This window comes from Jatropha curcas, chromosome 5 (genome assembly GCF_041381405.1).
Source record: "Jatropha curcas cultivar XTBG-Jc1 chromosome 5, XTBG_Jcur_1.0, whole genome shotgun sequence".
NCBI lineage: Eukaryota > Viridiplantae > Streptophyta > Magnoliopsida > Malpighiales > Euphorbiaceae > Jatropha > Jatropha curcas.
In genome coordinates this window covers 19,607,194-19,719,060 of record NC_143155.1, presented here as the reverse complement: position 1 = coordinate 19,719,060, position 111,867 = coordinate 19,607,194, and the positions used below count along the sequence as shown (strand labels likewise).

Here is a 111,867-nt window from a genome sequence, read left to right as displayed (position 1 = left end):
CTTAATTAATTAAGGTTTTTCTGCTTTATTGAGGGATTTGAGCGTTTGACTGTCTGATTGTATTGAAATCCAAATGTTCTTGCATGTCTTGAATATTTAGTTTTTGCAAGGGATTACATTTTTCTCTTAGTTATTTTGTTGTTTATTACCTCTATTGATTCAATTTCTGATTTACGTGGAATATTTCTGAATGGAACCTTTTCATGGTTTTATGTATTTGTTCTAGAAGGAAATATATCGTGTTTAGATATGGAGTTATGCTCTACTTGGCTGTTGGTCTTATGCAAAAAGATTCGAGGTTTTGATTTTCATAATTTATATTCGTTTTTGTTTCTCATTTCTATTCTAGTAGTTTATGCCTTCTTAAAGTTCGAAAACAATGAAGAACCAATAATGTAAATATGTTTCTTCTGGATGTTCTGGACGTTATACTAGCAATTAATTGCCTAATCATTTTCAATATCAATCACAGAAATAATATTTCATAAACTCTGCAAATGCCTTTGATATGGATGGTAAGATAATTCTGGCTTAGTGAGGAAGGTGATAGACATGAACATCTTATAAAATTTCCTTAGTTCCTAATAAAGAATCAGAGAACATGTGGTGTCTATTTAACAAGCCAATGCTTTCTGAAATTGGTAACTGTTCAACCAATTCATGAGTTGATTACGTGGTAGTGTTCATAGTATTAAAATTATTTTAGGATGTGATCATAAAAATAAAAAAGTAATGCTGAAATTTAACCCAAAAAGAAATATATCTATTTGATTGGCTAAAAAGAATTGAGCCATTATTACGATAAATTAAATTGGTTTTATCATACTTGATTTTGATTATTTTATTATTATAAAAATTTATTATTTATTTATTTAGAGCTGTATATATAACCATATTATTTAACAAAATCCGAGTATATATCAGGTATCACAAAAAAAAAAGGACAAATAAATTCGATTACTATATATTCTTTTTTACTTATAAAAATCTCTATATTTAAGAATAATGGCAACAATAGAGTTTATAATATTTATGAAATCTCTTTTTTGGTCTTAGCTATCTTACTACTTGTTGATCCTTGTATGCTAATAAATTTTCCTCAAATGCATATAAGTTAGCTATATTTATTTATTTTCTCCATTTCAATTACGACAAAGCAATTTTATTAATTAGTTCGTTGCCTTGAACTTTTATTCTCCATATCATCATAAAAGCGTAGGTAGCACAACCAAATGGAGGTTAATAAATTCGAACTTAAGCAGTCCTCAATAAGTTCAATCAATTATAAAGTTCGAACTTAAGTGGTCTTTAAATAGTTCATAAGTTCGGACATAACTAATTCTCCGATTCGGACTTAAGCGGTCCATAAACAGTTCATCAAATTGGACACAACCAATTCTCCAGTTTGGACTTAAGCGGTCCATAGACAGTCCATGGACATAACCAATTCTGGACTTAAGCGGTCCATAAATAGTCCATCAGATCAGATATAATCAATTCTTCAGTTCGGCCTTAAGCGGTCCTTAAACTGTCCATAATAAATTCGGACTTAAGCAGTGCTCAATAAATTCGGACATAAGCAGTGCTCAATAAATTCGGACTTAAGAGTAGTCCTCAATAAATTTGACCTTTAAAACAGTTCACAACGAGCTGAAGGAGCTCAACATTTAAATGGACTCAATCCACCTATTCGAACTTAAAGTAGTCCATTCATTCCAGTTTAAGTAACTCAACCATAACACTCTATCAGCTATAATATTTGTTGGACATAAATGACCAACATTTTTTGGGCGGACTCCTGATAATATTAATAACTGAACATTAATATTATTGATTTATAAAAGAATAATATATATTGAAGGATATTAGATTCTGAAATAACTCTAACTAACAGATAATTTAGGATTCCCTCTATCCTTATCCTATTATGATTACTCTTCTCCTAATATATACATATCTCTAACTAAATCTAGAAAAGGGCCTAATGCACAATTTACTCACTACTCAATTTCTGAGAGTTTAACAAGTATTAAAATTTTAAATAAACTCTAACTAACATATAACTTAGGATTTCCTACTATCCTTATCCAACTATGATTATCTCTCTTCTAATATAAATATCCCCGATCAATTCTAGCAAAGACGAATCCTCAATTCTTAATTCAAGTAATTAATAATTGGTGCGGTGAGCGTCGAACACACCTTCGATCCCCGTTATTCTAAATCTTTTTTCATCTTGATCTCCATGGCTAATGAGTCCATCGAAAGCCCTAATGCGGAGGGTCAAGATAACAACCATGGCGAGGAGGTTGAACATACCATAATACCTCCTCTATAAACAACCGACCCTCAAGTGGTGGCGATCCTAGCCCAAGCATATGCGCAGTTCGCTACTGTACTGAAATGCCTACTCGACGCTTCCCACCCAGATGGCGAACCAAGTCCTCCAGTTAGACCCACAAACCAACGCCATAAGAAACATAGCACGCCTTTAGCATCACCTAAAATACAAAGACACCCAGCATCCGAACAGTTTCATGAGGCGGAGTCGAGGTGAAACTCCGTGTGGCCGCTCCCTATAGTCAAGGACCGAGCCATACACAACCAATTATAAACAATGCCAATCTCTGAAATATTGTCAAGGAACTATTCAGAGAGTGCAGGGAAACAGGAGATGTAATAGGTTACAGTCTCAAAGAGGCCTCCCCCTTATTAGCCAATGTCTTGGGGGCAACATTTCCACCAAAATTCAAAATTCCAACTTTCCAATCCTATGATGGATCCATTGATCCCCAAAGTCACTTAGCGACCTTCCGAACTATGATGCACCTGCAAACTAATTCTGAAGATCTTATGTCTTCCCAATCACACTCAAGAGGGTAGCCCAAGAATGGTATCAGATTTTGAAAATAAGATTCATCCAGTCATTCTCCCAACTGGCTACAGCATTACGAGCTCGATTCATAACAAGTGTGCCATCCAGAAAAATCTCATCTGACCTGGTAGACCTGAAGAGGGAAGATGGGGAGACATTGAGACAGTACATCTACAGATTTCAGAGAATGGCAATGCAGGTTGAGAACCTAAATGATGAAGTGGCAATTATTGCCATGACGAAGAACTGAAAATATAAAAAGTTATTAAGAGTTTGAGAATAGAACATCCTGTAACTTTTGTAGAACTCATGGCTCAAGCTCACAAATACACAAAGTTGGATGAAGCCTATGAAGCTCAACACCGAAGATCACCTAAGGAAGAAAAGCCCTAGCATAGAAGAAACCCTTCATTAATTAGGAGGTGCTTGTCTAAGAGGAGATCGCCTCTCTAGCACCCACGAGCTAGCTTGCTGTTAGAGCACCTTACTCAAGGTAAGATAGATCTCAACAATACTGAGAGTTCACCCCCTTGAGCAACCACATTCAGAAATATTGTCTTGGATAAGGGATCACAGAAATAAGGTTCAACTCAATTATCCTAGAAAGATGAAGGAAGATACCGCGGTTTATTGAGACAAGAGTAGATACTGTGAGTTTCATACTGACAAGAGATTGAAAAAAGAGATTAATGCCTCATACAAAGAGGCGAACTAAAAGAGTTTGTTGGGTAGGTTCGAAAAGAAACTGAGAGTAAAGAAAAGCAAGTAACACAGTGCAATACTCCAGACACAATTCACATAATTTGTGGTGGTTTCTCAGGCTGAGATAGCAACTCAGTAAGAAAAAGAATGGTTAGGGAAGTTTATTCTGTCTTATCCTAACCAAAGTTAATCACGAGGCCACCAATCTCATTTTCTAAGGCAGATGGCGGACATGTGCATACCCCACACAACGATGCTTTGATAATAGAAGGGATCTTAGAAAATTTATTGGCCAAGAGGATCTTAGTAGACGAGGGCAACATGGTTAACCTGTTGACTATGGAGGTTGTCAGAGCCTTAAATTTAGACCGGGCGAAGCTGAAGCCTAGCAGAACCCCCCAGGTCAGTCTTGCTGGGAAGCCAATCCTTGTGGTTGGATCCATAGATATGACTTTAGAGCTAGGTGCATAAGATGTCTCAAGAAGGTTCAAATTAGAGTTCATAGTGATAGACCTCCAGTTTCCATACAATGCCATATTGGGCACACCTGCCTTATACAAACTTGAGGCAATATCGTGCATCGGGTATCTAACTTTAAATTTTTACTATGATAATAATGAGGTTATTGCTGTGAGGGGAAATCAAAAAGATGGCTTGAGAAGCATACATGGTTGCACTTAAAGGGATTCCCCTTGCCTTACATATAATGTGGATGCTAGATGAGAAAAAAATACACAATCCAAGATGAACATCAACCTTTTGACATATCTAGAGAAAGAGTTAAGCCCAACGCCCGTGGGAGAACTCACCAAATAGGAGGTGGAGCCAGAGAGACATCTGACTTTAGGTGTCAAACTCTCCATAGCGTACAAAATAGCATAAAAGAGGTTCTAAAAGACAATTCAAGCAGTTTCACCTGGACTGCTAGAGACATAGTTGGGATTGATCCAAACACCATATCCCATAAGCTCAACATCGATCCAAATTACAAGCCCGTCAAGCAAAAGAAATAAATTCATGGACCTGAAAGGCAACAAGTCATAACGACCAAGGTGGACAAGTTGTTATATGCAGGGTTTATAAGGGAAGTTCATAACCTAGAATGGTTGGCAAACGTGGTTCTAGTATCAAAATCCAATGGAAAATGGAGATTGTGTGTGCACTTTACCGATCTAAACAAGGCATGTCCCAAGGACTCCTACTCGTTGCCTAACATTGACCAAACGGTAGATTTAACAGCTAATTATAAAGTATACAGCTTCGTAGACGCGGCTGCTGGGTACCATCAAATAAGGATAAATGAACTAGATGAAGAAAAGACGAGCTTCATTGCAGACAAAGGAATTTACTACTACCAGGTAATGCCCTTCGGTTGAGCTACATAGCAGAGATTAGTCAATATCATGTTTCAGCACTAGATAGTGAGGATGGTGGAAGTGTGTAGATGATATGATTATCAAAAGTACTCAGGCCTCGAATCACCCTATCGATTTAAAAAAAGCATTTGAAATCCTAAACAAATTTAACATGAAGTTGAACCCAGATAAGTACACGTTTGGTGCAAAAGACGATAAGTTTTAAGGTTCATGATATCACAGCGGGGAATCGAGGTGAACCCTGAAAAGATCAAGGCGATCTTGGAGATGAAAGCGCCTACCAGCATTCATGAGGTACATCAATTGAACGGCTGAATCACACCCTTAGGACGTTTCATCTCATGCTTGACCAAAAGGTGCATGCCTTTCTACCGAGCCCTACAACAATTGAAAATTTTTCAATAGGACAACAAAGGTTAGCTCCCCTTTGACGAGATAAAGGAGTTCCTTTCTTCAGCTCCTCTCTTGAGTAAACGCAAGAAGGATGAACCTTTATATTTATATAGCCATTACCAAAAGTAAAATAACATCCATCCTAGTCAGAGAAGAAGATGGGGAGCAGTATCCCATCCACTACACTAGTAGAGTCCTTCGATGTGCTGAGCTAAGATACCCCCGCATCGAGAAACTGGCATTTGTTGTCCTCACATTGGTGAATAGGTTATCTCATTACTTCTAGTCTCACATTATATTTATCAGAACTAACCGTTCTTTAAAATAGGTTTCGTACAGAGCAGAAACCTTTGGGAGGTTAGTAGAGCGGTCAATCAGATTGGGAGAATTTGACATCAGATACACATCTCGTACCGCGATAAAAGCACAAGTACTAGCAGACTTTGTAACTAAATTCTTTAAGGAACATGAAGCGGGTGAACCGAAAGCTAAAGTAGCAAACTCAAGCAACAATACTTGGCAATTATACATGGATGCGGCCCTAGGAAGTTCGAGAGCTACCGCAGGTATCATATTGCAACGACTTGGAAAGCTGCGAATATAATATGTTGTCCGCATAGACTTTACCAAAACCAATAACGATGTTGAATATGAAGGCTTAATCATAAGACTGAAACTAGCCCTTGAGGTACAGGCTCCTATACTCCACATCTTTCTAGATTCATAGCTAGTCGTAAATCAGGTAACAGGTGCATTCACCACCAAAGAGGCAAACTTAACCAGATAACACTCTCTAGCTGTGGCACTCCTATGTAAGCTAGAAGATGAAGGGAGCACTTGGCAAATCACTCGGATTGATTGGATAAACAATAAAGAAGCAGATGCTATTGCCAAGACCATATCGTGAAAAGAAGAATTACCCAAGGAAGTAATGTTAGAACAGTAAAGCCAGCCGAGCTATGAACAGAACAAAATCCTCTTGTCTTAGCCTAACAATAATTGGATGAGTTCGATCATTGATTCTATACGAAATGATGTTCGACCTGACAACAGACAAGAGGCGATCAAACTCTGTAGGAAGGCTGCCAATTATACACTCAAAAATGGAGAATTGTACAGGAGATCAAAACACACACTTAGGCGAAATGCCTAACCGAAGAAGAAGGTAACTATATTATAAAGGAGGCTCATGAAGGGGTTTGTGGAGCCCATGAAGGCTCGGACGTGAAGATAAGGAAGATATTACTTTTAGGGTATTATTGGCTGATGATAAAAAAGGATGTTTGCCAATATGTCTGCCACTATCTTACTGGCAAAGATGTGAACGTATACCCAGAAAACCCTCCTCTGAATTATAACCATTAGGTTCAGCTTGGCCTTCAGCTCGACGGGAGATAGACATCCTAGGACCTTTTCCTATAATAATTGGCCAAAGAAAATTTATAGTGGTAATTGTTTCTCATTTCTCCAAGTGGGTAGAAGTTGAAGCCCTCAACACCATAACACAAACTCAGATCATCAGCTTTTTCAGAAACAACGTGATATTTAGGTGCGACATACCTCATAAGATTATTACGGATAATGGCAAACAGTTTGATTCAAGATCCTTCAGATTTTTTGTAAAGACGAACACATTGGACTTAACCTCATTTCGGTAGCTCATCCCCGGCCTCACCGAAGTGACAAACAAGACTATATTGTAGGGATTAAAAAAGAGATTAGACAGAGACAAAGCTAACTGGGCAGAGGAGCTAAATAGTGTACTTTGGGCATACAGGACAACACCTAGACAAGCAACAGGCTAAACCTCATTCTCCCTTGTATATGGGACTGAAATGGTAGTTCCAGTGGAGATAGCCATCCCAACCAAAAGAATGAATGAATATGAAGAGCTCAGCAGCAATGAAAGCTTGAAAATCAACTTAGACTCGGCGGCAATTCAAGCTAAGGCATACAAGTAATGCGAAGGTATTTCAACCAACAAGTCCAAAGCAGACAATTCAAAGAAGGAGACAAGGTGTGGAGAAAAGCTAAAATAACTAAAGGCTCGGCAGGTGTAGGCAAGCTCGAGCAGAATTGGAAAGGCCCATACGAGATCATAAAACAACAAAGACCGAGCACTTATAGACTCAAAAAGATTCATGGAGTTGAGCTACCTGAATATGGAAGTCAAACAATTTGAAGAAGACATATTGTATATCCAAAGTGTAAAGTAGTTCTAGGGTGAAATAATGAAAATTATCTCAGGTTTTTTCACTTAACATATCATGCCTCGGAAAATTTAAGAAAGCATGATATGTTAAGTTTTTCCTGAAGATCTTTTAGTTAGAATTTTTGGATGTTCTTTGTTATTTTGCCATATCCATTAGTTCGGACTTAAGCAATCCACCAGTTTGGACTTAAGTTGTGCATTAGTTTGGACTTAAGCAGTCCATTAATTTGGACTTGAGCAATATATGCAGTTCAGACTTAAGTAGCCTATGCAGTTCAAACTTAAGTAGTCTATGCAATTCGAATTTAAATGTTTCACTTAAATAATCCAGTAGTTTAAAGTAAAGCAACTTAATAGCTCAGACTTCAGCTTACAACTATAAATCTAAATAGTACTTTCGTTCTTTTAGCAAATACATCTTCACTTCGAATTAAGGCCTTGTTTAAATTATGCAAACACTTAAAGCCTTGAACAACAACAGAGAATACAAAAGAGAATAAATATGAGCTTTCCATTAGATAAACCATAAAGGTGTATAAAAGTGTTCCTACACTACAATAAAAATTCACCTAAAGAGCTGACCAGCTCCTCCCCTAAGGATGACTCGACATGTGAGTCTTGCTTGGCAAGAGGAGCCACGGTAACACCCAAAAGGACCCCGAGGATCTTCTGATGTTTTGCCTTAGAATGAACCAAGGAGTCCTGAGTAGGGGGATCTTGGTGCACTTGCAAAGAAGAAAGGAGATCCTCTAGTGCAGGATCGTTAGTAACCAGTTCATTCCCCTCCTCCTCCTCACCATTAAGGAACACCTGATTAACTCAGCTCCAGTCTCCCTCCGGGTTCTGAGTTTTCAACTCAGTCAATATATTAGCCCTAAGACTGAGGCAAGCTTTGGCCAAATCCTCCTCCATTGAGCTCTCTTGATCTTAAAAATCCTTCAGCTTGCATTCCAGCTCTTGGTTCCTAGCCTCCCAAACCTTGATCCTTTCAGCTTGGACCTTGGCTTCCTCCCAAAGCTTCACATGATCGGCATTTAGAGTATCAATCTCCGCCTTGAGCCAAGTCTCTTACTCTTTCATAGCAGAATCTAAACTCTTTAAGGCTTCTTCTAATTGCACCTTCTTCACTTCAAGTTCGGTATACTTACCCTTTAATTTCTTTATGCGAGCATAGCTGATAGAGTTAGCATTTGAGGCTTGAAAAGAAGCTATAACGCATTAACATAGGAAAGAAATAAAGCCAGAAAGCCAAGCAAAAGAACCAAACAATAAGGATACTGGAAGAGGCACTGATTGACAAGATCCCTCACTGCCAAGTCATCCAAGCACTCGTATTGGTTTTGGCCCACAGGGAAGACGCAGTACCTGGACATTTCACGACTTGGAAGATCTCTCTGAAGACTACAGCTCAGCCCATATTTCCTCAAGAAATAGGCTCAAACATCCGGAGTCTCGCCAACACTAGGGGGAGGAGGAGAAGGAACTGGAATTGGTACCTCTCATGGCCTCTTTCGAAGGGACGTCAACAATCCCAATGTTTTCTTTCCGACCTTTTGCCCCCACTAGCTTCGGACTCTAAAACTTCAATGTTCTCATCCTCAGATTGATTGACCAGAACCCTAACATCCTTATCAACAGACGAACCCATGACCCCGCAAAAAACAAACAAGAGATATAACAAAGATTATAAGACTTACTGAAGTAAAGAAAACTAGAGAGAGAAAAGGCACTTCTAGAGAGAGATGCTCCGAAGATTAGAAATACAGGAGTGAAGGAAATGAGCCAAGAAGATAGCTACACATAGAGAGAGGCGAGATACTGAAGAGTTACTTACATTTAATGAAGTGACTCTTGAAGCTCCTCCTAGGAAAATGAATCATCGTGTTGTTTGCCTAAATAAAAGACCGTTTGAGTGATAGGCTCGGGTAGAAGGCTTCATGCCTAAAGACACCTATAATACTAAAAATAACAATATATAATAATAAATAAGGGATATATGTGTAAACTTATATCCATTAAAATCATATGACAATATTCTCTTTTGGACATAAATGACCAAATAATTAGGGGGGATTACTGATAATATATAATAATAAAATATACCTAAGGATATAATACATAAGTATTAAAATGCTAAATAAACTCTAAATAATAGATAACCTAGGATTTCTACTATCCTTATCCAATTACAACTATCTCCCTTCTAATACAAATATCCCAAATCAATTCTAACAAAGACAAATCCTCAATTCTTAATTCAACCAGTTAAGGGGAGCGATGGCCTAAAATCGAGGTCATCGATTCTCGTAAATTTTTAGATTAGAATGCTAATTTATTGAGAGAATGTTTAGTTCAGCTGAATCATATAACTAATAGTTGATTCGTACACAGTAGTTAAATTGTAAGTATTTGGTAAAAAGTTTAATCTTTGATAAAAATTTTAGTCGGCTATTGATTCTACCAAGTATGATTTAATTTTTTTTTCCTTTTATATTAGCTAGTACCTAATTTTTATTTATACTAGTTTTTTTTATAACGTGCGTTGCATGTTGCTATGTTTGGCAATAACTTTTTAAGTAGATTAACATTTTGATTATGGTCAAACCACTATCTCCAGTAATTTTATTGTTTGGCATTATATTTATAGTAGCATGTAAAGGTTGAGAGATTGTTTCATCAAATGCCACTCCTTTAATATTTAACATTTCACAAATCGAACATTTCTGCTTCATTAATAGCTAACCACTTATCTATCAGCTAACAACTAATACAACGGTTAGATAGTTATTACTATAGCTAATAGCCACTAATAGGGATGACCATGATTCGGATTCAAACGGCGTTGAACCAAAATCAAATGGTCAAAATCGGCACTAAATCGTAGTCAACTGTTTTGATTTAAAATCACAACCAAAACCGGTGGTTTTGATTTAAAACCGGAGGTTCTGGGTTGAAACCATCAAATACATGTTTCTTAAAGAAAATCTCAACTTGTTTTTTTATTTTGTTATAATTTTTTAAAGTAACTTTTAAGAATTTTTATTAAATTGGTTTAGTTTTCTTCAATAGTAATATTTATTATTATTATTTATTCAAGCTACAAATCTGAAAAGGCTTTTTAAAAAGTTTAAAATACAATATTTTATTTCGATTCAAAATTGGAACAAAATCAAAATCGACGGTTTTAAAACCGTCTTAGAAATTGATCGATTTAGTTCCAATTCTACCTTTTTTATAATTGAAACCAACGATGAAACCGTGGTCATGCGTAGCTACTGACAGAGGGCAAATAATGGGGGCCTAGTTGAGAGGTTTGAACAAAAGCTAAGTGATAGTTGAGTGGAATCAGGATGTAGTTACATGTTAAACAATCAGAGTTTAGGGTCTGTTCGGAAAAATTAGCTGTTTTGGTAGTTGTTAGTTATTTGAGTAACTTTTTATGAAACGTTAAAAGTTAAACGTTACATGAGTTAACTTTTTACAAAACATTAGCCTAATCTCTAAAAGCTAGTCCAAACGCTATGTTACCGAATAACTTTTTAAGTAGCGTGTAATGTTTTGACTGGAAACTACTTAAAAAGTTGTTGCTGAATACAACCTTAGCTTACATGGCTGCAATTTACTTCTCTTGTATTTTTATTCTGCACTTTTATTTATATACATTTTTTTTTTATATTTTCATATTAAAATTTCATAAATATATGTATTAGAGATTTATATTATGGTAATATTTAACGTGCATTGCATGTTAATACTCATTATAGTTATTCAATTTTTATTTTTTATTTTTAAATATGGTTGGTCGATATTGAGAAAATAGATAAACATATTGTGTGCGTTTTAAAATATTTTAATGTAAATACATACAAAAATTATTGAAATGGAATGAAAAATTAAAATTCTATGATTAAAACAAGATGGAAAATAAATTATAAGAAATGAAGGGTAATTGTTCTTGATACAAGCCTAAAAAGCTTGTGAAATTAAAAATTAGATCCAAGTAATTAAAGGTTTCAAGTTTACACATGCCTTGGATGTCATGTTTATGGCAACACTCCCATGACCCCTCCAATTATACTAAAAAGAAAAAGGAAAAAAAAAAAGCATTTAGATCGAGTTTTGTCAGAATCGACAATTCAACATCGAGATTTTTTAAGATATTACACATGTCAACTTCCTAGAATTCTAGCAAATCTGAGGTTATCTCCACTAAAATCTTAGAGATGCCTCCATTACAGCTTATCAGCTTCAAGAAATAATTTCAATTACAAACTTTCTTTTACAAATTGAACCAAATATGGTAATTTTCAAAAATTAATCTTCAGTGAAGGAAATCATCCGTCTGATTTTCATTAACTTTGATTCCTTATATACTTATATATAACCCTATAATCTCGGTAACTAACTACAACTATGCAATTGAGCTATTTAAAATAATAAGATAAACATCAATCTATTTACATACTTTAACACACCCCTTCAGTGTAAGCGGGAGGTTCACGAACGCGGAGACTGGCCCTAAAGTCATCAAATAGTATTCGCAGAAGACCTTTAGTAAAAATATCAGCAATTTGGTAAAGGGACAGTATGTGTAAAACACGAACCTGCCCACGAGCAACTTTCTCACGTACAAAGTGAATATCCATTTCAATGTGTTTAGTACGTTGATGTTGAATAGGATTACCTGAAAGATAAATGGCACTAGCATTGTCACAGTAAACCAATGTAGCCTTGTGAATCGAGAAATTTAGCTCCAAAAGTAGATTACGGGTCCAACAAGACTCAGAGACAACATTTGCAACTCCTCTATACTCAGCTTCAGCACTGGACCTTGATAAGGTTGGCTATCGTTTGGAGGACTAGGAAATTAAGTTATCTCCGAGAAAAACATAATAACCAGATGTGGATCGCCTAGTGTCAGTACATCCACCCCAATCAACATCTGTACAAGAAATGAGACCAAACATTGAAGATTTGTATAGATGTAAACCAAAATCCAGAGTGCCTTTTAAATATCGTAGAATCCGTTTAAGAGCATTCATATGCGCAGTGTTTGGATCATGCATATGCAAACAAACTTGTTGCACAACATAGGATATATTCGGTCTCATGAAAGTAAGATACTGCAATGCACCAGCTAAACTGCGATAATGAGTAGGATCCTCAGATGAAGAACTAGAAGAGACATTTAGTTTGGACTTAGTATCAATAGATGTCACAGCAGGTTTACAAGAAGCCATGACAGCCGGTTCGGCATACTTGCGTTGACAAAGAAATAACCCTCCTTTATTTCTTATAACTGTAACGCCCAAAAAATAGCTCAAAGGACCCAAATCTTTCATAGCATATTCAGAAGCCAGTAATGACATAATCAATTGACGAAGCTTATCAGAAGAAGTAGTAATTATGATATCATCAACATATAAAAGGATGTACTCCAAATCAGTACCCTTGTTGTAGATAAAAAGAGAATGATCAGATTTGCTATGCAAAAAACCAATTGTAGAAACAAAATCTGCAAACCGTTGATACCAGGCAAGAGGAGCCTGTTTCAGACCATAGAGAGATTTTTTAAGAAGACACATAATCTGGATGAACGCGATCTTTAAAACCCACGGGCTGGTGCATATAAACCGTCTTATGTAAATGTCCATGCAAAAATGCATTTTTAACATCTAACTGATAAATACTCCATGCTTTAGAAATAGTTATGCACCTACTGATTTTGATGTTGCAATGCAAACCATGTCTCTTAATCCTCCTGAAGAGACTTGGTACATGGACACAGGAGCCACTTTGAATATAACATCAATCTATTTACGTACTTTAACATGTTAAAGTATGTAAATAGATTAAAGTATGTAAATAGATTGATGTTTATATTATTATTATTTCGAGGTTGGCCTCGTTTCTGTCCGTTATTACTGCGGTTGTACTGATAACTTGAGCCACAATTTGAGCCATGACTAACCCTTGAACGTGCCTCATAAAACGGAGGCCATGGATCACTTTGTTGAATGAAAGTAGCAACACCATCATAATTCTCATTCAATCCCGCAATTAACTGGAGGACTAACCTTTGATTTGAGACCGCTGCACCAACGTTTGAAAGTTGATAAGCAAGCATCTTAAGTTCTTGACAATAAGTAGAAACGTTTGACAAATCATTAAGATGAACATGAGTGAATTGATTTTCCAGATAAACAACACGAGAATTTTTGTTATCCTGAAAAATATTTTTCAAATGTTCCCATGCTTGGTGTGCAGTTGTATCCGGCTCTAGGATATGTTAAGAAGATCATTAGAAATTGTGCCATAAATCCATTGAAGAACTATGGCGTCTAATCGTGACCATAATGCAGGATCGACTTCAGCTACTTGTTCCTTGCCTTTTTCAGACGGCTTTGGTGTAAGGATATAGTCAATCACTTGATTTTAAAAAGTTCAGCCCATGAGGAATACTGTCCTTTTTCCATCTCAAGAGTAATGGGGATGGAATTTTTGACATTGTTGACAGCAAGGGCTAGGTGAAAATCAGTTTTGCCGGCCATCTAGGAGAAAAGAAGAGAAGAGAAAGAAGAAAAATAGGGTTGGAAAAAAAAATAAGCAGCAGAAAAAATTAGGGCTCTGATACCATAAAAGAAATGATCCGTGTGATTTTCATTAACTTTGATTCTTTATATACTAATATGTAACCCTATAATCTCGGTAACTAACTATAGCTATACAAATGAGCTATTTAAAATAATAAGATAAACATCAATCTATTTACATACTTTAACATTCAGCTATGCAATTTTTCTTTCCTTCCAAACAACAGTCATCATGCGAATGATACTTAGCTTAATTTTGCACTTATAAGCCCTTCAACGCATCCAACCAACGCAAATGCTGCTAGAAAAAAGACCCCAATACTAAAAGCTTGGAGCATAATCCACTTGATTGTCCAAGCTTCAATATTTCTCTGCCTGCAATACATCTCCACAGGAAAATATATTGTTAAAGGCCAAAAATTTAAGGCTCCTAACAATCCTATCACCTGGTTGAAGTAAGGAAAGATCATCGAAATCGCAGTTGTTGACATTACATATATTGTTCTGAAACACATCCTGAAGAGGTTTAATTTGAAAGCTGGCAACAACGGGAGTTTCAAGCTGAAATTCCTGTTGATAAATATGTTGTCTGGGTATCTCTCTGCAAACCATTTTTCAATCGTTGCAAATACTGGCTGAGTGTAAACCTGCCAAAGACAATAACAATGGCTGAACATATACAAAATAAGATTATAGTAATATATATATATATATATATATATATATATTAGGAATACCTGATAGCCTCCTATTAGATGAAGCACTATGCAAGCATTAGCGAAGTCAATAAGCCAATATGGTTCATAAAACCCAAATCCTGTCAAGAGATTTCCAGGTGTATCTTCTCCAAAAGCTGCATATCCAAAACCTCCACAACACAGATAGAAAAATGTTGTCACAGCGATTGCTATTGTAGAGGCCTTCCTCATTGTCTCATTCTCCGGCGGAGGTGATTTTAAGGTATCCTTTTAGGTTTTTCAAATTCAAATATTGCCCGTTACATTATAATCGAATGTGATGTAATGTAATCAACTAATATTTTTACAAAAAATACCTGTATCTCAAAAATAATTAAGGCATATGGATATGCAAACGCAATATCCCCTAGCGCTTGAGATATCTTCCATAATTTAGCCAATGCACTAGAGGCAGAGACTCCTGTAATGCTACCCTTAACATATCCATTCTCTGTTATTTACATAGAGAAAATGAAATTTCTTTCATATTAGTTGATATTGATTTGGTGATAGAAATTATAAAATTTAAATAAATGGTAGATGAGTTTTAACTTTACCTATAACATATGCAAAGCCAAGTGCAAATCCTATGGAGGAGTATGCAAAGGACATGACAGCAGCAACAAATGAAAGCCACTGCATGTTATGGAAGTCTGGTATTTGAGACATTATAATTTGAGCAGCTCCAAATATTAGCATATAGAAAGTGTCTGAATATTCACAGCTAGCCTCATGCCCTTCTTTGTGGTAGCAATTTGATTTCTGAATTGCCCTTCATCCACATAAAAGATGAATAAGAAAAACAAAGCAGCATTATATCAATCTTCAGAAATGCTAACTCCCAGTTTTAAGCTGTTTAATTTTAATGGTTTGGTTTGGTTTTATACCAAATTGTTGACTTAAAAAGATAACAGTTTCAATGAATGAAATTATAAAATGAAAGAAATTTAGTCATTATGTTTAATTTTGTATAGCACTAAAATGAAAACTGAATCGCATCGAACCGCTTTATAGCAGCTTGAATTAGTGATTAGATGATTTGAATTAATTTTAGCAAGTTGCATAGAGGGCCCTAACAAGGAGCAGTTCATCAATTAACATACCTCATGCTGATAGCAGATGTAATATTATAAGCAATTCCTACTCCATATAAGTTTATTTCCACAAATAGTCCACACAACCAAGAAGCCTTTTTTCCTGAATCATCAAAATCAACTTATTGCACACCAAATAATCAGAAAACATATATGTTCTTTAATTTAATTTAAATCACCTCAAAATTGCATTTTGATAATAATTATATTGTAGATAGGGATTAATCCTTATTGTGACAACTTCTAAATCCCTTATGGCCTTATTTTGGCCTATGGTGCAACTAACATTCAAATGCCTTTGGACAATTCAATTATGTTATTTCTAAGAAATATCTTACCAGCCTTTCTCATGATGTCATATATAAAAAGAATAAAAAAAGCATTAGGAGAAAATAAACAATTGACTTATCTAGATTCGGTTTATAAATTCATTCAGTCTAAATTATTTTTTGTTAAAATAAAAGTATTTTTGACCATTCACTAAAAAAAATTCAATTTGATTAAATCTGATTTCCTATTAACTATATTTCAATTAGTTCTAATAATTAAGTGTCTATTTTATTTTTAATTAGATCCACACACTTTTCTCCTTGAATTTCCGATTAACTATTATAATTATGATATATAATAGTGATTTCCACTACAATATATAACTGGGCCACTTAGTGGCGTCACTCAATAATTAACAGTTAAATAAATGTTAATGATTGTTGCTGTGACAAAAAAAAAAAAAAATATATATATATATATGTTAATTTTTAATAATTAACCTTTATTTATTTTGTTAGATTAAGGGGAAGAGAGATTGGAAGTAATATGGAACCGAGTCAACTCATGCAATTGCATGAGAATCCTACCACCAGGCTAGCCCTGAATCCCAATCACCTAAATTTATCAATTATCATGTAATTAAAATTACCTAATTCTTTAAATAATTTTTAGAGCAATTTTTTAATATTTATGTAATTTATAATTCTTCACTATCAAATTCAGAGTCTATATACTTGTTATCTTTAGTTTTTCCGTATTATCTTAAGTTAATTGATATAAATTGCACATAAAATAATTAATATTTTTTAGAAAAAAAAAAGAATAAAGAAAATAAAGTTTAATTTATACCATACCTAAACTTGCATCAACAGCAGTAAGGTAAGAGGGATTTCTTGCAGGACCAAATTCAGGATGGGGAGAGCGATAGCAATTGGAAAGAAGGTACACATTGAAAAGGGTGATAAAAGCAAAACACACCATAGTTAATGGACCTGCGATCCACCCCAACTGAGCCATGCTCCATGCCAATGATAGTACGCCCGACCCTATCACTCCCGTTATTATATGTGCCACTGCCGTCCATACCGTCCCTGCATAAAATTTATTTCTTCATAGTCAATGCGGTTATATAATTCTCAAATATATATATATATATATATATATATATATATATATATAGAAATGTGGAAATAGGAAAATCATAAAATTTTCAATATCACCCTTAATAAAATTTGAAATCCTATAATAACATTAGTCATAGCTAGTTAGAAGTTTAAATTTTATTAATTGAATGGATAAAGTTTATTAAATTATTTTAAAATAAATATATATAGATAATTAAGCATAAAAATAAAAAAAAATAAATATCACTTATTAAAATAAATGTTGTGATTATTAAAGATATATTCAATTTAATACGAAATTAAAACCTAGGTTATTTTAGCAAAAAGGTTCAAAATCTTTTGACTTAGTGAATTAAAAATAAATTAAACCTAGGTTATATTAATCGATGAAATTTTTAATAAAAAAGATAATAATAAATTTAAAACTAAATTGCAATAAATTAAACTTGAAACTTTATATCCTTAAATTCTCAAATTAACTAAGTCAAATTAATAATAAAGAACAATTATTTTTTTATTCCATAAAATGGGGACAATTATTGGCAGGTTGCTTGAAAAATTATATCGCTTTAAAAATAATTCATGTTAAGTCCAAACCCTTACAAGTTAAAACTGAATAAAACTTCAAATAAAATAAAAAACTTCAAATCCTTCTTCTAATTTTTCTTCCCGTAGACAAAGGAGTATATGAAAAAAATTACTTATTAGATGTTAAATAAGTTTTAAATATTAAAATTTCCTGGCAAGTAACTTCATGACAATCAAAAGATTACCCTGATTTCTATAGAATTCTATTTAAAACAAAAATTATCTGGAAGTTTAAAGAATGAAAATCTCTTTCTTATTAAAAACTAAGAATTCAACTTAACAATTAATACCGGTAAATAAATCTATAAATGTGAAAATAGGGGAATGATGTGATTTTCGATATCGCTCTTAATGAAATTTAAAATATCTAAAATAGTCTCAGTTATAGCAAATTAGAAAATTACATTTTACTAGTTGATTGAATATAATTTATAAAAATTATTTTTTAAATAAATACATATAGGTAATTAAGAATTTCAAAATTTAAGTTTTATCTTTTTTTAAATTTATTTTTTAATAAATATATACAATAATGAGACATTTGAAAATTTTTATGTTTTATTTTTAAATATTTTGATTTTATTTTTATTATAATTTAAAATAACTTATTTATGAGAGAGATAAAAAAAGAAAAATATATAAATAACTTATTCTTTTTTCTTTATGTCTGTTTAATTTGATTTGATATATTTTAAAAAAATAAATTTTCAAATAGAATATATATAATATTTTATTTAGGAGAGAGATAAAAAAGAAAAGACTATGTATATATTTTTGCATGGTTGTAGGAAAACTTAAGAATTTATTTGGAGATGATATAATGTTTTTTTTTATATACTGTTTTTTTTTATTAATTAACATATAAATAATTAAGAATTTCAATATTTTAAATTTTATCTTTTTAAAATTTATTTTTAATAAATATATATGATAACAAGACATTTGAAATTTTTTATTTTTTATTTTTTATTTTTTAAATCTTTGATTTCATATTAATTATAATTTAAAGTATTTTATTTAGGAGAGAGATAAGAAAGAAAAAAAATATATTCTTTTTTCTTTGTGTTTGTATGATTTGATTGCATACATTTTTTAAAAAATAAAATTCAAATAGAATATATATATAATATTTTATTTAGAAAAGATATAAAAAAAAGAAAAAAAGTATACTCCCTATCCCGTTTTTTTGTTTGTTATTCTTTTTTTGGACATCTCAAAATGTTTGCAAAATTTTTAAATTTATATATTTAAACAATTACTTTTCTTATAATAACCTTTATGATTGTTGATTAAACGAATGACTTTTATTAATATCTTAATGAATTAGGGTAAAAAAGGCAAAATAATTTTTATTAATTAAATTCTTAATATGTGTGTTTTGTCAAGCCATGCAAACAAAATGGAAAAGAATGAGTTTTTTTTTATGGCTGTAGGGAAAATTGAAGGTTTATTTGGAGATGATAAAAAGTTTCTTTTACGAAATCTTTTTCAGTAATTAATTAATTAATTTATTTATTTTAAATTTATAACTTAGAACAATAAACGAAAAAAAAAAAAAAAACTTGAATTAACTCATTAACTGACCAATATTAGATCCCATATTAGATCCCAGTATAATTTGCTTTGTAATTTCCATTTAATAACTTGACTTTGGTCTTTTTTCTTTTTTTCCTTTGACCATCAACTTTAAATTTCATTAAATTATGACTTTTCCAATTGGAGAACATATATTGATTTTTGAAATTCAAATTGGCAATTTTTAATATAATTTATTTCTTAGTACATGTTGAGTCATGTAACGGGTTTTATTTTTAATATTAACATTTTTTTTTCATTACTGAATTAATTTTTAATTAATATCACTTTAATTTAGTAAGATATTTATATCTCTCTTGCTCGATGAATACGTATTTTTAATTTTTTTAAATATTTTTTCTCTTATATTTTAAATTTATTTGACTTAAAAGACTGAAAAAAACTAGAACTATATAATTATGTGTTTGGTCACTTTTTGGAGTTTCAAGAATTTGTGTGTATATGCATGTATTCCTTTCTCTAATTCACTAAGTAATATAATAAAAGTGATTACCATTATCAATTCACATAATCTTCTCATTTATTTTTTTTTACCTAGTAGTAAAAAATGATTTATTATTATTTTTCATTATATTTATATGTAGATATTGATTTGGGGTTCGAGGTTGGAGTTAAAGATTGAGTGATTCCTTGATTTTCCTTTCGGATATCTATTAGGATTTAAAGAATCATTATTTATAAATTAAGAACTGAAAGATTAGCTCAGAAATAAGGTTGAAGTTTATTTTAAAACTACTTTCGTTATTATATAAAAATAAATTAAGTAGCATTACAAGTAGTTTGTATAGTAAAGTCTAATAAAAATTAACAAATTATATTTATTTTAATCTAAATAAAAACTAATGTTTTAATATTATATAGATAAAAAAAAATTAAAAGAGTATAAAAATTGAGTATATAATGAGTGAAATAAAAAATCCTAGTATATATATATGTATAGGGTGAGCATTCAGTCGAGTGAATTTCTAACGTTGACCTAATAATTCAAAATTTTTAGAAATATAAATCAATCAAAATCAAGTAGTGTATAAAAATAAATTGAATAAAACAGAATTTAATATTTAAAACTTAATAGAAAATAACTGAACAGAAAAAAAAAATTTAATTTCTCCATTATGTACTGAAATTTAAACCGACTATATAACAAATTGGTACGATTCAGAGATGAAAAAATAAAAAATGTTTTTGACCTTCAATTAATGTTTTTTTTATATAATACAAAAATAATATTACAGACTAATTGTCACGCATAATATCCCATTGCGAACATTACTCAGATTTTGAAATTAATATTTTATTTTCCAACATTATATGATATAACCATCAACTAAAAATCTCCATATCTATAGCAATTTTGAATGATTAACAACTAACAACTTCTGCATTTAAGGGTCAGTAAATATTACGTTCCAATTTAAAATCAAACCGAACTGAAATTTAAATGTTCAAACTGAATTTTCTATCGTATTAAACGGATTCAATTCTATCAATTCTTCTTAAAAAAAAAGTTTTATGGGTTGGTTTGATTTAGTTATAAAAGTCTAAATTATCTTTTATAAAATAAGTCAAACTACCTTGAAGTTTCAGTTGAAGCCGAAATAAACCAAGAACTAAACTTATCATGAGCAAGTTAACCGAACCAAATCGAATAATATCATTTGATTTTCAGTTTAATTCAGTCGGTTTGTTTAACCCTGTCTACATCTACAATAATTTTAACATAACTAATAACATCTGCAATATCCATAAATGAAAATAATAAATTAAATTATAATGAAAAATGTATTATAAATAAGAACAATAATAGAACTCTATTATCGTTGACTTGCAAATTATTTAATTCTGCAGTATATAAATGTTATTTGATTGCAATCGAAAAAATAAAAATGCATAGGAAGAAAGAACAGCCATATTATTTGTAGCAAAAAAAAAAAAAAAACCTATAAAATTAGTTACGTAATAACTAGAATTAAAATCTAAAGAACTTCAAAATTTATTACATAATAAAAATTAATATTGAAAAAATAGAATTAATAATAATAATAATAAGTAATATAGTGATAAAATAATGAAAAGAGATTTTCATTTATAATCTGATCAAGGACCAAATTCTGTCTGACAGAAAATCGAAATCTTTTTTTTGTTTTTTTGGTATAGACTGTGTAGTAAAAAAAAGTGATATAGTATAAAAGTTATAACTTGAGTGAATCTTTACTGTTATTTTCTTGCATAAATATTTTTATCTTAAATAATTAAATAAATACAGGAGAGGAGACCAAGAGAAGGAACAAGAATCTAAGAAAATTATAAGATCAAGTGTATATATCAGAAATTCAGAACCATAACTTGTAATCCAATCGGAAAATAACATCAAGTGTATAAAGAAAGATAAATTAATTCCCAACTTAAGATTTCCTTCCAATTTCTTTGCATACTTGTTTTCAGAAACTGAATCTTTTTTCTTTCAAGTTCTTTTGAATAGTTAAACAGAGCCAAAAGAAGAAGAAGAAGACCCAGATGAAGAATTAAAGGAAGGAAGAGAAATCGGATACTAACCAGTCCTTTTGAGAGTAGTTTCTGTTGCTTGATCATACAACAATGGTGTCTCTTGTGGTTCTCCAGCGTCTTCTCCCATAGCCTTCAACCACTTTTCTTGACTTCTTGTTTAGAAAGAGGGAGAGAGAGAGAGAGGGAGAGGGAGAGATTGAGAGATTTTGATTCCAATTCTTTTTTCTTGTAAAGGCTATTAACTTCCACGTCTGGACTTAAAATAGTTTCAACTTGAAACAGTGAGCTATAGTTTCAATTCATTTCATTTTCTAATTGTTTTTTCAAAGCTGTGTTTGTCAGTCAGAAACAACGACGGACCCAGCGGGTCTGGAAGGGGCTGTGCCCCTCAGATTTTTTGAAATTTTTGAGTTGAAAAATTTTTGGAAAAAGAATATTTTACTTTTACTCCCAATAATTAGTAAAATTATCTTTTGACCTTTTCTAACTATTTGGGCCAGATCCGTTACTCCCAACAATTAGGGGCAGTCATCAAACGGTATAAATCGTCCAAATCAATTTAAATCAATCCAAATTAATTTAAAACTGCAATTTTAAATGATTGGTGGTTTGATTTGACTTTGTAAAGTTTAAAATTTGAGGTTTTGGTTTGATTTACAGTTTTAGAGTCAAAATCGTCTAAATCAAACCAAACCGTTATATATATATATATTAAATTCAATTTTTTTAAATGAAAATTTTCTTTATATTGATTAGTTTATATTGTATAGCAAATTATGAGATTAATTATATTGGATAATAACTAAACAATAATTTCTTATTAATTAAATAAATTATAGATTATTTTATAAAATATCAAATGTTAAAGATTCATGTAAAATTAGGTTAATAAATATATACACAAACTATATGCGCATAAAATTATACTTTTTTATAATTTTTAGTAATAGATGTACTTAAATCCAAATTTAAATTCTATATTTATAATTTACTTAATTATAACCTTACTGAATATATAATATTTTTTTATACTACATTAAGAATATATATATATATATATATATATATATATATATATATATATAATTAATTGAAAACTTTTAATAGTTATTCAAAATCATGTGTATTTTCCTTTGAAAAAAAAAATCATGTATATTTTGTGGCATAATTTTTATTAATTCATTTTCATATTTAGTATGATACTAGTTTTTTTTTTTTTCCACTAAATGAATGAGGAAGTTTGATTTCTATTATTCCAAACAGCACAAATCGCCAAACCAAATCAAATCGCCATCAAATATTTGGTTTGATTTGAAATTTTTTATTGATTGGTTTGACTTTATTTTTTTTGAAACTGCTATTTTAAATTTGGTTCGATTATTATATTTAAACCATTCAAACCGACCCACTAACGTTCCTACTAACAAAATTTTTCTTTGAAGGGAAACACTTGATGTGCTACCGCTAGATGTAAAACTAGGTATATCTACAACGTTCCTAACAGTCAAAACTCAAATCAAAAGAACTTCCTTCACCCAAACAGGTCAAAGGCAGTTGTCAACGTCTTTTCGGTAGTTGTGCTTTTGACAGACAGAGAGAGAGAGAGAGACAGCCTCCAGGGTGATAATAGTATGCGCTGGGCCTGGGCCTGAAGCAAGTTGATTTTTGTAGTTTGAACCAAGGTTAAATAAGTAAATTTAAATCTTATACTTTTCACATAAAATTTTATAGCACCTTGAAATGTCACTTTTATCTATTGAATATTTCTACTTATAAAATTGCATATATTTTAATTGATTTATTAAACACCTTAACTTATAAAATTAGATCGATTAAATACTTATTGGATTATTGAAAAATGTGAAAATTATTATTTCAAAACTTGTACTAATCACATACTAAATTACTGTTTTACATGTAAAAGCCAAAAATTTTAAAAATTTATTATTTTTAACATGACGAGATGTGAAATTATTAAAAAAGAGAAGTTCAAGATGATACAAAGTTCATTTTAAAATTCAAAATACCACAAGATTTTTTTTTTTTTAATAAACTTGAGGGGTTAAATTATATATTCAGCCAATGAACAATAAGACATGATATAGGAGGTTATGATGATCTCAATGTATTGTTTGAGTATGAGTGAGTATAGACATGGCAAAATGTATAAATGAAAATCCAACTTTAGTGGCATTTGCAATATTTATATTCTATTAAAACCTTCTTCAACTTATACATTAAAAACGTGAAAATCATTATTTAAAAATTCATATATATATATATATATATATATATATATATATTATCTTACTTAGTGAATGCAACACACAGTTGAAATATCTAAATTTATATTCATTGGTTGAAACTTTACAAATTGAAGTATTCTGTAAATATGATTTTATAAATTAAACTGTTTAACAAGTCTAAGTTAAAAATTAGAGATTTCATTAGACTTTTCTTATAAAATTGATGCTGTCATTCATATATTAAGCATTCATATATGTAACTTTATATACAAAATTATAGGTGAGTTAAAATATGATGTGGAGCTCAAAAAATTTATTTAAGATTGATTTGTTAAAATTTCAAGCAATGTTACTCATAATTATTAGCAATACATAATAATTTACTAATAATAGAAATTATGTAGAGAATCTCAATTACTTAAAATTGTGGTTCATGTACACAATTGCAAACCTCCCTATACAAACCCAAAACTTATAAATAATTTACTAATGAATATAGTAAATTCAATTTGGTAAATTGCCCTTTTTTTTTCTTGGGAAGATTAAGGGGAGCTTTGAAAATCTAGAGGCTATAAGGAATATAGGAGTGAAAGGACTGCCTTTATCCCCCTATATTTATAATTGTAATCTGCTCCTCATGCTTTTTATATGATGACACGTGTACAACATTATTTCAATACTACAAATGATGCAGTTCGTAAAAAATGCATATGTATGATAAATATTTGTATCATATGTAAATATATCAATACAGACATTTTATACATGTTTCGAAAATGCATAAATATTTAGCCGCGGCAACGTAGATTGTTTATCTTAATTTTGCACTGATAATGCCTTGAATCCAATCAAGCCTAAAATTGTGACAAGCAGACAAACAACACTAAATGTTCTAAGGACAATCCATTTTCTTGTCCAAGGCCCAATTTTCTTCTGCACAAAGTACATTTCCACCGGAAAATATATAGCCAACGGCCAAAAGTTCAATGCTCCTAAAACTCCTAAGACTTGGTTGAAGTAAGGGAAGACCATTGCAATAGCAGTAGTTGATGCCACGTAAGCTGTTCTGAAACATACCCTTAAAAGATTCACTTGAAGAGGGGGAAACAATGGAAGTTTAAAGGTATAGAATTCATTCACAAACCCACTTCTTGGATACTTGTTGGAAAACCATCCTTCTACAAATGAAAACACTGGCTGGCTATATATCTGAAAAATTTACGAACATAATAAAATTTCAAAACTATAAGCAGAACTATTGAGAGCTTCTTTGGTACAAATGAATTTTTTCAAATTATATATATTTTATTCACAAATTTTACATTCTCATGCTTTTATAAATGGACATTAATTTAAAATTCAAAATATTTTTAATTTTATAAAATTAATTGTATTTGCACCAAATATGAGATGGCAATGTTTGGACTAAGAATTTTGCAATCCAATGAATAGTTTTATCAAAATTCACTTCTTGGCTGGCTCACCAAATTGGTGAAAATAACTGTGGCTGAGAGGACTCAAATTCGAGAACTCCCACATAAGTGAGAAAACCAACAGGAGTACCACTTGGTAATTTATGGCATGTTTTAAAAGTTTTTAATTAAAACATAGTATTAAATTTATAGTAAATCACATCTTAATAAACTCTAATGAATATTTAAACATAAAACTATTTTTTAAAAAATGATTTAAACAGTATGGAAATATAACAATATTTATGAGGATTAAAATATGGACAACCACATTAAAACTTTAATTTCACAAAGTAAAATAGGAAATCCAAGAGTTTGATATGAAGTAGAGTACCTGATATCCTCCTACCAAATGAATAAGAACACAAGCATTTGCAAAGTCAATGAGCCAATAAGGCTCAAAAAACCCAAATCCTGTTAATAAATTTCCAGGTGTTTTATCACCAAAAGCTGCATATCCAAAGCATCCACAGCAGAGGTAAAAGAAAGTGGTAATGAAAATTGCAACCATTGATCCTTTCTTCATTGTCTTATTCTCTGCAGGAGGTGACTTCAGTGTGTCCTTCATTTAATTAAAAGTTTATTTCTCACTTTCAGTGTCTTTAGCTAAACCTCAAAAAATTTAATCTGCCATATTTGAATTATAAAATTCAACAGAAGCCAAACCTGAATTTCTAGAAGAATGAGTATGGATAGGCAAAAGCAATATCCCCTAGTGCTAAAAAGGCTAGCCATAGTTTATCAGCAACATTGGCAGCTGGCACTCCTGTAATGCTCCCCTTGATCCTTCCATTTTCTACAATTTGTAAGGTATTCGATAAATACTCGATTACTGAACTATTAATTATTTTTATTTTTTTAGTCTACCAAGATAAAATAAGAGAAAAATGTCTGAGATAATTTGGCTATATCTTACATAGACGCTTATGTGGGTGGAGGGTGTTAAATGGATTTTTGATATTAGGTCTAGATTTAATTATACACAATACGGGATGGAAACAAATGATTCGTATATCCAACCCCAACTAATTTAGAATTAAGGCTTAGTTATTGTGGTTTTTGTAAATTTCTAATAAGACTTATTTGATTCATCTTGAAATTAAAATGAGAACAGAAATAGATGCTTAAATTCAAAAAACCTTATTTCAAAGAAAAATAAGAGGCCAAATTGGAAAATTCATACCTAATACTTTTGCAAAGCCAAGTCCAAAACCTATAAAAGAGTAAGCAAAGGACATGATAGCTGCAACTACTGAGAGCCATTCTATGCTGTGAATATCTGGTATTTGTGAAACTATTATCTGAACAAGTCCAAATACAAGCATAAAGAAATTATCTCCATATGCACATGCTGTTAAGAATTAATCTCAAATAATTCCACAATAACCTAGATCATGCACACCACTAGATTCAACAAAATAGATTGAATAAGAAAAGGTTGCGTACCTGACATCATTGTTCGTCGATCTTGATGTGTAGAATTAGGTTTGCAGCCTTCCAGAGAATTGAAGAATCGATTTTGCGGAAGCAGTACGAAAGGAACGTAAAACTGAATCGTATTCAACTCCTCTGGGGACCACGACCTTTATATACCTGTAGGGTTAGTACAATTCCTATTTCGGTCCTTTAACGAAATAGGAATTATATAATGGTCTCTACACTTAATATCTATAATTAGTTGATACCTCAATAGTCAATTATTCACAATCAAGACCACATTTGAAATTGACTTTACAATTGGACTGCTGTACATATTTAATTTTTGGAAAAAGAATATTTTACTTTTACTCCCAATAATCAGTAAAATTATCTTTTGACCTTTTCTAATTATTTGGGCCGGCCGGATCCGTTACTCCCAACAACCAGGGAGGTTCATCAAACCGCATGAACCGTTCAAATCAATTCAAATTAATTTAAAACTGCAGTTTTAAAAGATTGATGATTTGGTTTGACTTTGTAAAGTTTAAAAATTGAGCTTTTGGTTCGGTTTACAGTTTTAGAGTCAAAACCGTCTAAATCAAACCAAATCATTATATATATATATTAAATTCAATTTTTTAAAATGAAATTTTTCTTTATATTGATTAACTTATATTGGATAGTAAATTATGAGATTAATTATATTGGATAATAATTAAACAATAATTTCTTATTAATTAAATAAATTGTAAATTATTTTATAAAATATCAAATGTTAAAGATTTATGTAAAATTAGGTTAATAAATATATACATAAACTATATGGACATAAAATTATATTTTTTTATAATTTTTAGTAGTAGATGTACTTAAATCAAAATTTAAATGCTATATTTATAATTTACTTAATAATTACCTTACTGAATATATAATATTTTTTATACTATATTAAGAATATATATATAAAAAATTAATTGAAAACTTTTAATAGTTATTCAAAATCATGTGTATTTTCCTTCAAAAAAAATCATGTATATTTTGTGGCATAATTTTTATTAATTTATTTTCATATTTAGTATGATATTAGTTTTTTTTTTTAACTAGATAAATGAGGAAGTTTGATTTCTATTATTCCAAACAGCACAAATCGCCAAACCAAATCAAACCGCCATCAAATATTTGGTTTGGTTTAAAATTTTTTATTGATTTGTTTGAATTTAATTTTTTTGAAACCGCTATTTTAGATTTAGTTGGATTATTATATTTAAACCATTCAAACCGACCCACTAACGTTCTTAGTAACAAAATTTTTCTTTGAAGGGAAACACTTGATGTGCTTGCTGCTGCTAGATGTAAAGCTAGGTATACCTACAACGTTCCTAAAAGTCAAAACTCAAATCAAAAGAACTTCCTTCACCCAAACAGGTCAAACGTCAAAGGCAGTTGTCAACGTCTTTTCGGTAGTTTTGCTTTTGACAGACAGACAGAGAGAGACAGCCTCCATGGTGACAATAGTATGCGCTGGGCCTGAAGCAAGTTGATTTTTGTAGTTTGAACCAAGGTTAAATAAGTAAATTTTGATCTTGTACTTTTCATGAAAATGAAAAATCTTGTAGCATCTTGAAATTTCATTTTGTGAATATTTCTACTTATAAAATTACATATATTTAATTGATTTATTAACGCCTCAATTTATAAAATTAGATCGATTAAATATTTATTGGATTATTGAAAAATATAAAAATTATTATTTCAAAACTTGTACTAACCACATACTAAATTACTATTTTGCATGTAAAAGCCAAAAATTTTAAAAATTTATTATTTTTAACATGACGAGATGTGAAATTATTAAACAAAGATACTACAAATTTCATTTTAAAGTTCAAAATGACACAAGGTTTATTTATTTTAATAAACTTGAGGGGTTAAATTATATATTCAGCCAATGAACAACGAGACATGATATATGAAGCTACGATGATCTCAATGTGTTGTTTGAGTATGAGTGAGTATAGACATGGCCAAATGTATAAATGAAAATCCAACTTTAGTGGCATTTACAATATTTATATTCTATTAAAACCTTCTTCAACTTATAAATTAAAAACGTGAAAATCATTATTTAAAAATTCATATATATATTATCTTACTTAGTGAATGCAACACGACAGTTGAAATATCTAAATTTATATTAACTAGTTGAGATTTTAGAAATTGAAGTATTTTATAAATATAATTTTGTAAATTGAGCTGTTTAACGAGTCAAGTTAAAAATTAGAGATTTCATAAGACTTTTCTTATAAAATTGATGCTGTAATTCATATATTAAGCATTCATATATGTAACTTTATATATAGGAATATGGGTGAGTAAAAATATGATGTGGAGCTCAAAAAATTTATTTAAGATTGATTTGTTAAAATTTCAAGCAATGTCACTCATAATTATTAGCAACAATAATATATTTTATCTTAGCAATACATAATGATAGAAATTATGTAGAGAATCTCAATTACTGTTCATGTACACAATTGCAAACCCAAAACTTATAATATTTTTTTTTCTTGGGAAAATTAAGGGGAGCTTTGAAAATCTAGAGGCTATAACGAATATAGGAGTGAAACGTCTGCCTTTATCCCCCTATATTTATAATTGTAATCTGCTCCTCGTGCTTTTTATATGATGACACGTGTACAACATTATTTCAATACTACAAATGATGCAGTTCGCAAAAAATGCATATGTATCATAAATATTTGTATCATATGTCAATATATCAATACAGACATTTTATACATGTTTTGAAAATGCATAAATATTTAGCCGCGGCAACGTAGATTGTTTATCTTAATTTTGCCCTGATAATGCCTTGAATCGACCCAATCAAGCCCAAAATTGTGACAAGCAGACAAACAACACTAAATGTTCTAAGGACAATCCATTTTCTTGTCCAAGGCCCAATTTTCTTCTGCACAAAGTACATTTCCACCGGAAAATATATAGCCAACGGCCAAAAGTTCAATGCTCCTAAAACTCCTAAGACTTGGTTGAAGTAAGGGAAGACCATTGCAATAGCAGTAGTTGATGCCACGTAAGCTGTTCTGAAACATACCCTTAAAAGATTCACTTGAAGAGGAGGGAACAATGGAAGTTTAAAGGTATAAAATTCATTCACAAACCCACTTCTTGGATACTTGTTGGAAAACCATCCTTCTACAAATGAAAACACTGGCTGGCTATATATCTGAAAAATTTACCAACATAATGAAACTTCAAAACCATAAGCAGAACTATTGAGAGCTTCTTCGGTACAAATGAATTTTTTCAACTTATATGTATTTTATTCACAAATTTTACATTCTCATGCTTTTATAAATGGACATTAATTTAAAATTCAACATATTTTTAATGTTATAAAATTAATTGTACTTGCACCAAATATGAGATGGCAATGTTTGGACTGAGAATTTTGCAATCCAATGAATAATTTTATCAAAATTCACTCCTTGGCTGGCTCATCAAATTGGTGAAAATAACTGTGGCTGAGAGGACTCAAATTCGAGAACTCCCACATAAGTGAGAAAACTAACAGAAGCACCACTTGGCAATTTATGGCATGTTTTAAAAGTTTTTATAATTAAAACATAGTATTAAATTTATAGTAAATCACATCCTAATAAACTCTAATGAATATTTAAACATAACACTATTTTTTTAAAAAAATAATTTAAACAATATGGAAATATAACAATATTTGTGAGGATTAAAATATGGACAACCACATTAAAACTTTAATTTCACAAAGCAAAATAGGAAATCCAAGAGTTTGATATGAAGTAGAGTACTTGATATCCTCCTACCAAATGAATAAGAACACAAGCATTTGCAAAGTCAATGAGCCAATAAGGCTCAAAAAACCCAAATCCTGTTAAAAAATTTCCAGGTGTTTTATCACCAAAAGCTGCATATCCAAAGCATCCACAGCAGAGGTAAAAGAAAGTGGTAATGAAAATTGCAACCATTGATCCTTTCTTCATTGTCTTATTCTCTGCAGGAGGTGACTTCAGTGTGTCCTTCATTTAATTAAAAGTTTATTTCTCACTTTCTGTCTCTTTAGCTAAACCTCAAAAAATTTAATCTGCCATATTTGAATTATAAAATTCAACAGAAGCCAAACCTGAATTTCTAGAAGAATGAGTGAGTATGGATAGGCAAAAGCAATATCCCCCTAGTGCTAAAAAGGCTAGCCATAGTTTATCAGCAACATTGGCAGCTGGCACTCCTGTAATGCTCCCCTTGATCCTTCCATTTTCTACAATTTGTAAGGTATTCGATGAATACTCGATTACTGAACTATTAATTATTTTAATTTTTTTAGTCTACCAAGATAAAATAAGAGAAAAATATCTGAGATAATTTGGCCATATCTTACGCAGACGCTTATGTGGGTGGAGAGTGTTAAATTGATTTTTGATATTAGGTCAAGATTTAACTATACACGATACGAAATGGAAACAAATGATTCGTATATCCAACCCCAACTAATTTAGAATTAAGGCTTAGTTATCGTGGTTTTTGTAAATTTCTAAGACTTATTTGATTCATCTTGAAATTAAAATGAGAACAGAAATAGATGCTTAAATTCAAAAAACCTTATTTCAAAGAAAAATAAGAGGCCAAATTGGAAAATTCATACCTAATACTTTTGCAAAGCCAAGTCCAAAACCTATAAAAGAGTAAGCAAAGGACATGATAGCTGCAACTACTGAGAGCCATTCTATGTTGTGAATATCTGGTATTTGTGAAACTATTATCTGAACAAGTCCAACTACAAGCATAAAGAAATTATCTCCATATGCACATGCAGCTTTATGCCCTTCTCTGTGATAGCAATTTGACCTTTGAATTGCTCTACAATAATGAAATAACAAAAGAAATTGTAAGATACAAAACCCTAATATTAATTAAGTAATTAAGTACTTGGGAGGAAGTGATTAAGTACCTCATGCTGGTTGAAGTAGTAATAACATAAGCAACACAAGTCCCATACATGCTTAAGTATTGAAGCAAGCCACAAAACCATGTCTGCGTCTTACCTGAACTATCACTAAATCAAATTAGCTAGAAACAACACATCACCCTCTAATGATTAAACCAAATTAAAAAGAAAGAAACAGGAAAAACAGAAGAAAATGTTCAATACACTACCAAGGTTCACTCTGACAGCATCCATATAACAGTAGTTTCGCGTTCCGGTTACTGGGTCAGGAGACCTGTAACAATCTGATAAGAGGAATGCAGAAATATAGGTGACAATTGCAAAGCAAAGAAGGGCAATTGGCCCTGCAATCCATCCTAGCTGTGCTGTACTCCATGCCAATGACAGTACTCCAGACCCAATAACAGCAGTTATTATATGTGCTACGCAACTCCATAAGTTTCCTAATATGGGAAAAATAAAAGTTCGAACTTCAATCTGAGATGAATTAATTAACCAAAAAATAAGAAAAGATTTTCTTTACCAGTTCTTGAAGGATGCCCATCATCATCACAAGAACTACTTGCTAGTTCCATAGAGTTTTGAACTGCCATGCTTGTTCAACTGACAGAAGGAAATGAAATATGCACCGAAGGCTATTATTACCTGTATAGAAAGCTTTAACTCTGAACCATATCCAAATAGCAATAATGAAATATGTGGAACATCTTTCTTACCAAATAATTTCTCGTTGGTACTTAGGAAATGTTTGAAGGCAGCAGAAGCAATATTAGTGATAGAACGTCCTGACTTTCTGCAGTAGGAGACAATCTTGGCTCGTCAATGCACACTTTAAGCATGTGGCTATCATTTGGTAGAAGAGTCCAATATATACTATGCAGGAAAATGCCATTCTGATACCGACGACTTGTTAACATCATGGTAAGAAAATTGTTAACATCATGGTAAGAAAATGAATAGCAACTTTTCTGTATAACTACATTTTATTTTAAATTCAATTTTCATTGTCCCACATGAGGTATCCCAGCTGTTAAACTCTTTCAATAAAGTTTTTTTACGAGTTGGTTTTGATTGATGAAATTTGAGCGATGGAATTTGAATATTTGATTGAGAAAAAAATATATTATTAAAATTTATAATTTTTTATAAATGATGGAATTTAATTCACTTAATTTTATTTCAATCATACCCTTTAAATTCAGTATTTTATTTTCTAAACAAATAATAAGATGTAAATATTCTTCCAATTTAAACAACATTTATGAACTACTCAATCACGCGAGTTAGGTGTGATCAATCACATACATATAATAGATATAATCTTGCATATGTATGTTGGGGACGTTGCATGTGAGACTAGTTCAATCCATCTGGCCTAACTAACTAACACAGAGATGAAGCACCTGAGCAGCAGATTAACCCATGTCAAGCCCTACTTAGTACTTATACATGGCGACAGCCATGGGAGAACTCAGAAGTATTTATAAAAGCATCATTAGCATTCTTATTTAACTAAAAACTGTCAAAATTGGCTTATTTTTATTCCTTTCCTTAATGAATTCTTAAGAACAAAAATTTGTACTATCTCCTGGTCTATATCAGAATACCTCGTGATACAGAAAAAAAAAAAAAAAAAAAAAAAAAAAAGAAGGTGGTCTAAGATTAACACTGCGCACACACATATTAGACTATATATGAAATCTTCAACAGATATATTCAATGTGTTTGTCATTTGAATTGTAACTTCTGTTAGTCACTATATATTAGTTCTTCCAAACCGAGATCGTCAGCTTTTTGCACAGATATTGTCTGAAAATTTAGCCCTACATAGCACAAAGTTTGGTGGGTTGTTTGGTTGGTGGATGTATGGCCACTGACTAGTCTTCTTCTATCAGGAAGATTCATGGAATCCATTTTGTCGATGCAAGAAAGAAACCCTACAAGCCAAGCATGGAGGATATGTGAGATATTTTTATTTTCTATATCAGAACTAGTTAGTTATGCATACCTATAATAGGTTTTCGTTTATTTTTAATACGGTCAAATAAAATTAACAACAAACCTTTTCAATTAAGTAGTAAATATGTGTTCTTTTTTTCCTTCTTTTCCTTAAACTTATTATAAAACTGAATTTTTAATCAAATAATAATAATAATAATTTATTTGCGCCAAGGGTGAATCCAGCTAGTTTTTGGGGGCCACCGCCCTCAAATTCAGAAAAAAAAAATCTTAAAAAAAAATTACATTTTGCAGGGTGTGAGAACAGAAACGAATAAAAATGGAAATTGGTCAAACTCAAAATCAGATTGTGGTGAATGGTTTCCAATTCCAAACCGTAATCTGTAATTGGTTCCAATTCTTGATTTTTAAAATTAGAATTGATAATTTTAGTGTAAAAGCAGTCCAATTCCATTTCACCCTTTTTATAATCTAAACTTTAAATTGACGGTTTTAAAAATGAAAATAGTTTTATAATTATAGTTATGCGTACATTTTACTTTTTAAAATATAAAAAATTACGTTTCTTCCCCTGAAGTTTTATTTTGGTAGAAAGCATGATTTTGATCAAAATAGTAGTAATTGACAGTTAAAATTTCTCTATCATTGTCATTTCTTCAATTATAGAACACTAAAAATTAAAATTGCTTAGCATGATTTCAAATTGCGTCCTTTTATTCAGTAGTAATAATAGTAATAATAGTAATATGAACAATGTTATGACATAAGAAGAATATATGCAACTAAATGGAAGATGACTCACATCACTTTGTTCGTCTTATAAAATAATTTTCAAAATTCCTTGAATACATAGATGGCCATGAATAGATGTGGAGTTTATATAATGGAAAAATATATCTATATTTCTTCAACGGTAATAGAGCCGCATCGATTTTGAATTATCAGTCTGAGTCAAATTAAAAAATTAACCTCAATCAATATAGGAATAATCTTTTAAAAAAATATATGATTAATGTTGGTGTATCAAATCGAGTGTAGACAAATTTTATCCCACAAATGATTCATGAATCGAATTTTTTTTTTTTTTTGATGGAACCCAAATTATTTCAAATTCAAAATAACTTAGATTAACAAAGTTAACAAATATGAAATTAAAAATAAGAAATATACAATTTGTTAATTTAAAATATACTATAAGGCTTGCACCATAAACTTAGACAAACGTACAATTTGTCCAAAAGTTAACTTTTTATATAATTTACCCTTGAACTCGCACCAAAAATACAAAATGCTCAATTTTTATTTCAAAAACAAATTATTTGATATAAATCAAATATGATTGAAAAGTAATTAAATATTTAATTTAAATCAAATATAATTAAAAAATAATCAAACAAAAATATAAAAAATATTTTTCCAACAAAATGTTTCAATATGATCAAATCTTTTTCTAATTCTATATTTTTGTAAATCAAATACTTGTTAAATTATTTTAAAATCAAATACCGTGAATCTTTATAATTATTATTATATTTTTAAATAACCTTTTATTTTCTAATTTTAAAATTTTTAAAGTAATTTTTATTAGTCAAAACTATAAAATAAAATTTTTTTTCTTAAAAATATAGGCATTTTATTCTTTTAGGTGGAAATTCAAGGGGCAAATTGTATCAAAAGTTAATTTTTGGGCAAATAATATATTGTCTCAAGTTCAGAAGACAAATTGAGCTTCATTTCTTTTTAATATGGATAATTTTTTTTTTTTTTTGTTGAAGGGAATATGAATAATAACTATTAAAGATTTAACCTTTGAAGGGTGAGATGGGAGGGACCTCTTCTTCTTTAACCAAACCTAAGTATGAAGTCTCTTTAAATATTTAAAAGAGAGTCTTTTGCTCCCCTTTATGGATCTACTCGATACGAATCTAGATTAATTGGATCAGCAGGTTTTAAAACACGGATCTTGAAAACCAAAAAAGATTTAAAACAGTATTAGAATCATAAATTAAGTTAAATTAAGTTTAGACCGATCTAATTCAGTTTATTTCAAGAAAACAATTAGTAGGAAAAAGAAGACATTAGCAGCTTTAATCTTTCTTCTTTTTTTTTTTTTTTTTTTTCCTTCTTCAAACTGCTGTCAAGCTTTATAACCATACAAAAAAAATACAGAAATAAAAGAAATCATTAGTGTCTAATAGTACCTTATTACAGTAGTAGCAGCAGTAGCAGATTCCACCACCATAAAAGCTCTCTTCTGCAAGTAAACCACACGCTTTCTAGCTCCTCTCTCCTCAATTTCCATTGCATTATTGCATATTTATATTGTGATGCGAGTTCTAAAATTAGTGTTGGCAATTACCAAAAAACCTCTTAGCAAGATAGGCATGTGAATCACATCAAACCAACAATTTATTATTCTACAATTAATATGTAAAAATTGAAGAATCTCAGTGAATCTGTTTATTTTTTTAACCTTTTTGGTTTCATATCTTTTATGTATAATTTTACCATAATTATTTCTTTAATGATTTTAATTTTATTGATTCAACAGATAAAAATAATTTAAATTTGATTGATGATACTAATTTTCTATTTAAATCTATTTGGATGAGATAATAAATTATATTATACACTAAATAATGTATATATTAAATATGGTAATAATATAGTATCTTCAAAAATTTTTTATTCACAAATAAAGATAATTAATTTTGATTTCTCACATTAATTTCCTATTTAATCTAAATTATATTTGATAAACTAAGAAATTATATTATATACTAATTATTGTATCTATTAATATCGTAAAACTATAATATCTTTAAAGCTTTTAATTTTATTGGTTGAAAAAATAAAGATAATTTGATTTTGATTGGTTTTATTATACTATATAAGGTACATATTAAATATGGTGAGAATGTAATTTGTTTTATTATTACTTTTATTAAATCTTTAATTTGATTGCTTAATTATTTTATTAATTTATTATTATTTATTAAAAAATATATTATAAGATTTATTTTTTGATATAAAATAATAAATTATATTATATACTAAATCAAGTATATATTAAATATGGTAAGAATATAATATTTTTAAAAAATTTGACTTTGCCAGTTGAAAAAGAAATGTAATTTAATTTTTATTGATTATATTAAATTTCTATTTAACTCTAATTTCTATTAAATAAACTAAAAAATTATATTATATACTAAATAATGTATAAATTAAATATTATAAAAATATAATATATTTAAGAATTTTAATTTTATTTGTTTAAAACGCAAAAGTAATTTGATTTTGATTGGTTATATTATACTATATAAGGTACATATTAAATATGGTAAGTATATAATATGTTTTATTATTATTTTTATTAAATCTTTAATTTGACTATTTATTGTTATTTTACAAGGGATAAATGTAATTTATTATTATTTATAAAAAAAATATTATAATATTTATTAATTGATATAAAATAATAATTTTTTCTCAAAAAAGCAATCCTCAAATTAAGTATGCGCTCGCGGACTTTAATAAAATAAAAAAGGAGAAATATATCAAAATTATATCTAAAATAATGATTTATATATTAATTATTATAATAGCTACCTATTTATAATATATAATATCTACAATATAAATTCAAAATAATAAGTCAAATCAAGCTACTCATCACTTCTGATAAATTTTATTATTTATTATTTTGTTATTTCATAAAATATTTTTTTATATTTGTGAATTCTCTTGGATTTTTATTAATATAAAATTTTCATAATATTATAATTTATAACAAAAAAATTAATTAAAAAATATTTATATAAATTAGTAGAAAATGGTATATATAAATTAAATTACATTTACTTCTACGAAGTAAAAATAACTTGGAATGCATATTCAAGAAAATTGGTATATATAAAAGTACGGACGAGGAAGAGAAACGTTAGCTTCACCAAAAACACCCTATTAAGTTTATAAATTGATAAAAATAGTAAAAATATTATTTTTATTGGTTAAATAATAATAACAATTTTGATTCATTATATTAATTTTCTATATAAATCTAAATTTTATTAATAAAATAAGAAATTACATTATATGCTGAAACGACTCGTAATTTTATTTTTAAAAACTGCAAATTTTTATTTAAATTAAAAGTCTAAAATTTTCATTACATGCGCTATAAATATTGAATAGTTAAACTCCAAGTCCAAATTCAAAGAGTTAGACCCAAGCCCGAAAACATAATATCAAAACTCTCCAAAAACGAATTTTCTCAATTGTTCATTTAAATATTAAAATAACGTTTCAAATATGAATAAGAGTAATTAAAAGAGAAATTTAGAAAGAAAAGAATTTTAAAAAAGGAAAGTAGAATAAAAGAGAAAGAAGGAAACTCTCACTCACACTCCTCTCTCCCCGACCTTCATCGCGTGACACCCTTGTCCACCACTGCCTAGCCGATTCCTACCCCAAACGGACTAGTCTTATTTTGCAAGACCACCATGAACAGTGGCTCTTGAGTTGACTGTCGAAGTAGTTGCGGCCAATTGGCTGACCAACTCCAAAAATCGATATTAGAAAGGAGCCCCTCATTGAATTTTGAGCTGGATGATGGGATTTTTACTGAATTCTGAGCATATATGATTTTCTGACCGTCGTGCCGGCGGCACTCCGGTGACCGGCCAATGAGGTTTCGGCAAGACCCTAGTGGGCAAAATATCCGTTTCCTCGCACTGAACTCGAATCCACAAGCGGCGATTAGTATACTTTAAGATTCAACTCAATAATTTTAGTGTAAATACAAAATTAGAAATTGTTGTTATTTGATTAAACTGATTTTGATTATGTAGTAAGTAAATCATAAGAGATCAGCGGTGTGACTAATTTTCAGTTGCTTAGTGAAATTAGCAAATAATAAAAAAAGAAATTATCAATTAAAGATAACAAGGATTTGTTAACTATGTGAGTTTGACATTTAAGACAGTTCAAGTTTATTGATGAATTAATCAAAGACAGAAAGAAACATCGATATTGTGAGTGTGAAACGTTGACAATGGCGAATGAGAAATTTTTATGAATTGTCCAATGGATGTGCTGTAGATTATTATTGTGATATGTAAAATACGGACAGTTCGATTTATAAAGAAAATGTTGCCGACTTTACAAAGGAAATGCTGCGAATTTACGGCAAAAACACTTATAACAAAAAACTAAAACTAAATTAAATTAGCTATATCATTAATGGATACTAACGACTAAAACTATTATTATTATTATTATTATTACTATTATTATTATTGTAAAACACTACTTACTAAAGGACTATAAGCTTTATTGAAGTTTATATATTACAGTAAATAAGTAAATAAAGGAATAGTAATTATACAATTTGATAAGTTAAGACAAACGACTATATTGGCCAAAATTGATAAATGAATGAGAATTAAATAAGGTTCTAGAATGACAAAACAAAAGCTGCAAGGAAGCTATAATAAAGATAGTCCTATTAAGAACGATAAGATACTGTGAGCAGAGTTAAATAATTCACATCACTCATGCATTTTACATTCATGCATACATGAATAATATGATATTTACACGAAGCATGCACACATATAAAAATACCATATAGGCATGTATGCCATGAGTTGCATCAAATACACATATTTATATATTGAAATATATGGAGATGTTGGATATTACACACTACGTGAATGATGTGAAATTTTATAATTGGATATGACTTATTTGTGATGTTCTATGGAATTATAATGATATGGGTCACCCTGAGGTGAGAGCATAGACATGGTGAGAACGTTGTTAGCGGGCCATAAGTGGGTGGAGTGGCCCCTCCCTATGCACTCTATGTTTCGATAGGCATCGATGCTAAAAGAAAAAAGAAAAGAAAAAATAATAGTAAGGAAAGGAAAGAAAAGAAAGGAGAATAAGATGGATTGGATCCGTCAAGCCCAAATTGGGGTGGGCTCCCTAAGTACACTTGACACAAGGATCATGGACTTATCATTCCAGAAATTATTTTAAAGCATGCTTTGGGAGTGAGCATGATCCTGGTTTATAATGGGTGATTCTACAGACTAATATCCATTATTTGAGTACTTGAACTGTTGTGACTTATGTGATAAGTGTGCATTTATACTCGCTTGCTCAATTATAATTAGCCGGAGGGCTAGTGATTGTATAATATGATTATCATATGTGTGAATGTGTGAGGTGAGAGGGTTGTCTAACCCTACTCATTGAGTTTAACGCTCACCCCCTGCCTCATAAAGGATAAGCCTTGAACGTGCCTCATAAAACGGAGGCAATGGATCACTTTGTTGAATGAAAGTAGCAACACCATCGTAATTCTCATTCAATCCTGCAATTAACTAGAGAATTAACCTTTGATTTGAGACCGGCGCACCAACGTTTGAAAGTTGATCAGCAAGCATCTTAAGTTCCTGACAATAAGCATAAACGTTTGAAAAATCATCAAGATGAACATGAGTGAATTGATTTTCCAGATAAACAACACGAGAATTTTTGTTATTCTGAAAAATATTTTTCAAATGTTCCCATGCTCGGTGTGCAGTTGTATCCGCCTTTAGGATGGTGTTAAGAAGCTCATTAGAAATCGTGCCATAAATCCATTGGAGAACTATGGCGTGTAATCGTGACCATAACTCAGGATCGACTTCAGCTGCTTGTTCCTTGCCTTTTTTAGACGACTTTAGAGGAATGATATAGTCAATCACCTTATATGCACGACAATGGATTTTAAAAAGTTCAGCCCATGATGAATATTGTCCTTTTTCCATCTCAAGAGTAATGGGGATGAAATGTTTGACATTGTTGACAGCAAGGGCCGGGTGAAAATCAGTTTTGCTGGCCATGTAGGAGAAAAGAAGAAAAGAGAAAGAAGAAAAATAGGGTTGGAAAAAAAAAAAAAAGGCAGGAGAAAAAATTAGGGCTCTGATGCCATGAAGGAAATCATCCATGTGATTTTCATTAACTTTGATTCCTTATATAATAATATGTAACCTTATAATCTCGGTAACTAACTACAGCTATACAATTGAGCTATTTAAAATAATAAGATAAACATCAATCTATTTACATACTTTTAACATTCAGCTATGCAATTTTTCTTTCCTTCCAAACAACAGTCATCATGCGAATGATACTTAGCTTAATTTTGCACTTATAAGCCCTTCAACGCATCCAACCAACGCAAATGCTGTTAGAAAAAAGACCCCAATACTAAAAGCTCGGAGCATAATCCACTTGATTGTCCAAGCTTCAATATTTCTCTGCCTACAATACATCTCCACAGGAAAATATATTGTTGTAGGCCAAAAATTTAAGGCTCCTAACAATCCTATCACCTGGTTGAAGTAAGGAAAGATCATCGAAATCGCAGTTGTTGACATTACATATATTGTTCTGAAACACATCCTGAAGAGGTTTAATTTGAAAGCTGGCAACAACGGGAGTTTCAAGCTGAAATTCCTGTTGATAAATATGTTGTCTGGGTATCTCTCTGCAAACCATTTTTCAATCGTTGCAAATACTGGCTGAGTGTAAACCTGCCAAAGACAATAACAATGGCTGAACATATATAAAATAAGATTATATTAATATATATATATATAGGAATACCTGATAGCCTCCTACTAGATGAAGCACTATGCAAGCATTAGCGAAGTCAATAAGCCAATATGGTTCATAAAACCCAAATCCTGTCAAGAGATTTCCAGGTGTATCTTCTCCAAAAGCTGCATATCCAAAACCTCCACAACACAGATAGAAAAATGTTGTCACAGCGATTGCTATTGTAGAGGCCTTCCTCATTGTCTCATTTTCCGGCGGAGGTGATTTCAAGGTATCCTTTCAGGTTTTCAAATTCAAATATTGCCCGTTACATTATAATCGAATGAGATGTAATGTAATCAACTAATATTTTTACAAAAAATACCTGTATCTCAAAAAGAATTAAGGGATATGGATATGCAAACGCAATATCCCCGAGCGCTTGAGATATCTTCCATAATTTAGCCAATGTACTAGAGGCAGAGACTCCTGTAATGCTACCCTTAACATATCCATTCTCTGTCATTTACATAGAGAAAATGAAATTTCTTTCATATTAGTTGATATTGATTTGATGATAGAAATTATAAAATTTAAATAAATGGTAGATGAGTTTTAACTTTACCTATAACATTTGCAAAGCCAAGTGCAAATCCTATGGAGGAGTATGCAAAGGACATGACAGCAGCAACAAATGAAAGCCACTGCATGTTATGGAAGTCTGGTATTTGAGACATTATAATTTGAACAGCTCCAAATATTAGCATATAGAAAGTGTCTGAATATTCACAGCTAGCCTCATGCCCTTCTTTGTGGTAGCAATTTGATTTCTGAATTGCCCTTCATCCACATAAAAGAAGAATAAGAAAAATAAAGCAGCATTATATCAATTCTTCAGAAATACTATACTGCCAGTTTTATACTGTTTAATTTTAATGGTTTGGTTCGGTTTTATACCAAATTGTTGACTTAAAAAGATAACACTTTCAATGAATGAAATTATAAAATGGTTTGCAAGAATTTGTCATTATGTTTAATTTTGTATAGCACTAAAATGAAAACTGAATCGCATCAAACCTCTCTATAGCAACTTGAATTAGTGATTAGATGATTTGAATTAATTTTAGCAAGTTGCATAGAGATGCCTAAGAAGGAGCAGTTCATCAATGAACATACCTCATGCTGATAGCAGATGTAATAATATAAGCAATTCCTGTTCCATATAAGTTTATTTCCACCAATAGTCCACACAACCAAGCAGCCTTTTTTCCTGAATCATCAAAATCAACTTATTGCACACCAAATAATCAATTTAATTGCATTTTGATAATAACTATATTGTAGATAGGGATTAATCCTTATTGTGACAACTTCTAAATCCTTTCTGGCCTTATATATTTTGGCCTAGGGTGCAACTAACATTCAAATGCCTTTGGACAATTCAATTATGTTATTTCTAAGAAATATCTTACCAGCCGTTCTCATGATGTCATATATAAAAAGAACAACTAAAGCATTCTGAGGAAATAAAAAATTGACTTGTCTAGACTCAGTTTACAAATTCATTCGGTCGAAATTATTTTTTGTTAAAATAAAAGTATTTTTGACCGTTCACTAAAAAAATTCAATTTGATTAAATCTGATTTCCTATAAACTATATTTCAATTAGTTCCAATAATTAAATGTCAATTTTATTTTTAATTAGTTCCACACACTTTTCTCCTTAAATTTCTAATGTAAATAATAAATAGAAAAAGGAAATAATATAATTATGATATATAATAGTGATTTCTATTATAATATATGAGTGGGCCACTTAGTGGCGTCACTCAATAATTAACATTTAAATAAAAGTTAATGATTGTTGCTTTGACAAAAAAAAAAAAAGTGTTAATTTTTAATAATTAACCTTTAATATCTTTATATGAAATTATATAGGTGTAATCAATCTACAGGGGGAAGAGAGATTGGAAGTAATATCGAACCGAGTCAACTCATGCAATTGACTAGCCCTGAATCCCAATCACCTAAATTTATCAATTATCATGTAATTAAAATTACCTAATTCTTTAAATAATTTTTAGAGCAATTTTTTAATATTTATGTAATTTATAATTCTTCACTATCAAATTCAGAGTCTATATACTTGTTATCTTTAGTTTTTCCGTATTATCTTAAGTTAATTGATATAAATTGCGTATAAAATAATTAATATTTTTTAGAAAAAAAAAAGATTTAATAAAATAAAGTTTAATTTATACCATACCTAAACTTGCATCAACAGCAGTAAGGAAAGAGGGATTTCTTGCAGGACCAAATTCAGGATGAGGAGAGCGATAGCAATCGGAAAGAAGGTACACATTGAAAAGGGTGATAAAAGCAAAACACACCATAGTTAATGGACCTGCGATCCACCCTAACTGAGCCATGCTCCATGCCAATGATAGTACGCCCGACCCTATCACTCCCGTTATTATATGTGCCACTGCCGTCCATACCGTCCCTTCATAAAATTTATTTCTTCATGGTCAATGCGGTTATATAATTCTCAAATATATATATATATATATATATATGGAAACAGGAGAATAATAAAATTTTTAATACCACCCTTAATGAAATTTAAAATATCCTATAATGAAATTTAAAATATCCTATAATAAAATAAATCATATTAAGTCCAAACCCTTACAAATTACAACTGAATAAAACTTCAAATAAAAAAAAAAATTCAAATCCTTCTTCTAATTTTTCTGCCCGTAGACAAAGAAACAGTATATGAAAAAAATTATTTATTAGATATTAAATAAGTTTTAAATATTAAAATTTCCTGGCAAGTAACTTCATGACAATCAAAAGATTACCGTGATTTCTATAGAATTCTATTCAAAATAAAAATTATCTATAAGTTTAAAAGAATGAAAATCTCTTTCCTATTGAAAACTAACAATTCAACTTAATAATTAATACCAGTAAATAAATAAATATATATATTATATATAAATGTGGAAATAGGGGAACGATGAGATTTTCGATATCGCTTTTTATGAAATTTGAAATATCTAAAATAGCCTTAGTTATAGCAAATTAGAAAATTACATTTTATTAATTGATTGAATATAATTTATAATAATTATTTTTTAAATAAATATAAATAGATAATTAAGAATTTTAAAATTTAAGTTTTATCTTTTTTCAATTTATTTTTTAATAAATATAGACGATAACGAGACATTTGAAAATTTTTATGTTTTATTTTTAAATATTTTGATTTTATTTTTATTATAATTTAAAATATTTTATTTAGGAGAGAGATAAAAAGAAAAACATATATTCTTTTTTATTTCTGTATAATTCGATTTGATATATTTTAAAAAAAATAAAATTTCAAATAGAATATATATATAATATTTTATTTAGGAGAAATATAAAAAAGAAAAAACTATATATATATATTTTGCATGGTTGTAGGAAACTTAAGAATTTATTTGGAGATGATATAATGTTTTTTTATATAATATTTTTTTATTAATTAACATATAAATAATTAAGAATTTCAAAATTTTAAGTTTGATGTTTTTAAAATTTATTTTTAATAAGTATATATGATAACAGGACATTTGAAATTTTTTATTTTTTATTTTTTAAATCTTTGATTTCATATTGATTATAATTTAAAGTATTTTATTTAGGAGAGAGATAAGAAAGAAAAAAGTATATTCTTTTTTTTGTGTGTGTTTGTATGATTTGATTGGATATATTTTTTAAAAAATAAATTTAGGAAAGAGATAAAAAAAGAAAAAAAATATATTCCCTCAATCCCATTTTATTTGCTTGTTATTCTTTTTTTGGACGTCTCAAAATGTTTGCAAGATTTTTAAATTTATATATTTAAATAATTACTTTTCCCATAAAAATATTTATGATTGTTGATTAAATGAATGACTTTTATTAATATCTTAATAAATTAGGGGTAAAAAGGGAAAAATAATTTTTATTGATTAAATCCTTAATATGTGTATTTTGTCAAACCATGCAAAAAAAATGGGAGAAAGGAAATTTTTTTATGGTTGTAGGGAAAATTGAAGGTTTATTTGGAGATGATAAAAAGTTTCTTTTATGTAATTTTTTTCAGTAATTAATTAATTTATTTATTTATTTAAATTTGCAACTTAGAACAATAAAAAAAATACTTGAATTAACTCATTAACTAAACAATATTGGATCCTAGTATGATTTGCTTTGTAATTTCCATTTAATAACTTGACTTTAGTCTTTTTTTTTTTTTCTTTTGTCCATCAACTTTAAATTTCATTAAATTATGACTTTTCCAATCGGAGAACATCATATGTTGATTTTTGAAATTCAAATTGGCAATTTTTAATATAATTTATTTCTTATTACATGTTGAGTCATGAAACGGGTTTTATTCTTAATATTAACTTTTTTATTTTCTTTTTTCGTTACTGAATTGATTTTTAATTGATATCACTTTAATTTAGTAAGAGATTTATATCTCTCTTACTTGATGAATAAGTACTTTTAATTTTTTAAATATTTTTGCTCTTATATTTTAAATTTATTTGACTTGAAAGACTGAAAAAAAACTAGAACTATATAATTATGTGTTTGGTCACTTTTTGGAGTTTCAAGAATTTGTGTGTATGTGCATATATTCCTTTCTCTAATTCACTAGGTAAGTAATATAATCAAAGTGATTACCATTATCAATTCACATAATCTTCTCATTTCTTTTTTTTTATCTAGTGGTAAAAAATGATTGATTATTATTTTTCATTACATTTATATGTAGATATTGATTTGGGATTCGAGGTCGGAGTTAGAAATTGAGTGATTGCTTGATTTTCCTTTTAGGTATCTATTAGGGTTTAAAGAATGAGCATTTATAAATTAGGAACTGAAAGATTAGTTTAGGAATAAGGTTGAAGTTTATTTTGAGACTATTTTCATCGTTATATAAAAATAAATTAAGTACATAAGAAGTAACATAGTTTGTACAGTAAAGTCTAATAAAAATTAACAAATTATATTTATTTTAATCTAAACAACTTATGTTTTAATATTATATAAATAAAAAAAAATTAAAAGAGTATAAAAATGGAGTATATAATGACTGAAATAAAAAATGCTAGTATATATATGTATAGGGCGAGCATTCAGTCGAGTGAATTTCTAACGTTGACCTAATAATTCAAAATTTTTAGAAATATAAATCAATCAAAATCAAGTAGTATATTAAAATAAATTGAATAAAACAGAATTTAATATTTAAAACTTAATAGAAAATAACTGAACAGAAAAAAAAAAAAAAAAAAAAAAACTCTTCATTATGTACTGAAATTTAAACCGACTATATAACAAATTGGTACGATTCAGAGATGAAAAAATAAAAAATGTTTTTGACCTTCAATTAATGTTTTTTTTATATAATAAAAAATAATACTACAGACTAATTGTCACGCATAATATCCCATTCCGAACATTACTCAGATTTTGAAATTAATATTTTATTTTTCAACATTATATGATATATCCATCAACTAAAAATCTCCATATCTATAACAATTTTGAATGATTAACAACTAACAACTTCTACATTTAAGGGTGAGCAAATATTACGTTTCAATCTAAAATCAAACCGAACTGAAATTTAAATGTTCAAACCGAACTCCTAATCGTATTAAACGGATTCAATTCTATCAATTCTTCTTAAAATAAAAGTTCTATGGGTTGGTATGATTTAGTTATAAAAGTCTAAATTATCTTTTATAAAATAAGTCAAACTACCTTGAAGTTTCAGTTGAAGCCGAAATAAACCAAGAACTAAACTTATCATGAGCAAGTTAACCGAACCAAATTGAATAATATCATTTGATTTTCGGTTCAATGCAGTCGGTTTGTTTAACCCTATCTACATCTACAATAATTTTAACATAACTAATAACATCTGCAATACCCATAAATGAAAATAATAAATTAAATTATAATGAAAAATGTATTATAAATAAGAACAATAATAGAACTCTGTTATCGTTGACTTGCAAATTATTTAATTCTGCAGTATATAAATGTTATTTGATTGCAATCGAAAAATAAAAATGCATAGGAAGAAAGAACAACCATATTATTTATAGCAAAAAAAAAAAAAAAAAAACCTATAAAATTAGTTACGTAATAACTAGAATTAAAATCTAAAGAACTTCAAAATTTATTACATAATAAAAATTAATATTAAAAAAATAGAATTAATAATAATAATAATAATAATAAGTAATATAGTGATAAAATAATGAAAAGAGATTTTCATTTATAATCTGATCAAGGACCAAATTCTGTCTGACAGAAAATCGAAATCTTTTTTTTGTTTTTTTGGTATAGACTGTATAGTTAAAAAAAGTGATATAGTACAAAAGTTATAACTTGAGTGAATCTTTACTGTTATTTCCTTGCATACATATTTTTTATCTTAAATAATTAAATTAATACAGAGAGGAGACCAAGCAAAGGAACAAGAATCCAAGAAAATTATAAGATCAAGTGTATATATCAGAAATTCAGAACCATAACTTGTAATCCAACCGGAAAATAACATCAAGTGTATAAAGAAAGATAAATTAATTCCCAACTTAAGATTTCCTTCCAATTTCTTTGTATACTTGTTTTCAGAAACTGAATCTTTTTTCTTTCAAGGTCTTTTGAATAGTTAAACAGAGCCAGAAGAAGAAGAAGAAGAAGAAGAAGACCCAGATGAAGAATTAAAGAAGGAAGAGAATGGATACTAACCAGTCCTTTCGAGAGTAGTTTCTGTTGCTTGATCATACAACAATGGTGTCTCTTGTGCTTCTCCAGCTTCTTCTCCCATAGCCTTCAACCACTTTTCTTGACTTCTTGTTTTGAAACAGGGAGAGATAGAGAGGGAGAGGGAGAGGGAGAGGGAGAGGGAGAGATTGAGAGATTTTAACTTCCACGTTTGGAGTTAAAATAGTTTCAACTTGAAACAGTGAGCTATAGTTTGTTTAGCAGTAATTTATTTTCTAATTTTTTTTTCAAAGCTGTGTTTGTTTGTCAGAAAGAACGACGGACCCAGGGGGTCTGGAAGGGGCTGTGGCCATCAGATTTTTTAAAATTTTTGAGTGAAAAATTTTTGGAAAGAGAATATTTTACTTTTACTCCCAGTAATTAGTAAAATCATCTTTTGACCTTTTCTAACTATTTGGGCCGGATTCATTACACTCATCAACTGAGGGCGTTCTTCAAACCGCATAAATCGTCCAAATCAATTCAAATCAATCCAAACTAATCTAAAACTGCAATTTTAAAGGATTGATGGTTTGGTTTGACTTTGTAAAGTTTAAAATTTGAGGTTTTGGTTTGGTTTACAGTTTTAGAGTCAAAACCGTTTAAATCAAACCAAACCGTTATATATATATTAAATTCAATTTTCTTTATATCGATTAATTTATATTGGATAGCAAATTATGAGATTAATTATATTGGATAATAACTAAAAAATAATTTCTTATTAATTAAATAAATTATAGATTGTTTTATAAAATATCAAATGTTAAAGATTCATGTAAAATTAGGTTAATAAGTATATACACAAACTATATGCACATAAAATAGATGTACTTAAATCAAAATTTAAATTCTATATTTATAATTTATTTAATTATTACCTTACTGAATATATAATATTTTTTTCCTATATTAAGAATATACATAAAAAAAATTAATTGAAAACTTTTAATAGTTATTCAAAATCATGTGTATTTTCCTTCGGAAAAAAAGTCCCGTATATTTTGTGGCATGATTTTTATTAATTCATTTTCATATTTAGTATGATATTAGTTTTTTTTTTTAACTAAATGAATGAGAAAGTTTGATTTCTGTTATTCTAAACGGCACAAATCGCAAAACCAAATCAAACTGCCATCAAATATTCGGTTTGGTTTGAAATTTTTTATTGATTGGTTTGAATTTAATTTTTTTCAAGCCGCTATTTTAAATTTTGTTCGATTATTATATTTAAACCATTCGAACCGACCCACTAACGTTCCTAATAACAAAATTTTTCTTTGAAGGGAAACACTTGATGTGCTACTGCTAGACGTAAAACTAGGAATATCTACAACGTTCTTAACAGTCAAAACTCAAATCAAAAGAACTTCCTTCACCCAAACAGGTCAAAGGCAGTTGTCAACGTCCTTCCGGTTGTTGTGCTTTTCAGAGATTGAGAGAGAGAGAGAGAGAGAGAGCCTCCATGGTGATAATAGTATGCGCTGGGCCTGAAGCAAGTTGATTTTTTTAGTTTGAACCAAGGTTAAATAAGTAAATTTCAATTTATACTTTTCACGAAACGTCTTGCGGCAAACTGAAATTTCACTTTAATTTATCAAATATTTCTATTTATAAAATTACATCTATTTTAATTGATTTATTGAACACTTTAATTTATAAAATTAGATTGATTAAACACTTATTGGATTATTGAAAAATGTGAAAATTATTGTTTCAAAACTTGTACTAACCGCATACTAAATTACTATTTTGCATATAAAAGTCAAAAATTTTAAAAATTTATTATTTTTAACATGACGAGATGTGAAATTATTAAAAAAGAGAAGTTCACGATGTTACAAAATTCATTTTAAAATTCAAAATGCCACAAAATTTTTTTTTTAATAAACTTAAGGGGTTAAATTATATATTCAGCCAACGAACAATGAGACATGATATATGAAGCTATGATGATCTCAATGTATTGTTTGAGTATGAGTGAGTGTGAGTGAGTTTAGTGGCATTCGCAATATTTATATTCTATTAAAACCTTCTTCAACTTATAAATTAAAAATGTGAAAGTCATTATCTAAAAATTGATATTAATATATATATATATATATATATATATATATATTATCTTACTTAGTGAATGCAACACGCACAATTGAAATATCTAAATTTATATTTACTAGTTGAGATTTTACAAATTGAAGTATTTTATAAATATAATTTTATAATTTGAGCTGTTTAACGAGTCGACTAAGTTAAAAATTAGAGATTTTATAAGACTTTTCTTATAAAATTGATGCTGTAATTCATATATTAAGCATTCATATATGTAACTTTATATATAGGAATATGGGTGAGTAAAAATATGATGTGGAGCTCAAAAAATTTATTTAAGATTGATTTGTTAAAATTTCAAGCAATGTCACTCATAATTATTAGCAACAATAATATATTTTATCTTAGCAATACATAATGATAGAAATTATGTAGAGAATCTCAATTACTGTTCATGTACACAATTGCAAACCCAAAACTTATAATATTTTTTTTTCTTGGGAAAATTAAGGGGAGCTTTGAAAATCTAGAGGCTATAACGAATATAGGAGTGAAACGTCTGCCTTTATCCCCCTATATTTATAATTGTAATCTGCTCCTCGTGCTTTTTATATGATGACACGTGTACAACATTATTTCAATACTACAAATGATGCAGTTCGCAAAAAATGCATATGTATCATAAATATTTGTATCATATGTCAATATATCAATACAGACATTTTATACATGTTTTGAAAATGCATAAATATTTAGCCGCGGCAACGTAGATTGTTTATCTTAATTTTGCACTGATAATGCCTTGAATCCAATCAAGCCTAAAATTGTGACAAGCAGACAAACAACACTAAATGTTCTAAGGACAATCCATTTTCTTGTCCAAGGCCCAATTTTCTTCTGCACAAAGTACATTTCCACCGGAAAATATATAGCCAACGGCCAAAAGTTCAATGCTCCTAAAACTCCTAAGACTTCGTTGAAGTAAGGGAAGACCATTGCAATAGCAGTAGTTGATGCCACGTAAGCTGTTCTGAAACATACCCTTAAAAGATTCACTTGAAGAGGAGGAAACAATGGAAGTTAATTTTTGGGCAAATAATATATTGTCTCAAGTTTAGAAGACAAATTGAGCTTCATTTCTTTTTAATATGGATATTTTTTTTTTTTTTTTTGTTGAATGGAATATGAATAATAACTATTAAAGATTTAACCTTTGAAGGGTGAGATGGGCAGGGATCTCTTCTCCTTTAACCAGACCTGAGTATGAAGTCCCTTTAAACATTTAAAAGAGAGTCTTTTGCTTCCATTTATGGATATGCTCGATACGAATCTAGATTAATTGGATCAGCAGGTTTTAAAACACGGATCTTGAAAACCAAAAAAGATTTAAAACAGTATTACAATCATAAATTAAGTTTAGACTGATCTAATTTAGTTTATTTCAAGAAAACAATTAGTAGGAAAAAGAAGACATTAGCAGCTTTAATCTTTTTTATTTTTTCCTTCTTCAAACTGCTTTAGAACCATACAAAAAATAAAGAAATAAAAGAAAGGATTAGTGTCTAATAGTACCTTATTACAGTAGCAGCAGCACTAGCAGATTCCACCACCATAAAAGCTCTCTTCTGCAAGTAAACCACACGCTTTCTAGCTCCTCTCTACTCAATTTCCATTGCATTATCGCATATTTATATTGTGATGAGAGTTCTAAAATTAGTATTGGCAATTACCAAAAAAACCTCTTAGCAAGATAGGCATGTGAATCACATCAAACCAACAATTTATTATTCTACAATTGATATGTAAAAATTGAAGAATCTCAGTGAATCTGTTTATTTTTTTAACCTTTTTGGTTTCATATCTTTTATGTATAATTTTACCATAATTATTTCTTTAATGATTTTAATTTTATTGATTCAACAGATAAAAATAATTTAAATTTAATTGATGATACTAATTTTCTATTTAAATCTGATTGGATAAGATAATAAATTATATTATACACTAAATAATGTATATATTAAATATGGTAATAATATAGTATCTTCAAAAACTTTTTATTGACAAATAAAGATAATCAATTTTGATTTCTCACATTAATTTCCTATTTAATCTAAATTATATTTAATAAACTAAGAAATTATATTATATACTAATTATTGTATCTATTAATATGGTAAAACTATAATATCTTTAAGGATTTTAATTTTATTGGTTGAAAAAATAAAGATAATTTGATTTTGATAGGTTTTATTATACTGTATGAGGTACATATTAAATATGGTGAGAATGTAATTTGTTTTATTATTACTTTTATTAAATCTTTAATTTGATTGATTAATTATTTTACTAATTTATTATTATTTATTAAGAAATATATTATAAGATTTATTTTTTGATATAAAATAATAAATTATATTGTATAATAAATAAAGTATATATTAAATATGGTAAGAATATAGTATTTTTTAAAAATTTGACTTTGCCAGTTGAAAAAGAAATGTAATTTAATTTTAATTGATTATATTAAATTCCTATTAACTCTAATTTCTATTAAATAAACAAAAAAAATTATATTATATACTAAATAATGTATAAATTAAATATTATAAAAATATAATATATTTAAGAATTTTAATTTTATTTGTTTAAGAGGCAAAAGTAATTTGATTTTGATTGGTTATATTATACTATATAAGGTACATATTAAATATGATAAGTATATAATATGTTTTATTATTATTTTTATTAAATCTTTAATTTAATTGGTTATATACTAAAAAAAACGGCATTTTGCGACCGACCAATCAGTCGCAAAAAGCTAGAAATCGGTCGCTAATCAAAAGTAGCGACCGATTTGCGATCGATCACAATCTGTCGCAAAATATTTTGCGACAGATGAAGTAATTGGTCGCAAAATATTTTGCGACAGATGAAGTAATCGGTCGCAAAATATTTTGCGATCGGTCGCAATATTAAAAAAGCGGTTGCAAAATTTGGTCGTGTTTTCTTTTGAGTCTCTATCGCAAATTGGTTGCAGAAATAGTCTGTCGCAATTATAAAAACTGGTCGCAAAATTTTGGTCGCAAAACTTAGGTCGCAAATTTTAAAGTTAAAGTTTATATTTTTGGTTGCAGTTCGGTCGTAAATCTGTCGCAAAATACAATAAAAAAAATTAAATATTATTATAAAACCATAATTTTTTGCACCTGTAAAAATTGGCATATATATATATATATCACAAATGCAATTGAAAAACAATATAAAAATGTAATTGCTAATGTACGTAATGTACTGAACAAAATTTCGAAAAACAACTGGAAAGCTAAAAAGGTCCAAAATCAAATCTACGCAGTTGGTCATCTGCACGATCCAATGTCGAATCGCTGGGAGGATTACCTGCTGGATGTGCTGTAGTGTCGGCAGGGTGACCAAGGTATCGTCTGCAGCATCGGGATCAGGAGACGGTAGTGGCTACTGCTGAGATGTTGAAACATTTCGATCTGTAGCAGCGCAGGATCAGAGGAAGAAGTACCAGCACCGGGCTGACCGGACAGCCGCATGACATGCGCTCTAAGCTCTGCAAGCTATCTCTCCTGCTCATCAACACGAGCCCATAATGCAAAAAACTCCTCAGCACTGTGCTCGGGCGGTGGTCCTGAGGTGACCGCAGAAGCGTGAGATGCTGAGCCATGGTAAAACTGTGATGCCTGAGACCCGATGCCATATACCTTCCTCTTCTTCTTGCCCCCTACAGCCTCGAGATAAAGTGCTACCTCATCAATTCGTGAATCAGCTTCAGATTCAGCCTGAGAAGAAACAAGACGCTCCCGAGCTATAGTATAGTTCTCCTGAAAACAACAAATTAATTAATCAAAGCAGTTGCAAGCTTTATTATATTGAACTTTGTACATCTTCGCAACGACTAGAGGTTAAATGTAAATATTCTTCATTGTTACTTACATTGACGCTCACCGCACGTTTGTCGACAAACGTATTAAGATCGTGGTCCTTCGTGTGAGTGTCTGTAAACACCTCAATCGGTGTGGGCTCATGACCAAATTTTTCAGCATGTAATGAATTTTTATGCATGATATATTAATATAGTGTCCTTTCATTAAACATTAGTTTCATATACTGTGACTAGTTGACTCACTAATAATCGAGCTGTCTCTATAGCAGATATTGACTTGCCTGTGTGTCGAGATGGTCCTGCTCCATCACCACCAGCCTCACTGCGCCTGTTTTGTGCAAATATCTCCCGCTTTCTCTTGAATGCAGGATCCTCCCAAGCCTTTTGCCAGCTCTCCCATATCTCTTAAGACACGCACTGCTGCTTCTTACTGCTTTTTCTCATCCTATAGGTGAAGTCAGCATATCGGTCAGCACATAACTTCTCCCAGGCCACTTTCAGCATAGCCGTAATTGCCTCGTCCCATATGAAATGCTTCTGCAAAAATGAAAAATAAAATTTCAATAAAACGAGGTATCTTGATTAATTATAAACATTGAATGATGATATAACTTAAACCAAATCGTACCTAAAACTCTTCCCAATAAAAGTCTCTCACCTCTTGTGGTACGGCATCCCATGTGTATCCTTCTTTATGGAGTTGTAGCATGATTATCCTCATAATTTGCCTAGATGCTCGAGAGGATGGATATATGCTGAGAAAAAAAACACAAGTGAAATATAATTAGATGAAAGCATCAAAATCTGAACAAAACCAAGTATAGAGGAAAAAGTGAAGAAGTACTTACTGTCCCACTACCAAACTGAGGCTGTTACGCGGATCTGATGAAGTTGCAAAAGAAGTGACAAATGCTATAAATGCAGATAAATAATTAATATATAATTGAAATGACAGTAATGACATTTATGATTACCTTGTACAGTAGGTGACTGTGCAGCTGGTGAAGACTGTATTGGTCCAGAAACTGGGGTAGAAGAGGAAGGAACAGAAGGAAGCGATGGCGGCAGTACTGGTCGCTGAGCAGAGGATGAAGCCCCAGACATACCTGAAGAAGAAGGAGGGATAGTCCCTCCTCATCCACGGGTACTGCGTCCTAGGCCACGACCTCCACGCGAACCACTGCCGAACGCATCTGAATCAAACGCTCTGCCTCTAGCCATCTGTACTGCAGATATCAGAATCTAGATATGTATGTATACAATTATATGAGTTGTAGAACATGTGGTAAATATGAGTAAAGAAAGTGAATAACATTGAAATTCTTCATTAATAATATTAGATATACATCTATCAATTTGTAACAGTAAAACTGTTCTAAGTATTAAGTGTCTTCATTATCATCTGCTTCCTCCTCCTCTTCGTCTTCTTCCTCTTCTTCATATTCGTCTTCTGAGGTACCCATAATGATTTGATCTTCTTCCTCTTCATCATCCGATACTCCTACTTCAACATAAGATCGACTTTCATCATCCAATCTATCCATTAAATCTTTAACAACTTGCATCGGTTGCGTATCAACCCTAACTTCTTGAAATGGCTCCGATACTACGTGTGAAGCAGTTGTTTGGTTTCAAGTGCATGAACAACTTATCTAGCCTTGATTTTACACACTGCCATCCAATCACAACGATCTCGTTTAAACAATGGATATGGGACATAGTACACCTGTGCAGCTTGCATTGCCAACACAAAAGGTTCATACTTTGTATATCTTCTTCTTTGATTAATATCTACCAGATTATACTTAGGATGAACCTTCATGCCAACGTTTGGCGTAGGATCAAACCATTCACATTTGAATAAGATTGTGCACTTCATTGGTAGGCCTGGATATTCTAACTCTAAAACCTCAACCAATTTCCCGTAAAAATCGTTTGACACGTCACTGTAGTTTGATCCCTTTATGCAAACACCGCTGTTCATTGTCTTTCTGCTTCTCTCATAACCCTCAGTGTGAAACTTGTAACTATTTACAAAGTAGCCAGGGTAGGCATTAGCAACCGGTAGAGGTCCCTTTGCTAGATCCGTAATGAATCTGTTACCAATATCGCTTTCCGAGCTTCGAGCCTATGGGAAATAGTAATGACACGAGTGAGATGTAATAATGTACATTCCATGTTGTGTACATTGAAAGTAACTTACATAATATTTGACCCATTTTACAAATTCGGAGTCCAGTTTCGCATCAACTGCAGTATCAGTCAAATTGGGATTTTGAAGCCGCAAAAGCTTGATATATTCCCTGTTTATGAACGAAGAAAATTAGCATAAATATGATTTAACTATGCCCCAGACTGGGTTAGACTGACTCACTAATATGTATACTTACTGTACAAATGGTGTAATCTCTTTGCAATTTAACAAAATATACGTTTGAGCCGCTTGTATCTATGCATCAGTCAATCGTCTTTTTTTTTATTTACTAATCGTACGCCCAGGATAGATGAAAATTGTTAGATTTCCTTCAAACTCAGATTCTATTCGATCTCCTCCGTCATCGTTACGTGGCAATCTCCGATGCTTGGTGAAAACATGTGGTTCGAAGTAGTGTGAACAGAAGGTGAAAGCTTCTTCCACCAAATATGCATTGCAAATTGACCCCTCGACCTTTGCCTTATTGCGCACATTCTTTTTAATTTTCTGTAGGTGTCTATAATTGTACAAAGCCAATATGTAAATATGAGTTGAAATAAATTATGTAATGATTGCAATGGGATGTTAGTGATTCACCTCTCAAATGGATACATCCATCTATATTGTACTGGTCCTGCTACACGACATTCATAGGGTAAATGAATCGGTAGATGCTCCATAGAATCAAAGAACCCGAGTGGAAAAATTCGTTTCAATTTGCATATAACTACTGGTATTTCTCTCACTAACTTGTTCATATCATCGCATCGGATAACAGTCATCGTCAATTCCTTGAAAAAGAGACTCAATTCTATCATTGCTTCCCAAATTTTCCCTGGCAATAATTCCCGAAATGCCATAGGGATCAATCTCTGCATGAAAACATGACAGTCATGGCTTTTCATGCCAAACAATTTGTACTTCCTCATGTCCATACATCTACCCATATTTGAACAGTATCCATCTGGAAACCTTAATGATCGAACCCATTCGTATAGTAATTGCCTTTGGGGTTTATCTAAACAATAACATATCTTTGGATACTTACCAGTAAGTATAGATTGCTCGAGTTCTGGTCGACGACAAATTTCCTTCATGTCTCCTCTCGCTTTTGCATTATCCTTGGTTTTCCCTTCAATGTTCATGACAGTGTTGAACAGATTTTCAAACACATTTTTTTCTATATGCATCACATCAAGGTTATGACGGATAAGAAGTGAACTCTAATATGGCAAATACCAGAAGATGTTTCGCTTTTTCCACCCGCTATTCCTGCCAATTCTTCCATTTACCTCATCTGCACTTAAATCTATAACTTTCATAAGCCCCAGATCTTCAATTTCTTGTAATATTTCATCTCCAGACTTCACAGGCAGAGGCAGTTCAGCAATGGTCGTGTTCTTTCTAAAACATTGTCGATTTCTCCTCCAAGGGTGAGATTCTGGTAAGAATTTGAGATGACAATCAAACCGACATTGTCTACCTCCGTTTTTTAGTGTAAATGCATTCGTGTTTTCCATGCAATGAGGACAAGCCAATTTGCCTGCCGTACTCCACCCAGATAACATTCTGAATGCTGAAAAATCACTGATGGTCCAAAGCAAAGCGGCTCGCATTATGAAATTCTGATTGGTCGAAATACCGAACGTTTCAACCCTATATTCCTATAAATAATTAAGTTCGACAATCAAAGGCTGCAGAAACACATCAAATTTGTGTTTTGGATTAATAGGGCTAGGTACAATAACACACAAAACATGTATTCATCTTTCATACAAATTGATGGTGGTAGATTATATGGCGTGACAATGACAGGCCATGATGAATATTGTTGTCTTGATTGCCCAAACGGTAGAAACCCATCAGTACAAAGCCCCAATCTCACGTTTCTCATATCAGCAGCAAACACAGGATGAATGTTATCAAAATGTTTCCACGCTTCAAAGTCTGACGGATGAGTCATTATACCATCCTCATATTATGCAAAGCATGCCATGTCATGTGTTCACCTGTCGCCTTAGATGCATATAACCTTTGAAGGCGAGGAACAAGAGGGAAATAATACATCTTCTTGAAAGCCTTCTCTCTTTTTACTCTACCAATCCCTTGACCCCACCATTGATATCTTGAAAGATTACAAAACTTGCATTCTCTGAATTCAGAGTCAAGGCCCCAGTATATCATACAATTATTACGACAACAATCAATCTTTTCCAAGGGTAGTCCTAATCCCCAAACTAATTTTTTTGTCCGATAAAAATTATCAACCATTGAATGGCCTTCAGGCAATATTTCTTTTGCTAACTGCACAAAATCATCGTAACACATTCACTTTCATGTGCAATAATCGTGCCACAACAGATAGAACTGAATGATTCTTGCATCCAGGCCACAGTTCACTGTTAGCTGCACTTAGCATGTTAAACAATTGTTGTGCTGCATAGTTTGGCGATTCCTCTACATTATCCCAATGACATTCTACTCTACTCGCATCGATTAGCATATCATTGCATTGATTACCATACTGAAATTGATAAGGCTGACCTTTTGAACTTACCGGAATAAAGTGGCCTGACCCATTGGAAACTCGAGGTTCACCATGATGTATCCATTCGTAATAATTTTCCACGAACCCATTTTTGTATAAATGAAGTTTAATTGTATCAATATCTAAGAAGGCTCTATTTCGACACTTCTTGTGATTACATGGACATCTCAACTTATTACCATCCATACAACTGGGATTACCAGCTGCAAACTGTATAAATGCCTCCAATCCTTGCAAGAACTCTTGTCTTAATATCCCGTTGACCTCGTACCTCCAGTACATCCAATCTTGATTAGTCTGCATTTTTTTTACCTAATTAACACTATGTTTATAAAGGGCGAATTATATGTAATTGCATTAGTCTAAACCATCCTTAAAACATGCCAAATGTAATGTTCAATTTACACTTCTAACTTACTAAGATTATTTCTATAATAAGGGTAACTATATATAAATGTAAACTCACTAAGTTTATTTATTCAATACTAAGGTTATATATATGAAACAACCCGAATTTCTAATTTCAAAACATTTCCAATTGAATTTAATGTACCGACAGCCTGGAAAATTCATAGTAATATTTTAGTACGAGCACTGTGAGAAACCGAATCAAAAACCGATTGAAAAAGCCGTAAACCAATTGAAAATCGAAGATTTGGGCCGAACCGAACCGAACCGAACCGGTTCGACCCAAACCATCTAGAATTTTCTTTTCTTTCTATTTCTAGCGCAGCTCACTCCCCTTCCCCATTTTCTTCCTGCGCTTCCCGATCTCCGGCGACACCATCTCCGCCACCTTCTCCTCCTTTTCTTTCTTCTTCTTCTTCTTCTTCTTCTTTTCCTTTTCTTTCTTTCTTTCTTTCTTTCCCCTTTCTTCTTCCCTGCACCTGCATTCGCACCACTGTCCAGCAGCTCCAGCAGCTCCAGTCAAGCGCCACTGCCGTTCTCACTGCCGCTCGTCACCGGAGCAGCTCTATTGCTCGTTCCGCCTTGTCCTAGCTCACGCAGCGCCATAGATCGCGCAGTCAGGCCCTCTGTCAGGTCTGGCGCGCCCACAGCAGCAGCTCCAGCTGCAAGTCTCGCTGCCAGCTGCCTCTCTCCGCCTCTCTCAGCCACTGCCAGTCAAGTTCGATCACCGGCAGTCACTGCTTCTTTACCCGACTCGCGTAAGAAATTTCGATCTAGCATAATTAATTAACGTTAATAGTGTTAATGTTATTTAGTTAATTTAGTTAGTTGTGTTAGTTAATGTTGTTAGTAGTTAATTAATTAACATTAATTGTGTTAATGTTAATGTTATTTAGATATGAAATAATAGTTAATTAAATTAATTAGGTTAATATTAGTTGATTAAACTAAATTAAATTAACTAATATTAGGTAATGAAATCAATTTTATTATTTGTAATTAATTAATCTAGCTAAGTTAATGGTAGAAATGTTAGTTAATTAAATTAACCCTATTATTTGTGGTTAATTAATGTAGTTAATTTAATTTGGTAGATGTGAGTAGTTAATAGCTTTATAATTTTATTGTTAATTTAATTAAGATATAATGTTATTGTAATGTATAAATTGGATTGTGTGGTGATGTTGAGATTAAGGAGGATGGGAAAATGTTGTTTGATTAATTGTCCGACGGATGGGCCGTATGGATTGAATATTTGTGAAACTGTTGATATTTTAACAGGTAGATAGTCCAATTTTTAGGGGAGATGTTGCCGAAATTTCGGTAGAAAAATAAAAACAAAATTGGGTATAAAAATAAAATAAATTTTGGTAGAAGGAAATAAATAAAATAGAGTCAAATAATAATAATAATAATAATAATAAATAAATAAATAAAATAAAATGATAATAATAAGAGTTATGTTAGAAAAGGAATTAATATAGAGAATAAATTAAGTATAGAAAGTAAGAATATAAAATAAAAATCATTAGAGGTAAATAAATATTTTATCTGATATAATTATTTTCTGGTGTCATTCTCTGAATTTCTTAGATCGCCCGGGTCCATCTAGTGCTCCTCCAGGACAGGATCAAAGCTAGAACTCCACTTTCCATCACTGTGAGTAATGATAAATAATGCATACCAACATGCATTTGCATAGCATTTTTTTTTACAAACCTTATATATAGATATAAAAATATATACATATATTTTTATAGTAAAACTCATATTTATTTTATATTGCATAATTGTATCTTTGGATGTATTTGGTGTAGTACGTTGAACAATTGTTTGAATAATTGTGCTGTGCATATATTGTGATTTGTTTGTGTGGAATTGGGATGAAGTGGGTCACCATGGGATTGTGAGACCGTACCGTTATATGGATCCTATATGATACCGTTAGCCGGGTAAATGGGAGATCGGCGCCCCCGTGTGCACCTACCGTTACAGTTACCGTTAACCATGGGTTAGCTTCTCGTCGTTGCGCACCGGACAATCTAGATTTGATCGCAGCCCGTAGGGTGGCCTCCTGTTGTGAGCGCTTGATAATCTAGATTGGATGGAGACCACCGAGTTGCCTCCTGTTGGTATAGAAAAGAAAAGAGAGGATGTAAAAACAATGAGAGGGCTGGTCAAGTGAGGATTAGACCGGTCGGCCAGTATGGGGAATCGGCTCCCTGGTGCACATGTGAGAGGATGAGCCATGCGGGAGGACGGCTCATCAGGGGTTCGATGACTCCACTGACTAATTTCCACGTGATGTGATTTCTTGAAGGTGATATGGTTTGTGGGTGCTGATGTTATGCCATATGATTGATTTTTGTGTGATCATTTAGTATGATAGGGCGCATTTCGTGTGACTGTATGTGGTGTGTATTATTTATTATTATTCACTGAGTTGCAAGACTCACCCCCCCTTCTCTCCAAACTTCTCAGGTAATAGGAAGTTGCCGATCCAACGGAAGCTCTGCAATCTTCTCCGCAGAGTTATAAATGTAAACTTTATATTTCTGTTATTTAAATTTGGATGTATTAATTATCCTATTATCAGATTACTATTGATCTCCGCAGTTATATGATTGTGTATTTTGATTAGGCTTGCCGTATGTGTTCTACTGAAATGACATGTTATATATTAGGCGTAGGCGTATTAGTACACACATACTCTGAATATGACGTATCATAATTAGGCCCAAATTAAACTTCAATTGAGACATTTAAATTTTGGGCCGGATTGTATAATAATTATATTTAAACCCTAGTGGTATGGGTTTACTGTTATTATTACTGGTGTGGCATGTATAGGTAGAGTAGTTTAGGCTTACTACGGGCCTCGGGGGCCTTAAGCTTACCTGGGCCCTAGTGCCGGTCCGGCCCACGGAGACGGGTCGTGACAATATAGTTATATATATATATATATATATAAACCTACTATAATAAAGGTAAGTGTACGATTCCACATATTGAATTTTTTGGAAAAAAATTCGGCAGCACTTCGGCACAACACAATCAAATCTCAAATAAAAACACACTTCAATAAACACTTCTATATTATACCAACATTCTCCAAAGGCAAAATAGCCACTACTAGGCCTCCAACCCAAACGCATCATTCATTTAAAAAAAAATATTTAAGAATAATAACAACAATAATAACAAATAAAATGCATTATTTCATAATTACAAAAAAAGAGTAATTTTAGTTATACAACTATGTTTATTTGTCATTTATTTTAGTTACACAATTATATTTATTTACTTACACATATTTTAATTGATCTAGTTCTTTTTTTAACATTAATTAATAACATGTAATTTTTTATTTTTCAATCAATTCAACACCAACTAAAATTTTAAAATTACATTACATAAAATTACATTGATTAAATTACATATATAATTTTGCCTAATTCCAATTTTATCATTCTTTTCAATAACACATGTATAAAATTCAACACCAACTAAAGCACAACTACAAATCTGTCGACAATTAAATAACAACTCATTTTTTGTCATGCAACAAAAAAAATGAATTCAATTTAATAAATGAATTCCACGCAATTTTATGGACTTCATTTCAAATTTTATGATTTTATGTTAGATAGAAATGGAAAAATAATTCAATTTTTCTTAAAAATGAAATTTGTGAACTTCAGTATAACTGTACTTATTAATTCTATCACTTGCAAAGGAATTTCGGTGGTTCAAATTAATTTATACTAAACAATATTACAATAAAAAAGATGATTATAATATATAGAATGATTATAATAAAAAGATGAATGGGAACCCATAAATAGCACTTCACAAAAAAAAAAAAAAAAAAAATCAAACGTACCTGAACTGACTGACGACTGCGAACGACGAGGAGAAGTGATCCACTGGCGACCGGGGTTGCAATGGAGCGGAGATGGAGGCGTCAGGTGGCTTGGAGCGGCGCGGCAAGAGGCTGGGACGGCGCTGCGAACGGAGGAGGAGAAGAGAGGAGGAGAAGAAAGAAAGAAGAAGAAAGAGGAAGGAGGGCATCGCTGGTGTTTAAAGCCCTAAAATTTGCGATCGACCAAATTTCATTAAAATCGGTCGCAATTTTTAACTCTGTGACGTCGTTTTACTTCGCACCAAAATTGTCACCGATTTGCAACCATCCTTGTCGGTCGCAAATTATCCGTCGCAAATCATTCGCAAATCGTTTGCAGAATTTGGTCCTTAAGTTGAAGCGCGCAATTTTGCAACGGTATAATATATGGTCGTAAATCGGTCGCAAAATCGGTCTCACATCCGTCGTACACTAGTCGCAAAATGGAAAACAAACTCCCGGAAATTTCTAGCGCTACAATTAGCGACTGTTTGTTCATAGGTCGCAAATCGGTCGCAAAATTGCGATCGATTTGAGTCGGTCGCAAAATGGCGATTTTTTTGTAGTGATAGTTATTTTACAAGGAATAAATGTAATGTAATATTATTTATAAAAAAATATTATAAGATCTAGTAATTGATATAAAATAATAATTTTTTCTCAAAAAAGCAATCCTCAAATTAAGTATACGCTCACGGACTTTAATAAAATAAAAAAAGAGAAAAATATCAAAATTATATCTAAAATAATGATTAATATATTAATTATTATAATAGCTACCTATTTATAATATATAATATCTACGATATAAATTCAAAATAATAAATCAAATCAAGCTAATCATCACTTTTGATAAAATTTATTGTTTATTATTTTGTTATTTCATAAAATATTTTTTTATATTTGTGAATTCTCTTGGATTTTTATTAATATAAGTTTTTCATAATATTATAATTTATAACAAAAAATTAATTAAAAAATATTTATATAAATTAGTAGAAACTGGTATATTCAAATTAAATTACATGTACTTCAACGAAGTAAAAATAAACAAGTACAAATAACTTGGAACGCATATTCAAGAAAACTGGTATATATAAAAGTACGGATGAGGAAGAGAAACATTAGCTTCACCAAAAACACCCTATTAAGTTTATAAATTGATAAAAATAGTAAAAATATTAATTTTATTGGTTAAATAATAATAACAATTTTGATTCATTATATTAATTTTCTATATAAATTTAAATTTTATTGATAAAATAAGAAATTACATTATATATTGAAACGACTCATAATTTTATTTTTCAAAACTTGCAAATTTTTATTTAAAATAAAAATCTAAAATTTTCATTACATGGCTATAAATATTGAATAGTTAAACTCCAAGTCCAAATTCAAAGAGTTAGACCCAAGCCCGAAAACATAATGTCGAAACTCTTGAAAAACGAATTTTCTAAATTATTCATTTAAATATTAAAATAACGTTTCAAACATGAATAAGAGTAATTAAAAGAGAGATTTAGGAAGAAAAGAATTTAAAAAAAAAAAAAAGGAAACTAGAATAAAAGAGAAAGAAGGAAACTCTCACTCACACTCCTCTCTCCCCGACCTTCATCGCACGACACCCCTGTCCACCATCGCCGAGCCGATTCCTACCACCAAACTGATTGGTCTTATTTCGTGAGATCACCATGATCAGTGCCTCTTGAGTCGACTGTCGAAGTAGTTCCGGCCAATTGGCTCACCAACTCCACAAATCGATATTAGAAAGGAGCCCCTCATTGAATTATGAGTTGGATGGTGGGATTTTTACTGAATTCTAAGCATACATGATTTTCAAACCGCCGTGTCGGCGGCAGTCCGGTGACAGGCCAATGAGGTTTCGGCAAGACCCTAGTAGGTAGAATATCCGTTTCCTCGCACTGAACTCGAATCCGCAAGCGGCGATTAGCATACTTTAAGATTCAACTCAATAATTTTAGTGTAAATACAAAATTAGAAATTGTCGTTATTTGATTAAATTGGTTTTGATTACGTAGTAAGTAAATCGTGAGAGATCATCGGTGTGACTAATTTCAGTTACTTAGTGAAATTAGCAAATAATAAAAAAAGAAATTATCAATTAAAGATAACAAGGATTTGTTAACTGTGTGAATTTGAAATTTAAGATGGTTCAAGTTTATTAATGAATTAATCAAAGACAGCAAGAAATATCGATATTGTGAGTGTGAAATGTTGATAATGGCGAATGTGAAGTTTTTATGAATTGCTCAATGGATGTGCTATAGATTATTTTTGTGATGTGTAAAATACGGACAGTTTGATTATAAAGAAAATGTTGCCAACTTTACAAAGGAAATACTGCCGACTTTACGGCAAAAACACTTATAACAAAAAAACTAAAACTAAATTAAATTAGCTATATAATTAATGGATACTAATGACTAAAACTATTATTATTATTATTATTACTATATTATTATTATTGTAAAACATTACTTACTAACGGACTATAAGCTTTATTGAAGTTTATATATTAGAGTAAATAAGTAAATAAAGGAATAGCAATTATACAATTTGATAAGTTAAGATAAATGACTATATTGGCTAAAATTGATAAATGAATGAGAATTAAATTCCTCGAATTAGAATTCTTACATAGAATTTTTTTTTTTTCTAAATTCTTATAAGGTTCTAGAATGACAGAACAAAAGCCGGAAGGAAGCTAGAATAAAGGTAGTCCTATTAAGAACGATAAAATACTATGACCAGAGTTAAATAATTCGCATCACTCATGCATTTTACATTCATGCATATATGAATAATATGATATTTACACGAAGCATGCATACATATAAAAATACCATATAGGCGTGTATGTCATGAGTCGCATCAAATACACATATTTATATATTGAAATATATGGAGATGTTGGATATTGCACACTACGTGTATAATGTGAAATTTTATAATTGGATATGACTTATTTGTGATGTTCTGTGGAATTATAATAATGTGGGTCACCCTGAGGTGAGAGCACAGACATGGTGAGAACGCTGTCAGTGGGTGGAGTGGCCCCTCCCTATGCACTCTATGATGGAGTTTCATTACGAATTTCTTCATTCATTGCACCGAATATGCTAAATAATCTTCGACTGAATGATGGAGTACTACATGTTGGTGATGTTGAGCTGTGATATATATGTTGGAGCCCTCTGATTGTATTAAAAAAATATTATGGAAATAAGAGCAAAATTTATTGTTCAATTAGATTAAGAAATTATAAGATAAGACAGAAAAATAGCGAATAATTACCACAACTCCAACTTTCGTACCTCGAAATGATATCCAATGTCTAGTTCGTATTACATATCAAATGTATTGCACCAAAATCACCAGATTACATGTGTGTTTTAGTGAATAAATATTTTGAGTGAATAAATATTTTTTTACTGGATTAATTATAATTTTAGTGTCTTATGGAAAATGTTCTATTTTGATGCCTCAATGGAAAACTTTTGCAATCGGGTGTTTGAACCCATTAAAAATTTTTAATCAAATGCCTGTGACTTACATGGCATGTCGAAAATACAACTAATCCGGTAGCTAATATGTCGCGTTTGAATTTTTATTGACTTTAAAAATATGTTGAGTTATCAACCTATAACTAGTCATTTTGAGTGAAACCCAAAAAAATAAAAATTATTAAAATAACATTTCCTTCTATTGTTGAAATTTACAAAAACCACCCAATTGAAGTTAGGGATCTGAAAATTATTGAAAGGAAGAGACAAAGACAACAAATTGAAACATCAACTATTCTATCTTTGTCTCTTGAAATTTACAATATTGTTATGGTTGGTTGTAGGCTGCTCTATAGCAACATCAACTATTCTATCTTTTTAGGATTATCAGACACTTGAACCTGATCATCAGTTACAATATTATTGTTTCTCTTTGTCCTCTCACCTGAACACGATCTAGCTCTTGTAAAGAGAGTCGGGACTAAAAGGTTTCCTCACATGAATAGTAGTAGGATTCAACCGCTTCTCTTTCTAACGGGTCCACTTCGTGGTTTGTAGCCACCGCCGGCGACTTGTATTGTTACCATTGTTTCTTCTTTTCTTTCTCTGTAATTTGGCCTGCGTAGCAAGCTTAAATCTTGTTTCTTTTTTTTTTTTTTTTTTTTTTTTTTTTTTTTTTTTTATACAATACAAGTAAATAAAAAAGTTATTAGCTTTATAGAGTTCTAAAGCACTAATAAAACCTTTTTTAAATCGAATGGAAATGTGGTTTTGACCATTTTTTTTTTTAAATGGAACCGGACATCAAACTAACTTGATAATTGAATTCCAATTAGACTAGGTCAATTCGGTTCAAGGGATCTTTACTTTTTATTTTTTTATAATAATTCATACAAAATTAACAAAATATAGTTATAAATAATTTTGTAGTGAAAAATTAATGACATAATTATAAGTGTATAATTATTTTCTGTAACATTCATAATCAAATATCGATTTATAACTATTAATTTTATGTTATTCATTATTCAAATCAAATATTATATATTCAATATAATAATAAACATATCAAAATATAAGTTATAACAAATTTAAATGTTATAATTATAATAATTTTTAAACATTCATCATTCGCACAATGTTTTACAATATATTTTGATCTTTTTAGAATTAAATTATATTTTTTTTATTATTTTATTAAATAAAGAAATAATTAATTAACTATTGGTTATCTGATAATTATTCCTTTAAAATTGGGTACACCATATTAAAGTTGATTTTTCGGGAAAAATTTAGACTATTTATTTATAATTTTTAGATCTCTTATTTATGAGTCTTTTTAAGGAAATTGAAGTCAATGATTTGAGACAGAATTGTCATCCGAACTACCAGTAGTAAGAAGAGCAATTCCAGCAGCATTAGAGGCTGTGGCTATTTGCTTAGCTTTGCGGGTTTCCTAAAGGATAAGCCTTGAACGTGCCTCATAAAACGGAGGCAATAGATCACTTTGTTGAATGAAAGTAGCAACACCATCGTAATTCTCATTCAATCCTACAATTAACTGGAGAACTAACCTTTGATTTGAGACCGGTGCACCAACATTTGAAAGTTGATCAGCAAGCATCTTAAGTTCCTAACAATAAGCAGAAACGTTTGAAAAATCATCAAGATAAACATGAGTGAATTGATTTTCTAGATAAACAACACGAAAGTTTTTGTTATCCAGAAAAATATTTTTTCAAACGTTCTCATGCTCGGTGTGTAGTTGTATCCGGCTCTAGGATGGTATTAAGAAGATCATTAGAAATCGTGCCATAAATCCATTAAAGAACTATGGCGTCTAATCGTGACCATAACTCAGGATCGACTTCAGCTGCTTGTTCCTAGCCTTTTTCAGACGACTTTGGAGGAATGATATAGTTAATCACCTTGTACGCACGACAATGGATTTTAAAAAGTTCAGCCCATGAATACTGTCCTTTTTCCATTTCAAGAGTAATGGGGATGAAATTTTTGACATTGTTGACAGCAAGGGCTGAGTGAAAATCGGTTTTGCCGGCCATCTAGGAGAAAAGAAGAGAAGAGAAAGAAGAAAAATAGGGTTGGAAAATATAAATATATATATATATATATATATATATATATATATATATATATATATATATATATATATATATATAGGCAGCAGAAAAAATTAGGGCTCTGATGCCATGAAGGAAATCATTCATGTGATTTTCATTAACTTTGATTCTTTATATAATAATATGTAACCTTATAATCTCGGGAACTAACTACAGCTATACAATTGAGCTATTTAAAATAATAAGATAAACATCAATCTATTTACGTACTTTAACATTCAGCTATGCAATTTTTCTTTCCTTCCAAACAACAGTCATCATGCGAATGATACTTAGCTTAATTTTGCACTTATAAGCCCTTCAACGCATCCAACCAACGCAAAAGCTGCTAGAAAAAAGACCCCAATACTAAAAGCTCGGAGCATAATCCACTTGATTGTCCAAGCTTCAATATTTCTCTGCCTACAATACATCTCCACAGGAAAATATATTGTTAAAGGCCAAAAATTTAAGGCTCCTAACAATCCTATCACCTGGTTGAAGTAAGGAAAGATCATTGAAATCGCAGTTGTTGACATTGCGTATATTGTTCTGAAACACATCCTGAAGAGGTTTAATTTGAAAGCTGGCAACAACAGGAGTTTCAAGCTGAAATTCCTGTTGATAAATATGTTGTCTGGGTATCTCTCTGCAAACCATTTTTCAATCGTTGCAAATACTGGCTGAGTGTAAACCTGCCAAAGACAATAACAATGGCTGAACATATATAAAATAAGATTATAGTAATATATATATATATATATATATATTAGGAATACCTGATAGCCTCCTACTAGATGAAGCACTATGCAAGCATTAGCAAAGTCAATAAGCCAATATGGTTCATAAAACCCAAATCCTGTCAATAGATTTCCAGGTGTATCTTCTCCAAAAGCTGCATATCCAAAACCTCCACAACACAGATAGAAAAATGTTGTCACAGCGATTGCTATTGTAGAGGCCTTCCTCATTGTCTCATTCTCCGGCGGAGGTGATTTCAAGGTATCCTTTCAGGTTTTTCAAATTCAAATATTGCCCGTTACATTATAATCGAATGTGATGTAATGTAATCAACTAATATTTTTACAAAAAATACCTGTATCTCAAAAATAATTAAGGCATATGGATATGCAAACGCAATATCCCCTAGCGCTTGAGATATCTTCCATAATTTAGTCAATGCACTAGAGGCAGAGACTCCTGTAATGCTACCCTTAACATATCCATTCTCTGTCATTTACATAGAGAAAATGAAATTTCTTTCATATTAGTTGATATTGATTTGATAATACAAATTATAAAATTTAAATAAATGGTTGATGAGTTTTAACTTTACCTATAACATTTGCAAAGCCAAGTGCAAATCCTATGGAGGAGTATGCAAAGGACATGACAGCAGCAACAAATGAAAGCCACTGCATGTTATGGAAGTCTGGTATTTGAGACATTATAATTTGAACAGCTCCAAATATTAGCATATAGAAAGTGTCTGAATATTCACAGCTAGCCTCATGCCCTTCTTTGTGGTAGCAATTTGATTTCTGAATTGCCCTTCATCCACATAAAAGAAGAATAAGAAAAATAAAGCAGCATTATATCAATTCTTCAGAAATACTAACTGCCAGTTTTATACTGTTTAATTTTAATGGTTTGGTTCGGTTTTATACCAAATTGTTGACTTAAAAAGATAACACTTTCAATGAATGAAATTATAAAATGAAAGAAATTTAGTCATTATGTTTAATTTTGTATAGCACTAAAATGAAAACTGAATCGCATCAAACCGCTTTATAGCAGCTTGAATTAGTGATTAGATGATTTGAATTAATTTTAGCAAGTTGCATAGAGGGCCCTAACAAGGAGCAGTTCATCAATTAACATACCTCATGCTGATAGCAGATGTAATATTATAAGCAATTCCTACTCCATATAAGTTTATTTCCACAAATAGTCCACACAACCAAGAAGCCTTTTTTCCTGAATCATCAAAATCAACTTATTGCACACCAAATAATCAGAAAACAGAGATGTTCTTTAATTTAATTTAAATCACCTCAAAATTGCATTTTGATAATAATTATATTGTAGATAGGGATTAATCCTTATTGTGACAACTTCTAAATCCTTTCTGGCCTTATTTTGGCCTAGGGTGCAACTAACATTCAAATGCCTTTGGACAATTCAATTATGTTATTTCCAAGAAATATCTTACCAGCCTTTCTCATGATGTCATATATAAAAAGAACAAATAAACCATTCTGAGGAAATAAAAAATTGACTTGTCTAGACTCAGTTTACAAATACATTCAGTCAAAATTATTTTTTGTTAAAATAAAAGTATTTTTGACCATTCACTAAAAAAAATTCAATTTGATTAAATCTGATTTCCTATAAACTATATTTCAATTAGTTCCAATAATTAAGTGTCAATTTTAGTTTTAATTAGTTCCACACACTTTTCTCCTTAAATTTCTAATGTAAATAATAAATAGAAAAAGGAAATAATATAATTTTGATATATAATAGTGATTTCCATTATAATATATGAGTGGGCCACTTAGTGGCGTCACTCAATAATTAACATTTAAATAAAAGTTAATGATTGTTGCTTTGACAAAAAAAAAAAAAAAAAGCGTTAATTTTTAATAATTAAAGTTTAATATCTTTATATGAAATTATATAGGTGTAATCAATCTACAGGGGGAAGAGAGATTGGAAGTAATATCGATCCGAGTCAACTCATGCAATTGCCAATCACCAGGCTAGCCCTGAATCCCAATCACCTAAATTTGTCAATTATCATATAATTAAAATTACCTAATTCTTTAAATAATTTTTAGAGCAATTTTTTAATAATTTATGTAATTTATAATTCTTCAGTATCAAATTCATAGTCTATATACTTGTTATCTTTAGTTTTTCCGTATTATCTTAAGTTAATTGATATAAATTGCGTATAAAATAATTAATATTTTTTAGAAAAAAAAAAAAAGAATAAAGAAAATAAAGTTTAATTTATACCATACCTAAACTTGCATCAACAGCAGTAAGGTAAGAGGGATTTCTTGCAGGACCAAATTCAGGATGAGGAGAGCGATAGCAATTGGAAAGAAGGTACACATTGAAAAGGGTGATAAAAGCAAAACACACCATAGTTAATGGACCTGCGATCCACCCCAACTGAGCCATGCTCCATGCCAATGACAGTACGCCCGACCCTATCACTCCCGTTGTTATATGTGCCACTGCCGTCCATACCGTCCCTGCATAAAATTTATTTCTTCATAGTCAATGCGGTTATATAATTCTCAAATATATATATATAGAAATGTGGAAATAGGAAAATCATAAAATTTTCAATATCACTCTTAATAAAATTTGAAATATCCTATAATAACATTAGTCATAGCTAATTAGAATTTTACATTTTATTAATTGAATGGATAAAGTTTATTAAATTATTTTAAAATAAATATATATAGATAATTAAGCATAAAAATAAAAAAAATAAATATCACTTATTAAAATAAATGTTGTGATTTTTATAGATATATTCAATTTAATAATCGAAATTAAAACCTCGGTTATTTTAGCAAAAAGGTTCAAAATCTTTTGACTTAGTGAATTAAAAATAAATTAAACCTAGGTTATATTAATCGATGAAATTTTTAATAAAAAAGATAATAATAAATTTAAAACTAAATTGCACTAAATTAAACTTGAAACTTTATATCCTCAAACTCTCAAATTAACTAAGTCAAATTAATAATAAAGAACAATTATTTTTTTAATCCATAATATGGGAACAATTATTGGCGGGTTGCTTGAAAAATTATATCGCTTTAAAAATAATTAATGTTAAGTCCAAACCCTTACAAATTACAACTGAATAAAACTTCAAATAAAATAAAAAACTTCAAATCCTTCTTCTAATTTTTCTTCCCGTTGACAAAGAATGAGTATATGAAAAAAATTACTTATTAAATGTTAAATAAGTTTTAAATATTAAAATTTCCTGCCAAGTAACTTCCTGACAATCAAAAGATTACCCTGATTTCTACAGAATTCTATTTAAAACAAAAACTATCTGGAAGTTTAAAAGAATAAAGATCTCTTTCTTATTAAAAACTAACAATTCAACTTAACAATCAATGCCGGTAAATACATGTCAAAAAAAAATAATAATAATACCGGTAAATAAATAAATATCTATAAATGTGAAAATAGGGGAATGATGTGATTTTCAATTTCGCTCTTAATGAAATTTGAAATATCTAAAATAACTTCAGTTATAGCAAATTAGAAAATTACATTTTATTAGTTGATTGAATATAATTTATAATAATTATTTTTAAATAAATACAAATAGATAATTAAGAATTTTAAATTTTAAATTTTAACTTTTTTCAATTTATTTTTTAATAAATATATACGATAATGAGACATTTGAAAATTTTTATGTTTTATTTTTAAATATTTTGATTTTATTTTTATTATAATTTAAAATATCTTATTTATGAGAGAGATAAAAAAGAAAAATATATTATTTTTTTCTTTATGTCTGTATAATTTGATTTGATATATTTTTAAAAAAATAAATTTTCAAATAGAATATACATAATATTTTATTTAGGAGAGAGATAAAAAAGAAAAAACTATGTATATTTATTTGGAGATGATATAATGTTTTTTTTATATAATGTTTTTTTATTAATTAACATATAAATAATTAAGAATTTCAAAATTTTAAGTTTTATCTTTTTAAAATTTATTTTTAATCAATATATATGATAACAAGACATTTGAAATTTTTTATTTTTTATTTTTTAAATCTTTGATTTCATTTTGAATATAATTTAAAGTATTTTATTTAGGAGAAAGATAAGAAAGAAAAAAAGTATATTCTTTTTTCTTTGTGTTTGTATGATTTGATTGGATGCATTTTTTAAAAAATAAATTTCAAATAGAATATATATAATATTTTATTTAGAAAAGATATAAAAAAAGAAAAAAGTATATTCTCTCTAGCCCATTTTGTTTGGTTATTATTCTTTTTTTGGACGTTTCAAAATGTTTGCAAGATTTTTAAATTTATATATTTAAACAATTACTTTTCTCATAATGACCTTTATGATTGTTGATTAAATGAAGGACTTTTATGAATATCTTAGTGAATTAGGGGTTAAAAAGGCAAAATAATTTTTATTAATTAAATTCTTAATATGTGTGTTTTGTCAAACAATGCAAACAAAATGGGAAAGAAGGAATTTTTTTTATGGCTGTAAGGAAAATTGAAGGTTTATTTGGAGATGATAAAACTTTTACGTAATCTTTTTCAGTAATTAATTAATTTATTTATTTATTTTAAATTTATAACTTAGAACAATAAAGAAAAAAAATACTTGAATTAACTCATTAACTGACCAATATTGAATCCCAATATGATTTGCTTTGTAATTTCCATTTAATAACTTGGCTTTGGTCTCTTTTTTTTTTTCCTTTGTCCATCAACTTTAAATTTCATTAAATTATGACTTTTCCAGTTGGAGAATATCAGACGTTGATTTTTGAAATTCAAATTGGCAATTTTTAATATAATTTATTTCTTATTACATGTTGAGTCATGAAACGGGTTTTATTCTTAATATTAAATTTTTTATTTTCTTTTTTCGCTACTGAATTAATTTTTAATTGATATCACTTTAATTTAGTAAGAGATTTATATCTTTCTTGCTTGATGAATAAGTATTTTTAATTTTTTTAAATATTTTTTCTTTTATATTTTAAATTTATTTGACTTGAAAGATTGGAAATAAACTAGAACTATATAATTATGTGTTTGGTCACTTTTTGGAGTTTCAAGAATTTGTGTGTATGTGCATGTATTCCTTTCTCTAATTCACTGGATAAGTAATATAATCAAAGTGATCACCATTATCAATTCACATAATCTTCTCGTTTCTTTTTTTTACCTAGTAGTAAAAAATGATTTATTATTATTTTTCATTATATTTATATATAGATATTGATTTGGGGTTCGAGGTCGGAGTTAGAGATTGAGTGATTGCTTAATTTTCCTTTTGGTATCTATTAAGGTTTAAAGAATCAGTATTTATAAATTAAGAACCGAAAGATTAGTTCAGGAATAATGTTGAAGTTTATTTTGAGACTACTTTCATCATTATATAAAAATAAATTAAGTACATAAGAAGTAATATTACAAATAGTTTGTATAGTAAAGTCTGATAAAAATTAACAAATTATATTTATTTTAATCTAAAAAAACTTATATTTTAATATTATATAGATAAAAAAATTAAAAGGGTATAAAAATTGAGTATATAATGATCGAAATAAAAAATGCTAGTATAGGGTGAGCATTCAGTCGACTGAATTTCTAACGTTGACCTAATAATTCAAAATTTTTAGAAATATAAATCAATCAAAATCAAGTAGTGTATAAAAATAAATTGAATAAAACAGAATTTAATATTTAAAACTTAATAGAAAATAACTGAACAGAAAAAAAAAATTTAATTTCTCCATTATGTACTGAAATTTAAACCGACTATATAACAAATTGGTACGATTCAGAGATGAAAAAATAAAAAATGTTTTTGACCTTCAATTAATGTTTTTTTTATATAATACAAAAATAATATTACAGACTAATTGTCACGCATAATATCCCATTGCGAACATTACTCAGATTTTGAAATTAATATTTTATTTTCCAACATTATATGATATAACCATCAACTAAAAATCTCCATATCTATAGCAATTTTGAATGATTAACAACTAACAACTTCTGCATTTAAGGGTCAGTAAATATTACGTTCCAATTTAAAATCAAACCGAACTGAAATTTAAATGTTCAAACTGAATTTTCTATCGTATTAAACGGATTCAATTCTATCAATTCTTCTTAAAAAAAAAGTTTTATGGGTTGGTTTGATTTAGTTATAAAAGTCTAAATTATCTTTTATAAAATAAGTCAAACTACCTTGAAGTTTCAGTTGAAGCCGAAATAAACCAAGAACTAAACTTATCATGAGCAAGTTAACCGAACCAAATCGAATAATATCATTTGATTTTCAGTTTAATTCAGTCGGTTTGTTTAACCCTGTCTACATCTACAATAATTTTAACATAACTAATAACATCTGCAATATCCATAAATGAAAATAATAAATTAAATTATAATGAAAAATGTATTATAAATAAGAACAATAATAGAACTCTATTATCGTTGACTTGCAAATTATTTAATTCTGCAGTATATAAATGTTATTTGATTGCAATCGAAAAAATAAAAATGCATAGGAAGAAAGAACAGCCATATTATTTGTAGCAAAAAAAAAAAAAAAACCTATAAAATTAGTTACGTAATAACTAGAATTAAAATCTAAAGAACTTCAAAATTTATTACATAATAAAAATTAATATTGAAAAAATAGAATTAATAATAATAATAATAAGTAATATAGTGATAAAATAATGAAAAGAGATTTTCATTTATAATCTGATCAAGGACCAAATTCTGTCTGACAGAAAATCGAAATCTTTTTTTTGTTTTTTTGGTATAGACTGTGTAGTAAAAAAAAGTGATATAGTATAAAAGTTATAACTTGAGTGAATCTTTACTGTTATTTTCTTGCATAAATATTTTTATCTTAAATAATTAAATAAATACAGGAGAGGAGACCAAGAGAAGGAACAAGAATCTAAGAAAATTATAAGATCAAGTGTATATATCAGAAATTCAGAACCATAACTTGTAATCCAATCGGAAAATAACATCAAGTGTATAAAGAAAGATAAATTAATTCCCAACTTAAGATTTCCTTCCAATTTCTTTGCATACTTGTTTTCAGAAACTGAATCTTTTTTCTTTCAAGTTCTTTTGAATAGTTAAACAGAGCCAAAAGAAGAAGAAGAAGACCCAGATGAAGAATTAAAGGAAGGAAGAGAAATCGGATACTAACCAGTCCTTTTGAGAGTAGTTTCTGTTGCTTGATCATACAACAATGGTGTCTCTTGTGGTTCTCCAGCGTCTTCTCCCATAGCCTTCAACCACTTTTCTTGACTTCTTGTTTAGAAAGAGGGAGAGAGAGAGAGAGGGAGAGGGAGAGATTGAGAGATTTTGATTCCAATTCTTTTTTCTTGTAAAGGCTATTAACTTCCACGTCTGGACTTAAAATAGTTTCAACTTGAAACAGTGAGCTATAGTTTCAATTCATTTCATTTTCTAATTGTTTTTTCAAAGCTGTGTTTGTCAGTCAGAAACAACGACGGACCCAGCGGGTCTGGAAGGGGCTGTGCCCCTCAGATTTTTTGAAATTTTTGAGTTGAAAAATTTTTGGAAAAAGAATATTTTACTTTTACTCCCAATAATTAGTAAAATTATCTTTTGACCTTTTCTAACTATTTGGGCCAGATCCGTTACTCCCAACAATTAGGGGCAGTCATCAAACGGTATAAATCGTCCAAATCAATTTAAATCAATCCAAATTAATTTAAAACTGCAATTTTAAATGATTGGTGGTTTGATTTGACTTTGTAAAGTTTAAAATTTGAGGTTTTGGTTTGATTTACAGTTTTAGAGTCAAAATCGTCTAAATCAAACCAAACCGTTATATATATATATATTAAATTCAATTTTTTTAAATGAAAATTTTCTTTATATTGATTAGTTTATATTGTATAGCAAATTATGAGATTAATTATATTGGATAATAACTAAACAATAATTTCTTATTAATTAAATAAATTATAGATTATTTTATAAAATATCAAATGTTAAAGATTCATGTAAAATTAGGTTAATAAATATATACACAAACTATATGCGCATAAAATTATACTTTTTTATAATTTTTAGTAATAGATGTACTTAAATCCAAATTTAAATTCTATATTTATAATTTACTTAATTATAACCTTACTGAATATATAATATTTTTTTATACTACATTAAGAATATATATATATATATATATATATATATATATATATATAATTAATTGAAAACTTTTAATAGTTATTCAAAATCATGTGTATTTTCCTTTGAAAAAAAAAATCATGTATATTTTGTGGCATAATTTTTATTAATTCATTTTCATATTTAGTATGATACTAGTTTTTTTTTTTTTTCCACTAAATGAATGAGGAAGTTTGATTTCTATTATTCCAAACAGCACAAATCGCCAAACCAAATCAAATCGCCATCAAATATTTGGTTTGATTTGAAATTTTTTATTGATTGGTTTGACTTTATTTTTTTTGAAACTGCTATTTTAAATTTGGTTCGATTATTATATTTAAACCATTCAAACCGACCCACTAACGTTCCTACTAACAAAATTTTTCTTTGAAGGGAAACACTTGATGTGCTACCGCTAGATGTAAAACTAGGTATATCTACAACGTTCCTAACAGTCAAAACTCAAATCAAAAGAACTTCCTTCACCCAAACAGGTCAAAGGCAGTTGTCAACGTCTTTTCGGTAGTTGTGCTTTTGACAGACAGAGAGAGAGAGAGAGACAGCCTCCAGGGTGATAATAGTATGCGCTGGGCCTGGGCCTGAAGCAAGTTGATTTTTGTAGTTTGAACCAAGGTTAAATAAGTAAATTTAAATCTTATACTTTTCACATAAAATTTTATAGCACCTTGAAATGTCACTTTTATCTATTGAATATTTCTACTTATAAAATTGCATATATTTTAATTGATTTATTAAACACCTTAACTTATAAAATTAGATCGATTAAATACTTATTGGATTATTGAAAAATGTGAAAATTATTATTTCAAAACTTGTACTAATCACATACTAAATTACTGTTTTACATGTAAAAGCCAAAAATTTTAAAAATTTATTATTTTTAACATGACGAGATGTGAAATTATTAAAAAAGAGAAGTTCAAGATGATACAAAGTTCATTTTAAAATTCAAAATACCACAAGATTTTTTTTTTTTTAATAAACTTGAGGGGTTAAATTATATATTCAGCCAATGAACAATAAGACATGATATAGAAGGTTATGATGATCTCAATGTATTGTTTGAGTATGAGTGAGTATAGACATGGCAAAATGTATAAATGAAAATCCAACTTTAGTGGCATTTGCAATATTTATATTCTATTAAAACCTTCTTCAACTTATACATTAAAAACGTGAAAATCATTATTTAAAAATTCATATATATATATATATATATATATATATATATATATATATATATATATATATTACTTAGTGAATGCAACACACAGTTGAAATATCTAAATTTATATTCATTGGTTGAAACTTTACAAATTGAAGTATTCTGTAAATATGATTTTATAAATTAAACTGTTTAATAAGTCTAAGTTAAAAATTAGAGATTTCATTAGACTTTTCTTATAAAATTGATGCTGTCATTCATATATTAAGCATTCATATATGTAACTTTATATACAAAATTATAGGTGAGTTAAAATATGATGTGGAGCTCAAAAAATTTATTTAAGATTGATTTGTTAAAATTTCAAGCAATGTTACTCATAATTATTAGCAATACATAATAATTTACTAATAATAGAAATTATGTAGAGAATCTCAATTACTTAAAACTGTGGTTCATGTACACAATTGCAAACCTCCCTATACAAACCCAAAACTTATAAATAATTTACTAATGAATATAGTAAATTCAATTTGGTAAATTGCCCTTTTTTTTTCTTGGGAAGATTAAGGGGAGCTTTGAAAATCTAGAGGCTATAAGGAATATAGGAGTGAAAGGTCTGCCTTTATCCCCCTATATTTATAATTGTAATCTGCTCCTCATGCTTTTTATATGATGACACGTGTACAACATTATTTCAATACTACAAATGATGCAGTTTGTAAAAAATGCATATGTATGATAAATATTTGTATCATATGTAAATATATCAATACAGACATTTTATACATGTTTCGAAAATGCATAAATATTTAGCCGCGGCAACGTAGATTGTTTATCTTAATTTTGCACTGATAATGCCTTGAATCCAATCAAGCCTAAAATTGTGACAAGCAGACAAACAACACTAAATGTTCTAAGGACAATCCATTTTCTTGTCCAAGGCCCAATTTTCTTCTGCACAAAGTACATTTCCACCGGAAAATATATAGCCAACGGCCAAAAGTTCAATGCTCCTAAAACTCCTAAGACTTGGTTGAAGTAAGGGAAGACCATTGCAATAGCAGTAGTTGATGCCACGTAAGCTGTTCTGAAACATACCCTTAAAAGATTCACTTGAAGAGGGGGAAACAATGGAAGTTTAAAGGTATAGAATTCATTCACAAACCCACTTCTTGGATACTTGTTGGAAAACCATCCTTCTACAAATGAAAACACTGGCTGGCTATATATCTGAAAAATTTACGAACATAATAAAATTTCAAAACTATAAGCAGAACTATTGAGAGCTTCTTTGGTACAAATGAATTTTTTCAAATTATATATATTTTATTCACAAATTTTACATTCTCATGCTTTTATAAATGGACATTAATTTAAAATTCAAAATATTTTTAATTTTATAAAATTAATTGTATTTGCACCAAATATGAGATGGCAATGTTTGGACTAAGAATTTTGCAATCCAATGAATAGTTTTATCAAAATTCACTCCTTGGCTGGCTCACCAAATTGGTGAAAATAACTGTGGCTGAGAGGACTCAAATTCGAGAACTCCCACATAAGTGAGAAAACCAACAGGAGTACCACTTGGTAATTTATGGCATGTTTTAAAAGTTTTTAATTAAAACATAGTATTAAATTTATAGTAAATCACATCTTAATAAACTCTAATGAATATTTAAACATAAAACTATTTTTTAAAAAATGATTTAAACAGTATGGAAATATAACAATATTTATGAGGATTAAAATATGGACAACCACATTAAAACTTTAATTTCACAAAGTAAAATAGGAAATCCAAGAGTTTGATATGAAGTAGAGTACCTGATATCCTCCTACCAAATGAATAAGAACACAAGCATTTGCAAAGTCAATGAGCCAATAAGGCTCAAAAAACCCAAATCCTGTTAATAAATTTCCAGGTGTTTTATCACCAAAAGCTGCATATCCAAAGCATCCACAGCAGAGGTAAAAGAAAGTGGTAATGAAAATTGCAACCATTGATCCTTTCTTCATTGTCTTATTCTCTGCAGGAGGTGACTTCAGTGTGTCCTTCATTTAATTAAAAGTTTATTTCTCACTTTCAGTGTCTTTAGCTAAACCTCAAAAAATTTAATCTGCCATATTTGAATTATAAAATTCAACAGAAGCCAAACCTGAATTTCTAGAAGAATGAGTATGGATAGGCAAAAGCAATATCCCCTAGTGCTAAAAAGGCTAGCCATAGTTTATCAGCAACATTGGCAGCTGGCACTCCTGTAATGCTCCCCTTGATCCTTCCATTTTCTACAATTTGTAAGGTATTCGATAAATACTCGATTACTGAACTATTAATTATTTTTATTTTTTTAGTCTACCAAGATAAAATAAGAGAAAAATGTCTGAGATAATTTGGCTATATCTTACATAGACGCTTATGTGGGTGGAGGGTGTTAAATGGATTTTTGATATTAGGTCTAGATTTAATTATACACAATACGGGATGGAAACAAATGATTCGTATATCCAACCCCAACTAATTTAGAATTAAGGCTTAGTTATTGTGGTTTTTGTAAATTTCTAATAAGACTTATTTGATTCATCTTGAAATTAAAATGAGAACAGAAATAGATGCTTAAATTCAAAAAACCTTATTTCAAAGAAAAATAAGAGGCCAAATTGGAAAATTCATACCTAATACTTTTGCAAAGCCAAGTCCAAAACCTATAAAAGAGTAAGCAAAGGACATGATAGCTGCAACTACTGAGAGCCATTCTATGCTGTGAATATCTGGTATTTGTGAAACTATTATCTGAACAAGTCCAAATACAAGCATAAAGAAATTATCTCCATATGCACATGCTGTTAAGAATTAATCTCAAATAATTCCACAATAACCTAGATCATGCACACCACTAGATTCAACAAAATAGATTGAATAAGAAAAGGTTGCGTACCTGACATCGTTGTTCGTCGATCTTGATGTGTAGAATTAGGTTTGCAACCTTCCAGAGAATTGAAGAATCGATTTTGCGGAAGCAGTACGAAAGGAACGTAAAACTGAATCGTATTCAACTCCTCTGGGGACCACGACCTTTATATACCTGTAGGGTTAGTACAATTCCTATTTCGGTCCTTTAACGAAATAGGAATTATATAATGGTCTCTACACTTAATATCTATAATTAGTTGATACCTCAATAGTCAATTATTCACAATCAAGACCACATTTGAAATTGACTTTACAATTGGACTGCTGTACATATTTAATTTTACATATTAAGCCCACAATAGAAAATTAAATCCAACAATCTCCCACTTGGGCGAACATATGTTAAATAAAATACATACACCAAAATGAGCTCAACAAACGCAGTCATACAAGGTATCCAAAAACAATCTCGTCCATTAGTTATATTGATAAAGAGCTGAAGAAACATTCGCCATAGATCTCATGACTAAGTTCATCATCAACTACATTACCAATACCCCTAAATGACATAGATTCATTATAGAAGTGTAGCATGAAAACTACATGTAATGTGATCATCATGTCTGTTTTCAACTGGTCACCAACAAAAGTGAGATCAAGCAAAACAATAATAATAATACAGAGTGTAACCATCAACCAAAATGAGTACTCAACAAAATTTCATAATAAAACATATCCAAAATAAAATAGAGCATTCAAAAACATAATGTATGCATAAAGAGCAAACTCCCACTAAAACTAGACAGTCTCAAACAAAACGATACCCATATGAGCGGTGTGCTCATGGAAAACTTTCGGTATCACTGCCTTTGTAAGCGGATCCGCAATCATAGAGTTTGTTCCAATATGCTCTAAGGATATCTGTCCACTCTGTACCCTCTCCTTCACAGCCAAGAACTTAATCTCAATGTGTTTTGATCGAGAAGAGCTCCTGTTGTTGTTGGAGAATAAAACGGCTGACTTGCTGTCACAATACAACTTCAGTGGTCTTTCTATTCCACCTACTACACGCAGCCCAGTGACAAGGTTTCTCAGCCAAATAGCTTGATTGGATGCCTCATAAGATGCTACAAATTCAGCTTCCATGGTGGAGGTTGCCACTAGAGTTTGTTTCACACTCTTCCAAGAAATAGCACCGCCAGCCAATAGAAAAACGTAGCCAGATGTGGATTTTCTACTATCTTGGCATCCAGCGAAATCAGAATCAGTATACCCAATGATCTCAAGCTGATCTGATCTCCTATATGTGAGCATATGTCCCTTAGTCCTCTGAAGATATCTCATGACTCTTTTGGCTGCTTTCCAATGATCCATTCCTGGATTGCTGAGATATCTACCTAACATGCCAACTATAAAAGAAATGTCTGGACGAGTACAAACTTGAACATACATAAGACTTCCTACAGCTGACGCATAAGGAACCTTTTGCATTTCCTGAATTTCAAGTTCACTCTTTGGACATTGTTGATTACTAAATTTATCACCTTTTGCAATAGGGGTATCCAATGGTCTAGAATTCTGCATACTAAATCTCTTGAGCACTTTATCAATATAGCTCTTTTGTGATAATCCAAGAATACCTCGAGAACGGTCTCGATGTATCTGAATCCCTAAAACAAAAGAAGCTTCACCTAAATCTTTCATCTCAAAATGCTTTGAAAGAAAAACTTTGGTTTCATGTAGCAAGACTTTACAATTAGTAGCAAGAAGTATGTCATCCACATATAAGACCAAAAAGATAAACCTACTCCCACTGAACTTATGGTATACACAATTTTCAACAGTATTTGCCTCAAAGCCAAACGAGACAATTACTTGGTTGAATTTAAAGTACCATTGATGAGAAGCTTGCTTGAGTCCATAAATGGATTTCTTTAATTTGCATACCAGATGTTTTGGATCTCCAATTATAAAACTTTCTGGTTGCACCATATATATTGTTTCATCAATGTCGCCATTGAGAAACGCAGTCTTAACATCCATTTGATGAAGCTCAAGATCAAGATTTGCAACTAAGGCCATGATTGTCCTAAAAGAATCCTTCGAAGAAACTGGAGAGAAGGTTTCTTTATAGTCAATCCCTTCCTTTTGAGTAAAGCCTTTTGCTACAAGACGTGCTTTATATCTCTCCACATTACCTTGAGAATCCCTTTTGGTTTTAAATATCCATTTGCAACCAATGGGTTTCTTTCCTTCAGGTAATTGAACAAGATCCCAAACTTGATTGTCTTGCATAGACTTATACTCTTCGTTCATTGCCTCAATCCACTTATGAGAGTCAGAACTCTGCATGGCATGATAGAAACTAACTGGATCATCATCTATCATGTCTACAGTATCCTCATGTTCCTGAAGAAACACTATATAATCATCTGGAATAGCACTTCTTCTCTCCCTAGTAGATCTCCTCAAAGGCATTTGAACAGACTCTAATTCTTGAGGTTGTTGAATTTGTTCTTGAGGAAGAATAGCATTGTCTTGAATTGGATCTTGAATAGTGACAGGAGCAACTGGAGTCTGTACGCTATCAGAAACAACAAAAGGAATGAGAACCGAATCATCCTTACTTGGTTCCTCTTCAAAGACAATGTTTCTTTCTTTATTTCTCCCTCCAAAATCAACATCCTCAAAAAATGTTGCAATTCTCGTTTCAAAAAAAGTTCTGGAAGTAGGATTATAAAACTTGTAACCCCTAGACCGCTCAGAATATCCAACAAAGTAGCTGCTGATAGTTTTGGAGTCCAGTTTTGTTTCATTCGGCTTGTAAGGCCTAGCTTCAGCTGGACATCCCCAAACATGAAGATGCTTTAGACTAGGCTTACGTCCAGTCCAAAGTTCATAAGGTGTTTTAGCAACTGCTTTAGATGGAATCCTATTGAGAAGATAAGCTGCTGTCTTTAACGCTTCACCCCACAGAGACTCTGGTAAAGTAGAATGACTAATCATACTCCTTACCATATCCATAAGAGTCCTATTACGTCTCTCAGATACACCATTCATGCTGGGAGTACCAGGCATTGTATATTGAAGGACAATTCCACATTCCTGTAGGAAAAGCGCAAAAGGTCCTGGACGTTGTTCGCCTGAACCGTCATATTTACCATAATATTCACCACCACGGTCAGATCGAACAGATTTAATCTTCTTTCCTAGTTGATTTTCAACTTCGGCTTTATAAGATTTAAACACGTCCAAAGACTCAGATTTTTCATGAATGAGATATAAGTAACCATAACGAGAATAGTCATCAATGAATGATATAAAATATCTTTGGCCATTTCTAGTTGCAATATGGAATGGACCGCAAATATCTGTATGAATCAGTTCTAAAACATTGGATGACCGAATGGCACCTAGTCTCTTTTGTTTAGTCTGTTTTCCTTTAATACACTCAATACAAGAATCCAAACCTGTGTAATCAAGTGTATCTAAGATACCATCAGAAACAAGACGCTCAATTCTCGATTTGGATAAATGACCCAAACGTCTATGCCAAAGTACAGCTGAGTTATCAATATTCAACTTTCTTTTGGTACCTCTTGTAGTAACATGCAGGGATTCATGATAACTAGTATCAATGTCTAACATATATAGATTATCACATTCATTCAAGCAACCAGTACCCAAAACTTTTGAATTCATAGATAAAGTGAATACACTGTCTCCAAAAGAACAATGAAAACCAGATTTGTCCAAAAAGGAAACAGAAATCAAATTCCTTCTAAAAGAGGGAATAACAAAAGTATCTATAAGATCCAAAAATAACCAGTACTTAAACATAATCTAAAATGTCCAATTGCCTCTACTTCAACCGGATCGCCATTTCCTACATAGACGTATCTTTCACCGTCAGTTGGCTTTCTGTAGTTGAGGCAGCCCTGCAATGAAACACTTATATGAGCGGTAGCACCGGAATCCATCCAATAAGTGTTTTTAGGAGCTGAAGTTAAATTAACTTCACAACAGACTAAAACAAGGTACTTACCCCTCTTTGCAAGCCAAATAGCAAATTTAGGACAGTCCTTTCTCAAGTGATCCGTCTTTCCACAAAAGAAGCATTTTGGCACATAAGGCTTCTTTTGTACTGGATCTACAGCAGTAGCAGCAGCAGGTTTCTCAATAGCCTTTTCAACAGTCTTTGCAAAAGGCCTCTTTCTTTTCTTGTTCTTGCCCTTCCCAGCTGAAGAAACAAAATGAGCACTCTCTCTTTTGTTAGAATTCATCTTTTCCTCCTCATCAACACAATGAGAAATGAGCTCGTTAAGAGTCCATTTATTCGGCTGACAATTATAGGAAGTCCTAATTTGTCCATACTGAGAAGGAAGAGAGTTCATAACCATATGGACTAAAAGGTCATCTGGTAAAGCCATACCCAGCGCCTTCAGTCTCTTTGCAATCTGAGACATGCTAAGAATATGCTCCCGAACACCACCATTGCCAGCAAACTTCATGGAGGTTAATTTTCCTAAAAGTGTTCCCACTTCGGCTTTGTCATTCTTGACATAAGCCCTCTCCAGCTCGGCAAGATAGTTTTGAGCATTGTTCTTTTCAGCTGAGACAGAGTCTCGAACATGTTCTGGGACTCCTTTCTGCATGATCATCAGACCTAAGCGATTAGAACGCTCCCACTTCTCATACTGAACCCTTTGAACATCAGTGCTCGTATCAGTAAGAGGAGCAGGTTCGTCCATCCTGAATGCAAGATCCAAATCCATACAGCCCAGAAAGATCATAATGTCTGATTTCCAAGACTCAAAATTTGATCCCTCAAGTTTAGGGACACAATCAGGATTAAATGACATGTTAGCTGACATCGGAGAAAATAAACAAATAGATAAGTATAAGCTCACAATCCACAAATGAAACAATTCACATAAGTAGAGATCAAAAAATGGAAATAAGATACAGACACAACATTAATATTCTCATCTTTGGATGTAAAACATTAACTTGTAATTAGTATCTCAACGCAGCAATCAAATATTGATAACATAGTCCTGACAAATAATAAATCTTCCTTTGGGCCGATATATCATTGTCATGAAAATAATCAAACAATTATCACATACTTATTGCCAACATGTATTCAAAACTCAGCCAGATAGCAACCTTCCTTTGGGCCGATTAACTATCCGCAACGAATTCTAATACACCTGTCTAATATTCTAAAATAAATCAATTCAAGCAATAGAGGTCACTTTGGTGACTTATTGATCAAATCAATTTATTTTAATAAATATCAAACAGAATAGGGACTTAATCACTCCAAATTTTAATCTCAAGTCGACAAATTAATTCATTTAATTGTAATTAAAACAAAACAATTGCAATTAAATGAATTGATTGTCTAAATATTTAATAATCTAAAATTAATTAGCCTAAAAAAAAATTATAATCTAGTCTTTAAGTCACTAAATTAGAGACTAAGTTATAAAATTGGACTAAATAAATTTGAATAAATAAAGTTCGGGGATCTAATTTAATTAAATATATATCCATGGGTCTAGACGAAAGAAAACAGGAAATTAGGGGCCTAATCTGAAGTTACAGAAAATTAGGAGCCTAATCTGAAGTTACAGAAACTTAGGGGCCTAATCCGAAATTACAGAAACTTAAAGCCCTAAACCGAAAGTTTCCAGGGACCTAACTGTAATTTGCCATCCCTAACCCTAAAAACAAAAACGATAACAGGTCCGCCGCAACCAAAAACGATCTGAATTTTTTTTTTTTTTTTTTTTAAACAAAATCCGGCAAAAAAAAAAATAATAAATAAATATATAAAATATCACACGAAAAATTAATCGTCAATGGCGTTTGTTCAAAACCTCTTACTTGTTCTTGGGGAATCCGAAAAACAGTGAGAAAAAAAAATTTTTTTTTTTTTTTTAATTAAACAAAACCCTCAATCCGTAAACAGTAGGGTAAACAAATAAAAACATACGAAAATCAATCTAAAATCTAGCAATTATGCACAAGGCTCTGATACCACTTGTTAAGAATTAATCTCAAATAATTCCACAATAACCTAGATCATGCACACCACTAGATTCAACAAAATAGATTGAATAAGAAAAGGTTGCGTACCTGACATCGTTGTTCGTCGATCTTGATGTGTAGAATTAGGTTTGCAGCCTTCCAGAGAATTGAAGAATCGATTTTGCGGAAGCAGTACGAAAGGAACGTAAAACTGAATCGTATTCAACTCCTCTGGGGACCACGACCTTTATATACCTGTAGGGTTAGTACAATTCCTATTTCGGTCCTTTAACGAAATAGGAATTATATAATGGTCTCTACACTTAATATCTATAATTAGTTGATACCTCAATAGTCAATTATTCACAATCAAGACCACATTTGAAATTGACTTTACAATTGGACTGCTGTATATATTTAATTTTACATATTAAGCCCACAATAGAAAATTAAATCCAACACATGCAGCTTTATGCCCTTCTCTGTGATAGCAATTTGACCTTTGAATTGCTCTACAATAATGAAATAACAAAAGAAATTGTAACATACAAAACCTAATATTAATTAAGTAATTAAGTACTTGGGAGGAAGTAATTAAGTACCTCATGCTGGTTGAAGTAGTAATAACATAAGCAACACTAGTCCCATACATGCTTAAGTATTGAAGCAAGCCACAAAACCATGTCTGCGTCTTACCTGAACTATCACTAAATCAAATTAGCTAGAAACAACACATCACCCTCTAATGATTAAACCAAATTAAAAAGAAAGAAACAGGAAAAACAGAAGAAAATGTTCAATACACTACCAAGGTTCACTCTGACAGCATCCATATAACAGTAGTTTCGCGTTCCGGTTACTGGGTCAGGAGACCTGTAACAATCTGATAAGAGGAATGCAGAAATATAGGTGACAATTGCAAAGCAAAGAAGGGCAATTGGCCCTGCAATCCATCCTAGCTGTGCTGTACTCCATGCCAATGACAGTACTCCAGACCCAATAACAGCAGTTATTATATGTGCTACGCAACTCCATAAGTTTCCTAATATGGGAAAAATAAAAGTTAGAACTTCAATCTGAGATGAATTAATTAACCAAAAAATAAGCAAAGATTTTCTTTACCAGTTCTTGAAGGATGCCCATCATCATCACAAGAACTACTTGTTAGTTCCATAGAGTTTTCAACTGCCATGCTTGTTCAACTGACAGAAGGAAATGAAATATGCTCCGAAGGCTATTATTACCTGTATAGAAAGCTTTAACTCTGAACCATATCCAAATAGCAATAAAGAAATATGTGGAACATCTTTCTTACCAAATAATTTCTTGTTGGTACTTAGGAAATGTTTGAAGGCAGCAGAAGCAATATTAGTGATAGAACGTCCTGACTTTCTGCAGTAGGAGACAATCTTGGCTAGTCAATGCACACTTTAAGCATGTGGCTATCATTTGGTAGAAGAGTCCAATATATACTATGCAGGAAAATGTCATTCTGATACCAACGACTTGTTAACATCATGGTAAGAAAATGAATAGCAACTTTTCTGTAGAACTACATTTTATTTTAAATTCAATTTTCATTGTCCCACATGAGGTATCCCAGCCGTTAAACTCTTTCAATAAAGTTTTTTTACGAGTTGGTTTTGATTGATGAAATTTGAGTGATGGAATTTGAATATTTGATTGAGAAAAAAATATATATTAAAATTTATAAAATTAATTTTTTATAAATGATGGAATTTAAATCACTTAATTTTATTTCAATCATACCCTTTAAATTCAGTATTTTATTTTCTAAACAAATAATAAGATGTACATATTCTTCCAATTTAAACAACATTTATGAACTACTCAATCACGCGAGTTAGGTGTGATCAATCACATACATATAATAGATATAATCTTGCATATGTATGTTGGGGACGTTGCATGTGAGACTAGTTCAATCCATCTGGCCCAACTAACTAACACAGAGACGAAGCACCTGAGCAGCAGATTAACCCATGTCAAGCCCTACTTAGTACTTATACATGGCGACAGCCATGGCAGAACTCAGAAGTATTTATAAAAGCATCATTAGCATTCTTATTTAACTGAAAACTGTCTAAATTGGCTTATTTTTATTCCTTTCCTTAATGAATTCTTAAGAACAAAAATTTTTACTATCTCCTAGTTTAATATATCAGAATACCTCGTGATACAGAAGAAAAAAAAAAAAAGAAAAAAAAAAAGAAGGCGGTCTAAGATTAACACTGCGCACACACATATTAGACTATATATGAAATCTTCAACAGATATATTCAATGTGTTTGTCATTTGAATTGTAACTTCTGTTAGTCACTATATATTAGTTCTTCCAAACCGAGATCGTCAGCTTTTTGCACAGATATTGTCTGAAAATTTAGCCCTACGTAGCACAAAGTTTGGTGGGTTGTTTGGTTGGTGGATGTATGGCCACTGACTAATCTTCTTCTATCAGGAAGATTCATGGAATCAATTTTGTCGATGCAAGAAAGAAACCCTACAAGCCAAGCATGGAGGATATGTGAGATATTTTTATTTTCTATATCAGAACTAGTTAGTTATGCATACCTATAATAGGTTTTCGTTTATTTTTAATACAGTCAAATAAAATTAACACCAAACCTTTTCAATTAAGTAGTAAATATGTGTTCTTTTTTTCCTTCTTTTCCTTAAACTTATTATAAAACTGAATTTTTAATCAAATAATAATAATAATAATTTATTTGCGCCAAGGGTGAATCCAACTAGTTTTTGGGGGCCACCGCCCTCAAATTCAGAAAAAAAAAAAATCTTAAAAAAAAATTACATTTTGCAGGTTGTGACAACAGAACCGAATAAAAATGGAAATTGGTCAAACTCAAAATCAGATTGTGGTGAATGGTTTCGGATTCCAAACCGTAATCTGTTTACAAATTGATTCCAATTCTTGATTTTTAAAATTAGAATTGATAGTTTTACCGTAAAAACAGTCCAATTCCATTTCACCCTTTTCATAATCTAAACTTTAAACTGACAGTTTTAAAAATAAAAATAGTTTTATAATTATAATCATGCGTACATTTTGCTTTTTATAATATAAAAAATTACGTTTCTTCCCCTAAAGCTTTATTTTGGTAGGAAACATGATTTTGATCAAAATAGTAGTCCTTGACAGTTAAAATTTCTCTATCATTGTCATTTCTGCAATTATAGAACACTAAAAATTAAAATTGCTTAGCATGATTTCAAATTGCGTCCTTTTATTTAATAGTAATAATAGTAATAATAGTAATATGAACAATGTGCTATGACATAAGAAGAATATATGCAACTAAATGGATGATGACTCACATCACTTTGTTCGTCTTATAAAATAATTTTCAAAATTCTTGAATACATAGATGGCCATGAATAGGTGTGGAGTTTATATAATGGAAAAATATATTTATATTTCTTCAACGGTAATAGAACCGTATCGATTTTGAATTATCAGTCTGAGTCAAATTAAAAAATTAACCTCAATCAATATAGGAATAATCTTTTTAAAAATATATGATTAATGTTGGTGTATCAAATCGAGTGTAGACAAATTTTATCCCACAAATGATTCATGAATCTTTTTTTTTTTTTTTTTTGATGGAACCCAAATTATTTCAAATTCAAAATAACTTAGATTAACAAAGTTAACAAATATGAAATTAAAAATAAGAAATATACAATTTGTTAATTTAAAATATACTATAAGGCTTGCACCATAAACTTAGACAAACATACAATTTGTCCAAAAGTTAACTTTTTATATAATTTACCCTTGAACTCGCACCAAAAATACAAAATGCTCAATTTTTATTTCAAAAATAAATTATTTGATATAAATCAAATATGATTGAAAAGTAATTAAATATTTAATTTAAATCAAATATAATTAAAAAATAATCAAACAAAAATATAAAAAATATTTTTCCAACAAAATATTTCAATATGATCAAATCTTTTTCTAATTCTATATTTTTGTAAATCAAATACTTGTTAAATTATTTTAAAATCAAATACCGTGAATCTTTATAATTATTATTATATTGTTAAATAACCTTTTATTTTCTAATTTTAAATTTTTAAAGTAATTTTTATTAGTTAAAACTATAAAATAAAATTTTTTTTTCTTAAAAATCTAGGCATTTTATTCTTTTAGGTGGAAATTCAAGGGGCAAATTGTATAAAAAGTTAATTTTTGGGCAAATAATATATTGTCTCAAGTTCAGAAGACAAATTGAGCTTCATTTCTTTTTAATATGGATAATTTTTTTTTTTTTTTTGAAGGGAATATGAATAATAACTATTAAAGATTTGACCTTTGAAGGGTGAGATGGGCAGGGATCTCTTCTCCTTTAATTAACCAGACTTGAGTATGAAGTCCCTTTAAACATTTAAAAGAGAGTCTTTTGCTCCCCTTTATGGATATGCTCGATACGAATCTAGATTAATTGGATCAGCAGGTTTTAAAACACGGATCTTGAAAACCCAAAAAGATTTAAAATAGTATTACAATCATAAATTAAGTTAAATTAAGTTTAGACTGATCTAATTTAGTTTATTTCAAGAAAACAATTAGTAGGAAAAAGAAGACATTAGCAGGTTTAATCTTTTTTTTTTTTTTTTCCTTCTTCAAACTGCTGTCAAGCTTTAGAACGATACAAAAAATAAAGAAAAAAAAAGAAAGGATTAGTGTCTAATAGTACCTTATTACAGTAGTAGCAGCAGTAGCAGATTCCACCACCATAAAAGCTCTCTTCTGCAAGTAAACCACACGCTTTCTAGCTCCTCTCTCCTAAATTTCCATTGCATTATTGCATATTTATATTGTGATGAGAGTTCTAAAATTAGTGTTAGAAATTACCAAAAAAACCTCCTAGCAAGATAGGCATGTGAATCACATCAAACCAACAATTTATTATTCTACAATTGATATGTAAAAATTGAAGAATCTCAGTGAATCTGTTTATTTTTTTAACCTTTTTGGTTTCATATCTTTTATGTATAATTTTACCATAATTATTTCTTTAATGATTTTAATTTTATTGATTCAACAGATAAAAATAATTTAAATTTAATTGATGATACTAATTTTCTATTTAAATCTATTTGGATAAGATAATAAATTATATTATACACTAAATAATGTATATATTAAATATGGTAATAATATAGTATCTTCAAAAACTTTTTATTGACAAATAAAGATAATCAATTTTGATTTCTCACATTAATTTCCTATTTAATCTAAATTATATTTAATAAACTAAGAAATTATATTATATACTAATTATTGTATCTATTAATATGGTAAAACTATAATATCTTTAAGGATTTTAATTTTATTGGTTGAAAAAATAAAGATAATTTGATTTTGATAGGTTTTATTATACTGTATAAGGTACATATTAAATATGGTGAGAATGTAATTTGTTTTATTATTACTTTTATTAAATCTTTAATTTGATTGATTAATTATTTTACTAATTTATTATTATTTATTAAGAAATATATTATAAGATTTATTTTTTGATATAAAATAATAAATTATATTATATACTAAATAAAATATATATTAAATATGGTAAGAATATAATATTTTTTTAAAAATTTGACTTTGTCAGTTGAAAAAGAAATGTAATTTAATTTTAATTGATTATATTAAATTCCTATTTAACTCTAATTTCTATTAAATAAACTAAAAGATTACATTATATAGTAAATAATGTATGAATTAAATATTATAAAAAATAATATATTTAAGAATTTTAATTTTATTTGTTTAAAAGGCAAAAGTAATTTGATTTTCATTGATTATATTATACTATATAAGGCACATATTAAATATGGTAAGTATATAATATGTTTATTATTATTTTTATTAAATCTTTAGTTTGACTGGTTATAGTTATTTTACAAGGATAGATGTAATTTATTATTATTTATAAAAAAATATTATAAGATTTATTAATTGATATAAAATAATAATTTTTTCTAAAAAAGCAATCCTCAAAATGAAGTATACGCTCACGGACTTTAATAAAATAAAAAAAAAAGAGAAAAATATCAAAATTATATCTAAAATAATGATTAATATATTACTTATTATAATAGCTGCCTATTTATAATATATAATATCTACAATATAAATTCAAAATAATAAGTCAAATAAGCTAATCATCACTTTCGATAAAATTTATTATTTATTATTTTGTTATTTCATAAAGTATTTTTTTTATATTTGTGAATTCTCTTGGATTTTTATTAATATAAATTTTTCATAATATTATAATTTATAACAAAAAATTAATTAAAAAATATTTATTTAAATTAGTAGAAAATGTTACATATAAATTAAATTACATTTACTTCAACGAAGTAAAAATAAACAAGTACAAATAACGTGGAACGCATATTCAAGAAAACTGGTACATATAAAAGTACAGATGAGGAAGAGAAACATTAGCTTCACCAAAAACACCCTATTAAGTTTATAAATTGATAAAAATAGTAAAAATATTAATTTTATTGGTTAAATAATAATAACAATTTTGATTCATTATATTAATTTTCTATGTAAATCTAAATTTTATTGATAAAATAAGAAATTACATTATATACTGAAACGACTCGTAATTTTATTTTTAAAAACTTGTGAATATTTATTTAAATTAAAAATCTAAAATTTTCATTACATGCGCTATAAATATTGAATAGTTAAACTCCAAGTCCAAATTCAAGGAGTTAGACCCAAGCCCGAAAACATAATGTCGAAACTCTCAAAAAACAAATTTTCTCAATTATTCATTTAAGTATTAAAATAACGTTTCAAATATGAATAAGAGTAATTAAAAGAGAAATTTAGAAAGAAAAGAATTTAAAAAAAGGAAAGTAGAATAAAAGAGAAAAAAGGAAACTCTCACTCACACTCCTCTCTCCCCGACCTTCATCGCGCGACACTCCTGTCCACCACCGCCGAGCCGATTCCTATCACCAAACCGACTGGTCTTATTTTGCGAGACAACCATGATCGGTGGCTCTTGAGTCAACTGTCGAAGTAGTTCCGGCCAATTGGCTCACCAACTCCACAAATCGATATTAGAAAGGAGCCCCTCATTGAATTTTGAGCAGGATGGTGGGATTTTTACTGAATTCTGAGCATATGTGATTTTCTAACCGCCGTGCCGGCAGCAGTTCGATGACCGGCCAATGAGGTTTCGATAAGACCCTAGTAGGTAGAATATCCATTTCCTCGCACTGAACTCGAATCCGCAAGCGGCTATTAGTATACTTTAAGATTCAACTCAATAATTTTAGTGTAAATACAAAATTAGAAATTGTCGTTATTTGATTAAATTGGTTTTGATTACGTAGTAAGTAAATCGTGAGAGATCAACGGTGTGACTAATTTTCAGTTACTTAGTGAAATTAGCAAATAGTAAAAAAAGAAATTATCAATTAAAGATAACAAGGATTTGTTAACTGTGTAAATTTGAAATTTAGGACGGTTCAAATTTATTAATGAATTAATCAAAGACAGAAAGAAATATCGATATTGTGAGTGTGAAACGTTGATAATGGCGAATGAGAAATTTTTATGAATTGCTCAATGGATGTGATGTAGATTATTATTGTGATGTGTAAAATACCGACAGTTCGATTTATAAAGAAAATGTTGCCGACTTTACAATGGAGATGTTGCCGACGGCAAAAACACTTATAACAAAAAACTAAAACTAAATTAAATTAGCTATATCACTAATGGATACTAACGACTAAAACTATTATTATTATTATTATTACTATTATTATTATTGTAAAACATTACTTACTAAAGGACTATAAGCTTTATTGAAGTTTATATATTAGAGCAAATAAGAAATAAAGGAATAGTAATTATACAATTTGATAAGTTAAGACAAACAACTATATTGGCCAAAATTGATAAATGAATGAGAATTAAATTCCTCGAATTAGAATTCTTACTTAGAATTTTTTTTTTCTAAATTCTTATAAGGTTCTAGAATGACAAAACAAATGCTGGAAGGAAGCTATAATAAAGATAGTCCTATTAAGAACGATAAAATACTGTGAGCAGAGTTAAATAATTCGCATCACTCATGCATTTTACATTCATGCATACATGAATAATATGATATTTACACGAAGCATGCATACATAAAAAAATACCATACAGGCGTGTATGCCATGAGTCGCATCAAATCCACATATTTATATATTGAAATATATGGAGATGTTGGATATTACACACTACATGAATGATGTGAAATTTTATAATTGGATATGACTTATTTGTGATGTTCTGTGGAATTATAATGATGTGGGTCACCCTGAGGTGAGAGCACAGACATGGTGAGAAAGCTGTCAGCGGGTCATAAGTGGGTGGAGTGGCCCCTCCCTATGCACTCTATGTTTCGGTAGGCATCGATGCTAAAACAAAAAAGAAAAGAAAGGAGAATCAGATGGATTGGACCCATCAAGCCCAAATTGGAGTGGGCTCCCTAAGTACACTTGACATAAGGATCATAGATTTATCTTTTCAGAAATTATTTTAAAGCATGCTTTGGCAGTGACCATGATCCTTGTTTATAATGGGTGGTTCTACAGACTAATATCCATTATTTGAGTACTTGAACTGTTGTGACTTATGTGATAAGTGTGCATTTATATTCGCTTGCTCAATCACAATTAGCCGAAGGGCTAGTGATTGTATAATATGATTATCATATGTGTGAATGTGTGAGGTGAGAGGACTATCTAACCCAACTCATTGAGTTTAACGCTCACCCCCTGCCTCTTTATTTTTTTCAGGTAAAATGAGGAAAACAGAACTCTAAGGATACAACTAAGTTGATATAAAGACGAAAGAAAAAAACTAATTTATAAATAATGCATGTAAATGTGGCGATTTTAATTTATAAAATTCCACAATTGTATTCCAAATGGGTTATAATTGAATAACATGGATATATGTGTTAATTCTATAAATCATATTTTTGATACGTCTGTGGACTATCAGATTGAGCTTTGAGTATGAGAATATAATAATTAGGCCTGAGGCCACGATTGTGAATAGAATATGAGCTTAACTGATTTAGGCTTACTACGGGCCTAAAAGGTCGTAAGCCCACCTAAGCCCTCCGGCTCTTGAAAACGGATCACGACATTTATTGAATAAGGTATATATTAAATATGATAAGAATATTATATCTTTAAGGATTTTAATTTTATTGGTTAAAAAATAAAGATAATTTTAATTTTGATTGCTTATATTAATTTTCTATTTAAATCTAAATTCTATTAAATAAAATAAAATAATATATTACGATGTGGCTTTCGGCGTACTAGATCTTCTCTAATACCTTGATATTCTTCTCCATGCTCAATATTTAAATCGGCACTCATGCGAGGAGCTTGAACCACATTCACAAATGGTTGTGGGGCAAGAAATGTCAGAATGAGTATGTTGTTCGGGTACCATCATCATCTCAAAGAAATCATTAAATGAGTATCTAACATGAGATGTAGATCCATCACGTGTCCCAAAACACACCGCAGAAGTATTGAAAGCAGGTATCGTATATTGAAATGGCTATGCCTCGCCTATTTCGGAGAAAAAAGTATGGGTTTGTTAGGTTACCATCATCGAAGTGTAATGAATGTCCAATGGTATTTCTAATGTTACAGATGGTACACTCCATTCAGGTTGTGGTGCAGAAGGCTATTAGTGCAATGACCTTCGTAATAGTTATATATCATAGGGGAGGGACGTGAAGTATTTTGTCTACCGGCGAGACTTCAATTGGAATACGTCTTGATGTCATTTCACATCTCTTTCGACTCTGTAGTTTTGTTGGTGTTTGAACACCAGGAAACTCTATAAATGGAGGGGCAGGTTGAAGCGTAGGATGAGTTTCATTACGAATTTATTCATTCATTGCACCTAATACGCTAAATAATCTTTGACGGAATGATGGATTACTATATGTTGGTGATGTTGAACTGTGATATCTATGTTGGAGCCCTCTGATTGTATTAAAAAATATTATGGAAATAAGAGCAAAATATATTATTCAATTAGATTAAGAAATTATAAGATAAGACAAAAAAATAGCGAATAATTACCACAACTCCAATTTCTATACCTCGAAATGAAATCCAACTTCTAGTTCGTAGCACATATCAAATTATATGTGTGTTTTAGTGAAAATATATTTTGAGTGAATAAATATTTTTTATTGGGTTAATTATAATTTTAATGTCTTATGGAAAATGTTCTATTTTGATGCCTCAATGGAAAACTTTTGCAATTGGGTGTTTGAACCCATTAAAAATTTTCAATCAATTGCTTGTGATTTACATGGCATGTTGAAAATACAACTAATCCGGTAGCTGATATGGCACGTTTGAATTTTTATTGACTTGAAAAAATATGTTGAGTTGTCAACCAGTAATTAGTCATTTTGAGTGAAACTCAAAAAAATAAAAATTATTAAAATAACATTTCCTTCTATTGTTGAAATTTACAAAAACCACCCAATTGAAGTTAGGGATCTGAAAATTATTGAAAGGAAGAGACGAAGACAACAAATTGAAGCTTGAAAGAAAAATATTGTTACCGTTGGTTGTAGGCTGCTCTATAGCAACATCAACTATTCTATCTTTTTAGGATTATCAGACGCTTGAACCTGATCATCAGTTACAATATTATTGTTTCTCTTTGTCCTCTCACCTGAACACGATCTGGCTCTTGTAAAGAGATTCGGAAATAAAATGTTTCCTCACACGAATAGTAGTAGGATTCAACCGCTTCTCTTTCTAACGGGTGCACTTTGTGGTTTGTAGCCGCCGCCGGCGACTTGTATTGTTACCATTGTTTCTGCTTTTCTTTCTCTGTAATTTGGCCTGCGTAGCAAGCTTAAATCTTGTTTCTTTTTTTTTTTTTTTTTTTTTTATACAATACAAGTAAATCAAAAAGTTATTAGCTTTATAGAGTTCTAAAGCACTAATAAAACCTTAATCTGTGTTTATCAACGAATTCTATCTCTTTCAGATCTCTAACTTTCCCATGATTTTTGTAAATTTGAACAATAGAAGACAAGGTTATTTTAGTAACTTTCATTTTCTAGGTTCCACTCAAAATGCCTAATTACAGTTGACAACTCAATATATTTTTTCTAAGTTAGCAAAAATTCCAACTTAGTATGTTAGTTATCGGATTAGTTGTATTTCCAACATTCTATGTAAACCACGGACGCTTAATTTGAAAATTTTTAATAAGTTTTAATGAGTTCAAACACTTGATTATAAAAATTTTCTGTTGAGACACTAAAATAGAACATTTTATAGTTCGGAGACTAAAATTATAATTAACCAATTTTTTTATTGAAACCACTAATTAATCTTGTGAACTCTTAACAAAACACTTTTTTTTATGTACTTTTTAATGACTAACGGTCACATCCCATAGTTACACTAAAACTACGAAACGAATTGTGTGTTTTAGTGAAAAAGTAAATTGATAATTTAAAATTTTCATTTTGTATCGAAACCACCAATTGATTTGATGGTCTCAATACAAAATAAAAATTATTATTTATTCATATAACTACTTTTTGCTGACTGCTTGTCAGTACGAGTTATTTTTTTTATTGCACTGAAACCACCAACTTAATTGGTTGTTTTAATGCAACACTCTCTCTATATCAGGACAAACATTAGATTGAAAAATAATTTTGGAATGACATTAGATTAGAAAATAGTTTTATGGAGAGCAAAAAAAATTACAGTATCAATCAGACCACCACCTGATTCAGTCTAACTATTTTCTTTTGACCTTTCATACCTTACGACCTGGTATGGTTTTATTTCCATTGGTCGGATTAGAATGGACCATTACAACCGTATATGAGTTTTATTTCCATTGATGCAATTGGAAATGTGGTTTTGACCATTTTTTTTTAAATCGAACCGGACATCAAACTAACCTGATAATTGAATTCCAATTAGACTAGGTCAATTCGGTTCAAGGGATCTTTACTTTTTATTTTTTTATAATAATTTATACAAAATTAACAAAATATAGTTATAAATAATTTTGTAGTGAAAAATTAATGACATAATTATAAGTGTATAATTATTTTCTGTAACATTCATAATCAAATATCAATTTATAACTATTAATTTTATGTTATTCATTATTCAAATCAAATATTATATATTCAATATAATAATAAACATATCAAAATATAAGTTATAACAAATTTAAATGTTATAATTATAATAATTTTAAACATTCATCATTCAAACAATGTTTTACAATATATTTTGATCTTTTTGGAATTAAATTATATATTTTTATTATTTTATTAAATAAAGAAATAATTAATTAACTATTGGTTATCTGATAATTATTCCTTTAAAATTGGGTATACCATATTAAAGTTGATTTTTCAGGAAAAATTTAGACTATTTATTTATAATTTTTAGATCTTTTATTTATGAGTCTTTTTAAGGAAATTGAAGTCAATGACTTGAGACAGAATTGTCATCCGAATTACTAGTAGTAAGAAGAGCAATTCCAGCAATGTTAGAGGTTGTCGCTGTTTGCTTAGCTTTGCGGGTTTCCTAAAGGATAAGCCTTGAACGTGCCTCATAAAATGGAGGCAATGGATCACTTTGTTGAATGAAAGTAGCAACACCATCGTAATTCTCATTCAATCCTGCAATTAACTGGAGAACTAACCTTTGATTTGAGATCGGTGCACCAACGTTTGAAAGTTGATCAGCAAGCATCTTAAGTTCCTGACAATAAGCATAAACGTTTGAAAAATCATCAAGATGAACATGAGTGAATTGATTTTTCAAATGTTTCCATGCTCGGAGTGCAGTTGTATCCGGCTCTAGAATGGTGTTAAGAAGATCATTAGAAATCGTGCCATAAATTCATTAGAGAACTATGGTGTCTAATCGTGACCATAACTCAGGATCGACTTCAGCTGCTTGTTCCTTGCCTTTTTTAGACGACTTTAGAGGAATGATATAGTCAATCACCTTGTATGCACGACAATGGATCTTAAAAAGTTCAGCCCACGATGAATACTGTCCTTTTTCCATCTCAAGAGTAATGGGGATGAAATTTTTGACATTGTTGACAGCAAGGGCCGCGTGAAAATCAGTTTTGCTGGCCATCTAGGAAAAGAAGAGAAGAGAAAGAAGACAAATAGGGTTGGAAAAAAAAAAAAAATAGGCAGCAGAAAAAATTAGGGCTCTGATACCATGAAGGAAATCATCCATGTGATTTTCATTAACTTTGATTCCTTATATAATAATATGTAACCTTATAATCTCGGTAACTAACTACAGCTATACAATTGAGCTATTTAAAATAATAAGATAAACATCAATCTATTTACATACTTTAACATTCAGCTATGCAATTTTTCTTTCCTTCCAAACAACAGTCATCATGCGAATGATACTTAGCTTAATTTTGCACTTATAAGCCCTTCAACGCATCCAACCAACGCAAATGCTGCTAGAAAAAAGACCCCAATACTAAAAGCTCGGAGCATAATCCACTTGATTGTCCAAGCTTCAATATTTCTCTGCCTACAATACATCTCCACAGGAAAATATATTGTTGTAGGCCAAAAATTTAAGGCTCCTAACAATCCTATCACCTGGTTGAAGTAAGGAAAGATCATCGAAATCGCAGTTGTTGACATTACATATATTGTTCTGAAACACATCCTGAAGAAGTTTAATTTGAAAGCTGGCAACAACGGGAGTTTCAAGCTGAAATTCCTGTTGATAAATATGTTGTCTGGGTATCTCTCTGCAAACCATTTTTCAATCGTTGCGAATACTGGCTGAGTGTAAACCTGCCAAAGACAATAACAATGGCTGAACATATATAAAATAAGATTATATATATATATATATATATATATATATATATATATAGGAATACCTGATAGCCTCCTACTAGATGAAGCACTATGCAAGCATTAGCGAAGTCAATAAGCCAATATGGTTCATAAAACCCAAATCCTGTCAAGAGATTTCCAGGTGTATCTTCTCCAAAAGCTGCATATCCAAAACCTCCACAACACAGATAGAAAAATGTTGTCACAGCGATTGCTATTGTAGAGGCCTTCCTCATTGTCTCATTCTCCGGCGGAGGTGATTTCAAGGTATCCTTTCAGGTTTTCAAATTCAAATATTGCCCGTTACATTATAATCGAATGTGATGTAATGTAATCAACTAATATTTTTACAAAAAATACCTGTATCTCAAAAAGAATTAAGGGATATGGATATGCAAACGCAATATCCCCGAGCGCTTGAGATATCTTCCATAATTTAGCCAATGCACTAGAGGCAGAGACTCCTGTAATGCTACCCTTAACATATCCATTCTCTGTCATTTACATAGAGAAAATGAAATTTCTTTCATATTAGTTGATATTGACTTGATGATAGAAATTATAAAATTTAAATAAATGGTAGATGAGTTTTAACTTTACCTATAACATTTGCAAAGCCAAGTGCAAATCCTATGGAGGAGTATGCAAAGGACATGACAGCAGCAACAAATGAAAGCCACTGCATGTTATGGAAGTCTGGTATTTGAGAAATTATAATTTGAACAGCTCCAAATATTAGCATATAGAAAGTGTCTGAATATTCACAGCTAGCCTCATGCCCTTCTTTGTGGTAGCAATTTGATTTCTGAATTGCCCTTCATCCACATAAAAGAAGAATAAGAAAAACAAAGCAGCATTATATCAATCTTCAGAAATACTAACTCCCAGTTTTAAACCGTTTAATTTTAATGGTTTGGTTCGGTTTTATACCAAATTGTTGACTTAAAATGAAAACTGAATCGCATCAAACCGCTTTATAGCAGCTTGAATTAGTGATTAGATGATTTGAATTAATTTTAGCAAGTTGCATAGAGGGCCCTAACAAGGAGCAGTTCATCAATTAACATACCTCATGCAGATAGCAGATGTAATATTATAAGCAATTCCTACTCCATATAAGTCTATTTCCACAAATAGTCCACACAGCCAAGCAGCCTTTTTTCCTGAATCATCAAAATCAACTTATAGCATACCAAATAATCAGAAAACATATATGTTCTTTAATTTAATTTAAGTCACCTCAAAATTGCATTTTGATAATAATTATATTGTAGATAGGGATTAATCCTTATTATGACAACTTCTAAATCCTTTTTGGCCTTATTTTGGCCTAGGGTGCAAATAACATTCAAATGCCTTTGTACAATTCAATTATGTTATTTCTAAGAAATATCTTACCAGCCTTTCTCATGATGTCATATATAAAAAGAACAACTAAAGCATTTTGAGGAAATAAAAAATTGAGTTGTCTAGACTCGGTTTACAAATTCATTCAGTCGAAATTATTTTTTGTTAAAATAAAAGTATTTTTGACCATTCACTAAAAAAATTCAATTTGATTAAATCTGATTTCCTATAAAGTATATTTCAATTGGTTCCAATAATTAATTGTCAATTTTATTTTTAAATAGTTTCACACTTTTCTCCTTAAATTTCTAAAGTAAATAATAAATAGAAAAAGGAAATAATATATAATTATGATATATAATAGTGATTTCCATTATAATATATGACTGGGCCACTTAGTGGCGTCACTCAATAATTAACATTTAAATAAAAGTTAATGATTGTTGCTTTGACCAAAAAAAAAAGTGTTAATTTTTAATAATTAACCTTTAATATCTTTATATGAAATTATATAGGTGTAATCAATCTACAGGGGGAAGAGAGATTGGAAGTAATATCGAACCGAGTCAACTCATGCAATTGACTAGCCCTGAATCCAGATCACCTAAATTTATCAATTATCATGTAATTAAAATTACCTAATTCTTTAAATAATTTTTAGAGCAATTTTTTAATAATTTATGTAATTGATAATTCTTCACTATCAAATTCATAGTCTATATACTTGTTATCTTTAGTTTTTCCGTATTATCTTAAGTTAATTGATATAAATTGCGTATAAAATAATTAATATTTTTTAGAAAAAAAAAAAAAGAATAAAGAAAATAAAGTTTAATTTACACCATACCTAAGCTTGCATCAACAGCAGTAAGGAAAGAGGGATTTCTTGCAGGACCAAGTTCAGGATGAGGAGAGCGATAGCAATTGGAAAGAAGGTACGCATTGATAAGGGTGATAAAAGCAAAACACACCATAGTTAATGGACCTGCGATCCACCCTAACTGAGCCATGCTCCATGCCAATGATAGTACGCCCGACCCTATCACTCCCGTTATTATATGTGCCACTGCCGTCCATACCGTCCCTTCATAAAATTTATTTCTTCATAGTCAATGCGTTATATAATTCTCAAATATATATGGAAACAGGAGAATAATAAAATTTTTGATATCACCGTTAATGAAATTTAAAAAATACCCTATAATAACATTAATTATAACTAATTAGAAATTTACATTTTATTAATTGAATGGATAAAATTTATTAAATTATTTTTTAATAAATATATAAAAATAATTAAGCATAAAAAAAATAAATATCACTTATTAAAATAAATGTTGTGATTTTTATAGATATAAGCACCTAAATATTTCAATTTAATAATCGAAATTAAAACCTAGGTTATTTTAGCAAAAAGTTTCAAAATCTTTTGACTTAGCGAATTAAAAATAAATTAAACCTAGTTTATTTTAATCGATGAAATTTTTTAATAAAAAGATAATAATAAATTTAAAACTAAAATTAAACTTGAAACTTTAAATCCTCAAATTCTCAAATTAACTAAGTCAAATTAATAATAAAGAACAATTATTTCTTTTATTCCATAATATGGGGACAATTATTGGCGGATTGCTTGAAAAATTATATATAATACATGCATTTGCTAGCGGATTGCTTTAAAAATAATTCATATTACAAATTACAACTAAATAAAACTTCAAATAAAAAAAAAATTCAAATCCTTCTTCTAATTTTTCTTCCCGTAGACAAAGAAAGAGTATATGAAAATAATTACTTATTAGATATTAAATAAGTTTTAAATATTAAAATTTCCTGGCAAGTAACTTCATGACAATCAAAAGATTACCGTGATTTCTATAGAATTCTATTCAAAATAAATATTATATGTAAGTTTAAAAGAATGAAAATCTCTTTCCTATTGAAAACTAACAATTCAACTTAATAATCAATACCAATAAATAAATAAATAAATATCTATACTATATATAAATGTAGAAATAAGAGAATGATGAGATTTTTGATATCGCTTTTTATGAAATTTGAAATATCTAAAATAGTCTCGGTTATAGCAAATTAGAAAATTACATTTTATTAATTGATTGAATATAATTTATAAAAATTATTTTATAAATAAATACAAATAGATAATTAAGAATTTTTAATTTTAAGTTTTATCTTTTTTTAAATTTATTTTTTAATAAAAATAGACGATAATGAGATATTTGACAAATTTTTATGTTTTATTTTTAAATATTTTGATTTTATTTTTATTGTAATTTAAAATATTTTATTTAGGAGAGATATAAAAAGAAAAACATATATTCTTTTTTATGTCTGTATAATTTGATTTGATATATTTTTTTAAAAAATAAATTTTCAAATATAATATATATAATATTTTATTTAGGAGAGATATAAAAAAGAAAAAACTATATATATATATATATTTGCATGGCTGTAGGAAATTTAAGAATTTATTTGGAGATGATATAATGTTTTTTTTATATAATGTTTTTTTATTAATTAACATATAAATAATTAAGAATTTCAAAATTTTAAGTTTTATCTTTTTAAAATTTGTTTTTAATAAGTATATATGATAACAGGACATTTGAAATTTTTTATTTTTTATTTTTTAAATCTTTGATTTCATATTGATTATAATTTAAAGTATTTTATTTAGGAGAGAGATATGAAAGAAAAAAGTATATTCTTTTTTTTTTTGTGTTTGTATGATTTGATTGGATATATTTTTTAAAAAATAAATTTAGGAAAGAGATAAAAAAAGAAAAAAAATATACTTCCTCTATCCCATTTTGTTTGCTTGTTATTCTTTTTTTGGACGTCTCAAAATATTTACAAGATTTTTAAATTTATATATTTAAACAACTACTTTTTCCATAACAACCTTTATGATTGTTGATTAAATAAATGACTTTTATTAATATCTTAATGAATTAGGGGTAAAAAGGGCAAAATAATTTTTATTGATTAAATTCTTAATATGTGTGTTTTGTGAAACCATGCAAACAAAATGGAAAAAATGAAATTTTTTTTATGGATGTAGGGAAAATTGAAGGTTTATTTGAAGATGATAAAAAGTTTCTTTTATGTAATCTTTTTCAGTAATTAATTAATTTATTTATTTATTTTAAATTTGCAATTTAGAACAATAACGAAAAAAAAAATACTTGAATTAACTCATTAACTGACCAATATTGGATCGTAGTATGATTTGCTTTGTAATTTCCATTTAATAACTTGACTTTAGTCTTTTTTTTTTTTTTTTCTTTGTCCATCAACTTTTCTAATTGGAGAACATCAGAAGTTGATTTTTGAAATTCAAATTGGTAATTTTTAATATAATTTATTTGTTATTACATGTTGAGTTATGAAACGGGTTTTATTTTTAATATTAACTTTTTTATTTTCTTTTTTCGGTATTGAATTAATTTTTAATTGATATCACTTTAATTTAATAAGAGATTTATATCTCTCTTGCTTGATGAATAAGTATTTTTAATTTTTTTAAATATTGTTTTTCTTATATTTTAAATTTATTTGACGTGAAAGACTAGAAAAAAACTAGAATTATATAATTATGTATTTGGTCACTTTTTGGAGTTTTAAGAATTTGTGTATGTGTGCATGTATTCCTTTCTTTAATTCACTAGGTAAGTAATATAATCAAAGTGATTAACATTATCAATTCACGTAATCTTCTCATTTCTTTTTTTTACCTAGTAGTAAAAAATGATTTATTATTATTTTTCATTATATTTATATGTAGATATTGATTTGGGGTTCGAGGTCAGAGTTAGAGATTGACTGATTGCTTGATTTTCCTTTTGGATATCCATTAGGGTTTAAAGAATGAGCATTTATAAATTAGGAACTGAAAGATTAGTTCAGGAATAAGGTTGAAGTTTATTTTGATACTACTTTCATCATTATATAAAAATAAATTAAATACATAAGAAGTAACATTATAAGTAGTTTATACAGTAAAGTCTAATAAAAATTAACAAATTATATTTATTTTAATCTAAACAACTTATGTCTTAATATTATATAGATAAAAAAAATTAAAAGAGTATAAAAATTGAGTATATAATGAGTGAAAAAAAAAATGCTAGTATATGTATATGAATATCTTAGTGAATTAGGGGTTAAAAAGGGAAAATAATTTTTATTAATTAAATTCTTAATATGTGTGTTTTGTCAAATTATGCAAACAAAATGGGAAAGAAGGAATTTTTTTTTATGGCTGTAAGGAAAATTGAAGGTTTATTTGGAGATGATAAAACTTTTACGTAATCTTTTTCAGTAATTAATTAATTTATTTATTTATTTTAAATTTATAACTTAGAACAATAAAGAAAAAAAAATACTTGAATTAACTCATTAACTGACCAATATTGAATCCCAATATGATTTGCTTTGTAATTTCCATTTAATAACTTGACTTTGGTCTCTTTTTTTTTTTCCTTTGTCCATCAACTTTAAATTTCATTAAATTATGACTTTTCCAGTTGGAGAATATCAGACGTTGATTTTTGAAATTCAAATTGGCAATTTTTAATATAATTTATTTCTTATTACATGTTGAGTCATGAAACGGGTTTTATTCTTAATATTAAATTTTTTTATTTTCTTTTTTCGCTACTGAATTAATTTTTAATTGATATTACTTTAATTTAGTAAAAGATTTATATCTTTCTTGCTTGATGAATAAGTATTTTTAATTTTTTTAAATATTTTTTCTCTTATATTTTAAATAGAAAATAACTGAACAGAAAATAAATTAATTTCTTCGTTATGTACTGAAATTTAAACCGACTATATAACAAATTGGTACGATTCAGAGATGAAAAAATAAAAAATGTTTTTGACCTTCAATTAATGTTTTTTTTTGTATAATAAAAAAATAATATTACAGACTAATTGTCACGCATTTAAGAGTGAGTAAATATTACGTTCCAATTTAAAATCAAACCATTCCAATTTAAAATCAAACCGAACTGAAATTTAAATGTTCAAACTGAATTTTCTATCGTATTAAACGGATTCAATTCTATCAATTCTTCTTAAAAAAAAAGTTTTATGGGTTGGTTTGATTTAGTTATAAAAGTCTAAATTATCTTTTATAAAATAAGTCAAACTACCTTGAAGTTTCAGTTGAAGCCGAAATAAATCAAGAACTAAACTTATTGTGAGCAAGTGAACCGAACCAACTCGAATAATATCATTTGATTTTCAGTTGAAATCAGTCGGTTTGTTCAACCCTGTCTACATCTACAATAATTTTAACATAACTAATAACATCTGCAATATCCATAAATGAAAATAATAAATTAAATTATAATGAAAAATGTATTATAAATAAGAACAATAATAGAACTCTATTATCGTTGACTTGCAAATTATTTAATTCTGCAGTATATAAATGTTATTTGATTGCAATCGAAAAAATAAAAATGCATAGGAAGAAAGAACAGCCATATTATTTGTAGCAAAAAAAAAAAAAAAACCTATAAAATTAGTTACGTAATAACTAGAATTAAAATCTAAAGAACTTCAAAATTTATTACATAATAAAAATTAATATTGAAAAAATAGAATTAATAATAATAATAATAAGTAATATAGTGATAAAATAATGAAAAGAGATTTTCATTTATAATCTGATCAAGGACCAAATTCTGTCTGACAGAAAATCGAAATCTTTTTTTTGTTTTTTTGGTATAGACTGTGTAGTAAAAAAAAGTGATATAGTATAAAAGTTATAACTTGAGTGAATCTTTACTGTTATTTTCTTGCATAAATATTTTTATCTTAAATAATTAAATAAATACAGGAGAGGAGACCAAGAGAAGGAACAAGAATCTAAGAAAATTATAAGATCAAGTGTATATATCAGAAATTCAGAACCATAACTTGTAATCCAATCGGAAAATAACATCAAGTGTATAAAGAAAGATAAATTAATTCCCAACTTAAGATTTCCTTCCAATTTCTTTGCATACTTGTTTTCAGAAACTGAATCTTTTTTCTTTCAAGTTCTTTTGAATAGTTAAACAGAGCCAAAAGAAGAAGAAGAAGACCCAGATGAAGAATTAAAGGAAGGAAGAGAAATCGGATACTAACCAGTCCTTTTGAGAGTAGTTTCTGTTGCTTGATCATACAACAATGGTGTCTCTTGTGGTTCTCCAGCGTCTTCTCCCATAGCCTTCAACCACTTTTCTTGACTTCTTGTTTAGAAAGAGGGAGAGAGAGAGAGAGAGGGAGAGGGAGAGATTGAGAGATTTTGATTCCAATTCTTTTTTCTTGTAAAGGCTATTAACTTCCACGTCTGGACTTAAAATAGTTTCAACTTGAAACAGTGAGCTATAGTTTCAATTCATTTCATTTTCTAATTGTTTTTTCAAAGCTGTGTTTGTCAGTCAGAAACAACGACGGACCCAGCGGGTCTGGAAGGGGCTGTGCCCCTCAGATTTTTTGAAATTTTTGAGTTGAAAAATTTTTGGAAAAAGAATATTTTACTTTTACTCCCAATAATTAGTAAAATTATCTTTTGACCTTTTCTAACTATTTGGGCCAGATCCGTTACTCCCAACAATTAGGGGCAGTCATCAAACGGCATAAATCGTCCAAATCAATTCAAATCAATCCAAATTAATCTAAAACTGCAATTTTAAAGGATTGGTGGTTTGATTTGACTTTATAAAGTTTAAAATTTGAGGTTTTGGTTTGATTTACAGTTTTAGAGTCAAAATCGTCTAAATCAAACCAAACCGTTATATATATATATATTAAATTCAATTTTTTTAAATGAAAATTTTCTTTATATTGATTAGTTTATATTGGATAGCAAATTATGAGATTAATTATATTGGATAATAACTAAACAATAATTTCTTATTAATTAAATAAATTATAGATTATTTTATAAAATATCAAATGTTAAAGATTCATGTAAAATTAGGTTAATAAATATATACACAAACTATATGCGCATAAAATTATACTTTTTTTATAATTTTTAGTAATAGATGTACTTAAATCAAAATTTAAATTCTATATTTATAATTTACTTAATTATAACCTTACTGAATATATAATATTTTTTTATACTACATTAAGAATATATATATATATATATAATTAATTGAAAACTTTTAATAGTTATTCAAAATCATGTGTATTTTCCTGTGAAAAAAAAAAATCATGTATATTTTGTGGCATAATTTTTATTAGATCATTTTCATATTTAGTATGATACTAGTTTTTTTTTTTTTTTTCCACTAAATGAATAAGGAAGTTTGATTTCTATTATTCCAAACAGGACAAATCGCCAAACCAAATCAAATCGCCATCAAATATTTGGTTTGATTTGAAATTTTTTATTGATTGGTTTGACTTTATTTTTTTTCAAACTGCTATTTTAAATTTGGTTCGATTATTATATTTAAACCATTCAAACCGACCCACTAACGTTCCTACTAACAAAATTTTTCTTTGAAGGGAAACACTTGATGTGCTACCGCTAGATGTAAAACTAGGTATATCTACAACGTTCCTAACAGTCAAAACTCAAATCAAAAGAACTTCCTTCACCAAAACAGGTCAAAGGCAGTTGTCAACGTCTTTTCGGTAGTTGTGCTTTTGACAGACAGAGAGAGAGAGAGAGACAGCCTCCAGGGTGATAATAGTATGCGCTGGGCCTGGGCCTGAAGCAAGTTGATTTTTGTAGTTTGAACCAAGGTTAAAAAAGTAAATTTAAATCTTATACTTTTCACATAAAATTTTATAGCACCTTGAAATGTCACTTTTATCTATTGAATACTTCTACTTATAAAATTACATATATTTTAATTGATTTATTAAACACCTTAACTTATAAAATTAGATCGATTAAATACTTATTGGATTATTGAAAAATGTGAAAATTATTATTTCAAAACTTATACTAATCACGTACTAAATTACTATTTTACATGTAAAAGCCAAAAATTTTAAAAATTTATTATTTTTAACATGACGAGATGTGAAATTATTAAAAAAGAGAAGTTCAAGATGATACAAAGTTCATTTTAAAATTCAAAATACCACAAGATTTTTTTTTTTTAATAAACTTGAGGGGTTAAATTA

General features: G+C 29.6%; 11 protein-coding genes, 1 long non-coding RNA gene and 1 pseudogene across 19 annotated transcripts; all 13 read right to left on the bottom strand.

Moving 5' to 3' along the window:
- Positions 1 to 11,878: 11,878 nt before the first annotated feature.
- Positions 11,879 to 22,433, bottom strand: LOC149496344 (putative amino acid permease 7). 3 transcript variants are annotated; one of them, XM_089722067.1, is made up of 8 exons: positions 22,117 to 22,433; positions 17,107 to 17,343; positions 15,992 to 16,103; positions 15,446 to 15,660; positions 15,206 to 15,339; positions 14,889 to 15,116; positions 14,646 to 14,798; positions 11,879 to 14,526 (listed from the first exon to the last, which is right to left on the bottom strand). In XM_089722067.1, the coding sequence occupies exons 1-8, from the start codon at positions 22,193 to 22,195 to the stop codon at positions 14,512 to 14,514; spliced, it is 1,173 nt and encodes a 390-aa protein (XP_089578193.1). In that variant the 5' UTR covers positions 22,196 to 22,433; the 3' UTR covers positions 11,879 to 14,511. The 3 variants fall into 3 exon arrangements, with proteins under 3 accessions (XP_089578193.1, XP_089578192.1, XP_089578191.1); XM_089722066.1 differs by having other exon boundaries at positions 11,879 to 14,798; positions 15,992 to 16,085; positions 22,117 to 22,431; XM_089722065.1 differs by having other exon boundaries at positions 11,879 to 14,798; positions 22,117 to 22,430.
- A 2,596-nt stretch (positions 22,434 to 25,029) lies between these two features.
- Positions 25,030 to 27,541, bottom strand: LOC149496343 (putative amino acid permease 7). Its single transcript, XM_089722105.1, is given in 6 exon segments — positions 25,030 to 25,157; positions 25,160 to 25,523; positions 26,121 to 26,348; positions 26,453 to 26,472; positions 26,475 to 26,582; positions 26,970 to 27,541. Coding segments are annotated over 6 exon segments (894 nt in total). The 5' UTR covers positions 27,112 to 27,541; the 3' UTR covers positions 25,030 to 25,125.
- A 2,398-nt stretch (positions 27,542 to 29,939) lies between these two features.
- Positions 29,940 to 31,281, bottom strand: LOC149496342 (putative amino acid permease 7). The gene is made up of 2 exons (XM_089722104.1): positions 31,054 to 31,281; positions 29,940 to 30,452 (listed from the first exon to the last, which is right to left on the bottom strand). The coding sequence occupies exons 1-2, from the start codon at positions 31,243 to 31,245 to the stop codon at positions 30,051 to 30,053; spliced, it is 594 nt and encodes a 197-aa protein (XP_089578230.1). The 5' UTR covers positions 31,246 to 31,281; the 3' UTR covers positions 29,940 to 30,050.
- Positions 30,320 to 32,917, bottom strand: LOC110009639 (putative amino acid permease 7). Of its 4 annotated transcripts, none has more exons than XM_089722102.1 (6): positions 32,731 to 32,917; positions 32,417 to 32,650; positions 32,211 to 32,304; positions 31,905 to 32,119; positions 31,386 to 31,520; positions 30,320 to 30,452 (listed from the first exon to the last, which is right to left on the bottom strand). In XM_089722102.1, exons 1-6 carry the CDS (start codon positions 32,798 to 32,800, stop codon positions 30,445 to 30,447), a joined length of 756 nt encoding a protein of 251 aa, XP_089578228.1. In that variant the 5' UTR covers positions 32,801 to 32,917; the 3' UTR covers positions 30,320 to 30,444. The 4 variants fall into 4 exon arrangements, with proteins under 4 accessions (XP_089578228.1, XP_089578229.1, XP_089578227.1 ...); XM_089722101.1 differs by lacking the exon at positions 30,320 to 30,452 and adding an exon at positions 31,116 to 31,281; XM_089722103.1 differs by lacking the exon at positions 31,386 to 31,520 and having other exon boundaries at positions 30,325 to 30,452.
- A 7,515-nt stretch (positions 32,918 to 40,432) lies between these two features.
- LOC119370425 (uncharacterized) lies at positions 40,433 to 41,062 on the bottom strand. The gene is made up of 2 exons (XM_037638565.1): positions 40,594 to 41,062; positions 40,433 to 40,548 (listed from the first exon to the last, which is right to left on the bottom strand). The coding sequence occupies exons 1-2, from the start codon at positions 41,060 to 41,062 to the stop codon at positions 40,433 to 40,435; spliced, it is 585 nt and encodes a 194-aa protein (XP_037494493.1).
- An 88-nt stretch (positions 41,063 to 41,150) lies between these two features.
- LOC119370423 (putative amino acid permease 7) lies at positions 41,151 to 48,760 on the bottom strand. Its single transcript, XM_089720961.1, has 7 exons — positions 48,564 to 48,760; positions 44,026 to 44,262; positions 42,936 to 43,029; positions 42,385 to 42,599; positions 42,145 to 42,278; positions 41,829 to 42,056; positions 41,151 to 41,755 (listed from the first exon to the last, which is right to left on the bottom strand). Exons 1-7 carry the CDS (start codon positions 48,640 to 48,642, stop codon positions 41,354 to 41,356), a joined length of 1,389 nt encoding a protein of 462 aa, XP_089577087.1. The 5' UTR covers positions 48,643 to 48,760; the 3' UTR covers positions 41,151 to 41,353.
- An 8,166-nt stretch (positions 48,761 to 56,926) lies between these two features.
- LOC149496341 (uncharacterized) lies at positions 56,927 to 69,181 on the bottom strand (annotated as a pseudogene).
- Positions 69,182 to 69,329: 148 nt separating this feature from the next.
- On the bottom strand, positions 69,330 to 77,530 carry LOC105635701 (putative amino acid permease 7). Of its 2 annotated transcripts, none has more exons than XM_089722002.1 (7): positions 77,227 to 77,530; positions 72,265 to 72,501; positions 71,122 to 71,215; positions 70,575 to 70,789; positions 70,335 to 70,468; positions 70,018 to 70,245; positions 69,330 to 69,933 (listed from the first exon to the last, which is right to left on the bottom strand). In XM_089722002.1, exons 1-7 carry the CDS (start codon positions 77,303 to 77,305, stop codon positions 69,532 to 69,534), a joined length of 1,389 nt encoding a protein of 462 aa, XP_089578128.1. In that variant the 5' UTR covers positions 77,306 to 77,530; the 3' UTR covers positions 69,330 to 69,531. The 2 variants fall into 2 exon arrangements, with proteins under 2 accessions (XP_089578128.1, XP_089578127.1); XM_089722001.1 differs by having other exon boundaries at positions 71,122 to 71,233; positions 77,227 to 77,527.
- Positions 77,531 to 80,102: 2,572 nt separating this feature from the next.
- LOC105639158 (putative amino acid permease 7) lies at positions 80,103 to 89,746 on the bottom strand. Its single transcript, XM_089721790.1, is given in 10 exon segments — positions 80,103 to 80,277; positions 80,280 to 80,643; positions 81,241 to 81,468; positions 81,573 to 81,592; positions 81,595 to 81,702; positions 82,090 to 82,257; positions 88,826 to 88,875; positions 88,966 to 89,059; positions 89,172 to 89,405; positions 89,486 to 89,746. Coding segments are annotated over 10 exon segments (1,368 nt in total). The 5' UTR covers positions 89,556 to 89,746; the 3' UTR covers positions 80,103 to 80,245.
- Positions 86,008 to 88,796, bottom strand: LOC149496340 (uncharacterized). 2 transcript variants are annotated; one of them, XM_089721788.1, is made up of 2 exons: positions 88,472 to 88,796; positions 86,008 to 87,194 (listed from the first exon to the last, which is right to left on the bottom strand). In XM_089721788.1, the coding sequence occupies exons 1-2, from the start codon at positions 88,476 to 88,478 to the stop codon at positions 86,134 to 86,136; spliced, it is 1,068 nt and encodes a 355-aa protein (XP_089577914.1). In that variant the 5' UTR covers positions 88,479 to 88,796; the 3' UTR covers positions 86,008 to 86,133. The 2 variants fall into 2 exon arrangements, with proteins under 2 accessions (XP_089577914.1, XP_089577915.1); XM_089721789.1 differs by lacking the exon at positions 88,472 to 88,796 and having other exon boundaries at positions 86,127 to 86,265; positions 86,373 to 88,464.
- A 718-nt stretch (positions 89,747 to 90,464) lies between the features above and the next one.
- Positions 90,465 to 93,183, bottom strand: LOC149496339 (uncharacterized). The gene is made up of 2 exons (XR_016321050.1): positions 93,106 to 93,183; positions 90,465 to 90,884 (listed from the first exon to the last, which is right to left on the bottom strand). It is a non-coding gene; the product is annotated as an uncharacterized LOC149496339 (long non-coding RNA).
- A 7,864-nt stretch (positions 93,184 to 101,047) lies between these two features.
- LOC119370426 (uncharacterized) lies at positions 101,048 to 101,611 on the bottom strand. Its single transcript, XM_089721329.1, has 2 exons — positions 101,378 to 101,611; positions 101,048 to 101,224 (listed from the first exon to the last, which is right to left on the bottom strand). Exons 1-2 carry the CDS (start codon positions 101,609 to 101,611, stop codon positions 101,048 to 101,050), a joined length of 411 nt encoding a protein of 136 aa, XP_089577455.1.
- Positions 101,612 to 101,699: 88 nt separating this feature from the next.
- On the bottom strand, positions 101,700 to 110,110 carry LOC105635702 (putative amino acid permease 7). The gene is made up of 7 exons (XM_089722049.1): positions 109,864 to 110,110; positions 104,543 to 104,779; positions 103,418 to 103,511; positions 102,949 to 103,163; positions 102,709 to 102,842; positions 102,393 to 102,620; positions 101,700 to 102,303 (listed from the first exon to the last, which is right to left on the bottom strand). The coding sequence occupies exons 1-7, from the start codon at positions 109,940 to 109,942 to the stop codon at positions 101,902 to 101,904; spliced, it is 1,389 nt and encodes a 462-aa protein (XP_089578175.1). The 5' UTR covers positions 109,943 to 110,110; the 3' UTR covers positions 101,700 to 101,901.
- Between the last annotated feature and the right edge of the window lie 1,757 nt (positions 110,111 to 111,867).

What these genes read in the sequence shown, in the direction of transcription:
- LOC110009639 (XM_089722100.1), bottom strand. Translation starts at nt 32,800, where the DNA reads ATGGCAGTTCAAAACTCTATGGAACTAGCAAGTAGTTCTTGTGATGAT. An exon ending in TGGGCATCCTTCAAGAACTG is followed by an intron (nt 32,651 to 32,730) that starts GTAAAGAAAATC and finishes TTCCCATATTAG; the next exon opens with GAAACTTATGGAGTTGCGTA. An exon ending in TGCTGTCAGAGTGAACCTTG is followed by an intron (nt 32,305 to 32,416) that starts GTAGTGTATTGA and finishes GTGATAGTTCAG; the next exon opens with GTAAGACGCAGACATGGTTT.
- LOC149496342 (XM_089722104.1), bottom strand. Translation starts at nt 31,245, where the DNA reads ATGAAGAAAGGATCAATGGTTGCAATTTTCATTACCACTTTCTTTTAC. An exon ending in ATTTGGTAGGAGGATATCAA is followed by an intron (nt 30,453 to 31,053) that starts GTACTCTACTTC and finishes TAAATTTTTCAG; the next exon opens with ATATATAGCCAGCCAGTGTT.
- LOC119370425 (XM_037638565.1), bottom strand. Translation starts at nt 41,062, where the DNA reads ATGGCCAGCAAAACTGATTTTCACCCGGCCCTTGCTGTCAACAATGTC. An exon ending in TGATCAACTTTCAAACGTTG is followed by an intron (nt 40,549 to 40,593) that starts GTGCGCCGGTCT and finishes AGTTAATTGCAG; the next exon opens with GATTGAATGAGAATTACGAT.
- LOC105635702 (XM_089722049.1), bottom strand. Translation starts at nt 109,942, where the DNA reads ATGGGAGAAGACGCTGGAGAACCACAAGAGACACCATTGTTGTATGAT. An exon ending in ACATCTGCTATCTGCATGAG is followed by an intron (nt 103,164 to 103,417) that starts GTATGTTAATTG and finishes ATGTGGATGAAG; the next exon opens with GGCAATTCAGAAATCAAATT. An exon ending in TAATTCTTTTTGAGATACAG is followed by an intron (nt 102,621 to 102,708) that starts GTATTTTTTGTA and finishes AAAACCTGAAAG; the next exon opens with GATACCTTGAAATCACCTCC.
- LOC119370423 (XM_089720961.1), bottom strand. Translation starts at nt 48,642, where the DNA reads ATGGGAGAAGAAGCTGGAGAAGCACAAGAGACACCATTGTTGTATGAT. An exon ending in ACATCTGCTATCAGCATGAG is followed by an intron (nt 42,600 to 42,935) that starts GTATGTTCATTG and finishes ATGTGGATGAAG; the next exon opens with GGCAATTCAGAAATCAAATT. An exon ending in TGGCTTTGCAAATGTTATAG is followed by an intron (nt 42,279 to 42,384) that starts GTAAAGTTAAAA and finishes TGTAAATGACAG; the next exon opens with AGAATGGATATGTTAAGGGT.
- LOC149496344 (XM_089722065.1), bottom strand. Translation starts at nt 22,195, where the DNA reads ATGGGAGAAGACGCTGGAGAACCACAAGAGACACCATTGTTGTATGAT. An exon ending in TGCTGTTGATGCAAGTTTAG is followed by an intron (nt 16,104 to 17,106) that starts GTATGGTATAAA and finishes GTGTGCAATAAG; the next exon opens with TTGATTTTGATGATTCAGGA. An exon ending in TAATTATTTTTGAGATACAG is followed by an intron (nt 15,117 to 15,205) that starts GTATTTTTTGTA and finishes AAAACCTAAAAG; the next exon opens with GATACCTTAAAATCACCTCC.
- LOC105635701 (XM_089722001.1), bottom strand. Translation starts at nt 77,305, where the DNA reads ATGGGAGAAGACGCTGGAGAACCACAAGAGACACCATTGTTGTATGAT. An exon ending in ACATCTGCTATCAGCATGAG is followed by an intron (nt 70,790 to 71,121) that starts GTATGTTAATTG and finishes ATGTGGATGAAG; the next exon opens with GGCAATTCAGAAATCAAATT. An exon ending in TAATTATTTTTGAGATACAG is followed by an intron (nt 70,246 to 70,334) that starts GTATTTTTTGTA and finishes AAAACCTGAAAG; the next exon opens with GATACCTTGAAATCACCTCC.
- LOC119370426 (XM_089721329.1), bottom strand. Translation starts at nt 101,611, where the DNA reads ATGGCCAGCAAAACTGATTTTCACGCGGCCCTTGCTGTCAACAATGTC. An exon ending in GGTCACGATTAGACACCATA is followed by an intron (nt 101,225 to 101,377) that starts GTTCTCTAATGA and finishes GCTTATTGTCAG; the next exon opens with GAACTTAAGATGCTTGCTGA.